The sequence below is a fragment of the Eurosta solidaginis genome, chromosome 1, assembly GCF_040869045.1.
Source record: "Eurosta solidaginis isolate ZX-2024a chromosome 1, ASM4086904v1, whole genome shotgun sequence".
Classification (NCBI taxonomy): Eukaryota; Metazoa; Arthropoda; class Insecta; order Diptera; family Tephritidae; genus Eurosta; species Eurosta solidaginis.
The window spans coordinates 92,110,992-92,255,170 of NC_090319.1; the positions used below are offsets into that span (position 1 = coordinate 92,110,992).

The following is a 144,179-nucleotide window of genomic DNA, read 5'->3' on the forward strand; positions in this document are numbered from 1 at the left end:
CTTTGAATGAATGTTTCGGAGGGCGCTGCAATGCTCCTCCTTTTCAAACGACTAAGTTCTTAAATGCCAGATTTCTTCATAATGCCTACGCAAATAAGGTTCCTGGGAGGCGGGGCCTCTTCAATCAGATGTCTGTTCAGCATTTAATTTATTTCTTCTATGTGGAGTATTCTTGCCTCCTTGTGTAGTGATGTTCTAGGGACACAAGAAGACACCCCGTGGCAGTTCCGAGTGCGGTGTTTTGACAGGCAGGAAGTTTCCTCCAGTGTGTTTATTTTAGGCTCGGCGACCATATTCGGGACGCGTTACGTACAAGCGACCGGCCAATTGATCTATAGTTGATCAAGAGCGTTCTTTTATCTATGCCCCAAATGCTTCCGACAAGAGAGTTGATGATTTTGTTGCAGCCATGGACTTAAGGTACAATTGCCGCTGCATGCTTTCAAAAATGTAGATCCTGATCGCACGTCACACCCAGTATTTTTGGATGTACTACAATAGGCAGCGTAATGCCATTGACGTGGATGTCCAATATAGTCGACATTTGCCGTGTCCATGTCCGCACCCTACGCCAGCCGGTTTTATGTACGCGAGCGACTCAGGATTTTTCCTGACTAAGAGCTGTGATTTCAGTGTAACCCCATTTAACTTTTTTTGTCCCTCCCATAAATTGTCTTTTCCAATATTAGGTTAAAAAACTCGCCCGTTAGGGAGTCGCCTTGTCTAAAGCCTAGTTTGGTTTCGAATAGCTTCGTGAACTCCAGCTTATTTATTTAGACCCCCCAGCGTTTTAGTGGGCTTAGAATATACACGCGGTAGGTATGCCTGTCGTAAGAGGCGACTAAAATACCAATTTGATTCAAGGGGTTGTGTAGCGCAACACTCTCAAGGGGTTGCCAGCACAATATATAGATTCTCCAACCCAATTGTCAACCTCACCTATCCGTGGCGAATCCTGTTCCATTAACAGCCGAGGCTCTGGCAACCCCAAGTTTCTCATGGAACTAGGGGGTGGGGAGGGCGAGATGGGCTAGACGGTTTAATGTGGTCATATAAATCGTTCCCGAGATGGTCGGGCTAGTACCTTAATGATTTATATCCGGCAAAGGACCATCAACATCGATAACACTCCCCAAAGCTTTATCGTTAATACAACAACAACAACAGTGTTATCGATGTTGATGGTCCTTTGGCGGATGCATATCCGGAACAAACACCATTAAGGTACTAGCCCGACCATCACGGGAACGATTTGGTATGACCACATGTGTTAAAGAAACTAGTATTTCTTTTAAAAGGTGCTTGTTAATTATCTTAATAAAAAAAATAAATGTAAGGCGCGATAACCTCCGAAGAGATCTAAGGCCGAGCTTCTCTTCCAATTTGCGTCGTGCTCCTCTTTATTTTCCCTACAAATTGGCCGGACGGGACCTACATGTTTTATGCCGACTCCGAACGGCATCTGCAAAGCAGATGAGTTTTCACTGAGAGCTTTTCATGGCAGAAATACACCCGGAGTGCTTGCCAAACACTGCCGAGGGGCGACCCCGCTTAGAAAAATTTTCTTCTAATTGAAAAATCTTATTTCTAAAATTTTGATGTTGCTTTGCCCGGGAGTTGAACCCAGGGCATACGGTGTGATAGGCGGAGCACGCTACCCATCACACTACGGTGGCCGTTAATTAGTATGTTTAATATTTAAATATTTATTTGCAATCCATTTCATTATATAAAATTATTTCATCAGAGTTAAACGTAAAGAATATTAACAAAATTATATTTTCAATAACTACCAATTATTTTTCCATTCAAACCGCCTACTGAAAATTTCATTATCTTTCATAATTGCTGAAGTTGCTATGTCGTAACAACTCGGCCTTTCCTGCATTTCAGATTGACCTCAATCAGATTTCATTGTTGCTTATATCATAAGGTACTGCGTCAACCCTCACGTGGCCTCCCTGCGTAGCATAGATAACCACGAGACCGTTGAAGGGCGACTATACAATCGGCTCCGGATAGCGGCCTTGAGGGGGGACTTTTTAGAATGGACAAGTCTAACACGAATCCGCCAAGTGTGGGGTGCGGTTTGATGGTTTGATGGAAATCTGTCAAATCAATCTTCAGCACTCTAAGGCGGCTTCCGCGAATTTGTTGCTCTGCCTTGAATAAGGCGGAGTGGATATAGTCCTTGTCCAGGAGCCGTGGCTGAGTAGTAACGGCAGAAAGATTTCTGGATTAAGGACTGAAAAATTCAATACCTTGGTGTATGGGGAGGCAGGTAGGCCTAGATCCTGTGTGCCTGTTAAAAAAGAGATTAAAGCTTTTATTCTCTCTAATTTCAGCAATGCTGACGTAACCACGGTCTTCCTCGAGCGAGGCAGTAATGAAATGTGGGTGGTCTCAGCGTACCTAGCGGGACCACCACCTGCGATACTGGGCGAAATCACCGCTGAAGCAAGGCGGAGAGGTGTTGGCGTGATCATCGGTGCCGATGCTAATGCCTCTCGGACTGGGAGCTCTATAAGGTGAGTCTGGGGATTTATAAATATGAAATAAGGATAGCCAAGCGAGGTTCATGGCGAAGCTTCTGCGAAAACGTAGAAGGCTGCAATGAATCGGCGAGGTTTAGAAAAATACTATCTAGGAATCCCGCTCCTCTGGGGTATCTGCGAGATGATGGTGGGGACTGGTCGATGAGTAGCGAGGAGTCCCTAAGGCTTCTACTGGATAATCATTTTCCCGATGTCTTCGCCTGCATGGTCGGCGGGCGTTGGTCTTGCAGAAGTGCCTGCCATTCCAATACGGGAAAGTCAAATAACATGGGCTATAGGGTCGTTCAAGCCCTATAAGTCTCCGGGCCCGGATGGAATCATTCCTGCGCAACTTCAAAAGTCTTTGGGGACTTCCTGCCGCTGGTCGGCCATCATCTATACTAACTGCCTCAGGCTTAACTATATCCCGAAGTCTTGGCACACGGTTAGGGTTATTTTCATTCGGAAGGCCGGCAGAAGCTCTCATGTATCACCTAAGGATTTCAGGCCAATTAGCCTCTCGTCGTTTCTTCTTAAGATGTTTGAGCAGTTGATTGACCTGTACCTACGGGAAAGGATACCTCGGGGGTTACTGCCGGCTTCACAGCATGCGTACTGCAAGAGCAGATCGACGGAAACGGCTCTCCATTCGATTGTAAAGCAAATAGAGGAGTCCCTAGAACACAAAGAGTATGCTCTGGGTGCCTTTCTAGACATCGAGGGGGCTTTTAACAATGTCTTACTGGGGCAATCGAAAGAGCTCTGGTGGGTTTAGGGGTCGAGGCGGCTCTGGTTGAATTTATTAACAAACTTCTATGCGGCAGAATTGTCGTGGAGTGGGGAGGGGCCATAATTAAGAGGAAGGTGTGCAGGGGCACGCCACAGGGGGGTGTCCTATCTCCTCTGCTCTGGGTTGTGGTAGTCAACGGGCTTCTTGTGGAGCTGGAGACCAATGGTTGTGGGGTGGTTGCCTATGCAGATGGCCTCGCTATCCTAGTCAGAGGCAAATTTCTGGGCACCCTGCGCGATGTTCATCAGGGCTTGGATACTGTGGCTAGGTGGGCTGAATCATGTGGATTGGCGGTCAACCCAGGAAAAACGGAATTGGTTTACAAGGAGATATAAGATGCCCGATTTCAGAACTCTCTCGATTGGGAGGGGGGCGGAGGGGGGTTACCGTTGGTACTTTCTGATAGGGTTAATTATTTGGGGATTGTTTTGGACAAGAAACTGTCCTGGAGACCTGTCAAGAGCTAAATGTAAGCCGCAAGTTTAAGTTGGCTGATCACTGCAGTGTATTCCAAGCGGAAGTTGCTGCGATTAAGGATGCGGTGGATGGAATGCTATCCAGTGCAACTACGGTTAGGGAATTTAACATCTACTCTGATAGCCAAGCGGCTATCAAGGCCTTGAGCTCAACTACAGTGCGATAGAGGGTGGTCTGGGAGTGCCTGACCTCGCTTGCGATTGCATCGAATTATTTTACAATTAAGATTACCTGGGTCCCGGGCCATAGTGATATCCCGAGTAACTGTCAAGCGGATCTCTTAGCCCGCATCGGTACAACTGAACCGCATGAAGATGGCTGTAGGAATTTCGGGATTCCGCTGACCACCTGTGGATTGCTCCTCCATATCTGGGCCTCGAGTCAGCTCAGCAAACGTTGGGTGGACACCACGTCTTGCAGGGTAGCAAGATCTTTCTGGCCGAAAGTGGATGGCAGGAGGTCTGCTGAAATAATTGGGTTCACTAAGGCTCACCTATCAATTGTCATTGGGGTTTTGACAGGGCACTGTCCGATGGGTATCCATGCGGTACGTCTCAATATACTGGAAACTCCATCCTGCTGCAGCTGTATGGAGGACGATGAGGTGGAACCACCAAATCACTTTATGCTTGATTTCCCAGCTTTTGCCAGAACTAGGCGAAAGTACTTCGGTCGCGACTCACTTGGATCTCCCGAGGATATATCCAAAGTTGAGATCGGTATCATTCGGAGCTTTATCGTTTCTACTCAACGATTCTCTAAGTAGCTAGATCTAAGTCACCGTTATTTTTGGTGTATGTGGTATCACAACGGACCTTCATGTTGTCCAAGTGAGCTATCCTTATCAGGGCAGCTACCACCTAACCTAACCTAACCTAGCCCAATCTCCCCTAGGTAGGGCTCGATTTAATTACATATACTGGATACGGTATTTGTCGATCAGGAGTGGCTGATCCCTCGAATCTTTGGGCGTGCGGGTTGGATTCGCCTCTCACGACATACATGCCAACCGCTAGAACAATCTAAGTTGCTTACCCCCGTAGGGTCTCCTATATTCCATCTATATTTCCGTCTCTCTTTTGAAAATATCTTGGATCGGAGATTCGCTTTTAAGCACATTCTCTTCAGCAGGGAATTCGTATCAAGTCCGTGTCAGTTTCCAGTTTTTAGCATGTCGAAGCCGAATAATTCATCGCTCACTTTGTCCGAATATCAGTTGGAACGAGGAGCGCAGCGAAGAAACGCGCCGTAAATTTTTTAAAGCCGACCCATTATCTGAACAGTCGAAGGAGAGGAGTATGGCTGAGAGGTCAGATACAGGTGTAAGAATCCTATATCTTGTGAGTTGTAAGAATACTCTACTACTCCTGTGAGCGCATTTGTATTCAGTGCGCATATATTTCTTCTGAAAGTCCTTATTCCCTACCACAAGCTGCCGAGTTAGAGTGCCAGAGATAATGGTGTGCACTGAAGCCAACGAAAATTATCAATTAATGAATTTTGTGTGGGAGCCACTCTGGAAATAGTTGACAAACCGTCGTATTCTGACCCGACAACAATAACTTGACAATCCAAGCCGACATAGATGTAAAATAGATTAAAATGCAAAATAATGAATGTAGAATCGCATTTTGAGGACGGTAAAACCAAAGCTACACTCCTTGTCAACACAGATATGAAGCCACCAAGTACGACTTTGCTATAATAGGGGGAAGTACTCATATATTTTAAGTGCTCATAAAAGGCGTGTTTCTTTATATTGCCTTTCTATTCAGCTGGATCATTCATATTCATGTTTTATTTATATACGTACATAGTATGAGTGTATGTCAGAGTTTTATTTAAAAAATAACTTAATTGATTTATTTACATATTTTATCATAACACTAGCTTCTAGAGTATTCTTTTAACTTACAGCAGCTTACTTTCATTATATGCAATTAAGCATTAATGTAGGATGTTAAGAAATTTAAAGTATCTGTTAATCCAACATTTTTTTAAAATAATTTTAATATAAAATAAATAAGCTGGATTATAATCAATACTACTTAGATGGCTACAAGACTCAAAAGTTGTTTCAAGAATACAGACTACGTTGGTGGCAGGATACCCATTTGCTGTAGACAATAACGTGCCGCAATTACTTTTGCTTCTTTTTTTGTATTCGAACCCTGTGTTGGTGTATAGGTTTGACCATTTATTGAAACAGAAAATAAAAACATTCTACTGTGTGAGGGGCCAGCCTCATTCATAAGTGTATATAACGGTGGCGTCCATTTGCGTTTTGATGTTAACTCATTTAGCAGACAAACTGGATGTTTTTCTGTTATGGCTTGTTGTTGTTGCGCTATGTTTTGTGGGCGTGGCTTCTTGTTTTTATTTTGCTTATAGCCATTATAGAGATTATCGTCACGTGCAACCAAACCATGTTTATCTAGTTTAACATCAAGCAACAGTGGCTGTATTGAGCCAGTTTTGTCACGACCCAATCCTTCACCCGGTTTCCAGCCCATTTTTTGCAACAATTGCATACCCATACCGCCACTAACTGGACGTGAGGTTATTAGTTGATCTCGACGAGCCCAAGCTTGTGGTCCAGAATGTAATTCACGAGTTGTTAGTATATTTGCCCCAGTACTGCCGGTAAATTGACCAGGTAAATATTTGGATGATGCCCAAGAAGACATGTCTTTTTGGGAGTTGTACATCATTTTAATAGCTTCGGGATCCATAGGATTTTCCTGCGAGAATATTTGCGCAATCAATATAATTCAAAGAGTTTAAATAAACAAATTTACCTGTAAACGGCGCATAGCCAGTAAGCGCTTGGATATAATACTCGATACATCCATACCAGTACCAGATTGCTCCGGAAAGAGCATGCTCGGTGTTTCTCTACTGGATGGAACAGGCACATCAGGCACGAATGAATGTTGAGCAGTTGCCGGTGGCACAGAAAGAGCTGCTGGTGTGGAAGCAGTGGCTATTACAATTGGTGGTGTCATAGCAAAATATGGTTTACTAGCAATGGCTGGATCAATCAAAGGTTTAGCTGCGGGCGCTGGTGCTTCTGTAGGTACTGTAGATTCCGTTGTAGCTAAAGCTGCATCTGGCACTAGAACATCATTACTTGCACTTTCAGTTGGTATAGTGTTGTTGGTATGTATGCTACTCTCTTCTGTTGAAGGTGGTTGCGCAGGTTTGAATGCTGGTTCTTGTTGTTCATCGGGTATTGGTTTCTCAAAGACATTCTTGACTAAATCTGCCTTAAAGATGCTAGTCGACTGCGTTGCAGCTGGTAATGCAGGCAATGGTGGTAGACTCTCCTTCGGCACCACCGGCACCCACGCCTCAGTCATCCGGTGCCGTTCTCCAGATGAAACGGGGAATTGCATTGTTATAGCTTTCACTTGTTCGCTTGTTGATGGCCGTAATGGTAATTTGTTGGAATTGCGTATATGCATTACAATGGGTTCGCGTTCTTTCAACTGGAAGGGATGATGAAATGCTTTTGTATTACCACTTTTATCGACGTCAGAGTCTTCGTCGGAGCTGAGATCTGACAGATTTTCGCCGTTGGATATCTTCTTACAAAAATCTGTAAGATCCTGTACGGTTTTGCCGCCGTAACGCATTTTGAGCAAAACTTTATCTTTCAGTTCCTCTGACATGCCATCACAACCGGGCAAGCTGCCACGTTTAAACATGCTGATGGCATTTTTACGTGCAATTTCGAGCAGTCGCTTCTTATCGATACCTAAATCACGTGAACGGGAGCGCGAGCGACCACGGCTGCGTTGCCTGTTTCTACTATATCCGTCTCCGTGGTAATTTTTGTCGCGCTCTCGTTCACGATCGCGGTTACGATCTCCATCTTGATCTCGGCTCCGACTATGGTTTGATCCTGCGTAGAAACTATTGTATGGGTGGCCATTGCCATTATCATGACCAAATCGATGTCGTTTCAAATCTGATTTGCCATGACGATCTCTCAGATAATCTTCCTCATCATCAGAGAGTGAAACTTCGGATATATGTCCACCCCGGCTTTTTTGTTTATTAATTTTGTCTTTGGGTTCTTGTTTTATTTTTAAAGTTTTCGATGAAGAAGTTTCATATTCAGAATAACCATTATAAAAACTATTGTGTTTACGTTCCTTAGATTTATTACGATCCTTACTCCTATGTGTCTCTTTTTCTTTGTCCCTCTCATATTGTTTATCACGTTCCCGACTTTTATCATGCGATCCGCTATAGTAGGCATTATAATCGATTTCGCTGCGGCTTTTTTTTGGCAAATTTAGCTCGTCCTTATATTGATCAGCATGTCGCTTTTGAGCTTTGCTCTCGCGACGATGATCTTGTGTTGAATCGGATAATAGTTTTCTTGAGTTCTCCTTACTTTTTTCAGACGATTTCTCTTTACTTTTTGGTCTCTCTTTAGATTTGTCTATATCCTTCTTACTTTTGTCCTTACTCTTAGACCGCTCTTTATGCTTTTCGTCTTTCACTTTATGCGTTTTCTTCTTCTTGTGCTTATGTTTATGTTTATGCTTTCCCTCATCATCACTATCGGATACACTTCCCTCACCATCAGACAATTCCTTTTCTTTTTTGATTTTGACCTTTTCCTTTTTCTGCTTTTTATGTTTACGGCCTTTCTTTTTCAAAAGATTTTCATCATTTAATAGTTCTTCAGGTGGTGCGGCGTTGAAAACTTTGAACAATTCCGCAAGTATCTCATTCGATGATTTTACTGGTTCAATCGATTTCTTATCTTCGTCTAGAGGAATTCCGGTGCCTTTAGAATTTCCATAGCTTTCTTCATCATCGGCACTACTATCGTCATCTCCACCATCGTCACTATCCTGTCGTCCAACAATATAATCACCAGAAGTTTTACTTGACTGTGAACTTCTCTTTTCCTTATCGGATTCACGCTTAATGACAACATTAGTAATGGAGATTGCATTTATTTTCGCCTCTACCTCCGGATCAATTTTTTCTTGTTTTACTTTGACTTTCGCTAGCGGAATATCCGTCTGTTCGTCAGAACTTTTTTTCTCTTCTGGCATTTTCGTCAAGCTCTTTTGTTTGAAAACAAGAACTTTCTATAAAACACCCTGCATTAAAAATCCTTACACTTATTTGTTGTAGATGAATTAAATTAATTGTAGTAATATCTATTATATTAATCCTGCAACAAATTTAATTTTGCGAAGTCCACAAATCGAAATTTTTTTATTTTTTCACCAAACCAACTGTCAAACGTAAAAGTGTGGATAAGTAATGTATCAGAGTTGCATTTTGCCGTCAATAAGTTGAATCTCGCCACTTACCACTATCGGTCTTGCGACTATTTCGGGAAACATGGTGAATCGCAAGACGTACCGAAATTAACTCTATGCGCGGTATGTGGTTTTTCGGGAAACATGTGGAATCGCGGGTGGAGCTGACCTATTGGGTAAATAATTCTCGCTCACCTTAATACTATCGAATATTTTTGCCAAGTTTTGATACCTCTCTCGATATTTTTGGTAACGTATTAGCAGTCGACCCCTCAACTAGACTTTTACCTTCTTTATAAGCGCGGCCAAAGGCCGCCAACGCAAAAAGGTGTTCTGCGCAAAAATACTATGGATACCACTCCGACACCAAGGACACCAAAGGGTCATACTGAGTAATATTGTCCATGGGAACATAGGTCTGAAATGAATTTCGAGCCTTCCTAATTTTGTTAGAACATTTTATATCCCAATCCGAATCCGAATTTGACATATATTTTCATGTATTTTATTTGTCAGAGTCGCTATTCGGATTGCGATATAAAATTTTCTAACAAAATTAGGGATTCTCGAAATTCATTTCAGACCTATGGTCCCATGGACAATATTACTCAGCATGATCCATAGATTCAGAAACAGGTTGTGCCTTTTCAACAATAAATTTGAACCACCCTAATATATATATATATATATAGATATATTTATTCTCTTTGACATTAGTTCATCGATTTACAACAACAAAGTACATGCAGCTTTGAATTATGTTTGTATGTATGTAACAGTGCTATCACCTTGCATGTTTCCGCCATGAGCGGCAAGGATAACCAACTAGTAGATTCTAGAACAGAAGCGCATGGAAGATGCAACGAGGAAATCAAAGAGTATAAAAGACAGCAACAGTAGTGATTCGAACTTAGCAGAAGGTTGCAAATAAGAGGATTTGCAGTAAATTCGTTACAATTGGTGTCAGATGATGAATTGTTGAATAAATTCCGAAGATTGCGGATACAACTTGGACATGGCAAAGTTGAGTGAATTGATAATCCAGCAACTGAAGAAGGAGTTGGAGAGCCGTGGATTGAATACAACCGGCAATAAGATCCAACTTCAAGTACGGCTACGAGAGGTAATGGAGTTGGAAGGAATTGATGTGCCTTTTATCCTGATGTGGAAGAGCCAGCGACTAAATTGGAGGAGAAGATAGAGACTCCGAATCCATTGGCGAGTGTAGACACTAACGCGATACTAGATGTGCTGAAGCAAATGTCTTCACAAATATCAACCGATATGTCAACACAGCTCGAAGTACAAACGACAGATATAACATCTCAACTGAAATCGCAGGAGACACGTATAACATCCAAGATGGAAGCACAGGAGACACGTATATCCGAAATGTCGTCGCAAATGTCATCTCAGCTGGAATCGCAGGAGAACCGTATAACAGCGAATATTGAAACACAATTGGAAGAACAGAAAACACACATGGCGTAAAAAAGTGCAAAACAATTAAAAGAGCAAGAGGTACGCATAACATTACAACTCGAAGCCCAGGAGGAGTGTACCTCAACGAAGCTGGTGGCACAGGAAACAAAAGTCTCATAGCCGCTGGAGGCTTTTAGTGAACGACAAGATAAAATGGAGGCCGAGATGGATGCTTTGAAAGATCGTATACAGGAGTTGCAACTAACTCACCCAGCAGTTTCATGCACTGACTCAGGAAACTGCCTCACTTTTAAGTAAGCCAGCGTACAAAGCCCATCGTGTGAAAGTAGAAAGGCCAGACTGGGCAGACACAATTTTGGAAGCATTAAAAAAAAACGCAGCAGAAAAACGATGGTGCCGTCAAATGCTTTAACTGTGGAAAGCCAGGGCACATTGCACGTTATTGCAGTACCAATCCTAACAGTTCCAGCAATGTGGGTGGCCGTAAACGCAGAGTTAAAGGAGATCAGCAAATCTCCAAATCCACTTAATCGTTAAACTAAAGCGAGTCAACCGCAAGGGGCGACAGCTGGTTCCCTCAATTGAATGCCCCATAATCTCTATTTCGCAAATTGGAAGAAGGCCAAGCAAACTTACTGGCGGAGGGCATGTGGATGGAAAGGAACGTTTACTGACTGTAGATACGGGTGCATCCCATTCCATCATTCGATCAGATTTAGTCAACAAGAAGATAAGACCATTGCTTGGAGCAAGATTACGTACAGCCACGGGAGAGAACACCCAGGTAATTGGAGAAGTAACATGTGAAGTATCAATTGGGAACGTCATGGTAGTGGCAGAGATTGTTGATGAAATCATAATTGGAGTGGACTTCTTAATCGACCAAGGCATCAAGATCGATATACAAAGCAAGACGATGCCACTTAATTTCGGCTACAGCAGTAAACGAGTGCTGGTGGAAGGGTGTCAGCAAATACCATCAAAATCCGAAGCAGTTATCTGGGTAAAGGTTGATGGAGGTTGTGGGACAAACAAATTGTGGGTTGTAGAAGCAGCAAACACATCAGTACTGAATATACCTGTAGGAAAACCCCCGGCTATGACAAAACAAGATGGACGTATTCCGGTAAGAGTACTCAATGAGTTCAAGTCACCACTCAAACTGACCAAAGGAGCTGTTTTGGGAAGATGCCAAGAGGCTGAAGTAATTATTAACTGTGAACAGCTCCAGGAACACGTTTCATCTAGTAATACTGATCTTTCAAATGACATCACGGCATGGACGCAGGGGCTAGAAGAAGCCTATCAGAGTAAGGCAAAACAACTGCTCCTAAAGTACGCGAACATATTTTACCAGGATGGTTCCAAACCAGGCCGCACAAACGTTGTGAAACATCAAATTGACACCGGAGATGCGAGGCCGATCCGTCAAGCTCCACGTCCACTTGAAAAGCGGCTACTGGCAAGTGGAAGTGAAGGAGGAAGACAAAGAGAAAACAGCCTTCAGTGTCGGTGATGGTCTTTGGCAATTTACAGTGATGCCTTTTGGACTATGTAATGAACCAGCTACTTTTGAAAGACTCATGGATCAGGTACTGAAAGGACTACATTGGAAAACATGCTTAGTGTACCTAGACGACATCATCGGTTTGGGAAAGAACTTCGAAGAACATCTGAAGAACTTGGAGGAGGTTTTCCAAAGAATATCTGGTGCTGGTCTGAAACTTAGTCCCAAAAAGTGTTCTCTGTTGAAGAAGCAAATTAGTTACTTGGGTCATAAAGTACCGACGGAGGGCATCTGCACCGCGAATGAAAAGATATAAGCAGTGAAGGATTGGCCAAGACCACAGAATCTGCATGAATTGAGAAGTTTCCTAGGGCTGTGCACATATTACCGCCGATTTGTACCAAATTTTGCCAGCGTAGCCCATAGTCTCCACGAGCTAGCAAAAAAAAATAAAGCTTTGGAATGGAAGAAGGAGCAGGAAGTAGCTTTCCAAACATTGAAAGAGCGTTTGTGCACTGCCCCAATGTTGGCATATCCGCTTCCAGGAGCAACGTTTATTCTAGATACAGATGCGAGCGGATATGCTATAGGAGGCGTTTTATCACAAATACCTCTACGACCAGCGATTCCGCGTCAGGACAGATCACGCAGCGTTGAAATGGCTTCTGCAGTTCCGTAATCCGGAAGGACAATTGGCACGACGGATCGAGCGACTACAAAGCTATGACTTTTCCATTGAGCATCGAAAAGGTAGTACCCATGGAAATGCTGATGCAATGTCACGAAGACCATGTAGTTTGGAATGCAAGCACTGTTCAAAGGCCGAGGCTAAAAAATACATTATAGATGTCCGGCTTATGACTATAACATGTACAGATGAATGGGACAAGGAACAGCTAAGGAAGTGTCAGCTAGAATATACAGATCTGGCACATGTTATGCAAGGGCTCGAACGAAACGAAAGACCAAATAGAGAGGAGATGTCAGCAGAGAGTCCCATTGCGAAGTCATATTGGGCACAGTGGAACAGTTTGCATCTAGTATGGGAGAGTGAGGATGGTCAATGCAAGAAGAAACTGATAGTTGTTCCCAGAAAGAGGATTCCTGACGTGCTCAGCGAGCTGCATAATGGTCCAAGCGGAGGTCAAATTGGAATCACGAAGACACTCGAGAAGATTAAACAGAGATTCTATTGGGTTGGTTGCCGTCAGTCGGTCACTGAGTGGATTGCGAACTGCGAGGCATTGTAAATTTTACCAAGTAGCGCAACTAACAGCTGATCGGTGAAAATTCGCACATTCACACGCACAGTTCTCGACTCAGTTTCAAAAAAAAAACCTCAGATTATTTAATTCAAATTTTAAAGTGAGATAATCCTTATAAATTTATGTTTACAGAATATACATGGCGTTTTTGTTGTTATTAAAACAATAGTTTTATTTATATTAAAGCTTTTATCATTTTTTTTTTTTAACTTTGAAAAAACTCCGAACACCATTCCTTCATTATATGACATTCGACTGCCTAGTCCACTGCCTTCGACCCTATTCGCAACATAACCTCTACTTAAGCTGCCAAACCATATAGTAAACAATGCTGCGAGGTTTGCAGCAGATCGAAAGGGCCCAATACCCGAAGTCATGGCCAGATGAAGCAATATAACTCAGGTACGCCATTTGAAAGGATCGCCATGGATGTTGCAGGTCCATTTCCTACTAGCTACTGCGGAAACAAATATGTACTGGTGGTTATGGATTACTTCAGCAAGTTGCCAGAGGTATACCCAATCCCAAATCAAGAAGCAGAAACAGTAGCAACAATTGGGTTGCAAGGTATGGTGTACCAATGGAGTTACAGGAATGGAGTTGCAGGAATTTCAAATCAGCTTTGTTCCGGGAAATGTGTAAATCATTGGGAATTCGAAAAACACGGACAACTGCATTGCATCCTCAGCCCGATGGTATGGTGGAACGATTCAATAGAACATTGGAGGAGCATTTAAGGAAAGTAGTAGACAAGTACCATAAGGAGTGGGATACACATATATCATTATTCTTGATGGTTTACCGATCGGCAGTGCATGAGACAACGGGCCAAACTCCCGCAAAGGTAATTTTTTGCAATGACCTACGACTGCCAGCTGATTTGAAGTTTAGCATAGATGCCGATGCGGAGAGAAATGTCAATAAATCCACTGGTGTCTTGGAAGAAGAGCTGAGAGAGATACACGATCTTGTAAGGCAACGATCAAAGATTATGTGTGACAAGATGAAAGCGAGGTACGATAAAGCAATTAATTCGGAAGGGTTTCAGGAAGGAGATTTGGTGCTGTTATACAACCCACAACGAAAAAAAGGCTTGTCCCCGAAATTGCAGTGTAATTGGGAAGGCCCATACAAAAATTTAAAACGGATCAACGATGTAGTGTACCGCATACAAACCATTGGCAAACCACGAACCAAAATGAAAATGGTTCATTTGGAAAGGCTGGCAGCGTTTAGATCGAGAGATTTGTCTGATCGGGACGACTAGACTTAGGTGGAGGGCAGTGTTATGAATATTAGCAACACTAAGGGGTACTGTCATCTCTAAGCCGATGCTAAGAGTGATTTGTATGCACATCCATAAATCAATCATTATGTATCTACATAAACGAATCAATCATTAGGTCTACACATATGTACGTACACGCAGCGGAGAAGCAACGCACAAACACATGCAGATATCTTATCTGAGATATGCAATTATAATTGTTGAAGTGTCACCCACAAACACACGCGCATATGAGAGCTATACACGTACATATGTAGTTATAATTATAACAGATAACCAATTAGTAGATTATAAAACAGAAGCGCCTAGAAGATGCAACGAGGAAATCAAAGAGTATAAAAGGCAGCAACAGTATAGGCGCTACAATCATTTTCGATTTAAGCACGCTATATGTCGAACAATAGAAGTGTTATTTTGAAAGTACTTGAATAAAGGCCATTTTGCATTATTGAAATATTGGAGTTATTTATTCAACAGTGTAATGATTCGAACTTAGCAGAAGGATGAAAATAAGAGGATTTGCAGTCAATTCGTTACATCATTGTATTTTAGCAGTACGCGTTTTCTGCGCAACAATTTCTTAATAAAGTTATGCACACTTGGCAGTCCATATAAAGTTTAAGTGCGTTAACATGTAAAAAAAACATATATGTTTAAGCTTTAGTCATTGGTGCCGTTTGTCGTATCGCTGTAGTCGTATCCCTGACGTAATCAGCTGTTTATCGTTACGACGGTAAACCAAATGGTTGGCTACGATACGGTTAAGACCTTAGCGGCACCAATAATCGATTGCATTGATTCTCATAAGGTTGGTCGAATCAGCTGTTATAAGGTTACCGATACGGTTACTGATAAAGCACCAATGTCTGCAGCTTTAAACTTTATATGGACTGCTAAGCGTTAAAAGAGTAGATCTTCTGAAATTGCTGCCCAAAAAATTAGTATGTGCTCTTAAATTTCAATAGGCATTATACTTAGATGCAACTGAAATATGTGTCTATGTTTCACCTCAGAAGATGTATTACCTCTACAAATGGTATTTGTCCACTATTCACCGCAACCGATTCAGCTATAGGTTATACAGTATGGCCAATGGAGGTTTGTGTCTCCTCTTTTCGGTACAACATGTTCTGTAGCTAGTTGCCTCTAGATCTAGGTGAAGATAAGCGGTTTCTTTTACCAGCAAACGTACGTATATACGTGTAAAAAAAACTGGCTATTGTGTGCCGCCAAATACTTTGACAACTGAAATTTTCTGCTTCTGTTTTGCGACAGCACGCTTGCCGGTTTCATTACGGGCTGACAAAATATTATTTCTTCAGTTGGTAGCACGATTGAATAAAAACCATTCGCTAGATAATTATTCGTTAGTTGTAAATACTCGCTAATTCGGCCTTTGCATCGAGTAATGAAAAGAATTTTTAAACATACTTGAGGACGGTCGTAACATTTTGTATATTTTAACTCTTTTAGAAAAACATAAAAATTGGAGAAATCGCATAAAAGTAATAAACGGATCAATAAGCATAGTTTTTCGTATACAAATCACTTAAAAAGTAAGACATTAAAGCATAAATGTTTCCACGATTTTGGTGCTAATTTATTTTACTTCATTTCTCGGTGATTGTTCTTTGTCATTGCTCTTCGTCGTTGCCATCTTTGGTTCGTCATCATATTCGTCGCATCGGCAACAATTCGTATGCACGAATCGCAACGTGCCTGTTTTGTCTTGTGTGTAACTTTTCGTTAAAATCTGCAAATTCGTTACTCGCTGACGTTACGTCTAACGATTTCTGTCTACTTTTTCTTTTGCTCAATGTGGGTACTGAAAATTATTTAAGAAAATTTACTTCACAATTAAATTTTGCACAGAGAGAAACAAGACAAATTAAAGAAAAACCGAGGGACAACAACGAATCACAGCGATAAATATCGTTGTAAATTACTCAAAAGAACAAAAGAAAGTGAATTGTTATTTCAAGGAGTACAATAATACAAAATGACTTCGCTGGATCCGAACGTAACTCGCTTGCAGAATTTTAAAAATAAAGGCAAGGATCAAGATGTAAGTATCTAGCAGTATGACATTTGCATTAACTAAACTAAAAAAGAGCTTCCAATTAATAACAAGTCTGACAATTTTGTATGAGTAATATATAAAATAATGCAGCTCTATTGAAAGTTATGAGACAATTTTAGTGTGAGCACATGGGTGATGGGCGATTGTGTTACGCTGCTGGCACATGTACTTCTATTTACAGCAACGGAGCTTAAAGTGCGCTACATTCGCACAATCCTGCACCCACTGATACCGAAGCCATCATCCACTGTTGCCGTGTGTACCTTATACAGTGTTGTTGGCCATGCGCCCGTCACTCGCCAATTTCGTTTGCTTTTGTTTTTATCATATCCAGCCTGCCCTGCCTGTCGCTATGCAATTATCGATTTTCGCAATCTCCACAATTCTCTTAATTTGAAATGTACGATGATATCTTGTATTGGTGAAGCAGGTGTTGGTATAAGTGGATATGGCTGTATTATTTTCCATGCTATATGAATAAAAATGTTTGTTCGGTAGTTATAAATAATGTAATTTGAATAACTTTGCTTTTATTAAAATTCAGTTAAAAAAGAACAGAATTGGCACATTCATATGCATGGAAAATTAATTGCTTCCATTTAAAAACGAAGTCATAACAATTGCGATCGCCCAACATTTTATGAATGTGTATAAAGGGAGTGCAACAATTTTTTTGTGCTCTTTGATTTCTCGCGAAACACGATTTACAATTGGCTCTGATTTACAGTCTATAGCTGCGCTGTATACAAATAAATAAATTCCTACATATATATCACGTGTACCTGATGGTTGGTCTCTCCCGTTATTTAATACGCTGCGCTCTTTCCTAATTGAGTTTATTATTTAAATTATGACGCATTTGTTTAATGTTTTATAGTTCCGGCACTGGTTTTCACTTTTTTCGGTTTTATTGCTGATTGTGATGATTTCGCAAGTGTTAATATGAGAGACCCCTCATTGATTCCCCAAAAACAGCGGAGCTTTTCGAACAATTTAAATTCAACTTGAACAATCATATCAATTATAATAATAAGTTTGAAATGAAGCAAATTTTGAGGTCTAAGGGTACTTTAAGCTCTTGTTCGGCCCCCGATTGTTTAAGGAAATCCATTTTTGCTGAGTGCTTTTTCCCAGCAGGAAAACGTCCATCTAGTTTTATTATTATTTTTGTTTGTTTAAAGTCGATGCAAACAAAGCGTTCGACTAATTACTGTAATAGAACAGATATACATATAATCACAAAGCCATCTTTAAAATTAAACAATTAAAATATGTACATAGAGATTATTTGTGAACGAACATAAAGCCGAGATTTTCTTCAGATGGCAAATTACTGTACCCCATTTAATTTTTGTACCCCATTTAATCATTGAGTATTTAAGGTAATCATTAGATATTTTTTTTTATTACGAGGAGTGAGTCACACGTATTAATGTTTTTGCATTGCTTACTGAAATCAGTACGCAGAGAACGAAGAGGTTCGTGCATTTCAAAATTCGATCTGCATGTGCGGTCGAAAATGTCTCGATGGTCTAAAGCATGGTATAAATTACAAGGTAAACCCGGTGAGAGCGGAAATGACGTTTAAAAAAATTGTTTAATTCTCACTGCTCTCACATTTCTATTTGTTTATTTTGGTTTTGTTTTTATAACAGAAATATAACCAACTGTAATATATTTGGTAATTCTATACGACAGCATGAAACTCTTAATACACGTCCAAAAATATCAAGTAGGTTATCAAAAGACACGTTTTGGATACAGGATTGCGAATCCGAAAGCGAAGGTAAACAAGTTTGGATTTGTCAAGAGATATTTGCAAAAGAAGTTTGAAATTTTTCATGTGGTTCTTGTAATTTTAGTGATTTGTTTGTACCCACAAAAAAAATTGTGAACATAAGTGTTTTGCGCGGATATAGTTTTGGTCTCCAAACCGTTGTTGGACCCACCCAAGGTAATTTTTTATAAGCGCGGCCACAGGCCGCCAATGCTGAAAGGTGTTCTGAGTAAAAATACTAAGGATCCACCCTCGGTTTCGGAGCACTCCGGGGTAATTTTTCGGTTTTTCGTTAATATCTTTTGAACAATGTAAAATTTTTATTTTGCGCCTTCGGTTTATTGTGGTCGAGGTCAATACGAGTCTTTTGACATCTCCCTCGGTATTTTGCGTTCTAACATTAATACTATGATTTTTTACCCAAACCGAATTTTTTATTGGTAGAAATAACTTTTTTTGGTGGGAAAGAAATCTCAACGGTCAACCGCATTCCAAATTTTCAATTCAGAATTGTATTGTGGTCTCTCATCATGCTCACAGGTTGTTAAACATTTCTTTCGATAACCTTATTAAACTTAAAACGCTCAATACGCTACATAAATTAATATATATGCAGGAACCTGACTATCTGTATCGGAGGCTAAATTTTCCCCAGTCGTCTAGATCTGTTCTCCTTACCCACTTCAGACATCGTATGCTAATATCTGATCGCCAGTTCTTCATTACTTCCATACGTCTTTGGAACTCACTCCCTTCTAGACTTAGGCTTATAAGCAATGCTCTGCTCTTCAATAAAGAATTAACAAGTTTCTATAATAACCTAGACAATTAAAATACTGATTTCTGTCTAAGCAAATGTACTCTATCATTCGTTTATTTATTTATTATTTATTAAATAGATTATTTATTGTGACCTTTTCTTGGTCATAGTCATTAGCTTTAAGTTTCAAGTTTAAATTGTTCCTATTTATGCCTTTTACCGACTAGCACTATAAAATAATTTTTGCCAAATTGTTGTGCTGGGATGAATTGCCAGCATCTCCTAAACGGATAAGCGCCAATTAACAAATTTACATTCCAAGATAATTTTTTTCTGCAGTAGCGAGGACACTTGAGACTACTGATCTCTTATAAAGTGAAGGTTCAGCATATTTAAGGGTTAAAGATGTATCAACCAACTGAAGAAGGATGAATGAAAAATCAATAGGGGTGGTCTCCAACATTCGCTTCTTAATTAGAATAGGTTAAGAAGGAAGGTCTTTTCATTTGTCCCTTTGCTAAACTGGGACGTGTTGAGGCATCCACTATATTATTGTAACGAATTTACTTGCAAATCCTCTTATTTGCAATCCTCTGCTAAGTTCGAATCACTAAACTGTTGAATAAATAACTCCAATTTGTAATAATGCAAAATGGCCTTTATTAAAGTACTTCACAATAACACTCAAAATGTGCAACCAATAGCTTAATAACCAAACTGATAGCTTAAATGAAACTGACTTTTAAAATAATACTGCTATTGCTCGCTAGATATCGTCTTAGTCGTAACTGCTTGACAACTCAAATCAAACTGAATTGCAGCGCCTCTACATCTGTCGCCTTTTATACTCTTTGATTTTAACATTCGCATCTTCTAGGCGCTTCCAGAATCTACTAGTCCAGTAGCTCTCAAACTTCTCAGCTGTAACTACAATTGTACAATTTTATAGTTTTTCTCATTGCATACTTGTAGGGGTATCTCAGATATATGCATGTATTTGTGCATTGACTCTCCGCTGCTCGTATACGTACATGGTACATATATGTAGACGCGGTTATTGTTTCGTTTATGTAGATACATAATGATTGAATTATTGATGTGCATTCACGTCACTGCTTAGCATCGGCTTAGAGACGATAGCATCGCTCAGTGCTGCTAACATTCGTTACACTGCCCTCCACCTAAACCTCTCGATCTAAACGTCGCTTGCATCTCCAAATGTACCACTCTTCTACTCCGTGGTTTCTCAATGCTTTGTATGCGGTAGATGGTATCACTGATCTTCTTCACAACCTTGTACGGGCCTTCCCAACTGCACCGAAATTTGGATGGAACACCTTTCCGCCGGTGAGGGTTGTATAACAGTACCAAATCTCCCGCCAAGAAACCTTTCGAATTATTGTTCTCATGGTACCTGTGTTTCATCGTACTACTCAATACCCTGGTTCGTTCCTTCACACTCTGTTGTTTGGCCGATTAACTACTTCGTAGAGCTTGCGCTGGACGGATTTGCTTTGCATAATCAGTATCGTTCCCACGTTTCCCCACATTAGTACGCTCTGGCTTGAAACTACCCTCGCATTCTTTCTCGGAAATTCGTTGCTTCGTTTTCCTGCGTCTTTTAGGGTTTGTCAATGCCAGTGTTTCTCTCGCAGGTACTTTTGATTTTGATTTATTTGGCCCATTCGATCTATCAACCTTTGCATTTGACTTTCGTGGTCTTTGTCGAGTCTTTCCCACCAGTACCCGATTCCTGCTGAACTCTTTTTCCAAACTAAAGTTAAGTGGTATGTCCTGATTCTTATAGCGCATAATTTTTCTCCGCATATCGATCCTGACGTCATGGTCAACCAAGAAGTCCACTCCCAATATGACTTCATCAACGATCTCCGCCACAACGAATTTGTGTAGAACCATGACTTTTCCAATTAATACCTCACATACCACTTCGCCTTGGACTTGATTGATCGCCTGTGACCGTACGCAACCTTGCTCCAGGTAATGACTTTACTCTCCTCTAGACCAAATCAGATCGAATCAAGGAATGAGATGCCCCCGTATCTACAGTCAGTACACGCTCTTTACCATCCACATTCCCTCTGATGGTAAGACTGCTTGATTTCCTTCCAATCTGCGACACAGATATCACAGGACATTCAATAGCCGGGGCAAGTTTTCGTTCTTTACATCCGACACGCTCTTGCTCATTTCCGCCAGCTTTGCGTTTACGGCCACTCACATTGTTGGAATTATTAGGACCAAGATCGCAATGACGTGCAATGTGACCTGGGTTGCCGCACTTGAAACATTTAATTACTCCGGCATTCTTCTGTTGAGATCCCTTCAGTGCTTCCAAAATTGTGTCTACCCACTCTGGCCTTTCCACTTCCACACGATGAGCTTTGTATGCTGGTTTACTCAATAGTGAGGCCGTTTCCTGAGTCAATGCATGTGATACCGTTTCAGCAAATGTCAGCTTTGGGTTTGCGTATGTGGCTCGCTTCGTTTCGACGTCCCGTATGCCATTTATAAAGCTCCGAATTTTTACCCTTTCGGTGTATTCCACGAGTGCGTCGCCATCCGCCAAATGTGCAAGCCTTTCGACATATGACACAAACTCCTGCAAAGTCTCATTAGCCTTTTGGTAGCGGTTTTGCAACTCTATTTGGTGTATCTGCTTCCTGTGTTCGCTTTCGTATCGCCTCTCTAGAGCGCTCATCAATGTTTCGAGTTGTTCCGCTCTCCCTCGGGAATAGTCTGTAGGATTTCAGCGGCAGATCCTTTCAATGCCACGAATAGTGCAGCAACTTTATCTTCAGCAGTCCAGTTGTTCACTGCTGCGGTCTTCTCAAACTAAATCTTAAACACCTGGAAAGGAACAGAACCGTCAAAGGATGGTGTTTTTACCTTTGGATTGCTTGCTGAAACACGTGAGCGATTTAGTTGTAACTGCTCCATACGACCTTTTAATGAGAAAACTATAAAATTAGGCGCTTCCCAAGGCAGTCGGTTCTATGTACCGGAGCGACTCGGGATTTTTCCCGACCAAGGACTGTCATTTCAGTGTGACCCCATCTAATTTGTTTCGTCCCTCCCACAAATTGTCATCCTTCCAGCAGGACTGCTCCATATTCTCTTACTCCGGGAAGGCATCGAATCCAATCCGGGTCCGTCTCCTGACCCCGGTCCTGAGAAATGGTTTTGCTGCATCTGCCGGAAAAGAATCTTTTTAGGACGGTCATACTCTGTTCAGTGTGTCTCGTGCAAGGGATGGTTGCATCGGACAGGTTGTTCTGGGCTTGATCCCAAAATCCGACGTCCACGTAACTTTTATAAATCTTTTGTGGCTCCTTGCTGTTCACGCCCAAGGGCGTCCCGTAGTCTACGTCTAAGCGGCCCCCACTACCTTCCAGCAGCCCCGCTGCTCAGCAAGCCACAACAAGTACCAGCTGCTGCTCGCTCCCCATGGCGCCAACAACTCAAACAGCTGCTACCACTCATAACTACAATCTTCGTTGTAGAGTCGGAAGCAATGCTGAGCAGCAGCCCCTGCCCCCGTCTTCCCCCCCCCCCCCCCCCGTCTTTTCCGGCTGCAATCGTGTAGGTCAGGGAAACAGACTCTTAGTCCCTACCTCCGTTTGCACCGTTTGCCAGCACAGAATATATATGTTTGCGACATCCGCCCAATGCAGCTCCTGCCTTGGGTGGTGCCACTTCCGCGACGGCAACCCCCCGACGGGTTTCATCGCGCCATGTTGCCAGGCCGCAAACCCAAATCATCCGGGTACCCCAATGCTTGCCCAAGGACGCCCAGTCCTAGGGCCACAACAGCAATTGCGCCCTGGCCTTCCCAACCAAGGCGTAGTCACCCGTCACTTACCCCCAGAGTGGCGACGGCTCCCCTTATGCACTTCAGAATTCTGCAGTTAAACTGTAATGGACTAACTGGGAAGATTACGGAGATAGTCGATTTCATGAAGCGGCACAACATCCGCATTGCTGCGATTCAAGAGACTAAACTCACTGCAAGATCTGCATTGCAGACCTGCTCTGGGTATAACGTCCACAGGAAAGACCGCGAAAGCGGAAATGGAGGCGGTCTCGCGTTTATCATACACCACTCTGTGCAGTATTGCATATTTGATCGTGGCATCGACCGCAGGGACAACGTCTTAGAACGTCAAGGCCTATCTGTCCGGTCAGGCGATGCAAACCTAGAAATCATCAACATCTACATCCCTCCTGCCACCTGTTGCCCCCGTGGATACCGCCCTAATATCAGGGCCTTACTCACTGGCAACAATCGCATTATCTTAGGCGATTTCAATGCCCATCATGATCTATGGCATTCAAACTTGCGGGCGCACAGTAGGGGTGAGATGTTGGCGGATCAAATAGAAGAAACGACGTTCTGCACAATAAACGGAGACGCCCCCACACGTATGGTAGGAAGCTGTCACAGCTCGCCAGACATCTCAATCGTGAGCGCAGAACTCCTAAACTGCGTCAACTGGCAGCCGATGGTAACATTGGCATCCGACCACCTGCCCATACTTATTCCGCTTGAGCGTAACGCCGACTTCATCGTCACTGAAAAACGCACTTTCATAAACTTCAAAAAAGGAAAGTGGGAAGAATATAAATCCTTTACAGCCAGCCGCCTAGCTGCCCTCCCTATCCCGACTGATGCCGCCAAGGGGAGCGTGCCTTCCGTAAGGTCATTAAATCCGCCTCGGCACATTTCATTCCCGCCGGGAGAATTCCCGAAATCCGGCCCCACTTCCCGGCGGAGGCCGCAAACTTAGCGAGAGAACGTGACCTTATAAGACAGCTTGACCCAGGCGACCCTCAAATAAGGGATATAAACCAACGCATCAGATTGCTTGTAGATGAACACAAGCGGGCGAAATGGGAGGAGCACCTAAGAGGTTGTAACCTCTACCGGTGTGGGTAAACTTTGGTCCATCGTAAAGTTCCTATCGAATCCGACTAAGCACAAAGACAAAGGTTCCATCGCCTTTGGCGACAAAGTGCTGTCGGACGCGAAAAAATGCGCGAACGCTTTCTGCCGACAATATATAATGCATCCTACGGTCGACAAAGATAGACGGAGAGCCAATAGACGCGCACATAAACACAAATTCAGCGCGTCACCAATCACCATCACCGCTAAAGAGGCCCATCCAAAGCAGTGGGCCCAGACGGCATAGCCATGCCGATGCTTAAAAACCTAGGGAGGGGTTCAAATATTTAGCATCGCTCAGTGCTGTTAACATTCTTTACATTATCAACTAATTTTTTTACCATATACATAAAAACGGATTTCAAAACTTTTCGAAATATTTTTTCACTTATTTCATAAGTATTTTATTTTTTTGGCTGAAAAATAACATACCAACAATTTTTTGTGTTTCGTTTGGTTTGGCATTTCCACAAAATTTAAGAGAGTGATTTTAATTTTTTTTTAAATCAAAAAACCATTATGGCCGCCAAGAAGGGTAAATGGTTTTACCTGGTAATATTGATACCATGGTCTAAAGAGAACATTAAATAAAATTTCATCATCAATCACTAAGGGATACTATCATCTCTAAGCCAATACTAAGCAGTGACTTGTATGCGCATCAACAAATCATTCATTATGTCTATACATATGTCCATACAAGCAGCGGAGATTAACACACATCTTATATGAGATTCTCACAAAAGTAGGCAATCATTTGTGCAAGTATCACTCACATATACACGCGCATATGAGAAGCTATATAGTTATAGCTGGTAATTTTATAACTGGTAACTAAGTTAAATTCTAGAAACGCCTAGAAGTATGCGAACGAGGAAATCACAGAGTATAAAAGGAGGTAAAGCTGATAATGAGTAATCAGTTTGATTTAAGCATGCTCTCTGTTGAGAAGTAGAAGTGTTATTGTGAAAGTAGTCCAATAAAGACCATTTTGCATTACTGAATATTGGAGTTATTTATTCAACAGTTTAGTGACTCGAACGTTAGCAGAAGGTTGCAAATAAGCGGAATTGCCCTAAATTCGTTACAATATACTCTTGGGATTGGTAGGATTGCCTTGTGAAGCACATGAACTTGCACTTCGGCAGGTTTAGTGACATTACATTTAGGCTACACCATTCGAATAGATTGTAGATTTGATCTATCCACTGGTGAGCGGATAGGCATAGCAAGTTTGACATCATCAACGTACATTAGCGGCTTGGAGTACTTCAAAACATTTGGAAGGTCGTTAATGAACAGCAGAAACATCATTGGACAAAGGTGGATGCCTTGAGAAACACCAGAAGTAACATCGATAGATTCTGACCTACAATTAGTAAATATATAAGTTTAGATACCCAAGATAGAAACAAAGACGGGACGCCAAATCGATGGAGTGTGAACAGAAGAAGTGAATTGGAAACTTTATCGAAAGATTTACTAAAATCATTATGTTACATCAATTTCTCTGTTAATCTTAAATCCGTTCAGCACATGAGTTGTGAACTCAAGCAAGTTAGTCACAGTAGATTTATCCATGTAAAAACCATGTTGAGACAATTCAATGGTTGAGGATACCCTATGAGGTAGTTGCTTTGTGACGATCGATTCACAGAGTTTGGGAATAGCACTAAGTTTTGCCATTCCTCGGTAATTTAACCCGCCAATGGTGACGCAAATTTGACTTTGATTAATGGTGACGCCGGTCTCATGCACCGGGGTTTTAAACTGAAGATTTTTCGAAACGTGTTACTAATATGAGATGCTATGCTTGGCGAAAGTGAAGTTGGAAAGTCTTTCAATGTATTTAAAAATGAAATTCATAAGATTTGCGAAAAAATCGTGCCGATATATAAAAATAAAATTTACAAATCTCCCTGGCACAATAGTGCGCTCAAACATCTAAAAAATTTGAGAAACAAGTTCTTTAAAAAATATAAGTTTACTAATCAGCGTCGATTTTATGATTTGTTTATTGTTTATAAGAAAAAATTTAACAATCTTAATAAGTCTTTATATGCTAAGTACGTCAGAAATTTTGAGGTAAACATCAAGAGCAATCCGAAGAACTTTTGGAATTACATTAACTCCATGAAGAGCGTATCTAGCATACCGAAATCAGTAAGCTACAATAATATTACTGCCAACTCTGTTAATGATGCTGCTAATCTCTTTGCTGACTTCTTCTCGGCGAATTTTATCACAGATAATGATTTAACTGTGGAAGATACAGATAACATACACAAGTTAATTAAGTCTCCCTCTGCTAATAATTTTGGGTCACTTACTCTCACTGAGGCAGACATAATTGAGGGGATTGTAAAACTTAAAAATTCCTCCAGAACTGATGTTGATAATCTTTCAGTTATTCTATTGAAAAATTGTCCTTCTCTAGTACGACCCTTAATGATTATATTCAATAAATCATTGGAATCGGGTATTTTTATTGATGTCTGGAAACAAGCATCCGTCACTCCCATTTTTAAGTCTGGCAACAAAAGTAACTGTTCTAATTACAGGCCTATTTCCAAATTGTCTACAACTTCGAAGCTATTTGAATGTGTTGTCAATGACAAGCTTTACTTTAGCGTTAAACACCTGATTTGCGCCAATCAACATGGTTTTGTACCGGCCAGATCCACATTAACGAACCTCGCTGTCTTTTCTGAGGATTGCTACGCGGCATTTAGGCGGGGTTTTCAGGTTGATACAATATACCTTGACTTCTCCAAAGCATTCGATAAAATTTCTCATAAAATTTTAATTGCGAAATTAGCTTGTTATGGGTTCCACTCTACGTTCCTACAGTGGATTAAATCTTACCTGCACAACAGAAGTAATGTTGTAAATATTGACGGTGTTTATTCGAAACCATTTTGGGCCACCTCTGGAGTGCCCCAGGGCAGTATTCTGGGCCCTTTACTATTTATCTTGTTCATTAATGACATTAGCTCTTGCTTCTCATCTACCAAATTTCTGCTTTATGCTGATGATCTCAAGATCTATTCTGAGATCAGTTGTTATAATGATGTCGTTGTTCTTCAGTCTGAGATTAATAAGCTTTATATCTGGTGTGTTAAGAACCGTCTTTTCCTTAATATAAGTAAGTGCCACACGGTGACGTATGGTAAAATGCTGAGGCCACTTCATACCTCCTATCATATTGCAGAAACCTTTCTTCGAACGAATCTTGAAGTTAAAGACTTGGGGGTATACTTCGACTCAAAGTTTAATTTTAACACTCACGTCAGCTTCACAATTTCTAAGGCGCTTTCAATGCTTGCTTTTGTCAGACGCCATTCCGCAAACTTCTCTGACCCATACACACTCAAAGTTTTATATACGTCCTTTGTGCGGTCCAAACTTGAGTATGCGGCTTTCATTTGGCGGCCCTACCACAAAGTTCACATCAACCGCCTGGAACGGGTTCAAAAAATCTTTATGCGCTTCGCGCTTATTTCATTACGTTTCTCTGAACCGATCCCGTCTTATGAGTCTCGATGCCAACTAATATCCTTATTATCCCTTAATAATCGCAGAATTCTTTTGGCCTCGTTGTTCATTTTCGATCTTTTCACGGGCAAAATTGACTGCGCGCTGCTTCTTGAAAGACTATGCTTAAATACTCCCTGTAGAAACCTCCGCCACTTTGAAATCTTTTTCATAGGGCTGAGTAGAACTGTTTATAACTCAAAAGCGCCTATTAACAGAGCCCTATCAGAAATTAATTGCTTCTCTAGTGTTTTGGATATTGATTTCTCCGACTCAAAATACGCTTTTCAACTTAAACTAAAAAATTACTTAATCTGTAATAATATAAATTCTTCTTGTTAGTGTTCTCCATTGCTTAATATAAGCTGGTCTCTGTAATTTAGTCATAAGTGTCTGTACTAAACATTTGTTACTAGACTAAATAAATAAATAAATAAATAAATAAATAAATAAATAAATAGTTCATGTTTTTTTTTTATTTGAGCACTTTGACAATGAAACAAAGATATTTAATCAATTTAAGCTCTCTTATTTCAATATTAAAATTCACAAACGTTTTTAACTAGAGCATTAAAAATAACAATGTTTTTGCAATCCACTTTTTAATATTAAGAAAAAATTAAAAAAATCACATATTCTTTAAGGAAAATAACGTTAATTAGTCTTTCGATAATTGGAACTTTTATAAAATGAATAAAAATTGGTATATAATAATAAAAATTTTAAATAATATAAAATGAATCCTTAATTATTTTACTTACATATACGGTGACTCACGGTCTCACACACCAGGTTAGTAAAAAAATACAGAAATTGTGCTCACTAAGCAGTTTCGTCGTGAACTGATGGTGGGGGACGTTATAGTGTTAACTACTTTTTACTCTTTACTTTAATTTTTAGAATAACTTCAAAAAAGAAAATTCTAATTAGTATGAAAATATCTGAACTCAAAAATAAACAATATATAAATTTTTAAAAATAAAATAAATATTTGGTTAACCACCAAATATATTGGCGATTCTACCAACGGACCTAAATTTTTATATAAGTCTATATGTGATACAATTACTGAATGTGACGCTTTACGTATCGCAAAACTGACCAATACAATACCGCAAATAAAAGTGCAACTAAGTAACGTGCTACCAAAGAAAATTTGTTTAAAGTTACCTGGACCAATTACAAACTATCTACCGGTTTCAGCAAATGTGCACACGGTCCTGTTCCGAATCATCACATCCTTGAATACTGTTTAATATAAATTTTAAAAGTATATTCAGTGCATTTTCATACAACAAGAACAACCATTAAAATTTAAATAAAAATCAAAAACCGAAATTAACAGGATAAAATACACATCTATCTACCCTCAACATTTGTGCGGTACATCTGTTAACGCTAGTGAAAAGAAATCAACAATTAAAACAAATATCGAACAAAGTGCCGTTATGTGATATAGAAGAATAAAAAAGAATAAAAATCTTTACAGCAGCAACCGCTGGAACTAAACAAAAATAACTTAATTAATTGTTATTATTGGCGGCCACCGTGGTGTGATGGTAGCGTGCTCCGCCTATCACTCCGTATGCCCTGGGTTCAACTCCCGGGCAAAGCAACATCAAAAATTTTAGAAATAAGATTTTTCAATTAGAAGAAAATTTTTCTAAGCGGGGTCGCCCCTCGGCAGTGTCTGGCAAGCGCTCCGGGTGTATTTCTGCCATGAAAAGCTCTCAGTGTAAACTCATCTGCCTTGCAGATGCCGTTCGGAGTCGGCATAAAACATGTAGGTCCCGTCCGGCCAATTTGTAGGGAAAAAATCAAGAGGAGCACGACGCAAATTGGAAGAGAAGCTCGGCCTTAGATCTCTTCGGAGGTTATCGCGCCTTACATTTATTTTATTTAATTGTTAAAACTTTGAGAGGAATTATAAAACAGTTAAAAACGCAACAAAAAATTTTCAAATAATTAAAAAAATTGTATTTTTAAGTGATTTTTCGCAACACATTGCAACATATTTTTAAGTTCGCAATATAAAACTCTTAAAACGAGAAGTGTAAATACGCTAAAACTCATTTTTTAAAAATAAATGCCACATCAAAACAATACTGCCACTGTTTCAAATACAACCACAGCTGTGGAAAATTGATCCAGCACTACTCAGGAAGTTTCATCGTCATATAGTGTACCGTTTATTGGAATCATTCATCTTTAACGTCCTCTACACAAAGAAGAACATCATTATATTTTAAAGCCATTGCATATTTAAGTTTATCAATCAACTCTTCCATAGTAATAAAATCGTAAATATAAATTTTAAATAATTTTAACTTTTTCCAAATAAAATTTTTATTTTAATATTAAATTAAAATTTCAAATTTATTTTAAGATTATTTTTATATCTTAAAAATTTTAATATAAATTATTTAAATTTACTTATTTTTTATATAAAATTAAATATTGTATTTAAATTGTTAACTCCCTTTCCAAAAAAATTCTTAAATATTTTCTAATTTTCAAATTTTTCATTTAAATTTTTTTTTCATATGGTTCTGCGTTCACCAATACGAACTCATAATTTTACAAATTGTGAAAATCAAAATAACAACCATACAAATAACATCATGACTCACAATACAACTCAAAATTCTAACATTAATACAACACAAAACAACATTTCTAATATAACACAAGATACTTCAACACAAGATAACTTTACAAATTTTCCTTCAACTAAATCTATTAAATTACCACAATTTTGGCAAGATTGTCCTGATGCCTGGTTTTTACTTGTTGAAGGACAATTTGAAATAAATAATATCACTGATGATAATTTAAAATTTCAAAATGTTCTAGTTACCCTTCAACGAGATACTATTTCTAAAATTTTTGACATTATTAACCCTCCTCCTCTTTTCAATAAATATAATACAATTAAAAAGATTTTATGCGAAAGATTTTCACTTAGTGAAGAAAAAAGATTAGAAGAATTATTTTCAAAAACTGAACTTGGTGATCGTTCGCCATCTGAATTATTAAGATTTATGAAATCACTTATAGGTACTGACTCCATTGTAAGTCAAGAATTACTTTTCAAATTATGGATTCGTAAATTACCACAAGAAATACAAATCCATTTAACTTCTAGTAACAATCAAAATAAAGATGAAATAATTATTTTAGCTGACAAACTTTTTGATTTAATCAATAAACCTCACTCTTCCAAATCTCCTGTAGTCTCAAGTATAAATAATAATATTTTAGAACAATGCGTTAAAAATTTAACTGAATTAACTACGGCTATTTATCAAAATTTAAATAAAATTTCTAATGATATTAATCAATTATATATTCGTTCAAGATCTAAAGATAGAAATGGATCTAAATCTCGAAATTTTTCAAGATCCAGAAATTTTTCAAACAATCATAATTTTAATTTGCAAACAAATATTTGTTGGTATCACAAAAAATTTAAGAATAACGTTCTTAAATGTATACCCACATGCAATTTCAATCAAAAACATAATTCAAATTCCGAACAAAATTTAAACTGAAACGATCCATAATGACGGTGACGGATAATGGAATTATTATTAAACCTACTCGTCACCTATTCATATTTGATAAATTCAATAAACTTAATTTTCTTATCGATACCGGCGCAGTTTATCAGTTATTCCTTTTTCTAAATTTAAAATTTATAAAAGAAATTCAGATCTTACTTTGACTGCAGCAAACGGTTCTTCAATTGAAACTTTCGGTACAAAACTACTTAAAATTGATTTAGGTTTAAGAAGAGATTTTGAATTTCCATTCATTATTGCGAACATTGATACAACAATTTTAGGAGAAAACTTTTTAGAAAAATTCGGAGTTATTGTCAAAAATAAAGAAATAATGGATTCTACTACAAAAATTAGGCAGTGGAGTAATTAGATTTAAAGAAGGTGGCAAATATATTAGCAATTTCGTTGTCATCATTGATTATTCTTTTCGAGTTGACGAGCGAATAAAACGACTGGATGGGGGAAATGTTATGCTTAATCTTTTTTAAGTAATCCGCATAACATCTTCTCTGTAGCCGGTTGTACTCGTGGCGTATAATAGAATATGCCGCATAGTTGAAATGAGTTGTTGAGATGTTGAATTGAGTTGCACCCACTTTCACAACGCTTTATGTGCAATATTTCACAAATGCGTACCTATGTCTAACACCTCTTCAGCAATCCAACTTCTGCTTGGAGCTCTATAGAATATTTAAGTTCTTAAACATTTAGAAACGCGTTCTTTTAAGAGATTCAAACAAAACTATTGGATCGCATCGACTCACTGAATAGTTCGACGAAAAAATTCAGTCTAAGCATTTACCAAATTCATTATGAATCCTATTCAGTTGATAAAGGCCAATATCTGTAAAGGCATTTAGTAAATCATAGAATATATCGCGAGATTTTGTGGGAACTAGCAAACCATCAGTAAGATTCCAAGACACAAAAGGCAAATTAAAATCACCAGTCACGATGAAAGCATCGACAGTCCTAGCCAAAGAAAATACCAACCTCACCACGGAAGCATGTTTTATTTATATAGAAATACCTGACTGTGCGAAATATATAATGCTACAAAATATTTTTAAATATAGGAGAGTGTTACTCTCACACAAAGGAACTGAAAATCATTACAGTCCGCGAAATACATTTCCTCCGCAGAGAATCTGGTATGAACGGCAATCAACACGCCACCACCAATTCTGTTTAGACGATCTTTCGTAAAGATTTCATATGAATCTGATAAAATTTCAGAATTAAACACCGATGGTTTCAGCCATGTCTCAGTAGTAATCCGAACTTCGTAACTGAAGTCATAACTTTGTTCGAAAAGATCCACTAATTTAGTATTAAGACCCCTAACATTCTGATAATAAATACAGAGAGGGGTATTGGCTGTTTATGCCTAAAACTTAAACTACTAAATACAATTCATTATTATAATCACTTATTTCTATTGAATATGCTGTTGGAATGCCATGTGATTCCGATCAGCATATTTGCTAGCGTGACAAACGGACGAGTCTGGGAACTACTCATTTAAGGGAGGTTGGAAAGGACGCGTTTTCAATCCTCCAGTGCTCACAGCTTAAGGCAACAAAATTTGGAACTTATATTTTTCAATTATATTTGTATTTTAAGCTGTCGGAATGTATTAGTCTCCGATCAACACTGCTAAACATGTCTTTGGATGTTGGAAATTAGAAATAACGTGTATCCAATCACCCCTCAACTTTGTTTAGTAAATACGCTGTCGGAATGCATGAAGATTCTGATCAGCACATCTCAACATATAATGGAAGGTTGAAAAGGACGTGTTTCCAATTCCCCCTGCTCCAAATTTTGTTTGGCCTTATTTTCGTTACACATCTTATAATTTTATTGTTATATTAATGCTGTCGGAATGCGAGTGATTCCGATCAGCAACAGTAAATATCGACTGAAAATACCGAATTCCAGCGAAATTAGTTGTTGGAACTGTGTGGAGTTACAGGTGGCGACCTGCAATCGCTCGTTAAGACAATTGTTTAATAGTCTTCGACACCATGGGGTTTTCTTTAGGCGTCGGAAGGGTTTAATAATAATTAAGTTGGTAGGGCCACAGCGCAGCGTTTGTTATAGTCAGATGCAAACACACAAATTTTAAATGAAACTCTCACCTGAGAATTGCGGTTTAAATCAATACCCCCACCATAGAACAGTACTCGTAGCGCTAGACCTATCAAAAGCTTTTGATACGGTCAACCATGGCTCGTTACTGCAGGACCTGGAAGGGTCTACCCTTCCCCCATGTCTTAAAAGGTGGACCGCAAATTATCTGGGTGGTCGGCAGGCATCGGTGCAATTTAGAAACGAAACATCAAAACCAAGGAGAATTAAACAGGGGGTGCCACAGGGTGGTGTCCTATCCCCACTTTTGTTTAATTTCTACATATCTAAGCTACCTTCACCACCGGAAGGAGTCACAATCGTTTCCTACGCCGATGACTGCACAATAATGGCCACAGGCCCAGGCCCAAAGATCGATGCGCTATGCAATAAAATAAACGGCTACCTCCCTGATCTCTCCAGTTTTTTCGCCTCGCGAAACCTGGCATTATCACCGACTAAATCTTCCGCGACCTTATTTACAACATGGACGCCCCAAATGTCGACCATTTTGAACATCCACGTCGATGGCACTACGCTACCGACTGTCCGACACCCCAAAATCTTGGGTATGACGTTTGATCAGGATCTACATTTTGGTGAGCACGCAGCCGCAATTGTTCCGAGAATTCAGAGCCGGAACAAAATCCTCAAATCCCTCGCTGGCAGTACTTGGGGAAAAGATAAAGAAACGCTCATGACTACATACAAAGCAATTAGCCAGCCGATTACGTGCTACGCGTCACCCATATGGTCGCCAAGCCTAAAAATCACCCACTGGAAGAAACTACAGGCCTGCCAAAATACTGCTCTCAGAATCGCCACGGGCTGTCTTCTTATGTCCCCAGAACACCATCTGCATAATGAGGCGAGAATACTCCCCATCAGGGAGAGAAATGAGATGCTGACCAAACAGTTCCTGTTGAATACCCAGAAACCTGGGCATCCCAACAGACATCTGATTGATGAACCAGCACCGCCTAGGGGCTTAAGGAGTCATCTCCGTAAGCATTTTGAGGAAATACGGCACCTGAGAACCCAGCCGTATGAAGTGAAAAAACACAAGCAGGTCCTTGGTGAACTCCATAAACAGGCGTCGGACCTTTATGCCGGGAATTGCCCGGTGAATCCAGTACTTAACGAAAATTATCCAAAACTTGCGGAAGAGGAACACATACTCCCCAGGGAAACGCGTGTCACTCTTGCTCAACTTCGTTATGGATACTGTAACAGGTTAAACTCTTACCTATCCAGAATCAACCCTGACAAACAAAATGTATGCCCCGCTTGCAATGTGTCCCCACATGACACCAACCATCTCTTCAATTGTAATGTGGAACCAACGCCTCTAACATCCCTTTCCTTATGGTCCACCCCTGTTGAAACGGCAAGTTTCCTTGGACTCCCGTTAGAGGATATTGATGACAATTTGTGATCGGTCGCGGCTATTAGGTGGGGCGAGCATTGCTACAACAACAACAACAACAACCTGAGAATTTACATCGACATCTCTCTTAGTCAATTTAAAGCAAGCTAATTTGGAGGCGGCCACCGTGGTGTGATGGTAGCGTGCTCCGCCTACCACACCGTATGCCCTGGGTTCACACCCCGGGCAAAGCAACATCAAAATTTTAAAAATAAGGTTTTTCAATTAGAAGAAAATTTTTCTAAGCGGGGTCGCCTCTCGGCAGTGTTTGGCAAGCGCTCCGGGTGTATTTCTGCCATGAAAAGCTCTCAGTGAAAACTCATCTGCCTTGCAGATGCCGTTCGGAGTCGGCATAAAACATGTAGGTCCCGTCCGGCCAATTTGTAGGGAAAATCAAGAGGAGCACGACGCAAATTGGAAGAGAAGCTCGGCCTTAGATCTCTTCGGAGGTTAACGCGCCTTACATTTTTTTTTTTTAATTTGGAGTAATCAATGCCAAAGTGAAAAGAAATGTATTTAACAATACTCTCTTCAGTAACTCACGGCCTAAAATATGAGACATGAATCCACTTTTACTTCACAAACACATCCAAATCATTATTGCCAATAACAAATGCACGCGAATTTCGATTTGTTTCTTTTCCTGCATTCGTAAGTTGTCTGTGTACTGAAGTATTATCAGAGAGGATAAAAATAATAAGAGACGTCAGTTTGTACTTTTTGCGAAATTTATTTGTAATGTCGTATTTGTAGGGTTATTTTAAATTGCATCTACACATTTTCATGAAGTATTTTTGTTTGTTTTAAGGGATTTGCGTTAATTAAACAATTCATCATCCTTCCAACATTCACAATGCATATGTATTAATATAAACTTTTTAAAAATGTGTATAAGGTAAGTTTCTAATACCCGCCAAGTTGGTACATTACAAATAATTATCGAACTGACGCCTCTTATTATTTCTATCCTCTCTGGTATGAGTTGTCCACAACCAACTTTGACTGTAGAGTGCGCAGGAGCAACTGACACTGATTTATTTGTTGATTTTGCAATTATATTGTTTTTGCTGGTGGTGTAGATGTAGAATTAGACGTTGTGTTAGATTTATGTGACTATATAGCAGGTGTCGTTCTATGTGTAGTTAATGATTTAGCTGTGGAGACTTTTTTTGTAGTAGCACTGTTAGATAGAGTTTTTGACGATTTCATTTGTTTATTTGCTGAAGGTGTTAATGTTGTTGTAGGAATAGATGCAGGAAGCGCATTAACAGTGGAAGTAGAAGTGGAAGACGAATAAGATAAAGTTGAAGCAATGCCAATGTTGGCGGAGAGTGACGATGAATTTGTTTGTATTCCGACGGCATGCTGGTTAACCGGCATACTTTCAAAAGGAGATTGTGAGAATTCCATGCCTTGAGGGGTAGCGGGAAATTTAATAAGGTTGTTTCACAAACGGTGATTAGCATTGTTGTTGGATGGCATAGAAATAGGAGAAATAAATAATGCGCTATTTCTGGCACTCGCACAATAAGAAGATTTATAAAGTGGCAGCAGTATCAACTTTGTTGATGGGTGACTGCAAAGAGGTCATTATTTGGTTTTTAGATCGTCTAACTGCATGATGGTCAAACCGATTCTGCTCTATGGGGTGCTGGTCTGGTGAAAAGCACTGGACACGGCGAGCACCTCCAACAACAACAACAGCAGCACCTCCAAAATGTTAGTGTCAGTGCAACGGACGGCGCTGATCGGTATCAGTGGCGCTCTCAGAACAACACCTACCTTGGCACTGAACGTCATGCTGAACATATATCCAGTAGATATTGCGGGAAAGGCGGCCGCGGCCCGGTCGTTAGTCAGGCTTCGTAATATGGGCTATGTGCTTTCTGACTTCGGACACTCTAGCCTTCTTACCAGTTTCGACTTTATCCCGGACAGGACGGACTATTGTATGCTCCCTATACAACCTTCACCCCAGTCATTCAACCGAGAGAGGAGTGGGAAGAGAAATTATCTGGGGCATGGGACCGGGTAACTTGTTCACGGATGGGTCGAAGTTGTACGGAAAGGTTGGTGGCGAGGGTGTCTTTTGTCAAGAGCTAAATGTAAGCAGCAAGTTTAAGTTGGCTGACCACTGCAGGTTATTCCAAGCGGAAGTTGCTGCGATTAAGGATGCTGTGATTGAAATGCTATCCAGGGCTACTACGGTTAGGGAATTTAACATCTACTCTGATAGCCAAGCGGCTATAAAGGCCTTGAGCTCAACTACAGTGCGATCGAGGGTGGTCTGGAAGTGTCTGACCTCGCTTGCGATTGCATCGAATTATTTTAAAATTAAGATTATCTTGGTCCCGGGCCATAGTGATATCCCGGTTAACTGTCAAGCGGATCTCTTGTTGTTGTTGTTGTTGTAGCAATGCTCGCCCCACCTAATAGCCGCGACCGATCACAAATTGTCATCAATATCCTCTAACGGGAGTCCAAGGAAACTTGCCATTTCAACAGGGGTGGACCATAAGGAAAGGGGTGTTAGAGGCGTTGGTTCCACATTACAATTGAAGAGATGGTTGGTGTCATGTGGGGACACATTGCAAGCGGGGCATACATTTTGTATGTCGGGTTTGATTCTGGATAGGTAAGAGTTTAACCTGTTACAGTATCCAGAACGAAGTTGAGCAAGAGTGACACGCGTTTCCCTGGGGAGTATGCGTTCCTCTTCCGCAAGTTTTGGATAATTTTCGTTAAGTACTGGATTCACCGGGCAATTCCCGGCATAAAGGTCCGACGCCTGTTTATGGAGTTCACCAAGGACCTGCTTGTGTTTTTTCACTTCATACGGCTGGGTTCTCAGGTGCCGTATTTCCTCAAAATGCTTACGGAGATGACTCCTTAAGCCCCTAGGCGGTGCTGGTTCATCAATCAGATGTCTGTTGGGATGCCCAGGTTTCTGGGTATTCAACAGGAACTGTTTGGTCAGCATCTCATTTCTCTCCCTGATGGCCTGTAGTTTCTTCCAGTGGGTGATTTTTAGGCTTGGCGACCATATGGGTGACGCGTAACACGTAATCGGCTGGCTAATTGCTTTGTATGTAGTCATGAGCGTTTCTTTATCTTTTCCCCAAGTACTGCCAGCGAGGGATTTGAGGATTTTGTTACGGCTCTGAATTCTCGGAACAATTGCGGAGGCGTGCTCACCAAAATGTAGATCCTGATCAAACGTCACACCCAAGATTTTGGGGTGTGACCCCATCTAATTTGTTTCGTCCCTCCCACAAGCGGATCTCTTCGACCGCACCGGTACAACTGAACCGAATGATTTAGGGATTCCGCTGCCACCTGTGGAGATTGCTCCTCCATAGCTAAGCCTCGAGTCAGCTCAGCAAACGTTGGGCGGACACCACGTCTTGCAGGGTAGCAAGATCTTTCTGGCCGAAAGTGGATGGCAGGAGGTCTGTTGAAATAATTGGGTTCACTAAGGCTCACCTATCAATGGTCATTGGGGTTCTGACAGGGCATTGTCCCATGGGTATCCATGCGGTACGTCTCAATATACTGCAAACACCATCCTGCGGCAGCTGTATGGAGGATGATGAGGTGGAATCACCAAATCACTTTATGCTTGATTGCCCAGCTTTTGCCAGAACTAGGCGAAAGTACTTCGGTCACGACTCACTTGGATCTCTCGAGGATTTATCCAAAGTTGAGATCGGTATCATTCAGAGCGATTCCCTAAGTAGCTATATCTACATTACCGTTATTTTATTGCATGTAGTATCACAACGGATCTTCATGTTGTCCAAGTGAGCTCCCCTTATTAGGGCAGCTACCACCTAACCCAACTGTTTAGACAGATTAAACCTTTACCGAGCTTATCCGGCATGTCCACACAACACTTCAAAAAATATAGGTTAAATGACGATTGTTTTAAATTAGTCTAATATCATAATCAGTGATGCCTTTACTACAGGCTCTATGGAATGTTTTTTTTTTTTTTTACAAAATCCATTGCACGGTATTATATCACCATCGAGAGTTCTCGAAAACAGTGTGTTACATTTTCCACAAAAATCGGCCATTGCATTAAGACCAAAAGTACGAGAGCGATTAAAAAACACTTTCACGCGCAACAAAAGTTATTATTTTCGTGGTAGTAACACACTCAGAGTGTTTGCTAAAAAAACCTCCTAAAGTATTTTGTCTAGTGAACACCTTACTTCATTTTGTGGCCTCATACAGCCCCCACTGCGAAGAAGCCTTCATGCAATATAGCATGCCGCCGATCCATCTTGTAAGGGCTGGATCTACTTCAATATACCTAAGACCCTACATGATCATCTGTTTAGAGGCATTTTTGAAATCCCAGGCAATGTCTAAGAAGACTCCTAAGGCGTACTCTTTATATTCCAAGTCTTTCTCCATGTTTATAACCACGCTGTACTGTGCCCTGTCTACCGACTTACCTTTGGTGTACGCATTTTGTGTTTTGGAGGCATTTATGAAAACACATATATCAGCTTTCCAAAAGTTTTGAAAAGAAATGATGTTAAGCCAATGGGCATGAAGTCATTGGGATACATATGACCGATATTCCCCGCCTTTGGTAGGCATCTAAGATAGAAGCAATAGTAGTACGTCGGTGAAATTTTTATGTCTTTCACCTTCTTAAAAAGAGTAAATATAAAATTTCGAAGAAATTGGGAGACGCTTAGATGTTTTTTCCATAGCTTATATAGGTTATTTATACCTTTCATGAAAATGAAATGGTATATTTACTTTGGCACGAATCTCAAAATTGTAAGTCTTTAAAGGAAAATAGATAGACCCACCGTTAAGTATACCGAAGTAATCAGGATGAAGAGCTGAGTTGATTTAGTCATGTCCGTCCGTCCGTCTGTCTGTTTGTATGCAGTCCTTAATTTCCCTTAATTTTTGAGATATCTTGATAAAATTTGGAGAGCGGGTGTATTTAGGTGTCCGATTAGAAATTTGTCGGAACCGGCCGGAACGAACCGCTATAGCATATATCCTCCATACAACCGAATTTCCAGAAAAAGAGGATTTTTGTCATATCTTCCTCAATTTATCAGATTGAGGCTTCAAACTTCACCATATGCTTTCGTATATTGCACATATTGTTGTCTGAAAAAATGGATGAGATCGGTTATATATATAGTATATATCCCCCCCAACCGATTGTTCAGATAAGAAACTTTTCGCAATTTCTGCCCCATTTTAACAGCTAGAAGCTTCAAATTTCAACGAATGCTTACGAATATATATTGTTGAAATACGTGATTCGTAGTCATAGTTTTTACATGCAGACCACAAAAGAACGTGAAACTTTGCATCCTCACACAAAGTACCTACTAGAGATAAACGCCGCCTCCGCCGCCGATTTGGGTCGTTTTTCGCACGCCGCCGCCGAATGTCAAAAATATCGGCGCGGCGGCGGCGTTCGGCGCGTTACTATATTTTCTACTTTTCTAAGGCTGTCTGGGCCATTTATTGTTCATCTCGAAAATTGGTCCGATATGGTCGAAAGGGCTATCAAGGGATGCGCATCACTGCTAGTTATAAAAATTCAATTGCGAAATTTAACACTTTCTAACCGTTCAAAAGTGATTTGAGAAAACAGGCGCTTTCAATGCCAGCTTAACACGGATTTCGCATCACCGAATTCACCAAGTTATTAAATAAAAACACTTAAAGAAAAGTTATATAATAAATTTAAATGATCACTTCGCATAATTTTTTCAAAAAATTAATAAAGAACATTGAATTTAAATAAAATGTGCCAAGTCAAACATGTTTTCAAATTGTCTTAAAGTTGTTAAAAGAGCAAGTTACCCGAAAAAGGTGGCGAATTTTATATCCCGATTGGCTGAAAGAATAAGCGAAATCAGTGATGCAAAATTCTTTAGTAGGCTCCAGTGTTTTTAATTCTCCTTTGAAATGATTCTCAGCTCATACTTAACCCTCTGATTAGCGGTGAATAAATTCAACACATCTTAGTGTTGTCGTCTGGCCAGACGAAATTTTACACAATGAACTTTATCCACAAATATTTGAATTTTTATTTAAATTTTGAAGAAAACTCGTCACACACTGTGATAAGTTTAAATTTTTATTGATAAATTTTGAAATAAATTTGATCTATGAGGATTTATAGGCTTAAAAATATGTTCGTCTGGCCAGACGACAACGCTAAAAAGTGACATAATCAAATTTGGTACAAAAAAAAAGATAAAACAAAATTCACAAATATTAGAATTTTTACTAAAATTTTGAAAAAACTCGTCGCACCCTGTGACTACCCCGAAATAAGTTTGAACTTTTATTGATAAATTTTGAAATGAATACGAACTATGAGGTCTTATAGACTATGTTCCTCTAAAATGTGACATAATCAACTTTGGTACAAAAAATCAGATAAAATAAAAAGAAACAAGTAAGGACGGGACCTTTCATGAATGGGGCTGAACAATAATCTTATCCTGTTCGTAATCTACAAATAATCGGATGTATAAGATAAGAAATATATATTGAACAGATGTACATACCTAAACGATTTTTAAGATAAATATAAAATACAAAATGGCAAAAAAACCCCTTATCTGAACGATCGGTTGTATGGGATATATATTATATATAGCTTCGATCAAAATAATTTTTACAGGAAATCTATGATATATTAGAATATATATCACCAAGTTTCACGTTTTTATAATGGAAACTAAGGGAGAAATGGCCAAAAATGTGTCTATCTGAACGATCAGTTGTATGGGATAGGTATATACTATATACATATAGTTCCGATCAAAGTGATTTTTTCAGGAAATATTTTATGATTTATTAGAATAAATATCACCAAGTTTAACGTTATTATATTGGAAATTAAGGGAGAAATGGCTAAAAATCGTTCTATCGTTTTTAACCAGGTTAGGTTTTGTCCTTCGCAGGAACACTGAAAGTGGTGAAGCAAAAGCTTTCTCAAGACTGTCGAACAAATAACCGGGTGTTCTACTACCCTAACGCAGGGGATAGTCGAACTAGTCTGAAAACTGAAGTTGGTCATCCATAATGAGCTCTTATAAGGCCGGAAACGAAGACTACTGAAGTCAATTTATCGAACACAAACGTCTGCAAATTTTGGTCTACAACTTTTATCCACGGTCCTTATAAAGTTTAAATTATGTAGATGCGCCAAGGATTATACGATTTTCAGCCATGAGAACGCACTTAGATTGCTTATGATTTCGAGGGCGGCATCCTTGGCCGAATAGTTACTCCCTAAGTTTCAAGGTGTTTTTTTGGTGTAGCTCGGAAGCATAGCACGACAAAAGCATCCGTCAGAAAGTCTTCGAATCTACACCTAGAGCTTCTAGGAAAGTGACGTCGACGAAGGTATGAGTTCGAAGTCGCAGTCCTATAGCTTCTGTGCTGGCATATGCTATAAGGGCCAAGATGCGTGGTAGCGTCTGGTGGTCGGGATTGTTACTGTTCGCACGTCGGGAATTGTAGTTCTTATAAACAGCCGAAAAAACTGAAGGCGGCATTTGACGCGATCAACAATAAGCCAGCATTGATGCTAATCGTTAAAACTGTGCCACGATAGTCATGACCCACACAGAGCTACAAATGATTTAAAGAAATCGTTCCGACGACGGGTATTAGAGTTAGCCCAGAATATCTCCATCGGTGAAGCTACGCTACAAAAGTGTGACCATTTTAAGTATTTCCCCACTCTCTCTGCAAGGGTCTACTCCAGAAATTTATTAAACGATCCGCGATATTTTGAGGCAAAAACCGCGGATATTTCCGAAATGGCCGAAACGTCCTTAAATATATACAAACAAAACCTTTCTAAATATAATTTTTTTTTTAATTTTCGCATTACAAGCCTCTCAGATACTCATCCGTAAGTTAATGATATTGTTCCAGATCGTCAAACATACCATTGACGGCAGCAGTATGTTTCCATATTCATTAGACAATGTGATACTCTGAAGTCCAGCCATTCAATTCAGAGGTTTACGCCGATCGCTTTGTCGGCGCGCCGGCCACGCCGCCGCCGCCGATTAGGTGACCGGCGTAAACCTCTAGTACCTACTTTTTTTTTATTTTATATTTATCTTAAAAATCGTTTAGGTTCACTGTATATTTCTTAACTTATAAGGCCGATAATTTGGAGATTACGAATGGGATAAAATTATTGTTCGGCACAGCCGAAAACAGGCCCGTCCTTGTTGCTTTTTTTTTAACTAAGTACAAAGCTAGTACAGAGCTTTAAAAATTGCGATGTCATAAGGTCAGTTGAATCAGAAAAGAATTTGGTGTGGGTGTTATTGCAATTTTACTTTATTGAAATGTACAATGAAAACAATAACAATTTAAAGGTATATACACTATGGAGCAAAAGTGAACACTTAAGAATGAATTTTGCAGGTAATATCATACACCAAACGTAGTGTTATAATATGACAGAAATCAACCAGGTTATTAGCATTGCCATTATTTTTGGAGCAAAAATTAATTAATAAATAAAAACAACAACAAATGCATTTAACACAATTCGTCTTTAAGTAAGGATAGGTATAGAGTTCACTTTTGCACTCATTAAAATTTTTTGCACTTGGATAAAGTAGGAGCGGCGTTAAATACCGTTATTAGGTATTTTACTAAGATAAGGGGTTGACTTGGTATTTGCTATTCCAGCTATAATCAGTTTGTCCTAGTTCGCTGTGAAAAGTGGAAATATTAACCTTTATTTACAAAATGAAGCCGCGTAACAACAAAATGATTGCGGAGGTAGAAAAGCTGCTTCAACTAGGCAAGTCTACACGGGTAGTTGCAAAGCAACCTAAACTCTACCAACCACAAGTAATGAAAGTGAAGAAATTTAAAAATTTGGCCACTCAGTATTGCAAAAATGGCCGATCAAAGAAGATAAAGAGTAGCGAAGCGAAGCTTCTGGCACGTTCCTTAATGACCGGGAAAGCAAAAACAACAAAAGTGGCAGCGCAAAGTATTAATTGTGAAGCCAGTGTGTGGACTGCCCGGCATACGCTTAAAGGAGTTGGTTGTATTCCTGCAAAAAATGCCCAAGAAGCCTAAGCTTTCAGCAAAAAACCTATAAGCTCGCATAGCGTTTGCAGCACGTCACAAAAATTGGACTATTAATAACTGGAGACGCGTTCTATGGTCAGATGAATGCGTCTCCACTCATTAATAGTCCAATTATTATGACGTGCTGCAAACGCTATGCGAGCTTATAGGTTTTTTGCTGAAAGCTTAGGCTTCTTGGGCATTTTTTGCAGGAAAACAACCAACTCCTTTAAGCGTATGCCGGGCAGTCCACACACTGGCTTCACAATTAATACTTTGCGCTGCCTCTTTTGTTGTTTTTGCTTTGCCGGTCATTAAGGAACGTGCCAGAAGCTTCGCTTCGCTACTCTTTATCTTCTTTGATCGGCCATTTTTGCAATACTGAGTGGCCAAATTTTTAAATTTCTTCACTTTGATCACTTGTGGTTGGGAGAGTTTAGGTTGCTTTGCAACTACCCGTGTAGACTTGCCTAGTTGAAGCAGCTTTTCTACCTCCGCAATCATTTTGTTGTTACGCGGCTTCATTTTGTAAATAAAGGTTAATCAGCCCTATTCTGCATTTCGACTTGGATTGGAATTTTTTCGATTTGGCAATTTTGGTATTCTGTGTTCCAATCTCTTTCGATCCAACTTCGAATCGTTCGATTTTTTGTATTCTGCATTTCGATCGTAGTTCCGTTTTTCTAAGTTGCAAATTAGTTGGCGGAAAAATATTTTATTTTTATTTTTTTATTAATTTATAACAGAATTTTAACAAAAAATGTAAGTAAAACTTGTTAAGAAACGTAGAAGGCTTGATGATGATTGTTTTTTATGTTTCCAGGTCAAAAACAACATGTCGATGTCGAAGTCCTTGGACGTATTTGCCCCGCAAAAGTATCTAACACATACTTGAAAGCATCCTTGTTAAGTCGAGAGTTTTTTTTGAACCTAAATAAGAGAATAAGTCTTTAAACTTTACCACTTTTAAGTTCAATTTCTGACAATTCGTCACTCATCTCAAATGGATTACACAAATGTCGCAATATTTGCCTTTCCATTCTCGTCTGGCCATTTTCGTATGCGTTGCTTTCCAACTCCACAAATATGCCGCGGCTATTGATTCCATTATAATAGACAGCTATAATTTGTGTCTGTTCGTTGGGTCCAGTTATATGCCAAAGCAAGCTGCCGGCGTAGAGGAAGGTGAAGCGAAAACGTAAACAATCCTTGCGGAAGGAATAAATAAACCTTTATAAAGTATTTTAGGCCAGTGCAATGAAATTAGCATCCTTAAAATTCAGAAAATGTTAACTATATTCGTGCAGGAATCCGTTTTAACAAAACTTGGTGGCCACGGCAGGGAATTGGCCAAAAGAACGACAAAAACACACTTACAATTATGAAAGCACTTCACTCAAAAAAATATAACACTGCGGCAATATATTCTATTGCTTTTTTTTGTACGAAATGGCGTGGATAATAAAATATAAACGTTTTTCAGTGTTTTTTACAAATTTTCTTTAATTTATTTTGTTCAAATGTTCACACATTCCGTACCAACAGATGATTTCGAAAAATCATTTGCTCTTCCTCTTCTCTTTACGATTCCGTCGTAATGCAGAATACCAAACTTCGATTAAAGCGGAGCGTAGAACGGGAACGTAATCGAAATGCAGAATAGGGGTTAATATTTCCACTTTTCACAGCGAACTAGGACAAACTGATTATAGCTGGAATAGCAAATACCAAGTCAACCCCTTATTTTAGTAAAATACCTAATAACGGTATTTAACGCCGCTCCTACTTTATCCAAGTGCAAAAAATTTGAATGAGTGCAAAAGTGAACACTATACCTATCCTTACTTAAAGACGAATTGTGTTAAATGCATTTGTTGTTGTTTTTATTTATTAATTAATTTTTGCTCCAAAAACAATGGCAGTGCTAATAACCTGGTTGATTTCTCTCATATTATAACACTACGTTTTGTGTATGACATAACCTGCAAAATTGATTCTTAAGTGTTCACTTTTGCTCCATAGTGTATGTATGGCAGTTTCTTTCCTTGGCGGTTGATGTGTTTCTAAATTGTTGTTGTTGTTGTTGTAGCAATGCTCGCCCCACCTAATAGCCGCGACCGATCACAAATTGTCATCAATATTCTCTAACGGGAGTCCAAGGAAACTTGCCGTTTCAACAGGGGTGGACCATAAGGAAAGGGGTGTTAGAGGCGTTGGTTCCACATTACAATTAAAGAGATGTTTGGTGTCATGTGGGGACACATTGCAAGCGGGCATACATTTTGTATGTCGGGGTTGATTCTGGATAGGTAAGAGTTTAACCTGTTACAGTATCCAGAACGAAGTTGAGCAAGAGTGACACGCGTTTCCCTGGGGAGTATGCGTTCCTCTTCCGCGAGTTCTGGATATTTTTCTTCAAGTACTGGATTCACCGGGCAATTCCCGACATAAAGGTCCGACGCTTGTCTATGGAGTTCAACAAGGACCTGCTTGTGTTTTTTCGCTTCATACGGCTGGGTTCTCAGGTGCCGTATTTCCTCAAAATGCTTACGGAGATGACTCCTTAGGCCCCTAGGCGGTGCTGGTTCGTCAATCAGATGTCTGTTGGGATGCCCAGGTTTCCGGGTATTCAACAGAAACTGTTTGGTCAGCATCTCATTTCTCTCCCTGATGGGGAGTATTCTCGCCTCATTATGCAGATGGTGTTCTGGGGACATAAGAAGACAGCCCGTGGCGATTCTGAGAGCAGTATTTTGGCAGGCCTGTAGTTTCTTCCAGTGGGTAGTTTTTAGGCTTGGCGACCATATGGGTGACGCGTAGCACGTAATCGGCTGGCTAATTGCTTTGTATGTGGTCATGAGCGTTTCCTTATCTTTTCCCCAGGTACTGCCAGCAAAGGATTTGAGGATTTTATTACGGCTCTGAATTCTCGGAACAATTGCGGTTGCGTGCGCACCAAAATGTAGATCCTGATCAAACGTCACACCCAAGATTTTGGGGTGTAGGACAGTCGGTAGCGTATTGCCATCGACGTGGATGTTCAATATGGTCGACATTTGGGGCGTCCATGTTGTAAATAAGGTCGCGGAAGATTTAGTCGGTGACAATGCCAGGTTTCGCGAGGCGAAAAAACTGGAGAGATCAGGGAGGTAGCCGTTTATTTTATTGCATAGCTCATCGATCTCTGGGCCTGGGCATGTGGCCATTATTGTGCAGTCATCGGCGTAGGAAACGATTGTGACTCCTTCCGGTGGTGAAGGTAGCTTAGATATGTAGAAATTAAACAAAAGTGGGGATAGGACACCACCCTGTGCACCCCTTGTTTAATTCTCCTTGGTTTTGATGTTTCGTTTCTGAATTGCACTGATGCCTGCCGACCACCCAGATAATTTGCGGTCCACCTTTTAAGACATGGGGGAAGGGTAGACCCTTCCAGGTCTTGCAGTAATGAGCCATGGTTGACCGTATCAAAGGCTTTTGATAGGTCTAGCGCTACGAGTACTCTTCTATGGTGGGGGTATTGATTCAAACCGCAATTTATCTGGGTGCTAATGACATTTAGCGCGGAGGTAGTGCTATAGAGTTTTCTGAAGCCATGCTGATGAGGGGCTAGCTGCAAATGTGCTTGGAAATAAGGGAGCAAAATGGCTTCAAGCGTCTTTGCCACTGGCGATAGGAGAGATATCGGACGATATGACTCACCTACGTTAGCTGGTTTCCCAGGCTTTAGTAGCGGGACCACCTTGGCCATTTTCCATTTCTCGGGTATGGCAAAGGTGGAGAGAGACAGGTTGAAGACATGCGCTAAATATTTGAAACCCCCTTTCCCTAGGTTTTTAAGCATCGGCATGGCTATGCCGTCTGGGCCCACTGCTTTGGATGGTTTAGCGCGACCAATGGCGTCCTCAACCTCTCTAGCGGTGATGGTGATTGGTGACGCGCTGAATTTGTGTTTATGTGGGTGTCTATTGGCTCTCCGTCTATCTTTGTCGACCGTAGGATGCATTATATATTGTCGGCAGAAAGCGCTCGCGCATTTTTCCGCATCCGACAGCACCTTATCGCCAAAGGCGATGGAAACTTTGTCTTTGTGCTTAGTCGGATTCGATAGGGACTTTACGGTGGACCAAAGTTTACCTACACCGGTAGAGAGGTTACAACCTCTTAGGTGCTCTTCCCATTTCGCCCGCTTGTGTTCGTCCACAAGCAATCTGATGCGTTGGTTTATATCCCTTATTTGGGGGTCGCCTGGATCAAGCTGTCTTATAAGGTCGCATTCCCTCGCTAAGCTCGCGGCCTCCGCCGGGAAGTGGGGCCGGTTTTCGGGAATTCTCCCGGCGGGAATGAAATGTGCCGAGGCGGATTCAATGACCTTACGGAAGGCACGCTCCCCTTGGCGGGCATCAGTCGGGATAGGGAGGGCAGCAAAGCTGCTGTCTGTTGCAGATTTATATTCTTCCCACTTTCCTTTTTTGAAGTTTATGAAAGTTCGTTTTTCGGTGACGATGAAGTCGGCGGTACGCTCGAACGAACCTTACGGAAGGCACGCTCCCCTTGGCGGGCATCAGTCGGGATAGGGAGGGCAGCAAAGCTGCTGTCTGTTGCAGATTTATATTCTTCCCAATTTCCTTTTTTGCAGTTTATGAAAGTACGTTTTTCGGTGACGATGAAGTCGGCGGTACGCTCGAACGAAATTAGTATGGGCAGGTGGTCGGATGCCAATGTTACCATCGGCTGCCAGTTGACGCAGTTTACGAGTTCTGCGCTCACGATTGAGATATCTGGCGAGCTATGACAGCTTCCTACCATACGTGTGGGGGCGTCTCCGTTTATTGTGCAGAACGTCGTTTCTTCTATTTGATCCGCCAACATCTCACCCCTACTGTCCGCCCGCAAGTTTGAATGCCATAGGTCGTGATGGGCATTGAAATCGCTTAAGATAATGCGATTGTTGCCAGTGAGTAAGGCCTCGATTTTAGGGCGGTATCCACTGGGGCAACAGGTGACAGGAGGGATGTAGATGTTGATGATTTCTAGATTTGCATCGCCTGACCGGACAGATAGGCCTTGACGTTCTAAGACATTGTCCCTGCGGTCGATGCCAGGATCAAATATATGATATTGCACAGAGTGGTGTATAATAAACGCGAGGCCGCCTCCATTTCCGCTCTCGCGGTCCTTCCTGTGGACATTATACCCAGAGCAGGTCTGCAATGCAGATCTTGCTGTGAGTTTAGTCTCTTGAATCGCAGCAATGCGGGTGTTGTGCCGCTTCATGAAATCGACTATCTCCGTAATCTTCCCAGTTAGTCCATTACAGTTTAACTGCAGAATTCTGAAGTGCATGTGTTGTCTCTGTGTTGGCTGTTGGCTTAGACTTTGCGCTCTTCTTTTGTTGTGGTGGTATTTATATTCGCGCTGAAACCCAGTTAGAACGCTACTTCTTATATAATGCATTAAACAATCCGTAGTGCTACAAAAACTATGCGTGAGAAATTCCAAAAGTTTACATCAGTTTGTTAAGGCAGAGTGACAAGCATGTGAGCAGCCTTCTCTTTTATGTTCACTAAATTCTGCATTAAGCTTTCATATATTTTTCTCTCTTCAATATGATATTCATATGCCATATATAACATGATTTATACAGCAACGAATGTCATAAAACTATGCGTTAGCGTTATGGCATAAATAACATATTATCTAGCTGTTGTACTTATCTGTTATTCCTATTGCATTTATAACGAAAAAAATAACACTTACATTTTTTATAAAATTTTTATTAAAATGAATTATAAAATTAACATCACTTACATTATCTACCAATTCTAAAGTCCAAATTTGAATTGTAGTATCACTACTACCCGTCACACAACCTTTCAAATCGGGTAGTATTGCAGTATTGTTGTTGTTGTAGCAGTGCAATTGACCATAATTTGCTTTCATGGCTGGTATTTCTTCGATAATGTGCGCAGCGCCGACATCAACTATTACCAGTTGACCGCTTTTTATGCCCAATAGCGCATAGCGATCGCCTGGTACAAATGTGGTACCTAATATATAATCCGCTTGTATGGTACGCAGACATTGAATGGAATCACGATTCCAAAACCTGAACGAATCGCCAGCACCAGAATCAATAGCTAGTGAATTGTTACTAAGCATACCGAACGTACTTCTGATTGGTGGCTAAGACGTGTAACAGCTAACAATAATGTCTTGTTCTGCAGCAAAATGTTGTAAGAAATGTGTGTCCGTTATGGGCGCATTATGACCAATGAGACGGTGACGCTCCCTAATCGTATGCCCATATCATCGAAATGTAGTACGGACGCCGCACTCTAATGCACTCTAATGTGCATACAGATTGTTAGGGAGCACGCAAGTCAAAAAGCTCAACAACTCCGTCAATATCGCCTACGGCAATGTGTATGCGATCGGGCGAGGCACCTAGTGTGGTAACTTCCTGCTTATCACGACGCAGCGTTAATACACGTTCACGCAATCTAAAGTAAACGCAAAATCAGTTTCAGTTTAATTAAATAATTTGCAGTTCACCTCTTACCACAAACAATATTTTCAGCAGCTGCGGCCAGTGCATATCGGCCTTCAATTTTATTATATACAACCGATAAGCCAGGTATTGTTTTCTAATGTCCATGTAATATATTTAAACGAGCACTACTAAACTATTATTTAAACTGAATACTTTTATTATTTGTAATAATATTTGCAATAATTTTTCTAAATTATAATTTATCGCTCTTGATGTACAATGACACCTGCAATCTGTCAAGAAAGCAAAACAAATGAGTGGGAATGCGTACAATAGACAATAATGCAAAAATGATATCTCCCCTTCCCTCTCTGACATCAGCCAGAACCATGGCGGAACCATACAAGCTGGTAGCATGGTGACATAGCTACAAACATAAATAAAAGTTCCACGTACTTTGTTTTTGTAAATCGATGGACTAATGTCAAAATCGCAATACGCCGGAAGTTGATGTAGCAAATCATATTAAAAAAATACAAATCAGCGGTCACCGTGCTACCGCCTGGTATAGTTTCGCCATAGCCAGAACAAACTTTTTTTTTGTTGTAGAGGAGATGACAGCTGAAGATTTTGCATTTGTATACGTGAATGCGTTAAACAGTTTTTGCTCGGAAGGTAACAATGTTGCGCATATGATTGACTACAAATTAAAATGTGAATGCACAGGGTGCCATCACAGTGGGTATACAACTGGACCTATTCTTTCTTTTCTGCCGTCATAATGAAGAATGTGGGTATCTGCATTTTTTAGGAAAATTAGTCATTAACAAAGGCGTCAAATTCCGTACGAGTTAAAACTTGAAAATTTTCTTGCATAAATAAAAAGATCACATCCAAATTAGTCCAATATACTAATTTTTAACGCCGAAGTCGCAAGTGTTGCGAATGCCTCCTGGGTGTTATTTGGAGGGCGCCGCCTCCAAATCGTAGCGTTCCTAGTGCTTGTAAATAGCGATTGACGTGGTGGTTTTCTACGCCCCACGACCATTTAAAATAAAAACACGAACTTGTTAACTTTTTATATAAATATTTTTTAATTGAAAAATTAAACGATTGAAAAAACACGTATCAAGCCGAAAGTGCAAACATTGTACAGGTTTACAAGTATGTTATGTATGAGAGGGAAACAATTTCTTTCCCTTTCTAACACACGGCAGTTTGACATTTCGGTCAGTGTCAAACTAGCGTGGAACCCAGTGGAACCTGCGTGGAACATGAGTTTTGACACTGAACGAAGTGTCAAAATTACCGGGGTTGCTTCGTCGAAAGCGACACAGGGAAGCAAAAAAGGGATCGGAATATCAGATATGGGTTGCTGTGATGGTAAATTTTTTGAACGAATGTAGTAGGAAATTTTAAGTGCACCCATATGGGTCCTTCAGAAAATTATAAAAAAAGTCTTCAATTGGGGTATTTGAGGACGCGTAGTTATTTCAGTATTAAGAATACAAACACGGGAGTTAAGTTTTTCTACCCGTTCAAAAGTTCTCCGCGAAAAACAGTTTGAAACCGGAGTCGACTACAATAACCCGTCCAAAAAAGAGGAAAGAAAAATGAAAAGACGCGTTTTGTCCTGTTATCAATAGTCCAAAGGCGGAAAAGTATTCGAATTATTGGATCCGAGGCAAAAACACGTCTATTAATACTTCCCTCAACGGTTTTGGCCATGCTTTAGCAATCGTCCCCAGTAATAAAGTATCACAATTTGTTAATTAAAATTGTCCAAAACATATGCATATTAAAAAGAGATGTAATTAAGTGCTCATTTGAAAGTAAATAAGGATATTTCTTTGTAATTTTGCAATAAAAATTTTACACAGTTTTCGTTAGCAGCTACTAAATTTTCTTGGACCTAAGAAGTACAACACTGCCAAATAGCATCCACACAAAAAACGAACAAGAACAAGCAATTTATCAGGTGAGCGTGGCTGTGTATGTGCGTGCTGCTACATATCCTACTTGTAGACCTGTACAATGAGTGCAAAAATGAATTGTGTGTCTCATTTTTCTGTCAGTGACGTGAGCCGCAGCTGCATTTGACATTCGCGTTGCCAACTGCCCACGCCTGTCAAACGCAACTAAAGCTGCATGCACATAGAGTATATAATTTTAAACGGATGTGAAGGTTAGTTTATCCTTACATCATCCTTCCTTAAAAAAAGAGTGAATTTGGCAAATGGATCGATCACATTTCATTTGTCACATTCATCTTTTTATGTTATCAATTGTTTCGAACGAACGAATATTAGGGTGCACCTTTTTTTTGTGTAATTCGTTAGTTCGGACCAATTTTATGGCTAAGTAAACTTTATTTTAGTATCTAACATTACATTGTGGTCTGTTTTTTTTTTTTTTTTGTTTTATGTCTGTTTTCTTTTATAATACAGTTTGTTTATGAATATTCATTTTCTTAAATTTATATTGAAAAACTAAAGTACATGTTAAAAAATGGTTTTAAATATAGATTTTTGTTCTGCCTTATTGGCTGTATGCATGTTTCTTTTTTTTCTTTTGTACATAAATCAATTTACTGGAATGCATAGACATTATTCTATACATTTATTGTCGTTAACATTACATTGCATTATTGTTTGTGTTTTGTTTTTTTGCTTTAATAGTTTTTATGCCTTCTTGGCTATTTAACAATTCTTGCTATTTATGTTACCAATAAAAATATTAGAAAATTTTGGATTTTTCTACGTTGGTATAAAATGTTACTCTACTTTTATAGGTCGAATTTTGTGTACTTATTTTTCTTTTTTTGTAACTTCATCGAAAATAGTTACGTTAGGTTCGTTAATTTTCGTTATAATAAACGGACCTAGATAAATATTTTCGTGTTTATGATGTGGTTCTTTCTGTAAAAGTACTTTATCTCCAGTTTTTACAATGAAAGGTCGTGCCGTTTTATCGTACAGATTTTTTCTTTGTAATTTATTTTTATTAATTGGGTTTTGTGCCATTTTGTGTGCTTTCTGCATCCTAAATTTAACTTCTTTTGCATAGTTTTCGACATTATAAATTGGGTAAATTTTTTCTTTTGTCAATTCATTAGGCAAAGTTGCCTTTTTCCCAAAGACTAACTCGAAAGGCGAAAATTGATTGTCGAAAACTGTGCTACTCGTAGTATTAGCCGTGTTTTTTAACACGCGCGTATACGTTTCGTTTGCGCGTGTTAAAAAACGCCTATCTTCGCTTAGATAATGCTTAGGAGACCCATCTAGCGGCTGTGGTAAAACAACTAGCTACAGCAACAGGGTGTACCGAAAAGCGGAGACGCAACGCTCTGATGGCCATAGGGTATAACATATAGCTGAATCAGTTGCGATGAATTGTGGACACACATATAATACATAGAATTAGTGTACAGGGTGAAACAAAGACACATATTTCAGTTACATCTGAGTATAATGCGTATTGAAATTTAGTAGGACAAAATTTATGCGCAGCAATTTCAGAGGTGTATTTATAGTTTGTCTCTTAGCAGTCAATATAAAGTTTAAGCGTAAACGGATATACGCGTGTTAAAAACACGGCTATTGTGTAGGAAAGTAAAGTATTTTAAATAAACATCCCAATCAGAAAAAAGTATCTTTTAAGTATGCACGTAAGTATTCATTAAAAACTCTATGATTACGTTCAATCGTGCCAACAGTTTCGTAATGGTATGCAGTTGAAAAATTATGTTGAATATTTAAAAGCTTTGTTAATTCTTCGAATAATTCATTTTTAAATTCAGTACCTAAATCTGATTTTATGGCATTCATTGTGCCGTATGTTAAAATGAATCCTTCAAAAATTGCTGAAGCGATTGTTTTTGCCGATTTGTCTGCACAGCGACTGTTACCAGGTATTTAGTCATGTCGCAAATCATGGTAAGTGCGAACTTGTTACCATATTTAGACTCAGGTAGGGGTCCTATTGTGTCAATTACTAGTATATCGAATGGTTTACAAGGAGTTGGTGTTAAAACACGTTTTTCTTTTGTTTTAGGTTTCACCTTGTTTAAGAGACAATCTTTACAATTTTTGATATATTTCGATATATCACGAGTCATGTTCTTCCAATCAAATTTTGTTCGCAATTTTGCGTAGTCTTTTCATTCCGCAATGTCCACTAGAAATTGGATCATTATGGTAAATTTTCATTAGTTTTAATTTTGTATCTTCATCTGTTACTGTCTCCAATGGATCTGTTAAAATAATTTCTAATGATTTTAAAATTTTATTTCCAATATTTTTGAAATTTGCAATAGTATAATGTTCGAACAAAATATCGTTTTTAAGCCATTCAATTTTCTTAATTTTGCGTTTGTCGGCTTCTGATTCAAGCCTCGAAAGTAATTTCTCTGAAGTCATTATTTCGTTAACAAGCTCAAAACTAAGTAACTCGAGTTTCTTATGTTTAATATGCACAAAAATTCTTAAATTTGTTGTTTAATTATTCTTATCGTACGTAATTGCAGATCTTATTCGTGGAACTTTTTTCGAAACATTAAATGAAAATTTGTCGTAGACATGTAAAGTAATTTGTTTTTCGTCGTTTTTGTCTGTTTTCCTAGGAAGGTTATTGTCGTTTTGCCGTTTTGTCATTGATCTTGTCTGTACTGCTAAAATTTGTTTGTTAGCTCCTTTAATCTCATCCATTGTGATACGCGATAGTGCATCAGCACAAACGTTTGATTTACCCTTTATATAAACTATAGTAAAGTTATATTCAGATAGTTCCAGTCTTATTTTTGAATGTTTTGAAGATGGGTTTTTCATGTTGAATAAGTATACTAGAGGTCTATGGTCTGATTTTACAATGAAATGGGTACCATAAGCGTATGGTCGAAATTGCTTGATTGCAAAGTAAATAGCTAAAAGCTCTAATTCTATAATGGGTGTTTTCTGTTCGGCTTTATTAAATGCTTTAGAAGCGAAACAAATTGGTAAATCACTACCTTGCTGTTCTTGACTTAAAATAGCGCCACATCCAGTTGTCGAAGCATCGAATGTAATAATGAATTGTTTAGTAAAATCTGGATATTGAAGTAATTTTGGTGAAAGAGTAACGCTGCTTTCAAAGATAAAAATGCTCTTTCGCACTCTACATCCCATACAAATTCAACTCTTTTTCTGTTTAATCGATTTAGAGGCGCTGCCAGAGACGCAAAATTAGGTATAAACCGTCTGTAATAGCTTGCAAACGCGACGAATCGTCGTACCGCGTCTTTGCCAGTCGGTTTCGTATACTTTTTAATTGCGTTTATTTTAGTCGTCTGGAAACAAACCTTTGTCTGAACATTTGTGACCTAAAAATGTAACTTCTGGTCGTAAAAAGTTGCATTTATTTGGGTTAAGCTTGAGATTGAAAGATCTACAAGTATCGAAAACTTTTGAAAGATTTTTAATGTGGTGTGCTTCACTACAGCCTATGACGATAATATCGTCGACGTACAAAAATGCGACGTTGGGTGGTATACCCGAAAAAGCTATTTTCATCATTCGTGAGAATGAATTAGGTGTTATATTTAAGCCGAATGGAAGCACTTTCCATCTAAATGCGCCACGGTCGGTGCTGAAAGACGTAATGTCACGGGAGTCAGGATGCAAGGTGATTTGATGAAATCCTGAAAAAAGATCTAATGTGGAAAAATACTTTGCTCTACCGAAATTGTCTAAAATATCGTCAACTCTATCTAGTGGAAATTTATCAGCAATGGGGTTTTTTTTTTGTTTACTGCGCGAAAATCTACGCACATACGATAAGCTTTTTGACCATTAGTATCTTTCTTTGGGACTACAATCAAAGGACTATTGTAATTCGAATAGCTGGGTTCAATCAAATCGTTATCTAACAATTTATTTACTTGGCGATTTATTTCTTCGCGTTGAGAGTATGGCAATCGATAGTTTTTAACATATACCGGCTCGTTGTCTGTTAATCCTAATTTTTGCTCGTAGAAGTTGTTTAAAGTCATTTTGTCCGTGTCAAGAGCGAAAATGTCGGCATAATCAATGCAAAGGTGAATTAATTTACTATGAGCATGTTGAGCTATTTGATTTTTTAAAATTGAAGTCAGTTTTTTTGTACGTTTGTCTTCTGTTTCTGTCTTGTTAATTGTATAAACATTGTAGTTTGAAAGTTTTTGTGTCCTAATACTTTTTCTCTTCACATACTTTACATCTTCCGTGGTGTTTATGACTTTAATTATTGGGTTACTGGAATTAACAATGCACCTAGCTGTGAAAACACCCTTTTCAATTTCCTGCGAGTCCACGAAAAGTGGCTCGGGTGAATCTCCTAAATCAAAAATTCTGAATATTTCGCATCTTGGAGGAATGATACAACTGTCGCTTTCTGTTCCGTGCAGGATTGGTTTCGCGACTTTTTACCTACCCAAAAGGAAATACTATTTCTTTCATAATTAATAATGCATTTGTTAATTTTCAGAAAATCTTTACCCAGTATGCCATCGGATGGAATATTAAAGTCTTCATTGACTGTAAAGTATGTTTAATAGAAAAGTTAGAAAATTTTAAATTTTCTGATTCAAGGTTCGATTCGAGCTCAAGGCCAGAACAATAATTTTTTTTTTTCTAATGATAAGTATTGTTATTTTTTTAATTTTTCAAAATTTGAAAAATTGTATTTTGTTTTCGGAATAATAAGTAGAAAATTTTTCAGACAACCTGCCATAGCTGCGCAGATAGATCCATTTCGAAGGGTGCTAAGCCTTCAATCAGTACGCTTTAGGCATGCTGCGCTAACCATTTAGCTATACAGCGGTGGTTTGTTTGACTGGCAAATTTGCTACTTCTATTCCTTTTTACCAACTATATTTATTCAGTGTTGCGCCATCTGGTGCAAATCACTGATAATGCTGGATTTTTGTTTATTGTCAATTACTTTGTTTGACATTCCCAAGTGCTCATGGTTTCGTAACAATTGTTTTTTTTTTGTTTTTATCGGCCTATTGATAAATGATTCAAGGTTCGATTCGAGCTCAAGGCCAGAACAATAATTTTTTTTTTCTAATGATAATTATTGTTATTTTTTTAATTTTTCAAAATTTGAAAAATTGTATTTTGTTTTTGGAATAGTAAGTAGAAAATTTTTCAGACAACCTGCCATAGCTGCCCAGATAGATCCATTTCGAAGGGTGCTAAGCCTTCATCATCAGTACGCTTTAGGCATGCTGCGCTAACCATTTAGCTATACAACGGTGGTTTGTTTGACTGGCAAATTTGCTACTTCTATTCCTTTTTACCAACTATATTTATTCAGTGTTGCGCCATCTGGTGCAAATCACTGATAATGCTGGATTTTTGTTTATTGTCAATTACTTTGTTTGACATTCCCAAGTGCTCATGGTTTCTTAACAATTGTTTTTTTTTTGTTTTTATCGGCCTATTGATAAATGATTCAAGGTTCGATTCGAGCTCAAGGCCAGAACAATAATTTTTTTTTTTCTAATGATAATTATTGTTATTTTTTTAATTTTTCAAAATTTGAAAAATTGTATTTTGTTTTTGGAATAGTAAGTAGAAAATTTTTCAGACAACCTGCCATAGCTGCGCAGATAGATCCATTTCGAAGGGTGCTAAGCCTTCATCATCAGTACGCTTTAGGCATGCTGCGCTAACCATTTAGCTATACAGCGGTGGTTTCTTTGACTGGCAAATTTGCTACTACTATTCCTTTTTACCAACTATATTTATTCAGTGTTGCGCCATCTGGTGCAAATCACTGATAATGCTAGATTTTTGTTTATTGTCAATTACTTTGTTTGACATTCCCAAGTGCTCATGGTTTCTTAACAATTGTTTTTTTTTTTTTTGTTTTTATCGGCCTATTGATAAATGATTCAAGGTTCGATTCGAGCTCAAGGCCAGAACAATAATTTTTTTTTCTAATGATAATTATTGTTATTTTTTAATTTTTCAAAATTTGAAAAATTGTATTTTGTTTTTTGAATAGTAAGTAGAAAATTTTTCAGACAACCTGCCATAGCTGCACAGATAGATCCATTTCGAAGGGTGCTAAGCCTTCATCATCAGTACGCTTTAGGCATGCTGCGCTAACCATTTAGCTATACAGCGGTGGTTTGTTTGACTGGCAAATTTGCTACTTCTATTCCTTTTTACCAACTATATTTATTCAGTGTTGCGCCATCTGGTGCAAATCACTGATAATGCTGGATTTTTGTTTATTGTCAATTACTTTGTTTGACATTCCCAAGTGCTCATGGTTTCTTAACAATTGTTTTTTTTTTGTTTATATCGGCCTATTGATAAATGATTCAAGGTTTGATTCGAGCTCAAGGCCAGAACAATAATTTTTTTATTTCTAATGATAATTATTGTTATTTTTTTAATTTTTCAAAATTTGAAAAATTGTATTTTGTTTTTGGAATAGTACATAGAAAATTTTTCAGACAACCTGCCATAGCTGCGCAAATAGATCCATTTCGAAGGGTGCTAAGCCTTCATCATCAGTACGCTTTAGGCATGCTGCGCTAACCATTTAGCTATACAGCGGTGGTTTGTTTGACTGGCAAATTTGCTACTTCTATTCCTTTTTACTAACTATATTTATTCAGTGTTGCGCCATCTGGTGCAAATCACTGATAATGCTGGATTTTTGTTTATTGTCAATTACTTTGTTTGACATTCCCAAGTGCTCATGGTTTCTTAACAATGTTTTTTTTTTTTTTTTATCGGCCTATAGATAAATGATTCAAGTTTCGATTCGAGCTCAAGGCCAGAACAATATTTTTTTTTTTTTCTAATGATAATTATTGTTATTTTTTTCATTTTTCAAAATTTGAAAAATTGTATTTTGTTTTTAGAATAGTAAGTAGAAAATTTTTCAGACAACCTGCCATATCTGCGCAAATAGATCCATTTCGAAGGGTGCTAAGTCTTCATCATCAGTACGCTTTAGGCATGCTGTGCTAACCAAATAGCTATACAGCGGTGGTTTGTTTGACTGGCAAATTTGCTACTTCTATTCCTCTTTACCAACTATATTTGTTCAGTGTTGCGCCATCTGGTGCAAATCACTGATAATGCTGGATTTTTGTTTATTGTCAATTACTTTGTTTGACATTCCCAAGTGCTCATGGTTTCTTAACAATTGTTTTTTTTTTTTTTTGTTTTTATCGGCCTATTGATAAATGATACAAGGTTCAATTCGAGCTCAAGGCCAGAACAATAATTTATTTTTTTCTAATGATAATAAGCCGATAAAAACAAAAAAAAAAAAAAAACAATTTAAATTTTCTGTAATTTTGCCTAAAGTAGAAACTGAATTAGAAGTGACACCGGTAATGTTAATAATGTCGTTTGTATTTAAGGGAATATTTCTGTCAACATTATATCTTTATTAAAGAAATGTCCGCTTGAGTGTCTACTAGGAAAGAACAAAATTTTTGTGACTCGTTAAGTTGTAATTCAATGAAATCAGAGTAGTTTAAATTTAAACAATAGATGCCTATTGGTGAGGGAAGTTCGCTTACTGGCTTAGTTCGTCCTCCCTCAGTGTTCGCCCTGAGGGGCGCTGGCGTTTAAAGCGCGAACGTTTGCGTTTCGACCTCTACCGTTTGAAGATCTTGAATTGTTGCTTCTATTGTTACTATTGTTTGAATTAGGATTTGTATTTGAACGCGTATTATTATTGTTATTATTCTGGTATCTATTTCCGTTATAATTCCTATATCTTTGATTATTGTTGCCGTTATAATTACTATTGTATGAAAATGAACTATTATTATTTCTATAACCAGTATAGCCGCGATTTGGGTAAAAGCCTTGATAACTACCACGTGAATTTCTAAATGTACTGTTACCATGTGATCGAAAAGCTAAAACCTGACGTTCAGTTACTTCGTTGTTTTGTTCTACAATTAATTTTGCTACCACGTCTTTCGGATCTGTAAATGCCGTTGAGGCTAAAATGGTTTTTACTAAATTTTTATTTTGCATTTAGGCGACACACGTTAACAGTTTGTTCGACTGCCATTTCATAAGCTTTTGCTTGAGTGAGCCGTTCAATAATAAGAGACCGCTCAAGTGTGTCAGCTAAATCTTCAACTTTTTTGGCAAAATCTGTATAATTTTTACAGTTAACATGCAACGCTGCAATTCTCCCTGCTACAACTTTCGAGTTGTCTGGTTTGATACTATTACGTAGAGCTGTTTTAATTTCATTGACTGAAGTTACTTGTGTTGGTATTGCTTCACGGGCTTTACCCTCTAATTTTTATTTTAAGAACGCTATAAAAGTATCAGTTAAATCTGCAGTAGCGAATTGTTCAAGTAATGCAATTTTGTCTATAAAAGAATCAAGTGCTAGAGGATCACCACTGTAGTTTTCTCTAATAGAATTAGCACATGTGTTGATGAAAATTCTCTTTTCCTCAGGTGTTGCCATGATTTGATCGTTAAGATCTGGAGCTGAATTAGCAGAAGATGAGGCCACGTTTGTACTAATTGGATCGTTAAGATCTGATTTTAAAGTAGAAGAAGTTAAAGTTAATATTTCACTATTTGAATCGTTAAGATTTGAAACTAAATTAGAAGTTAAATTTTTACTGGAAGAATCTTCGAAGCCTGGAAAATCTGCTGACAATGATAATTTATTTTCCTGTTTGGTGACTTTATCGGTCGAAGATGAAGTTAAACTTTCGTAGCTTGAGGCTGATTTATCGGAATCGGATTCTGAATCTGAAGTTTTTTGCACTTGCTTACCACTTCTAAGGTTGTACATATGAAATTAATGAAGCACTTGTTTGAATGTTGAGTTTATATTTGAAGCTGAAGTGTTTTTGGAAAAAGAAACAAAGTTTGTAAAAAGGGAACTGATTTACAGGTGAATAGTCGCTAAAGAAATATTTAACAATTTATTAGAAGAATTAATTGAAACTACAGTAAACTTGTATGAAAAATCTATAAAATTAATTGATTTTAAAATGGCTCAAAAGTAAGTATTAATTGGTAAAAGTCTCAAAATGTAATCACGGACGCACCGCTTTATTCAAAAAATCTCAATTTGGTTTTTCACGGAACCACCGCTTATATCAAAACAATTTTAGTTGGTTTTTCACGGAACCACCGCATGTATTAAAAAGTTAATTGGTTTTTAACGGAACCACCGCATATATCAAAAAAAAATTACTTGGTTTTTAACGGAACCACCGCATGTATCAAAAAAAATTAATTGGTTTTTAACGGAACCACCGCATGAGTCAAAAAAGTTAATTGGTTTTTAACGGAACCACCGCATATATCAAAAAAAAATTACTTGGTTTTTAACGAAACCACCGCATGTATCAAAAAAAATTAATTGGTTTTTAACGGAACCACCGCATGAGTCAAAAAAGTTAATTGGTTTTTAACGGAACCACCGCATGTATCAAAAAAATTAATTGGTTTTTCCGAAAACCACCGTAATATCAAAATCCAAAATTTACACGTTACCAACTGTTTATCAAGTTCAACAGTCTTATAAGGTGACAATTAATATTATACTTGAAACCGAAATAGTTAAATGTAGAACGCACCACTTTAAAAAATCCAAAATGTATATATATTATAACGCACCGCATAAAAAGAATTTACTGTTTTCTATACATACATACATATATGTTATATAAAAAAACCCGTAGGCAAAAATTGTTAAATACATATATATGTATATTATACTTATGACTGCTGCTGCTCCAACCGTAAATACCTTCGCTGCCGACGGTGTTTGCTGGTGCTGGGATTTGCTGTTGATGTTCGCCGCTGTTGGCGTTTGCTGCCGCTGGCGGTGGTACAGTTTATGATGCCGTTATTTGAGTGGCGTGGGTTTTCGCATGCCGTTATTATATATGTTAGTTAAATAATTGAAAATTTGGTAGAAAGTAGAATTTATGTAGTTATTTTTTGTTTATTGTCAATTACTTTGTTTGACATTCCCAAGTGCTCATGGTTTCTTAACAATTGTTTTTTTTGTTTTTATCGGCCTATTGATAAATGATTCAAGGTTCGATTCGAGCTCAAGGCCAGAACAATAATTTTTTTTCCTAATGATAATTATTGTTATTTTTTTAATTTTTCAAAATTTGAAAAATTGTATTTTGTTTTTGGAATAGTAAGTAGAAAATTTTTCAGACAACCTGCCATAGCTGCGCAGATAGATCCATTTCGAAGGGTGCTAAGCCTTCATCATCAGTACGCTTTAGGCATGCTGCGCTAACCATTTAGCTATACAGCGGTGGTTTGTTTGACTGGCAAATTTGCTACTTCTATTCCTTTTTGCCAACTATATTTATTCAGTGTTGCGCCATCTGGTGCAAATTACTTATAATGCTGGATTTTTGTTTATTGTCAATTACTTTGTTTGACATTCCCAAGTGCTCATGGTTTCTTAACAATTGTTTTTTTTTTTTTTGTTTTTATCGGCCTATTGATAAATGATACAAGGTTAAATTCGAGCTCAAGGCCAGAACAATAATTTATTTTTTTCTAATGATAATAGGCCGATAAAAACAAAAAAAACAATTTAAATTAAAAGTAGAAAAGTTTTCAGACAACCTGCCATAGCTGCGCAAATAGATCCATTTCGAAGGGGGCTAAGCCTTCATCATCAGTATGCTTTAGGCATGCTGCGCTAACCATTTAGCTATACAGCGGTGGTTTGTTTGACTGGCAAATTTGCTACTTCTATTCCTTTTTACCAACTATATTTATTCAGTGTTGCGCCATCTGGTGCAAATCACTGATAATGCTGGATTTTTGTTTTTTGTTTTTATCGGCCTATTGATAAATGATGATTCAAGGTTCGATTCGAGCTCAAGGCCAGAACAATATTTTTTTTTTTCTAATGATAATTATTGTTATTTTTTTAATTTTTCAAAATTTGAAAAGGTGTATTTTGTTTTTGAAATAGTAAGTAGAAAATTTTTCAGACAACCTGCCATAGCTGCGCAAATAGATCCATTTCGAAGGGTGCTAAGCCTTCATCATCAGTACGCTTTAGGCATGCTGCGCTAACCATTTAGCTATACAGCGGTGGTTTGTTTGACTGGCAAATTTGCTACTTCTATTCCTTTTTACCAACTATATTTGTTCAGTGTTGCGCCATCTGGTGCAAATAACTGATAATGCTGGATTTTTGTTTATTGTCAATTACTTTGTTTGACATTCCCAAGTGCTCATGGTTTCTTAACAATTGTTTTTTTTTTTTGTTTTTATCGGCCTATTGATAAATGATACAAGGTTAAATTCGAGCTCAAGGCCAGAACAATAATTTATTTTTTTCTAATGATAATAGGCCGATAAAAACAAAAAAAAAAAACAATTTAAATTTTCTGTAATTTTGACTAAAGTAGAAACTGAATTAGAAGTGACACCGGTAATGTTAATAATGTCGTTTGTATTTAAGGGAATATTTCTGTCTAAACATTATATCTTTATTAAAGAAATGTCCGCTTGAGTGTCTACTAGGAAAGAACAAAATTTTTGTGACTCGTTAAGTTGTAATTCAATGAAATCAGAGTAATTTAAATTTAAACAATAGATGCCTATTGGTGAGGGAAGTTCGCTTACTGGCTAAGTTCGTCCTCCCTCAGTGTTCGCCCTGAGGGGCGCTGGCGTTTAAAGCGCGAACGTTTGCGTTTCGACCTCTACCGTTTGAAGATCTTGAATTGTTGCTTCTATTGTTACTATTGTTTGAATTAGGATTTGTATTTGAACGCGTAATATTATTGTTATTATTCTGGTATCTATTTCCGTTATAATTCCTATATCTTTGATTATTGTTACCGTTATAATTACTATTGTATGAAAATGAACTATTATTATTTCTATAACCAGTATAGCCGCAATTTGGGTAAAAGCCTTGATAACTACCACGTGAATTTCTAAATGTACTGTTACCATGTGATCGAAAAGCTAAAACCTGACGTTCAGTTACTTCGTTGTTTTGTTCTACAATTAATTTTGCTACCACGTCTTTCGGATCTGTAAATGCAGTTGAGGCTAAAATGGTTTTTACTAAATTTTTATTTTGCATTTAGGCGACACACGTTAACAGTTTGTTCGACTGCCATTTCATAAGCTTTTGCTTAAGTGATCCCTTCAATAATAAGAGACCGCTCAAGTGTGTCAGCTAAATCTTCAACTTTTTTGGCAAAATCTGTATAATTTTTACAGTTAACATGCAACGCTGCAATTCTCCCTGCTACAACTTTCGAGTTGTCTGGTTTGATCCTATTACGTAGAGCTGTTTTAATTTCATTGACTGAAGTTACTTGTGTTGGTATTGCTTCACGGGCTTTACCCTCTAATTTTGATTTTAAGAACGCTATAAAAGTATCAGTTAAATCTGCAATAGCGAATTGTTCAAGGAATGCAATTTTGTCTATAAAAGAATCAAGTGCTAGAGGATCACCACTGTAGTTTTCTCTAATAGAATTAACACATGTGTTGATGAAAATTCTCTTTTCCTCAGGTGTTGCCATGATTTGATCGTTAAGATCTGGAGCTGAATTAGCAGAAGATGAGGCCACGTTTGTACTAATTGGATCGTTAAGATTTGATTTTAAAGTAGAAGTTAAAGTTAATATTTCACTATTTGAATCGTTAAGATTTGAAACTAAATTAGAAGTTAAATTTTTACTGGAAGAATCTTCGAAACCTGGAAAATCTGCTGACAACGATAATTTATTTTCCTCTTTGGTGACTTTATCGGTCGAAGATGAAGTTAAACTTTCGTAGCTTGAGGCTGATTTATCGGATTCTGAATCTGAAGTTTTTTGCACTTGCTTACCACTTCTAAGGTTGTACATATGAAATTAATGAAGCACTTGTTTGAATGTTGAATTTATATTTGAAGCTGAAGTGTTTTTGGAAAAGGAAACAAAATTTGTAAAAAGGGAACTGATTTACAGGTGAATAGTCGCTAAAGAAATATTTAACAATTTATTAGAAGAATTAATTGAAACTACAGTAAACTTGTATGAAAAATATATAAAATTAATTGATTTTAAAATGGCTCAAAAGTATGTAAGTATTAATTGGTAAAAGTCTCAAAATGTAATCACGGACGCACCGCTTTATTCAAAAAAAATCTCAATTTGGTTTTTCACGGAACCACCGCTTATATCAAAACAATTTTAGTTGTTTTTTCACGGAACCACCGCATGTATTAAAAAGTTAATTGGTTTTTAACGGAACCACCGCATATATCAAAAAAAAAAATTACTTGGTTTTTAACGGAACCACCGCATGTATCAAAAAAAATTAATTGGTTTTTAACGGAACAACCGCATGTGTCAAAAAAGTTAATTGGTTTTTAACGGAACCACCGCATGTATCAAACAAATTAATTGGTTTTTCCGAAAACCACCGTAATATCAAAATCCAAAATTTACACGTTACAAACTGTTTATCAAGTTCAACAGTCTTATAAGGTGAAAATTAATATTATACTTGAAACCGAAGTAGTTAAATGTAGAACGCACCACTTTAAAAAATCCAAAATGTATATATATTATAACGCACCGCATAAAAGGAATTTACTGTTTTCTATACATACATACATATATGTTATATAAAAAACCCGTAGGCAAAAATTGTTAAATACATATATATATTATACTTATGACTGCTGCTGCTCCAACCGTAAATACCTTCGCTGCCGACGGTGTTTGCTGGTGCTGGGATTTGCTGTTGATGTTCGCCGCTGCTGGCGTTCGCTGCCGCTGGCGGTGGTACAGTTTATGATGCCGTTATTTGAGTGGCGTGGGTTTTTGCATGCCGTTATTATATATGTTAGTTAAATAATTGAAAATTTTGTAGAAAGTAGAATTTATGTAGTTATTTTTATTAACTCCGTAGTTTTAGATAATTTGTTGTATTAGAAAATTGTATTTTGTAGACTTTTTGTTATTTCCGAATTTTAAAATTGTAAAATTGTATATTTTTATTATTTCCGCATTTTTAGTTTTTAGAAAATTGTTGTATTAAGTTTGGATTATTTTATTTTGAAAATTGTCTTTAATAATTTTTCACACCACACGCACTCAACTCACCTGTACCACCAAAGACGATCACGGTCGCCATGTGAACTTGGAAGCAGGCATGCTTAACCAACGAAACGATATCATTTCGTTACGATAATCATGACTTTGTTTCGTTTATTAACGTTAATTATCGTAACGAAATGATATCGGTTCGTTGGTTAAGCATGCCTGCTTGGAAGTTAGGTTCCCTGCCACTGTTTTAAACGGTGCCGAAGTCGCAATTGTTGCGAATGCCTCCTGGGTGTTATTTGGAGGGCGCCGCCTCCAAATCGTAGCGTTCGTAGTGCTTGCAAATAGCGACTGACGTGGTGGTTGTCTACGCCCCACGACCATTTAAAATAAAAACACAAACTTGTTAACTTTTTATATAAATATTTTTTAATTGAAAAATTAAACGATTGAAAAAACACTTCTCAAGCCGAAAGTGCAAAAATTAATTGTGTCTCATTTTTCTGTCAGTGACGTGAGCCGCAGCTGCATTTGACATTCGCGTTGCCAACTGCCCGCGCCTGTCAAACGCAACTAAAGCTGCATGCACATAGAGTATATAATTTTAAACGGATGCACAGTGTTTCGTGTAGAACAAGCTAGCTGGACAAAATTATTTTATGACATTTTGCGTTTCATATGCAGTCATTTATTACATAATTTTTTTTAGTCATTGTTCTTTTTTTATTTTTTTCCAAATTTTACTTCATATGCATACATTTGCTTATTTCATATACAGTAACTCATGTGAATAAGTGACATATATCCAAAAAAATTTACTTTATTGTACTTAAATTGAATGGATTCTAAAAAATTCTAAAAATTCGGAAAAAAAATTAAAATTTTTTATGAAAATTCGTCGAATTTTTCAAATATTTTTTAAATATAATTTAGTTTTTGTTATAGATCTGTTTTATTATGGGAAATTAGTTAAAATATGAAAATTCGTCGAATTTTTCAAACATTTTTTAAATATAATTTAGTTTTTGTTATAGATCTTGAAAAATTTTCTTATGGGAAATTAGTTAAAATAAATTTGCGAAAGCGAAAATTTTAAGAATTGTCCAAAAAGGTGTGTCTACTTATTTATGTGAGTGACTGTACATATGTACATATATATTTTGCATTTATTGGAGTATTTATCCTGGTACTACAATTTTTACAAAATTATTTTACAGTACCAGTCAGGAATGTAAAAGTGAATTACAATAATAATAATAACAATGTAAATAATTAAATTATGTGAAAATTACTTATTACAAAAACTTAAAAGTAAAGTATCATACAAAGTAGAAGACAATAGATTTAATTTAAATAACACCTGATCCAACAAAAAGTTATAGGGTAGGTTATCTTTTATAATTATGTTATTATTCGCTATCATCACTTTCATTCGATGAGTCATTTGTGGAATAGTCATGAGCATCAGCAACACTACTGTTAAAGCTTGAAACAACTGGGGTATTTATTGACTCCTCAACATTATCGGTGGACAGTAAATTTAAGACTTCTGAAGTCAGACTTAAATTTTTTCTTAGGTATCTCCCTAAAACTGTTAACTAAAATCACTATTCGTGGCTTCACGCGACTGCTTTTGTGTGTTATCATCCCTGAATCGTCTCAAATCTTATTACGGGCTACCTGTACTTCTTCAGAAAGTTGACCAATAGGTAAAATTGCTGATTTTATAATATCAGTACTTTGCACTAAGATTTTATGAACTGTAACAGGCATATTAAACCATGGATAGAGATCTATGTATAGTTTTTTAGTCTCGACCGCAAATTTTTCAAATCTTTGGATATTTATATTGTACCCAGATGCTAATGCGCGAAGGAGAGTGTCGAATCTTTTGATGAGATTTACATCCAATCCCGTAATCTCAGCACTAGCCTCAGAATTTTCGAAAAACCTACGAGCAGTGTTGCCGTCATTGGTATTGCCGAAACCTGGTTTTGGTTTATCTACTATCAATCCAAGTACACTTTTAAATGTATTCTGCATTTCGTTGGAACGTAGCTTTACCCTCTCTTTATCTGCATCATTCCTAAGCTGCCATTTTTTTACTTCGAGGCGATAACTTATGTGAAGCAAGCATTCAAAACATCTTATCCATGCATGGAGAGTAGATAAACCAAAACCAAGATTATCTCGGTTAGGCGTAAAATCCCGTAATTCGTTATTCATATCTTTTGGAGTGGCACCACAAATATAACACTTTTGTGCGGAAGAAGTTTCAGTCAAAGTATTGCAAACTTTTCCGTCAACCATTGTTAGAAGCATATTGTGATTTACGGAAACTTCGTATTCTTCGAGCATGTATTTTGTTGGCAACAACGCATTTATCTCCTCTAAAACTTTGTTTGTTTCAAAAACAATAAAATCTTTTGTTTCTTTAGAAAAAATAAATTTAATTGGACGACAATACATGGTAGAAGAAGGTCGAGGATTCTGCCAAACAATGTTACCTTTTTCATCCTGTAATTGAAGAGGAACGAAAGAAAATATAAACAAAAACTCATCAGTGTCAGAACTGCATGTAAACTTTTGCTTATATGTGATATGGCCAGAGCTTCCATCGCAACCCCACTTGCTGATTAAAGTATACGTCAAGTTTGTAGGTAATAAACTAACAAAAACTTCTTGATTTGCTAAAACTAAACGCTCAACAGTTTTATTTAATACGGACTGGACTTTAATTTCCGCACGTGTTTCGCCCACATCAATTTCATTTGGATAGCATTCTGCCTTAGCTTTTTTTAGACTATAAAATGATGGATAAACCTTATGGCCTGCCTTGATGCTCCACTGCCGAGTCGTTTTGTACCCATGAGTCGTCGAATTGCTATCTACGTAGTATGCTAAAGCTTCTACATTGCTCAAGCATCTTGCATCTGGCTCACATGTCATCTTTTTGCCGGATACCTGAGTGGTTTCTTGTGATTTATTTATAATGTTAGCAACATTTTTGTTGCCGGACATACGCGTTGATACTTCTGCCGCATAAAGTAACTCACCAGGACTTCTAGATTGCAAGAGGTCATCCACTCGACGCAGTTTGGTCTTTTCACTGCAGCTAACAAAGTCATTCTTTCGTCTTCCCGGGCCGGGGTTACCTGAAGAATTGGTTGGTTGATCTGATGGCAACTTTGAATCCACCGTTATTGTAAATGTGAAGTCTGGACCCGAAAGCCACTCCGAGTTTTTATTCAAAAATTGTCCCTTATGGCTTCCAGAAGTGATCCACTTTTGATCCAGCTTCGACGAATATGCCGATATTTGTAAGCTTAAACTTTTTATCAAATACTCGGCAAAACTCTTTATATCTGCTTTCCTTCGAATGTTGAACCTAAATGTCAAAAAACTCCGTTCTTGGTACGGTTATAACTAAACTGCTTTGTGTTGTTGATTTTCCGACAGGGTGAATAGTTGATGATTGTTGTGCTGCCATCTTAAGTGTAGTTGATCGTTCTGATTTGTTATCAGTTGAGCAGTATTTATATGGCATTAAGGTATTGGCGTAGATGCCACCAAATGGGGTTGTTTTGTGTAGCGTTCCTGTGTGGTTATACCTGCATTAGGATTGCTTTGTATGTACCTGTTTTTATGCCTTGGTGACTGGTGCGGTAGGTTGAAGTCAGTGACCTTCGCCTTTTTGCTTTTGGTGTGCTCTTGTTGACCTTGCGCGTTTATTTTTGTGTGTTTTATGGCTACGTGTTTGTTCCCTGTACCTGGGAATTGGGTTTGCGGTTTGTAGATCAGCTTTAAAGGTTCAAATATCTCGTCGGAGCTAGTACGTACATACATCCTATTTTATATGTAGAGATAACTAAATCTACAAAAAAAAAATTAAAAATAGATGTGCAAAGAATTCGCAATGGTTTTTTCTTTCGACTATTAGAGAATACTTGCGACTATAACATATGTAAAATTTAGCCCGGATGTCAGCGGATGTATGTAACTTTTTTGTCCCTAAAGTTAAAAATATAGAGAAAAAATACCTTTTCTTAATAGCGGAATGTTAAATATATTGAAAATACTCTAATTGCGAAAGAATTACTATTAAAAAATTTTACTTACCTTCGAGCTTAGAATCCATCAAAAAAATTATATAAAAGTGTTCACTTAAAAGAAATATGAAGCTTAAAATTCAACAAGAATTTTGCAAATTAATCAATGAATTTTACGGCCACTCCTGCCTTCTTACTTCAATTACTCAATATATATGAGCAAAAATATCAAAAAAAAAGCAAAAATCCAGTTATTTTGTTTGTTTTCTTTCATTTCTCATTACACTTTTCTTGGAATAAGAACTTTGTTTTTGTCCAGTTAGCTTGGTCTACACGAAACACTGTGGGATGTGAAGGTTAGTTTGTCCTTACAAAACAAGCTAACATATTGAAATTCAGTTTCAGTAAGAATGTAGTTACCCACATTCTTTTTTTAGGATGGCAGTGTTGAGGGAACATCGACCCTTTTTGCACGTAGCTCCTCAATTTAACAATCGGATGTCAAATAGCCAAGTTACAGCAAAAGATAATTTCAGGGGCTTTGCAAGCAGCCAAAAAAATTTAAACCACATTTTCCGAAACCCTCTCAACATAACCTTCAAATTTAGGGGCGCCCTTTTGCAACTTTTTTATTTACTCTGGAGATCAGTCCAGTCTTAAATACTATCCTTTTTAATAGTATACCATAATGTATAAATACAAAATTGTTGTTTTAAATTTTTTGTTTTTAAATATGTTTTAATATGATTTATGTTTTCTAATGCAATTAATTCGTAGGAAATGCGACGACGCCGAAATGAAGTTACAGTAGAATTGCGTAAAAACAAACGCGAAGAAACAATTTTAAAACGTCGCAATGTTCCCAATATGGATTCAAATACAGACGAGGATGATCAGCTGCCGAACACAATTAACCTAAAGAAATTGGCCGAAGCGGCTGCTGATGCAACGAAACCGGAGCAGCAATTGGCGGCAGTGCAGGCTGCCCGTAAATTACTATCCTCGGATAAGAATCCGCCAATCAACGACCTTATCAAAAGCGACATTCTGCCCATTTTGGTTGATTGTCTTAAGCAACATGATCACACAATGCTACAGTTCGAAGCTGCTTGGGCATTGACTAATATTGCATCTGGTACTTCAGACCAAACCAACCAGGTACGTACATAACCTGTTGTTTTTTATTGTTATAAAAAAAAGTTGTAAAATATGCATGGAATTGTTTAAAATTTTATTTCCTTTGTTTCCAGGTGGTAGCTGCTGGAGCAGTGCCGCTCTTCCTTCAATTGCTCTCTTCGCCCGCACCCAATGTTTGCGAACAAGCTGTCTGGGCTTTGGGTAACATTATCGGTGATGGACCCGAATTGCGTGATTTTGTTATTAAACATGGCGTAGTTCAGCCATTACTTTCGTTCATTAAACCAGACATACCAATCTCGTTTTTGCGCAATGTCACATGGGTAATTGTAAATTTGTGCCGCAATAAGGATCCACCCCCACCCGCTGCAACCATACACGACATCCTGCCCGCACTCAATGTGCTTATTCATCATACGGACACCAATATATTGGTTGATACAGTTTGGGCCATTAGTTATTTAACCGATGGTGGTAATGATCAAATTCAAATGGTGATTGAAAGTGGTGTCGTACCCAAGCTGATACCCTTGCTTGGACATGCAGAAGTTAAGGTGCAAACTGCTGCTTTGCGTGCTGTTGGTAATATTGTGACCGGCTCGGATGAGCAGACACAAGTGGTGCTTAATTACGACGCGTTGTCGTACTTCCCAGCATTGTTGTCCCATCAAAAAGAAAAAATCCGTAAGGAAGCCGTATGGTTTTTGTCCAATATTACAGCCGGTAATCAGTCGCAAGTCCAGGCGGTCATTAATGTTGGTTTGCTGCCGAAAATTATTGAAAATTTGAGTAAAGGTGAATTCCAGACACAAAAAGAAGCTGCCTGGGCCATAAGCAATCTGACTATAAGCGGTAATCGCGATCAGGTGTTCACATTAATCAAAGAGGGTGTCATACCGCCATTCTGTGATTTACTCTCCTGCCAGGACACGCAAGTTATAAATGCAAGTATATTTAAAATTAAATGTATGTATATTCTTAATGAGATTTTTTTTTGTATCAATAGGTTGTACTTGATGGATTAAATAATATGCTCAAAATGGCCGAAAATCACGTACAGGAGGTTGCTAATTTGATTGAGGAATGTGATGGTCTAGAAAAGATTGAAAAGTTACAAAATCATGAGAATGTGGAGATTTATAAACTGGCATATGAAATAATTGAGCAATACTTTTCAGATGAGGTAAGAACCACGTCTTCTAAACATATTTGCAATTCATATAATTAACCTCGCTTTTTTGCAGCCTGAACAAGCAAGCTTAGCACCCACCAGCGATGGCACACAATTCCAATTTGATCCGAATGGTGATAGTAAATTACCAATGAATTCTTTCAACTTTTTGAATTAGCACGGCTGCTGTGGAAAAAATACAACTTTACTCGTATAGCTACTACCACCAACAATACGACCGCGACTAGCATCAAAACAACAAAAACAAGCACCAATTACAAAAACAACTACAAATACAACACAATTTAATGTTGAGCCATCATGCGCCAACCGATGGACGTATCAATTCTTGAAAACGACAATACGGGCAGCGACGGCCAAGTGTTGAACTGACTGACTGACAGCAAATTTAATTTTGCGAAACAAAAACAAGAAAAAATACTAATGGAATAAATATAAAATTATATATACAGTATACAGACAACAAAACAGGAATAGTAGAAAAGTAAATCAACAGTAAACCGAGCGAAAAATAAATGAAGAAAATAAAAATGCCAGAGGCGACAGCGAGTAAAACATCAAGAGAACTGTATTGTATATGTTGTTGGCTAACATCACACAAACAATAACAACAACACGCATCTCCATTTTAATTGCAATTTCCAGAGGAATGCACCAAACAGCAAGCAGACAACATTTAATGATAGTAAGCAATGAACAGTGAATACCAAAAAATAACGAATACACATATGAAATGAAATAGCATCTACAACAAAAACAACAACAATAGCAGCAATCGAATCGTTAACAAGTTCGCCAGTCCAAGTTGATTATAATTATAATTAATATTATATGAAACAAAATTATATACATACATATATATATATATGTATATATATGCATATATATAAATGAAGTTTTTTTCAATTTTGAGGATTGTAGAGGAAACAGAAGTATGGAACGTAATAACAAAAATTTTACTTTCACGTCAACAACAAAAACAATAACATCATCAGAGAAAACTTTTGCGCGAAACACATAAATCATCAACTTCAATCAATATAATCGCAAATTATAAAGAAAATCTTAAATACAAAATGATCCATAAAATATTTTTATGTAGCTTGTCTGAAATACTATGGAGTTGATGTGCACTGTTAATAAGAAAATAGCTCACTCGAAAGGCAACTGATTTGATAATATTCATTGAAAAGGTTCTAATCTGTTTTTTGTAGAACTTAAAAGTGTCTTGCGGCAATTTTAAATTAAACTTGTTGGTCTTATTATTAACAGTAAAAAAAAACAAAGTTTTTTTTATTGCGGAAATTCTTACGTTAAAAGAACTAAAAACTTTAAAAACTAATACTCACAATAATGTAGCTGCATCCGTTTTTTAAACAGCGCTAGTTTTATGAATACTAAATTTGAATTTTAAACATCAAATAAAAATTGTGACTATTTAAATTAACAAGGTAGTTTCCAAAAAAAATATTACTATTTATGCGGGTCGTATTTGTATACCTTTACATATTCGAATATAACTAAAATACTGTGAAATATCAGCAGTTTTGATAGCGTTTATACCCTTATGTTTGTGGTCACAAGCTAATACTTTACATGCGGCCTTGGTCCTCTGCTAACCACTATGTGATGAGAATTAAAGAAGGTGTTCAATACGGTACACATCCACGGTAGCAGTGGAACTTGAACGGCACACTCTATTGTGCACTGGTAATTCTCCTTAAATAATAGATTGCATTTCATTCAATGTGTTCGGGCTGGCAATCTTTAACTAAGTTACACCGATTTCATTGCAGGGAATTTTTATAAGGCACTCTGTCAGATTCAAGTTGAGTTAGTAAGCTACATGAACTTTTATGCAATTTATGGGTGGATAAGCGTACGTTTCCAAATTGCCAATACATAAGTAAAACTGTCCCACAATCGAAGCCAGCTATCGCAATATCACGATACGTCAAGAAGTCACATCATTGACGAAAAGGAGTTTTACCAAATGGCATTGAGCGCATTCCATCAGCTTCGTCAGCAATAGCAATGGCCTCTCCTCTATACATATCGTAACATACGTGATCGTATAACTCGTCACGCAAAAACATGGTTCTCGGCATGATGATATACGTGAACAAGTAATTGAACGTAATTGCTGAATTGATTATATTTTGGTATTTTTACAGCCAATTCGACTTCTATGACTTTAAAATATGTTCCAGCGTAGTCATTTAAATAGCAATTGATTGAAAATAAATCGAGATTTTTTTTGCCATCGTTTGTTATAATCCCATTTAACCTATAGGACCGATCTTTCACAGCGCATTCGACCCGTGATCGTATGTTACGATTCAGCCCTAGGTGATTCCCTATCGTGCCTTTGCTTATACCAAATCTAATCCGCAAGTTGATCTTGAGGACATTGCGAAGTTCTTGCAGTCATCAAAGGAAGAACCGGAGCTTTTACCACATCTGATTATGGATATATAAACTGGAAACTGAAGGACGTCTAGCTGGAAACCATGGTTAACATCTAAGCAATGTTCGCAGAAACCCACCGAAGAACCACCTGCAGACAAGTGCTACTTTGAACTGGGTAGGCAATTTCGGTTCTTTATCATACCTGTCCTGTTGTATGACCTCGGAGTCATAGCCTGTTAATTTGTTAACCACGTATCTAACTGAGAAAGTGTAGGGAAATTGAACTCAAAGTTACGTGCTGAATACAGAAAATGTAGATGCCTTTTAAATGAAGGAGTTTAAAACCATAACGGTAATATTTTTTTCACAAACTGATTATCTCGTCTCGGCTCTTCCGATGTGTTTTAAGCGTTTTCACATAAAAAAACAAGTTTCTCAAAAAGTGTAGTGACGTTGTTAACGAATAAACGGGACTATATGCGTTCGCCCTTTGAGTATTCGGGAGGGAAGTTCTCCGCAAGAGTTATCGTCTTTCCTGCGCTGATAAACAATTTTACATCTGTGTTTTATCTTCGAAACGGCTACCAGCGGGATATTCTTAAACTCTAATTATCGTAATAGTTTCCGGCATTGATGCCCTTTCTATTCGTTCGAATGATGTCACTTCGTTTAGTAAAACAATTGTATAATAAAAAAAATGTTTAACTGAACAGTTGCACATCAACTCAACATGCATTGTCATAAAAGTGTTTTCACATTTTTTTGGTCAGGCATCATGTCCTTAAAGATTGTAAAAAAACTGAAATTATAGGCTTTTAATAAAATCACTTTTTGGACTTAACACATATTTCCTATCGTTGTACGCCAATTTGCCATGATCAAAGTTTATAGAGTTATGTGGAATTGCGAAAGTGTCTTGGAATAAAGCTCCTATTACGAATTTCGATACGATGGACGATGACGGCAAGCAAGAGTGTCATATGCAACCGTATTAAAAATACATGCAATCATAGCCATTTTAGGCACTAAATATTATATTACTAATGTTTTTGTCATTATAGTAACACCGAGGTTCGGGCGACTGGGATTTATACAAAGTCGCTCTAACATCTTACAACAAAGAACTTAGGAAATCTAAAATGGCTACCTGGAGAGAACACTGAAAATATTAATGATCTTCCAGCAGCGGTTCGACTACAAAAATCCCTTTCTAGAGATCACAGAAATGTAATTGGCACGTTGAAAAAAACAATGGGAGCTACACGACGGGGCCGGAAGAGTCGTGCAAACTATTACTCGAAACACACTTTCCTGACTGCACAGCAGATAAAAATATGATCTTCCAGCAGCGGTTCGACTACAAAAAGCCCTTTCTAAGAGGTCACAGAAATGTAATTGGCACGTTGAAAAAAACAGATGGGAGCTACACCATGCGGCCGGAAGAGACGAGCAAACTATTACTCGAAACACACTTTCCGGACTGCACAGCAGGCTATCAATCACCACCCATAATGGCAGATTTGCCAACCATCAGCGGTAATGAAAAAAGCCTAGCAACAAAGCTCACCATTGTGAAACGAGTTAGTGGGCTCTGTCTAATTTCAGCCCATTCAAGTCACCAGGACCGGATGGGGTCTACCCTTGTCTGTTACAGCAAGGGATAAAGCATATAGCCCCAGTCCTTTTCACTTTATATAAGGCATCACTACTGCTCGGCCATAACCCGAGCAGGTGGGTAGAGGTAAAGGTAGTATTCTTACCAAAGCCAGGGAAACTCGAGCAACTGCCCTCGTCGTATCGACCAATAAGCCTGAGCTCGTTTCTCCTAAAAGATATGGAGAAAATCTTAGATCAGCATATCAGGGAGGTCAATCTAAATAAACTCCCTCTGTTTAGGAATCAGTTCGCCTACCAGTCAGGGAAATCCACGGAGACGGTTAATCATAGTCTCACGGTAAAAATCGAAAAGGCTCTAGAATCTAAAAATATAGCCCCTGCACTTTTATTGATATATCTGGGGCTTTCGATAACAACACATCAAGCCATGATTGACAAGGACATAAGCCCTATAATCGCCCTTATTGCGAAGTTCACACGGAAAAGTGTTCGGCTTAAGTTTTTGTTCGGGTGAACTTTTTCCGCCTATCGGCAAATTCGGGCGAGCAAAAGTTCACTTCGAAACAGCTGATGCTCTATTGTGAATTAGCAGTGAACAAATAATTTACTTGCAATTGTGTAAATTTTGTAAACATCCTTAAAAGACAGCAAAAATAGAGATAAAAAATGTATAGTATTGCACTAAGTTGGTATTGATTGAGCGTGCGGAGAATATAAATGTGAAAGCGATTCGGAGGAAATTAAGGGACTGTTCTAACCCTTTGGAGCTAAGTGATCCACTGTAAGTTAAAAACTTCTATTTTCAGCACTTTTGAATAAAAATTTAACTTTTTTTCGATTAGTTTTCGGCAATAATAGAGGCTAAATAAGCCGGCATTCAAATATTTGTTAGAATTCCTAACAGCTCCTTGCCATCATTGAAGCAAAAATTTAGAGTTCCAACAATTGTAAAGTTGAGCGCATGTCTTCGTTTTTTCGCAGAGGGAGGACATCAAAAAGGCGTTGGCAAGGACCATGAGGTGGGTCTTATCCAATCATGATTCAATGAGGTGCTAAACATTTTGGAACCGTTGCTTTGTCCACAATGGATAACTTATAAATAAAAGATAAATGTAAGGCGCGATAACCTCCGAAGAGATCTAAGGCCGAGCTTCTCTTCCAATTTGCGTCGTGCTCCTCTCGATTTTCCCTACAAATTGGCCGGACGGGACCTACATGTTTTATACCGACTCCGAACGGCATCTGCAAGGCAGATGAGTTTTCACTGAGAGCTTTTCATGGCAGAAATACACCCGGAGCGCTTGCCAAACACTGCCGAGGGGCGACCCCGCTTAGAAAAATTTTCTTCTAATTGAAAAACCTTATTTCTAAAATTTTGATGTTGCTTTGCCCGGGGTGAGAACCCATGGCATACGGCGTGATAGGCGGAGCACGCTACCATCACACCACGGTGGCCGCAATGGATAACTCGGTCGACTTTAAAAGAGTAGCGTGAAACTGCACCCGATTTTTGTACAAAGTTTGGAATACTAGGAGTTGTAGGATGCTGGGCCCGCCTCCTGTCCCATTCGCATAAATTGAATTTTTAGACGCCTTTCGTACATATCTTTTTTGGTTATTCCATACCAAGACACGTCATAAAAAACAGCAATAAAGGAATTTTACTTTTTTCCACTAAGTTTCACTCTTAACAGGTGGACCAAGGCTATTTAAACATAACGTAAGCTGCTTCCAGAAGTCCGGCACTTTTTCCCGATCATCTTGTCAAGCAGCATTTCCGATTGTGCATTATTTATTGATGTACTCCTAATAATAAAAGTACATATAATTATAAGAATATCAAAGTTGAAAACAAAAAATTATTACTTAAGAATTCATGAGCTTAACACCGGCTTATAATAATTGAATTTCAATTATTCGCCCTTATCGCGAAGTTCACGCGGAAAAGTGTTCGCCTTCACTTCTTTTGTTCGGGTGAAATTTTTCCGCCTATCGGCAATTTCGGGCGAACAAAAGTTCACTTCGAAAGAGCTGATGCTCTATTGTGAATTAGCAGTGAACAAATAATTTGCTTCCAATTGTGTAAATTTTGTAAACAAGCACATATTTCCTTAAAAGACAGCAAAAATAGAGATAAAAAACGTATACAAAAATGTTTAGTATTGCACGTAGGTTTGTATTGACTGAGCGCGATTAGAATGTAAATATGAAAGCGATTCGGAGGCAATTAAGGGACAGTTCTAACCCTTTGGAGCTAAGTGATTCACTGTAAGCTAAAAATTACTATTGTCAGCACTTTTGAATAACAAGTTAATTTTTTTTCAATTAGCTTTCGCCAATATTACAGGCTAAACAAGCCGGCATTCTAATATTTGCTAGATATTCTTACCAACTCCTTGTCACCATTGAAGCAAGAATTTGGAGTTCCACCAATTGTAATGTTGAGTACATGTCTCCGTTTTTTCGCATAGGGAAAAGGCGTTGGAAAGGACCATGAAGTGGGTCTTAGCCAATCTTGTTTCAGTGAGATGCTCAACATTTTGGAACGTTGTTTTTTCCACTATGGATAACTTGGCCGACTGATACGTTGTCATAAAAAATAGAATTTACATACTTAGCAATACAGGAATTTCACTTTTTTCCACTCAGCTTCCGATTGTGCATTATTGATTTATTTCTAATAATAAAAGTACATATAATTATAAGAGTATCAAATTTTAATAGAAAAAATTACTAACATTTTCTTTTCCTCTCGTTCGCCTGTAAAATATTATTGTTAACAAATTTGGGTTTCCCCGCTGTTCATTTCGCCCGAACAAAGAGTTGCCGATAAGGTGAAATCTTTTTGGAACACGAAACATTTTTTCGCCACCCTCTGCGATAGGGTGAACAAAAACTGTGAATATTTTCGGGTGAAAATAAAACTCGCGATAAGGGTGAATAATACGATGGGTGCTGTCCATGTTAAAGAGTAGAAAAATCCATTTGGAACTGGGAGGGAAATCTGAATCAATTGCGGCCACAAGAGGATGCCCACAAGAAGGTGTGCTCTCCCCTCTCCTATGGACCCTGGTCATAGATGACCTTCAGTTAATGAAAACCAAGGGATTTGACACACAAGGATATGCAGATGACCTAGTTATTTGCATCACAGAGATGCACGAAGATACCATATCAGATGGCATGCAAGAAGCCCATAGAGACGTGGTGCGATACCAAAGGATTGTCTATAAATCCTAAAAAAACTGTTATAGTGCCTTTCACCTGGAGAAGGAAAGTATCCATCCCAGAACCATCCCTGGTTGGTACAAATATACAATTCTCAATGGAGGCTAATTATCTAGGAGTCACACTAGATAGAACCCTCACGTGAAATGCTCATTTGGATGCTATCCTAAACAAGGCAACAAGAGCTTTCTTCGCCTGTACTCATCTCTACGGCAAAACATGGTGGATATGTCCAAAAATGGTATATTGGACATTTAATACACGCAAAGAACGGCAACGGTTAAACTAAGCAAACTGCATCGACTAATTTGCGTTGGCATAACGGGTGCGATGAGAACCATCCCTGCTGACGCACTTAGTGCTTTAGTGGGAATACCTCCCTTCCCTATTCTGATAGAGAAAGAGGCAACACTAGGTGCACTAAGACTTCCAAATATTTCTGAGTTGAACAAGGAAATATGATAGGGCATATGAAAGTAATAAGGAAATTGATAGTAAATCCTTCTGCGTGACGTAATGTCCCCTAAGCTCATAATCTCACGGAACTGTGAAGTGTCCATTGTGGACAGGGCCCACTGGGAAATAGGGAATCCTTATAACGACCCTGACTCAGAGGTATGGTTCACAGATGGATCGAAATTCGATGACGGTAGAACGGGATCTATGGGCCGAACTTTAAAAAATCGATACCAAAGGAATGCTACCCCACCATACAGACATTCATGCAATAGGAGTCTGCTAGAGAATGTCTGCGGAGAGGCTCAACATCGAAGAGCATCTACATTATGTCGGACGGCCAGGCGGCAGGTGCCTTGCAATCCTACACAGTTACATCTAAGCTAGTGGATGAATTTACTGAAATCCTTAATGCCCTGGGAGCCAAAAACGAGATTTTGTAAGGATGGGTTCCCGGATATTAGGGACATGAAGGTAATGAACATGCAGATTACCTAGCAAAGCAGGGTGCTACATCAGCATTCTATGGTCCAGAGCCTTTTTGTGGACTTACAAAAGCACACACCAGGGAAGCCATAAGTAACTGGGAAACTAAACAATTCAGGCGTCACCGGATTGATTGCCCAGGGCAAAGGCAGGTCAAACTGTTTATACTTCCGGCCACGAAAGTATCAGCCGAACTATTAATCTACACAGGAATGACCTAAGAACTCTTACTGGGTACTATACGGGACACTGCGGTCTACGATATCATCTAAGTAAATTAAATCTATCGGATACCCCAATTTGTCGTTTCTGTGAGCTGGATTATGAAACGCCGGTTCACATTCTCTGCGAATGCGTCGCTCTAGCTAGGCAGACTGTCCCATCTAGGTGGTGGGACTCTTAATCCCTGTCATATGGAGTAAAAAGCCCGAAGAGGTACTTAGATACATGAAAAGCCTTCAGATTCAAAATTAGACCACAAGGTCTTGCACAATAGATCTGCACAAAGGTCGCAGTCCAGACCTTATAATAATAACACCGTAGCTTTCATATAAAAAATTGAGAAGTGGAATCCGTTAAAGCGTATAAACTCCTAAGACTACGCCTAACAGCAAGGCGAATTCAGTACCAGGTGTTGTTATCCCAACAGCTGACTACTTCTTCTAGGCTATTTTCCATAAAATGCCTTGAACAACAATATGTCAGTTAATCGAAATCAATGACATTTTTTTTTGACTTGACCAAGGCGAATTCAGTAGAGGTGGTATTATCCCGACAGCTGATTGCTTCTTCTTGATAATTTTCTATACAAAGCCTTGTAAAACAATATGTCAGTTACTCGAAATCAATGAAAATTTTCTTTTGGCTTGACATTCTTCTGCACTGCGAATTGGTTGAATTCGCATTTCCACCACCTGGTATGGATTTGCCTTGGACTTGACATTCTTCTACAAGGCGAATTGGTTGAATTCGCTTTGTCATCACCTTGTATCAAGGCGAATCCATACCAGGTGGAAGCAAAGCGAATTCAACCAATTCGCCGTGCAGAAGAATGTCAAGTCAAAAGAAAATCTTCATTAATTTCGATTAACTGACATATTGTTGTACAAGGCTTTGTATGGAAAATTATCAAGAAGAAATCAGCTGTTGGGATAACACCACCTCTACTGAATTCGTCTTGCCTTGTATGGATTCGCCCTGGCCTAGCAGTATGTATTATTGCTGTATTGATCTCAGTTATAGATTTTCCATTAACAGATATCCACCTGTCACTCAGTTAAAAGATAACATCATTGGCGTTCATCACTGAAAATTAGGTATAACCTCGTTATAAATGTTTATTGGCTAGTTTCTAAGGTTTGATTGAAATTCCAAGTACGACATCCGATGACGGTTAGGTAAGTGAATTCGCAACAGTCAAGATGCTTAAGAATCTTGGCGATAACGTCTGATCTAAAGGATCTTTATGCTTTCAAATAACTTTTGCAATCTAGTTCAAACCGCCTTTTAGGAAAGTAAATTTTACAATAAGCATAAATCAAAATGGTTAGACACCTTTGGCAAGGTCGGAAGTTATAAAACTAAATTGGGACTGATGAAACCTCGAAGCGCCAGCGTTCTATGGATGAATCCAACCCTACGGCACCGAAAAGGGTCAAGACGCAGGGAGGCTGGACGCGGTCTTTCGCCGAAATTGCCAAGGATCGGCAAATCATTGGCATTATAGACGAGAGCAGCGAAGATGGCAAGATCCCGAAACAACCGAGAAAGCGAGAAGGAGCTGGACGTGCATGTAAATAATTTCAGTCAAAAATTTAGGAATGCTTTAGATAGGGCTTGCCCGACTAAAAAGGTTATGGAAACTCACAAACCACAATAGTGGTCGCCCGATCTTGATAAGCTTGGGAAATCACGTGGGGTGGCCTTTAATAAAGCAAAGCATGACGGTCATGAATCACCATAGGCTGCTTATAAAACGAAAATTAATATACATAAAAAAGCAATCCGAAATGAAAAGCGTACCTCCTGAAGGGATTTCTGCGGCAGGATTGAATCCACATCCGCAGCCTCGCGGTTAAGGAAGGTGCTATCGAAATCTCCAACTCAGCTAAGTTACGTCCAAAAGCCGGATGGGCACTGGACGAACTCCAGCGCTGAAACCATAAACTTGCTTATGGATACACACTTTCCAGCAAGCGCGGGCGTGTCTTCAAATATTGTTAGCGGAGGGTCACCTAATGATGAGCTAATAAGCGAAATCACAGATGATAAAAAGATAGATTGGGCTTTAGAGACCTTCAATCCCTCTAAATCGCCGGGGCCGAATGGAATTTTTCCGGCTCAGCTACAGTGTACTGCCGAACTTATAAGGCCCTGGATAAAAGGGATGTTTATAGGTTGTCTTAGGCTCAAGTACGTACCAGCATCGTGGAGGGAGCTCAACGTGGAATTTATCCCCAAGGCAGGGAAAACCTCCCACTCTAAACCAGGCCCATAAGCTTATCTTCTTTTCTGCTTAAAGCACTCGAAAGACTCCTAGAGGACTACATCAGGAGGAGGATTGAGCCATGGCTTCTTTCGCAAGCTCAACATGCCTATACTAAGGGCAGGTCAACTGACACGGCCTTGCACTGACTGGTATCCGTTATCGAAAGGTCACTTGACCTCAAGGAATACACACTGGTGGCATTTCTAGATATAGCGGGTGCCTTCAACAACGTTCTCCCGGAGGCCATCACCTCTGCACTGACCGATCTGGGGGTTGACACGTGCCTGGTGGAGTTTATATACAATCTGCTTACGCGTAGGCAGATTAAAACTGAGCTAGGTAGATGCGTGATCCGCAGACCGGTCGGCAGAGGCACTCCGCAGGGCGGTGTTCTCTCTCCGCTACTTCGGGTGGTTACCGTCAACCAACTACTACGCTTCATGGAATCAGAAGGTCACCAAGTCAACGCGTATGCAGATGACATCTGCGTCGCCATGCGGGGAAAATTTCCGCAAACTCTTTGCAACCTAATGGAAGGGGCATTACCCGGATAAAACCGAGCTTGTCCTCTTCTCTTGGATAAACCCGCCAAGAATTGGGGGTACGTTTTAAGCTATCAAGTCAAGTATTTAGGAGTCATTCTGGATAGGGAGCTATTATGGAGTGACCATATAGTGGAGCGATCCAAGAAGGCAGCAGCAGCGCTGTTCCCCTGCAGGAGGGCAATTGGCATCTCCTGGGGGTTCCCCCTAAGGTGGCCTACTGGATTTACACAGCCATTGTGCCCCCGATTCTTCTTTATTGTGCCTTGGTCTGGTGTCCTGCACTAGCTAAAAGTACCTATCTTAAAATGCTTCAAAAGGTGCAATGGAGTTTGGAGCTCTGCATTACCGGGGCTCTCGGCTCCACTCCGTTTGAAGCACTCAACACAATGCTATACCTTCCACCTCTTGACATGGTGGCGAAGGAAATATCAGCCATCGCCGCTCTACGCATAAGGGAAATAGGTATCTGGTCAAATTGATCTAGTGGACACGCAACAATCCTGGGCACGAACGCCCAGTCCCAATACAGGTACGCACTGACTACTGCACGCCACAGAACGTCTTCGTTAAAAAACTATAGTATATATATACCTTTGCGACAAGACTGGAATAACAGACAACATACGGTACCGGGGAACATCAACATATTCACGGATGGTTCTAAGCTTGACGAGAAGGTGGGAGCAGGCCTCTTTACACTGGATCTGGGTCTAGAGGTTTCTTCGCCTACCAAATCACTGTGGTGTTTACTAAGCGGAAATGCTGGCAGTACACAGGACTGAATCATCTCGGGTCTATGCCTAAGGATGGTAATCGGGTGTTTATTTCCTCAGACATCCAGGCCGCATTAAAGGCCCTGGACTCATTCGTCGACAACGCAAAGTCGGTCACTGAATGCCGCAGATCTCTTAACGAGATGCTCAGCACTTCAGTATCAGCCTTATATGGGTACCTGGGCACAGCGATATTGAAGGCAACTGCAGAGCAAACGAGCTGGCCAGAAGAGGCACCACCGACCATATCCTTCCGGGAAATGATTCGGTAGGTATACCCATGGCCACTTTCAGGCTTCGTGTGAACACAAGCACTATACGAATTGCAAATGGACTACGGTCAGCCATATCATCGTGTGAGATATCCAGGCTAACGTGGCCCTCTTATGACAAGGGGCGCACAAGAGCGCTTCTGATTTTAAACAAATCAGTTCTATCGTCCCTGATAAGGGTTCTAACAGGGCACTGTTTAATAGGCACGCATGGTGCTAGAATGGGGGTAACGGCCTTCGACTATTGTCGCAGCTGCAGATGTACAGAAGAGGAGGAGAGTGTCCAGCACCTTCTCTGTCATTGTCCAGCGCTTAGTAGGCGTAGGTTGGCCATCCTTGGTAAACCTTTTCTACATGAACTTGCTGAGGTCTCTAGCTATGAAGTTAAGGCTCTAGCAAACTATATAAATTCCACGAAGTGGTTTAACCCGCTTTCGGCAGGGTAGGGGTCATTTTAGTTATAGCTTATTGACATTACTTTCAATGGTCCATCCATAAAACACTTACTTAATTTTGTCAAAGAATACCACCAGTTTGGCGGTTAAGTCAAGATTGGGATCTAGTACAGGGCGTATAGTTGATATTGAAATCATTGACCGAAAAACGTTTGCCTTCTTGGCGAGAAAATTGTGATCTTACGGTGAATGAGGAAAAGACTCGTTCACATAAAGAAAAAGTCTTCGCATTCATGCTTTGGCCGTCATGTTCTTATTGACAGATTTATATTACAAACTGGGAATCACTTGGTCTATCTGGGAACCAGTGTTAATAGCGAAACCAATTTCAGCCTTGTAAACCAATGGAGAGTCATTCCATTCACCACCTAGGCAATTTGGCCGTTTCGTAACAAGTCACGCCAGCTATCCTTTTTTCGCGATAACTGAAGCCGATCCGGATCTCTAAGGATCATAAGGTTGTTCTCCTCCAAAGGATATAAAGTCTTCCCACCTTCCTCCTTCAAAACACGGGTGTGGATAGAAATATTCTCTTGGTCGGAGTGTATTCGTCCATTTGCACAACATGACCTAGTTAGCGAAGGCTTCGGAGGCTTCGGCCGTCAGCTCATCATTATACCTCCTTCGCTACTGCCCATCGGGATCACGGAGAGGACCACAAATCATGTGGAGAACTTTTCTCACGAACACTCTAAGGGCCAACTCATCATCTCTCGACACCTTCCACGATTCCGGGCCATACATCAGGACAAGAATGATGAGTGACTTGTAGAGCGTGGTTTTTGTTCGTCGAGTGAGGAATTTTCAATTGTCTCCCCATTTCAAAGTGGCACTTGCTGGCAAGAGTTATTCGCCGTTTGATTTCTAAGCTGATGTTATTTTAGCTGTTGATGCTGGTTCCCAGGTAGACAAAGTATTTCTGGTCCTGGATGATAGCAAGTACCTCGTCTTGCTCTCATTTACCGCAAGTTCCAATTTTTTGCCTTCTAATCCAATCCAGAGAAGGCATTATATACGGCTCGTCTGTTAAGGCCAATAATATCAATATCAACAGCATCTCGAGCAATTCTACGGTCTGCAGAGATTTGAGGGGTTGTTCAGAGCAACACTTTCAAGGGATCACCAGTGTAATCTACAGCTTCTTAAATCTAATGGTTAATCCCACATACCCGTCCCGAATCCTGTTTATTTAGCACGCTATGTTCTGGTGACCCCAAGTTTCTCACGGCATGAAGGAGTTGGATGAACTAGAAGGTTCAACGTGGTCATATAAAACCGTTCCCGTGATGCTTGGGCTAATAACATAGTGGTGCTATTTTATGGAACGTATGGGATCGCCATGAGGCAAGGTACCATCAACATCCAATAAACTCTTCGGGGGTCTCTTAGCGCCACAAGAAAATTGTATAAGAGCGGCTAGATTTGCTCTTGAACTATCTTCTCCAGCAATAGGTTATAGAAATCGCCTTGTCTGAAGCCGGTTTGGCTTTGAATGGCTCGGGGAACTCTTTCCCACATGACACCAACCATCTTTCCAATTGTAATGTGGACACTACGCCTCTAGCATCAACTTCCCTATGGTCCACCGCTGTTGAAACTGCTAATTTCCTTGGACTTCCGTTGGGAGACTTTGAAAACAATTTGTGTGTGGTTGCAGAATGAGGCGAAGCACTGTTAACAGAACAACAACAACAACAACAGCTCTTTCCCAATCCTTACGGAGCTGGTGCTGTTGCTCAACGTTATTTGGCCCGGGCAGGCATTGAAAAGTTAAGTGTTCTATCTATGAGCAAAAATGACACGCCCATCATCATATCCTTCCTGATATACGCCTCGGAATCATGGACGGTATCGAAAGAAGAAGGGATTAGCCTTAAAGTATCTGAGAGAAAAGTAATCTGGACGACTCATGGTCATCTCATACTATAGACACCCGAATTTGCCACCATATGAAAGGGCAGATATTTACTGAGTTCAGCACCCAATCGGCGTCTGTTGAAGCTAAGATAAAATTGCCGAAGTCAAGCGCCAAATAATGAAGCTAATGATTGAAGTTGAAGTTTTTAGGGCGCCATTTAGTAGACACATCACTTGCTTCTTTTTCCATCTCTGATATTTCGTTCAATCATATTATGTCGGTTATTATGCTTTCAAAATTACATATTGCAATTATATTCAATTTAAAGCAAATAAACAAAAGAAAAAAAGATTAACAACAGGCCAATTCAAAATTGTATCTAATGAGCGGAAAAATTGGACCACTGTCACGCCTCTACATTGGGCTGATTAACGCAGTGGATAAACATGTACCAGCGAAGATGCGCCCATTCTGGGAACATCCAGCAGGTGATTGCAGAAATATACATGTGTATAAAAACGGAATACTGATACATAATTATTCGTTTATTTAGGTCCAAAAACAATCTTCTTCTGGGCGCCGCTCGGCAAATGGGTATGTATGAAGCTCTTTATCTTATTGAGCTGATCCACTATGGAGGATATCCACGCAATGTCCATTTTCAACTAATTTCAGACACTCGTTTTAGCTGGACTCGGTGATATGAAGCGTCCTGCACATTTATTGTCAATCAATCAGTCTGCTACTTTAGCTGTAACTGGACTTATTTGGTCACGCTGGTCGCTGATTATTATTCCAAAAAATTGGTCGTTATTTTCGGTAAACATTTTTATAGCTCTTACGCAAGTTATCCAAATTGGACGTGCATTGCATTATCAACAAAGCATAAAAAATAATCCGGGGAACTAAATTTTTAAATGACATAAAATTTTCTAAATAAAACCTTGAACTAAGTTTGGGAACAACTCCATTGATCTTTGTTAACTTCTTTGATTGTGTAGAGGTTAGGGATCGTCGCAATTAACTAGGTAGTTTCCAAAGAAATAAATTACTGCAAAAGAAAGACCTTGCAGAAAATAGTGAGTTCTGCGGCAATCACTATCAAGCAGTTTACGACGAAAAGAAAGCGACGAACGTTGATGTCATGGTAGGTGTTGGCTGATAGGAATAACGCCCAAAAGTTCTACCCGAAAATACGGTATATTACTGAAGAGTTCAAGACAGTAAAATTCCTGTAGGTATGATAAGAGCGACAGGCAGGAATGTAACCGACGTACAAAGTTTAAGAGAGCACTTCACATTGCTAGATAGCAAGGGAGATGAGGAACCCGAACTAAATCGTTCCCAAGATGGTCGGGCTAGCACCTTAATGGTTCTGTGTTACCGGAGCGTACCGAATCTGTATCCGGCAAAGGACCATCGCATCGATAACACTCCCCAAAGCCTCCGGAGAGTAACCATATCGATACAACAACAACAGGAACCCAAACTATGACGAAGTTAGAATAGCAATATTCCGGCTAAAAACAACAAACGGATTACAGGCGAAGCTGTTAAAACATGAGCCCCTATTATGAGCATCTTTCGATCTTCGATCTTCGTTGGCTATCGAACATCGAAAATCGAATTAGAAGTTGGTATTATGACACCTCATCTCTGTCGAAATTTTCGTTGTGTACCGAATTTTGTAGCGAATAGAAATTTGTTGTCGACGCTGTATCGAACAAAAAAAGAATTGTTTAAAATGTAAGTTTTTTGTATTTATGTTCTAATTTTTTACTACCTAGTAGTAATCTTAAAATATTTGAATTCATTTTATATAGGTCCAAGGTCGTGAGTACAAAACAACAGCTTGAAAGACTGGTTTCAATTATGGAAAAAAATTCCCATATAGCAAAATGAACTTGCACAAAGGTTCAGGTGACAAAAAAGTGGGATGATATAACAGTGGAGCTGAACTGTTTAGGACCACCAGTAAGAACGACGGAAAAGTGGATTAAGGTGAACTAAAGAACCATAGAAGTCAATTCTGTATAATACAACTTTATTTTTGTCGTCTCAGATGTGGGCTGACATGAAGTCAAAAACAAAAACAAAAATGTCGGAGAACATAGTGGAATACCGTGCAACTGGTGGTGAACCAAACAGGTTAAATATCTTTACGCATTCAGAAGAGTCTATAATGGGTTTGTTAAGTCTTCAGACCAGTGTAGATCCACCTGGACAAGAGCATGGCCTTAGTACTAATGCGAATGAAGAATGTGAAGATATGATTGTGGAGCGATTATATAGTGATAACTTAGAATCGGATGAGAATTTGGAAGTAAGTGGACAAAGTGGTGCACCTGATGAGGAGAGGCCACGAAAAGCAAATCGAAAAAGTGCAGCAAAAACGATAGGCTCAAACTATTGCAAGAGCAGACAGCAAATCAAAAAAATGTTTAAGAAGAGATGCTGAAAACATTGGAAGAGATCAAAAAAAGTGCTCTTGATACAGAAAAGTATGCGAAGAGAACGTATAGCTTGGAGTACTATTATAAACGTGATTTTTTGAAATTGAAACAGGAAAAGCTGGAGTTGTATAAAAGCCAAATGAAAAAATAAGGCCATCACAAATTTATGCTTTAAGTGCTGAACAATACCTGATTTTTTTTTTTTAAACAAACATATGAAACTGAAGTGATATTTTTTATACCAAATTTATAATAAAATTTAAGACTGTATTATGAAAACTGAAATTCTTTAGCTTTTAAGAACCATAATGAATTTAACAAATATTTTTTTATATACATATATACATGTATATGAATTTTTTATTTCAATAAAATGAAGTATCTACAAAACTCGCAATATTTAGTTTCTGATTTCTTCTGCTTCGGAGTTGGTTGTGGAATCAATTTCGGCGAATGGGATATCATGGTCGTCCTCTTCATTAGATAACTCTTCTACAGAAATTTGTATTGTGCAAAGCCGCACACACGTTTATAATTTGTATTGCTTTTTCTGGTGTGTAGTGAAGGGCTCTTGCTGTTCCAAATGTGATTTCAAGGCCGACATATTGAACACACAAGAATCATGTGTTGCTCCCGGATATTTTGCATTTATGTATCGTATAGTCATAGAATGGTCACAAACCTAAAAAATATTTGTATAAAGATGTAAGCTTATGTATTTACAACCTGAAACTAATATCAAAATGGTATACTTACAATCATAGCATTAATGCTGTATAATCCTTTTCTTTTGTAATATAAATTCTGTAATTCTTTTTTGGGAGCAACAATTTTAATGTGTGTGCCATCAACACAGCCAATAATCCCTGGAATTCTGCTAACATTATAGAAATGCAACTTTGATTGATGTAGCTCAGCCTCCTCATAATTGAATTTTATCCATCTTTCACAAATAAAATTTTCCAAGACATTCAACACCTCTGTTAGAACCACAGACACATTCGGCTGGGCAAGTACGAATGCATTTTCGTTTCCAATGCTCAGTTGGTAGGATCCCCGAGCACAAAATCGGAGAACTGTTGCATTGCTGAAGCAGTTCATCTGTACTGGACAACAAGTCCATGAACGCTTCTTTGGACAGTCTGAAGTTTTGAATAAATCTATAAACAAAACTTATAATTTCAACAATTTAACAACTTATTTAGAAAGCTATACTTACGTGGTGGAATTCATTTTCAAAGTATTTGAAGCATCCCCCACGCGTCTTCTACTTCTGGCTAGCTCCAGTAAGCTTTTCTCTTCATCTGACGAATCATAAAACCACAATTCCGTCGTAGTCATACTTTTATTTTCAATATTTGCATTTAATAACTAGTTCTGCTTTTGTCTATTTATTTTATTTTATTTGACAGCTGAAGGAAATGTGCTATTGTGAACTTTTGAATTTATCGAAATTCACAATAATGCTTGCCTTCATCGAACGTGCGTCATAATATCGAATGAAAATTCGTTCGATCAGCTTTTCGACCACAGTCGAAGATCGAAAGATGCTCATAATAGTGGCCATGGAATCGAAGATTTTGTAAAAAGCAATTAACCAACATCTATGCAAACTATGGTCGGATGAGCGCTTGCCTCCAGATAAGAATTTAAGTGTGCTTTAGCCAAACGACTTGCTCATTGTGCGAAAGAGTAGAGAATTCTAAATGTCTCAAAGTTCCGTGGGATGCTGGGCGTAACAGCTATTGCATCACGTTATTGCAATATAGACCCATGTAATTTTTCACTAATATCGGCCCAGGGGAGGACTAACACAATTCGTGTTCGCGTCGAATACCAAAAACATTTACTGAGCGGTGCACAGTGAGTGGCATTTTTGCTTGGTTTAGACGCGAAAAGTAAAAATTTTCAAGTCATTTGTTTGTTGAAATTTGAATGCAGTTTGTTTTTAAAATGTCCAAAGTATATAACAGTAATTATAATTTCTTATAATCATTGTTCTACATTGAATAATCTGCTGTCAAACTGTGAGTTGTTCATGACGCGCTAAGTAGTACAATTTACAGAAGTGAAATTAAATAAAACTTTGTGGTGAAACAAAAGCTACCCGAAAACTTATCCCACAGGAGTAGAAAAGTGCAAAAACAAAAAATGCAACAATTTACAAAAGCAAACCTCAATTTTTTTACTATCTTTGTATTAAGTCCCTTTCATGTTTGTCCCCTCATTTCCATACGAATTGTTGACCCACGGAAAAGCATTTTTCGGTAACTTCCCGTTGAGCTAGACACTTGATACTTAGAACATAGTTCAGATATGGGAGATATTACAATGCAAGTGAAAAAAATCCGTTAGGTGGCGCACGGATCGAGATATACAGAAAATTAGGCCCCTATTATGAGCATTCTTCGATCTTCGCTGGCTATCGAACATCGAAAATCGAACTTGAAATTGGTATTATGACAACTCATCTCTGTCGAAATTTTCGTTGTGTATCTAATTTTCAAGCGAATAGAAATTTGTAGTCGATGCTGTATCGAATAGAAAAAGAATTGTTTAAAATGTAAGTTTTTTGTATTTATGTTCTACTTTTTTACTACCTACTAGTAATTTTAAACTATTTGAATTAATTTTATATAGGTCCAAGGTCGTGAGTACAAAGCAACAGCTTGAAAGACTGGTTTCAACTATGGAACAAAATCCCCATATAGCAAAAGAACTTGCACATTATAGAAATGTAACTTTGCTTGATGCAGCTTAGCCTCCTCGTAATTCAATTTTATTCATCTTTCACAAATAAAATTTTCCAAGACATTCAACACCTTTGATAGCACCACAGACACAGTCGGCTGGGCAAGTCCGAGTGCATTGTCGTTTCCAACGCTCGGTTGGTTTGATGCTGGAGAAAATTATACTAGCTGCAGAACTTAAACGCACTGAAACAATATACTATAAAAGCGTGCAATTACTGGCATATGCTGATGACATTGATATCATCGGCCTAAACACCCGCGCTGTTCGTTCTGCTTACTCCAAACTGGAAAAAGAAGCGGTAAAGATGGGTTTGATGGTGAATGAGGACAAAACGAAGTACCTGCTGTCATCGAGCAAAGAGTCAGCGCATATGCGCCTTGGCAACCACGCTACTGTTGGCAGCCATAATTTCGAAATAGTAAAATACTTCGTTTATTTAGGAACCAGCATCAACACTAGCAACAACATCAGCACGGAAATCCAGCGAAGAATCAATCTTACCAGAAGCATGGACCATGGCAACAGCAGATGAAGCGGCTTTGGGAGTGTTCGAGAGAAAAGTTCTTCGAAAGATTTATGGACCTCTACGCGTTGGCGATGGCGAGTACCGAAGAAGATTTAATGATGAGCTGTACGAGCTATACGCAGACATCAACATAGTCCAGCAAATTAAAACGCAGCGGCTGCGCTGGCTAGGCCATGTTATGCGAATGAAAGATGATGCTCCGGCCAAGAAAGTGTTTCTATCGGAACCCGCCTATGGAAGCAGAGGTAGAGGGCGCCCCCACTCCGTTGGAAGGACCAGGTGGAAAACGATTTAAACTCCCTTGGTGTGACCAATTGGCGCCGGTTGGCGGATCGAAGGAGCGACTGGCGCGCCTTGTTGGACGGCCATAACCGTTTAGGCGGTTAAGCGCCAATTAAGTAAGTAAGTAAGTAAAATGGATATTGTAAATGAGCACATTGTAAATTGGCCAAATAGAGTAAATTGTGGATATTTTTTGCCTAATAACAAAAACAGATACATGAGTTTAAGTCGTTTAAATTTAAATACATCAAAGTACATAGGTATATCGGTTTTTTCGTTGGAGCTTCCTAATTCCGAGAATTTCGATAAATATATGTCTAATTCCATGGCATCGTCCTACAGCGATTCAGGCTTTTTTTTTATTCACCTGAGTCACCTTCTCAGTTTTCCTTCATATGTGCCACGAAAAAAAAAAATGTTTCATTGGGAGACACTCTTCAGAGGTTATTAATTTCCCTCCCCACAAAGAGATTGACTTGTTCCATCGGCTTACAGTTTTTACAGCTGATGTTTTGACAGTGTTTGACGGAATATAAATATAGGACCCGAGTGATTGAGAAGGACCATTAGTCTCTGCCTATTTGCATGGCATTTGTAGGTTGAATTCTATCTTACTTGAGCACATTTGTATTCAAAGTTAATTTTCCTTGCTATCAACAAAGCTACAGCTACCTATAGAGCCTACTTTAAATGACTGTAATTACAAACTATTGTGTTTAGAAGAATATTTTTCTTAGAAAATAGAGAAAAATAGTATATTGCTGTTGCAATTTTGAAACTCACAAACCATTATCTATACAGTATTTGACCATAAACCGCTAGGAAGAATATATGAAGGAACTTAAGAGCTTTTATAATATTGTTACGAATATTAGCAAAACTAAGAAGTGCTGCCAGCTCTAAGCGATGCTAAGCAGCATTGTAAATTTTACCAAGTAGCGCAACTAACAGCTGATCGCTCAAAATTTGCACACACACACAAACATCACTAATGGCCATATTACGGAAATCTTAGGGAAATTGAAGTTAAATTTTTAAACAGACATAAAATGTTATAATTTTGGAATATATAGCATCTAGGACACCTTATTTGCAGTAATTGAAAGAAAATGTTTGGTTATACTCAAGTATTTAATTATTTTTCTAAATTTATCTTTGATATTGATACAATGATTGATCCAATGCAACTCTGGTCTTCCTACTGTTCTTCATTCCACTCAATTCGAGTGCCTATTTTCACGGCCTGCGAGTGCCTTCCACTCTATTCGCAACATAACCTCGAATCATTGTAAACTTTACCAAGTAGCGCAACTAACAGCATTGTGAATGATGACAAAGTGTGATCTCTTCTGCATAAACGTCAAAATTCCAAAGTGATTGGATCACCTGATTCGTATTTGACTATCGCTGTCTCATTCTGTATCTCTTTCTATCACCCGCTGAAGATAGGCGCCGCCATATTGAACAGCCTGTCAAAACGCTGAAAAGTAGCCATATTGAACAGTCTGTCAGGCAGTTGACAGATAAGAGATCACACTTTGTCATCATTCACAATGACGTAACAGCTGATCGCTCAAAATTTGCACACACACACAAACATCATAATGGCCATATTACGGAAATCTTAGGGAAATTGAAGTTAAATTTTTAAACAGACATAAAATGTTATAATTTTGGAATATATAGCATCTAGGACACCTTAGTTGCAGTAATTGAAAGAAAATGTTTGGTTATACTCAAGTATTTAATTATTTTTTCTAAATTTATCTTTAATATTGATACAATGATTGATCCAATGCAACTCTGGTCTTCCTACTGTTCTTCATTCCACTCCATTCGAGTGCCTATTTTCACGGCCTGCGAGTGCCTTCCACTCTATTCGCAACATAACCTCGAATTAAGCTGCCAAACTATATAGTAAACAATGCTAAGCAGTGACGTGAATGCACATCAATAATTCAATCATCATGTATCTACATAAACGAAACAATAACTGCGTCTACATATATGTAGCATGTACGTATACGAGCAGCGGAGAGTCAATGAACAAATACATGCATATATCTGAGATACTCCTATAAGTATGCAATGAGAAAAACTATAAAATTGTGCAATTGTAGTTACAGCTGAGAAGTTTGAAAGCTGCTGGACTAGTAGATTCTGGAAGCGACTAGAAAATGCGAACGAGGAAACCAAAGAGTATAAAAGGCGACAGATGTACATGCGCTGTAATTCAGTTTGATTTGAGTTGTCAAGCAGTTACGACTAAGACGATATCTAGCGAGCAATAGCAGTATTATTTTGAATAGTGGAGTTTCATTTGAGCTATCAGTTTGGTTATTATGCTATTCGTTGCACAGTTTGAGTGTTATTGTGAAGTATTTTAATAAAGGCCATTTTTCCATTATTCAATATTTGAGTTATTTATTCAACAGTTTAGCGATACGAACCTAGCAAAAGGGCAAATAAGAGGATTTGGAGCAAATTCGTTACAATTGGTGTCAGAAGAGGAATTGTTGAATAAATTCCAGAGGACAACAAGGACATGGCAAAGTTCAGTGAATTGAAGATCCAGCAACTAAAGAAGGAGTTGGAGAGCCGTGGATTGAATACAAGCGGCGTTAAACTCGAACTTCAGGCACGGCTACGAGAGGCAATGGAAGCAGAAGGAATTGATGTGGACGAGTATGTCTTTTATCCTGATGAGGACGAGACAACAGCAAAAATTGAAGAGAAAAATGAAACACCGCAGACAATGGCGAACACAGACCTGAACATGATGTTGGCTGCAATATCGGCACAAATGTCCGAAATGTCATCACAAATAATAACAATAAAAGATGGAATCCCAAGAGACACGTATAACATCAAAGATTGAAGCACAAGAAACACGTATATCCGAAATGTCGTCGCAAATGTCATCTCAGCTGGAATCGCAGTCGACACAGATAACATCCAAGATGGAAACACAGCTCGAAGAACAGAAGACATATATGGCATCCCAACTGGAATCACAGGAGGCAAGTATTTCAGAAATGACGTCGCAAATGTCATCTCAACTGGAAGACCAAAAGACATATATGGCATCTCAATTGGAAGCGCAAGAGGCACGTATATCTGAAATGTCGGCAGAAATTTTGGAACAGGTATCATCAAAACTGGGAGCGCAGGATGCAAAAATGGCTCAATTTCAGGCAGAAGTAGATGATTTAAAAGGTCCTATGGAGCAGTTACAACTAAATCGCCCAGCTGTTTCAGCGAGTAATCCAAAGGCTCTGTTCCTTTTCAGGTCTTTAATCTACAGTTACAGAAGACCGCAGCAGTGAACCAATGGAATGCTGAAGATAAAGTTGCAGCTCTGTTCGTGGCACTGAAAGGGCCTGCCGCGGAAATCTTACAGACCATCCCAGAATACGAGCGGAACCACTACGAAACATTGATGAGCGCTTTAGAGAGACGTTACGGAAGCGAGCATAGGAAACAGATATTCCAAATTGAGTTGCAAAACCGCTACCAAAAAGCAAATGAGACATTGCAGGAGTTTGCTTCAGATATTGAAAGATTGGCTCATCTTGCAAATGCGGACGCACCCGTGGAATACACTGAAAGGGTAAAAATCCAGAGCTTCATACATGGCATACGAGATGTGGAAACGAAGCGGGCTACATATGCGAATCCAAAACTAACGTTTGCTGAAACGGTATCGCATGCTATGATTCAGGAAACAGCGTCGCTTCTGTGTAAGCCAGTTTTCAAAGCACGTCGTGTGAAAGTAGAAAGGCCAGAGTGGGTAGACACAATTTTGGAAGCACTGAAGGGATCTCAACAGAAGAATGCCGGAGTTATTAAATGTTTCAAGTGCGGCAACCCAGGTCACATTGCACGTCATTGCGATCTTGGTCCTAATAGTTCCAACAATGTGGGTGGCCGTAAACGCAAAGCTGGCGGAAATGAGCAAGAGCGTGTCGGATGTAAAGAACGAAAACTTGCCCCGGCTATTGAATGTCCTGTGATAGCTGTGTCGCAGATTGGAAGGAAATGAAGCAGTCTTACCATCAGAGGGAATGTGGATGGCAAAGAACGAGTACTGACTGTAGATACGGGCGCATCTCATTCCTTGATCCGATCTGACTTGACCAACAGGAGAGTAAACCCGTTACCTGGAGCAAAGTTGCGTACGGTCACTGGCGAATATAACCAAGTTCAGGGAGAAGTGATATGCGAAGTATTGATTGGGAAGGTCATGGTTCTACACAAATTTGTTGTGGCGGAGATTGTTGATGAAGTTATATTGGGAGTGGATTTCTTGGTTGACCATGACATCAAGATCGATATGCAGAGAAGGGTGATGCGTTATGAGAACCAAGATGTGCCACTTAACTTTAGTTTGGAAAAAGGGTTCAGCAGTAATCGGGTACTGGTGGAGAAGACTCGACGAAGGCCACGAAATTCAAAGGTAAAGGTTGATGGAACAAATGGGCCAAACAAATCAAAACCGAAGGTACCTGTGAGAGAAACACTGGCATTGAAAAGGCCTAACGGACGTACTAAAACGAAGAAAGAATGCAAGGGTGGTTTCAAGCCAAGGCACACTACTGTTGTGAAGCGTCGGAACGATACTGATTATGCAAAGCAAATCCGTCCAGCGCAAGCTCTGCGAATTAGTTCCTCATTGGCCGAGCAACAGAGTGCGAGGGAACGATACAGGATAATGAAACACAGGTACGGCAAGGAAAATAATTCGGAAGGTTTCCGGGAGGGAGATTTGGTACTGTTATACAACCCTCACCGTCGGAAAGGTGTTCCATCCAAATTTCGGTGCAGTTGGGAAGACCCGTACAAGGTTGTGAAGAAGATCAGTGATACCATCTACCGCATACAAAGCATTGAGAAACCACGGAGTAGAAGGGTGGTACATTTGGCGATGCTAGCAGCGTTTAGATCGAGAGATCTGATCGTCCCGATCAGACTTAGGTGGAGGGCAGTGTTACGAATATTAGCAAAACTAAGGAGTGCTGCCAGCTCTAAGCGATGCTAAGCAGTGACGTGAATGCACATCAATAATTCAATCATCATGTATCTACATAAACGAAACAATAACTGCGTCTACATATATGTACCATGTACGTATACGAGTAGCGGAGAGTCAATGCACAAATACATGCATATATCTGAGATACTCCTATAAGTATGCAATGAGAAAAACTATAAAATTGTGCAATTGTAGTTACAGCTGAGAAGTTTGAGAGCTGCTGGACTAGTAGATTCTGGAAGCGACTAGAAAATGCGAACGAGGAAACCAAAGAGTATAAAAGGCGACAGATGTAGATGCGCTGTAATTCAGTTTGATTTGAGTTGTCAAGCAGTTACGACTAAGACGATATCTAGCGAGCAATAGCAGTATTATTTTGAATAGTGGAGTTTCATTTGAGCTATCAGTTTGGTTATTATGCTATTCGTTGCACAGTTTGAGTGTTATTGTGAAGTATTTTAATAAAGGCCATTTTTCCATTATTCAATATTGGAGTTATTTATTCAACAGTTTAGCGATACGAACCTAGCAAAATGGCAAATAAGAGGATTTGCAGCAAATTCGTTACAATTGGTGTCAGAAGAGGAATTGTTGAATAAATTCCAGAGGTCAACAAGGACATGGCAAAGTTCAGTGAATTGAAGATCCAGCAACTAAAGAAGGAGTTGGAGAGCCGTGGATTGAATACAAGCGGCGTTAAACTCGAACTTCAGGCACGGCTACGAGAGGCAATGGAAGCAGAAGGAATTGATGTGGACGAGTATGTCTTTTATCCTGATGAGGACGAGACAACAGCAAAAATTGAAGAGAAAAATGAAACACCGCAGACAATGGCGAACACAGACCTGAACATGATGTTGGCTACAATATCGGCACAAATGTCCGAAATGTCATCACAAATATCTACCAACATGTCGTCACAATTGGCATCCCAACTGGAATCGCAAAAGACAGAAATAACATCTCAACTGTCATCACAGATGGAATCCCAAGAGACACGTATAACATCAAAGATTGAAGCACAAGAAACACGTATATCCGAAATGTCATCTCAGCTGGAATCGCAGTCGACACAGATAACATCCAAGATGGAAACACAGCTCGAAGAACAGAAGACATATATGGCATCCCAACTGGAATCACAGGAGGCACGTATTTCAGAAATGACGTCGCAAGTGTCATCTCAACTGGAAGACCAAAAGACATATATGGCATCTCAATTGGAAGCGCAAGAGGCACGTATATCTGAAATGTCGGCAGAAATTTTGGAACAGGTATCAAAACTGGAAGCGCAGGATGCAAAAATGGCTCAATTTCAGGCAGAAATAGATGATTTAAAAGGTCGTATGGAGCAGTTACAACTAAATCGCCCAGCTGTTTCAGCGAGTAATCCAAAGGTAAAGACACCATCCTTTGACGGTTCTGTTCCTTTTCAGGTCTTTAAGCTACAGTTTGAGAAGACCGCAGCAGTGAACCAATGGAATGCTGAAGATAAAGTTGCAGCTCTGTTCGTGGCACTGAAAGGGCCTGCCGCGTAAATCTTACAGACCATCCCAGAGTACGTGCGGAACCACTACAAAACATTGATGAGCGCTTTAGAGAGACGTTACGGAAGCGAGCATAGGAAACAGATATTCCAAATTGAGTTGCAAAACCGCTACCAAAAAGCAAATGAGACATTGCAGGAGTTTGCTTCAGATATTGAAAGATTGGCTCATATTGCAAATGCGGACGCACCCGTGGAATACACTGAAAGGGTAAAAATCCAGAGCTTCATAAATGGCATACGAGATGTGGAAACGAAGCGGGCTACATATGCGAATCCAAAACTAACGTTTGCTGAAACGGTATCGCATGCTCTGATTCACGAAACTGCGTCGCTTCTGTGTAAGCCAGTTTTCAAAGCACGTCGTGTGGAAGTAGAAAGGCCAGAGTGGGTAGACACAATTTTGGAAGAACTGAAGGGATCTCAACAGAAGAATGCCGGAGTTATTAAATGTTTCAAGTGCGGCAACACAGGTCACATTGCACGTCATTGCGATCTTGGTCCTAATAGTTCCAACAATGTGGGTGGCCGTAAACGCAAAGCTGGCGGAAATGAGCAAGAGCGTGTCGGATGTAAAGAACGAAAACTTGCCCCGGCTATTGGATGTCCTGTGATAGCTATGTCGCAGATTGGAAGGAAATCAAGCAGTCTTACCATCAGAGGGAATGTGGATGGCAAAGAACGAGTACTGACTGTAAATACGGGCACATCTCATTCCTTGATCCGATCTGACTTGGTCAACAGGAGAGTAAAACCGTTACCTGGAGCAAAGTTGCGTACGGTCACAGGTGAGTATAACCAAGTTCAGGGAGAAGTGATATGTGAAGTATTGATTGGGAAGGTCATGGTTCTACACAAATTTGTTATGGCGGATATTGTTGATGTAGTTATATTGGGAGTGGATTTCTTGGTTGACCATGACATCAAGATCGATATGCAGAGAAGGGTGATGCGTTATGAGAACCAAGATGTGCCACTTAACTTTAGTTTGGAAAAAGGGTTCAGCAGTAATCGGGTACTGGTGGAGAAGACTCGACGAAGGCCACGAAATTCAAAGGTAAAGGTTGATGGAACAAATGGGCCAAACAAATCAAAACCGAAGGTACCTGTGAGAGAAACACTGGCATTGAAAACCCCTAACGGACGTACTAAAACGAAGAAAGAATGCAAGGGTGGTTTCAAGCCAAGGCACACTAGTGTTGCGAAGCGTCGGAACGATACTGATTATGCAAAGCAAATCCGTCCAGCGCAAGCTCTGTGAAGTAGTTCTTCATTGGCCGAGCAACAGAGTGCGACGGAACGATCCAGGATAATGAGTTGTAAGATGAAACACATGTACGGCAAGGAAAATAATTCGGAAGGTTTCCGGGAGGGAGATTTGGTACTGTTATACAACCCTCACCGGCGGAAAGGTGTTCCATCCAAATTTCGGTGCAGTTGGGAAGTCCCGTACAAGGTTGTGAAGAAAATCAGTGATACCATCTACCGCATACAAAGCATTGAGAAACCACGGAGTAGAAGGGTGGTAAATTTGGCGATGCTAGCAGCGTTTAGATCGAGAGATTTTTCTGATCGGGACGATCAGACTTAGGTGGAGGGCAGTGTTACGAATATTAGCAAAACTAAGGAGTGCTGCCAGCTCTAAGCGATGCTAAGCAGTGACGTGAATTCACATCAATAATTCAATCATCATGTATCTATATAAACGAAACAATAACTGCGTCTACCCCTGCAAAAATCGTTGGATCATGTGGTCCACTGGAGTACTTACCATTGTACTCCACTGTAATGCAGCAATGGACCAACTCATATTTCTACACGAACATATTGTAAGCCGATCAGTGCTCGCTTTTAACGATTGTAATCACTACACGATGTTTATTGGACTGTGGGTACTCCATGGATTACTCTGATGTAATGCGGAGCTGGAGTATATGGTCCCGTCCTAGGACATCGCAATGTTAATTGGACCATATTTTTTGTATGAACTGTGGTTAATTTTGGAGCACTCGGTTGGTCCATAGCGAGTACTCCATACATGCATGCATGGAGTACTCGCGATTTTTGCAGGGACATATATGTACAATGTACGTATACGAGCAGCGGAGAGTCAATGCACAAATACATGCATATATCTGAGATACTCCTATAAGTATGCAATGAGAAAAACTATAAAATTGTGCAATTGTAGTTACAGCTGAGAAGTTTGAGAGCTGCTGGACTAGTAGATTCTGGAAGCGACCTGAAAATGCTAACGAGGAAACCAAAGAATATAATACTGTTTTCACACAGAAACTTAATGTTCTCATCTCACCTGCTAATGAAATCGTAAATTTTTTGCTTTTACACAGAAGTAACTGCTCGATTAGTATGAAGGATGAGACAGACAATCATGGCGGAACGATACAAGGCATGGTGACATACCTGCAAACAAAAAAAATTCCATGTACTTGTAAATTCGAGGGACAAATGTCAAAATCGTACTGCGCCGGTGGTAGATGTATCAAATCAAATAAAAAAGGTTATAACCAGCTGTCCGATGCGGCCAACTTGTATCGTTCCGCCATGCAGACAATGACATTTGCTTTGACAAATGACATTTTTAAGCACTGAACACACCAAAAACTAAGAAGCGGAAACGGAAGCGGAACGCTGCCAACAGAGTTGCATTGTGCTTTTGACTTCATTAGGCATTCGATTAGCTACTAATGAAATAATAATAGATTCGAATTTTGTAGGGAAGATTGAGCTCAATAAGCCGTCTGTGTGAAAACAGTATAAAAGGCGACAGATGTATAGGCGCTGTAATTCAGTTTGATTTGAGTTGTCAAGCAGTTACGACTAAGACGTATCTAGCGAGCAATAGCAGTATTATTTTGAATAGTGGAGTTTCATTTGAGCTATCAGTTTGGTTATTAAGCTATTCGTTGCACAGTTTGAGTGTTATTGTGAAGTATTTTAATAAAGGCCATTTTTCCATTATTCAATATTGGAGTTATTTATTCAACAGTTTAGCGATACGAACCTAGCAAAAGGGCAAATAAGAGGATTTGCAGCAAATTCGTTACAATATATAACTTTCAATTGTTTAATCAACAATTGAGGACGTTCAAATGTAGATTAGTACCTTTTGCTGCAAGCCTTTTATATGCCACATTGGCAACACTTATTTAGAACGATGACAATTTTCGGAACAGGGATGTTGAAATCTTTGTCATTTGCTTTTTTTATTATTAAGGCCCTTATTATGTATGTCACCGTGAATGTTTGCGTCGCATTCACTCACATTCACATTCACCCAGAATTCGTATTATATAAAGTCTTACGTATTCGCGTTCGTTCTCTTACGTAGTCACTACGTATTCACTGCGTATTCACTGAGACTGTCAAGCCCAATACGTAGCCAGTATAGCCACTTATTACTTTTGTTATTTCGGAAAAGTTTACAGTGCAATTTTTTGGGAATAACATCGTTTTAACGAGCGGGCAATATTACAGGGAAACACCTGACAAATGTTACAAACAATTGTAAACAATGGAGAAAACTTCATCTATGGAGAAAACAGTGTAAAGCAATAAATCAATAGATTATTAATATTGTTTGGTAATGTTTCTATGTGAAGTGTTTATTATTGTTATTATTGACTTTTTGTGAACATGTAAAAATAAATTTATAAAAGAAAACAAACATATGCCTGAGTGTATCACTTTAGCCTCTTTCAACCAAATTTTGTTTCAAGATTTCTTGTTCGAACTTCATTATAAAATTGCTTCAATGTTCCTTCAAATTGTATGTCGGGGTTGATTCTGGATAAGTAAGAATTTAACATGTAAAAGGTATCCAGATTGAAGTTGAGCTAGAGTGACTCGCGTCTCCCTTCTGCTTTCCTTCTCTGCGAGTTTGGGTTATTTAACTTTAAGAACGGGGTTCGCAGGGCAATTTCTGGCATAGAGGTCCAGGAGCCGACATTGAATGTCATCAAAGGCATGTGCATCATGGACAATGATGGCAATCGCATTTTCGCCAAGTACTATGACAAAAACGTCCTTCCAACTGTATGTAGAAAAACGTTTGGTATTGGAAAATTTGGAAAATATTATGTTGGCATTTGATGAGATCTGTGATGGCGGGTAAGTGGGAGATGTGTTTTGTAAGTTCTGAAATAGTTCAAGAGCTGACGTGGTTACATCATTTTTAATCAGACTAGATATTACGCTAACTGAAAGTGTAACAGCTCTTTATAAAGGTTCTTTGTTATATTAAACTAATACTGTAACGTTTTTTATACTCAGTTGAGCAGAGCTCACAGAGTATATTAAGTTTGATTGGATAACGGTTGGTTGTACATATATAAAGGAATCGAGATAGATATAGACTTCCATATATCAAAATAATCAGGATCGAAAAAAAATTTGATTGAGCCATGTCCGTCCGTCCGTCCGTCCGTCCGTTAACACGATAACTTGAGTAAATTTTGAGGTATCTTGATGAAATTTGGTATGTAGGTTCCTGAGCACTCATCTCAGATCGCTATTTAAAATGAACGATATCGGACTATAACCACGCCCACTTTTTCGATATCGAAAATTTCGAAAAACCGAAAAAATGCGATAATTCATTGCCAAAGGCGGTTAAAGCGATGAAACTTGGTAGATGGGTTGACGTTATGACGCAGAATAGAAAACTAGTAAAATTTTGGACAATGGGCGTGGCAACGCCCACTTTTACAAGAAGGTAATTTAAAAGTTTTGCAAGCTGTAATTTGGCAGTCGTTGAAGATATTATGATGAAATTTGGCAGGAACGTTACTACTATTACTATATATGTGCTAAATAAAAATTAGCAAAATTGGATGAAGAACACGCCCACTTTTTAAAAAAATTTTTTTTTAAATTCAAATTTTAACAAAAAAGTTAATATCTTTACTGTATATAAGTAAATTAAGTCAAAATTCAACTCCAGTAATGATATGATGCAACAAAATCCAAAAATAAAAGAAAATTTCAAAATGGGCGTGGCTCCGCCCATTTTCATTTAGTTTGTCTAGAATACTTTTAATGCCATAAGTCGAACAAAAATTTACCAATCCTTCTCAAATTTAGTAGGAGCATAGATTCTGTGACGGTAACTGTTTTCTGTGAAAATGGGCGAAATCGGTGGAAGCCACGCCCAGTTTTTATACACAGTCCACCGTCTGTCCTTCCGCTCGGCCGTTAACACAATAACTTGAGCAAAAACCGATATATCTTTACTAAACTTAGGCCACGTACTTATCTGAACTCACTTTATCTTGGTATAAAAAATGGCCGAAATCCGACCATAACCACGCCCACTTTATCGATATCGAAAATTACGAAAAATGAAAAAAATGCCATAATTCTATACCAACTACGAAAAAAGGGATGAAACATGGTAACTGGATTGGTTTATTGACGCAAAATATAACTTTGGAAACAACTTTGTAAAATGGGTGTGACACCTACCATATTAAGTAGAAGGAAATGAAAAAAATCTACAAGGCGAAATCAACAGCCCTTGGAATCTTGGCAGGAATACTGTTAGTGGTATTGCATATATAAATAAATTAGCAGTACCCGACAGATGATTTTCTGGATCACCTGGTCCACATTTTGGTCGATATCGCGAGAACGCCTTCACATATACATCTAAGGGCCACTTGCTTTTAAAACCCTCATTAATACTTTTAATTTGATATCCATATCGTACAAACACATTCTAGAATCACCCTGGCCCACCCTAATGGCGATATCTCGAAAAGGCGGCCACCTATAGACCTAATGCCCACTCCCTCTTAAAATGCTCAGTAACACCTTTCGTTTGATACCCATATCGTACAAACATTCTAGAGTCACCCCTGGCCCACCCTAATGGCGATATCTCGAAAAGGCGACCACCTATACACCTAATGTCCACTCCCTCTTAAAATGCTCAGTAACACCTTTCGTTTGATACCCATATCGTACAAACATTCTAGAGTCACCCCTGGCCCACCCTAATGGCGATATCTCGAAAAGGCGTCCACCTATAGACCTAATGCCCACTCCCTCTTAAAATGCTCAGTAACACCTTTCGTTTGATACCCATATCGTACAAACATTCTAGAGTCACCCCTGGCCCACCCTAATGGCGATATCTCGAAAAGGCGTCCACATATAGACCTAATGCCCACTCCCTCTTAAAATGCTCAGTAACACCTTTCGTTTGATACCCATATCGTACAAACATTGTAGAGTCACCCTTGGTCCACCTTTATGGCGATATCTCGAAAAGGCGTCCACCTATAGAACTAAGGATTACTCCCTTTTAAAATACTCATTACCACCTTTCATTTGATACCCATATCGTACAAACACATTCTAGAGTCACCCTGGCCCACCCTAATGGCGATATCTCGAAAAGGCGTCCACCTATAGACCTAATGCCCACTCCCTCTTAAAATGCTCAGTAACACCTTTCGTTTGATACCCATATCGTACAAACATTCTAGAGTCACCCCTGGCCCACCCTAATGGCGATATCTCGAAAAGGCGTCCACCTATAGACCTAATGCCCACTCCCTCTTAAAATGCTCAGTAACACCTTTCGTTTGATATCCATATCGTACAAACATTCTAGAGTCACCCTTGGTCCACGTTTATGGCGATATCTCGAAAAGGCGTCCACCTATAGAACTAAGGATTACTCCCTTTTAAAATACTCATTACCACCTTTCATTTGATACCCATATCGTACAAAAACATTCTAGAGTCACCCCTTTCCCACCCTAATGGCGATATCTCGAAAAGGCGTCCACCTATAGACCTAATGCCCACTCCCTCTTAAAATGCTCAGTAACACCTTTCGTTTGATACCCATATCGTACAAACATTCTAGAGTCACCCCTGGCTCACCCTAATGGCGATATCTCGAAAAGGCGTCCACCTATAGACCTAATGCCCACTCCATCTTAAAATGATCAGTAACACCTTTCGTTTGATACCCATATCGTACAAACACATTCTAAGTCACCCCTGGCCCACCCTAATGATGATACCTCGAAAAGGCGTCCACCTATAGACCTCATGCCCACTTCCTCTTAAAATGCTCAGTAGCACCTTTCGTTTGATACCCATATCGTACAAACATTCTAGAGTCACCATTGGTCCACCTTTATGGCGATATCTCGAAAAGGCGTCCACCTATAGAACTAAGGATTACTCCCTTTTAAAATACTCATTACCATCTTTCATTTGATACCCATATCATACAAACACATTCTAGAGTCACCCCTGGCCCACTCCCTCTTAAAATGCTCAGTAACACCTTTCATTTGATTCCCATATCGTACAACTAGAGACACCCCTGGTCCACCTTTATGGCGATATCTCGAAACGGCGTCCACCTATGGAACTAAGGATCACTGCTTTTCAAAATATTCATTAACAGCTTTCATTTGATACCCATATCGTACAAACATATTCTAGAGTCACCCCTGGTCCACCTTTGTGGCGATTTCTCGAAAAGGCGTTCACCTATAGAACTAAAGCCCATTCCCTTTTAAAATACTCATTATCACCTTTCATTTGATACCCATATCGTACAAACACATTCTAGAGTCAGCCCTGGTCCACCTTTATGGCGATATCCCTAAATGGCGTCCATCCATAGAAATATGGCCTACTCTCTCTTAAAATACTCTTTAATACCTTCCCTTTGATACACATGTCATACAACCACATTCCAGGGTTACCCTAGGTTCATTTTCCTACATGGTGATTTTCCTTATTTTGTCTCCATAGCTCTCAACTGAGTATGTAATGTTCGGTTACGCCCGAACTTAGCCTTCCTTACTTGTTTTTTTTTAGACTTTTAAGGTGATGTATGGTAACGCAAAAGACTCATGAAAGCACAGGGGTAAGGTTGCAGTATATCTGATCTTTAAATTAAAAACTGCAAAGAAATGCTTAGCATGTAGTTCCTGTTGGGTTTTAACCATGTGGACACTTCAGGCAAATAGGGCGTCGCCACCGTGTAACTTGTAATTCTTCGATAATACAGTCTTGACAAATAGCTGCTAAAACCACAACATTGTTTTGCAATCAAAGATGTTCTTCTTTGCACTATCGAAAAAACGAATACTTTGCATATGCAAACGGGGCTGTGAACTGATGTTGTTGTTGTCGTAGCAGTGCTTCGCCCCAACCAATAGGTGCACCGATCACAAATTTTCATCAATATCCTCTAAAGGGAGTCCAAGGAAACTTGCTGTTTCAACAGGGGTGGACCATAAGGAAAGGGGTGTTAGAGGCGTTGGTTCCACATTACAATTAAAGAGATGGTTGGTGTCATGTGGGACACATTGCAAGCGGGGCATACATTTTGTACGTCGGGGTTGATTCTGGATAGGTAAGAGTTACAGTATCCAGATTGAAGTTGAGCTAGAGTGACTCGCGTTTCCCTGGGTAGTGTGCGTTCCTCTTCTAAAAGTTTTGGGTATTGTTCTTTGAGTACTGGATTCACCGGGCAATTCCTGGCATAAAAGTCCGACGCCTGTTTGTGGAGTTCACTGAGGACCTCCTTGTGTTTTTTGGCTTCATACGGCTGTGTTCTCAGGTGCTGTTTTTCCTCATAATGCTTACGGAGATGACTCCTTAAGCCCCTGGGCCGTGTTGGTTCATCAATCAGATGTCTGTTGGGATGCCCAGGTTTCTGGGTATTCAACAGGAACTGTTTGGTTAGCATCTCATTTCTCTCCCTGATGGGGAGTATTCCCGCCTCATTATGTAAATGGTGTTCTGGGGACATAAGCCCGTGGCGGTTCTGAGGGCAGTATTTTGGCAGGCTTGTAGCTTCTTCCAGTCAGTAGTCTTTAGGCTTGGCGATCATATCGGAGACGCGTAGCATCCAATCGGCTGGCCAATTGCTTTGTAAGTGGTAATGAGCGTTTCTTTATCATTACCCGAAGTGATGCCGGCAAGAGATTTGAGGATTTTATTACGGCTATGGATTTTAGGAATAATTGCGGTTGCATGCTCTCCAAATTTAAGTGCTGATAGAACGTCACACCCAGGATTTTTGGGCGTAAGACAGACGGTAACGTGACGCCATCGACGTGGATATTCAATATGGTCGACATTTGGCACATCCATGTTATAAATAAAGTCGCCGATGATTTGGTCGGTGACAATGTCAGGGTTCGCGAAGCCAAAAAACTGGAGAGATCAGGAGATAGTTGTCTATTTTATTACCTATCTCATCGTTGGGTGACCCGGGACCTGCAGCCATTATCGTGCAGTCAGGGGCTTCGATATATAGAAGTTAAAAAGAAGCGAGGATAGGATAACACTCTGTGATACCCCTTGCCTAATTATTCTGTGCTTAGATGTTGCGTACCTGAATTGTATCGTTGCTTGCCGATGAGACAGATTATTTGCGATATACCTTTGAGGCTCGAAATAATTCACTACGATGTTCGATAATCAGCAGAATTATCGATTTATAAGAAAATTAAAAAAAAAAAGTAGCACGGAGGTTAATTATTATAGTTATTAAAAAATCCACGATAAAATTATTATTTTTATTTTCCTATTACTCAGAATTACTTTTTGACATAAAACTAAGAAAATAAGGATCGTGACGAAGGATAGTGACAAAACTATAGTATAACTATTAGTTATAATCAGTGACTCATTTTAATAGGTTTTTTTCTTGACTCGAAAAAGTCCGGTTAAAAACTATTCCTTGGTGAAGGTGTATGGGATTCCGGTGATACCGATAGCATTTTCATGACGAATCATGCATCCTTTTTCAAAAAAATCCACACAAAAAAAAAAAATCCGGTTATTTATTTTATAAGTCCGAAAATAAAAGTTAAATTCAGACTTATATTTTTTATTAATATAATAACTAAGATACGGTTCATCCAAATGAAACGAATTTTTTACCAATCCATTCTCGTAAATATCTGGATTTGAAACCTGTAGGGACACTTTAAAATATTTGCTTCGGTGACGTTTTACAAGACGATGCACCACCTAATTTTTATCGAAAATTACCAAAGACGCGTCTCGACCTCCGATTTTAGAATCCGAAAGCGAAAATTTAAATTTATATTTCTGTCAAAAGATATAAGCAAAAAATCGGTTGAAATTTTCATGTGATTGTTGTTTTTTGGCAGATTTGTTGTACACACACACATACTAATGTAGAAAGGTGTTCTGCGCGCCTTTAGTTTTGATCCCCAAACCGGTGTCGAACCCACCAAGGCTAATTTTTTTTAAGCGCGGCCGAAGGCCGACAACGCACATGCCAATGCAAAAAAACTATGGATTGGATCCCATATTTCGGACCCTCTGGGGGTCATTTTACGGTTCTTTGTAAATAACTTTCGACGGAAATAAAATTTTTTTCCGCTTTCGGATTCTTAAAACGGAGGTCGAGACGTGTCTTTTCATACCACCTTTGATAATTTTAGATAAAAATTAGGTGGTCTTGTAAAACGTTACCTTTGCTTCTAGCACTAGAAACTTGTTATCGAAAAACCATAACCAACCCTTGTTGTTGTGGTAGCGATAAAGAAACTCCCCGAAGGTTTCAGGGAGTGTTATCGATGTTGATGGTCCTTTACCGGATAAATATCCGGTATGTTCCGGTAACAAGCACCGTTAAAGTACAAGCACGACCATGTCGGGAACGATTTAATATGACCACATTGAACCTTCTAGGCCATACCAACATTTTTTCTGAAGGACTTTTATTACAAAAGGAATAACTGTTCTGGTCCCTGGCTTTAATTTTTATAGGTTTCGGTTATGTTTTTTTTATTCCTGTAAAATGTTTTGACGAAATATACATTGAACGAAGCTCTAGATATAACCTTTATGTCCATGGAAAGTTTCAATCTTTTTTTTTTCCCCGAAATGCTAAGATTTTTACTCAAAAATTATAAAAAAAACCAACAAAAAACGAAGTGAATGAAGCAAACGCGACCCAGAAGCAAGTGAATATTTTGACAGCAAAAATGAGTGTTCGTGACACTTTGCGTCACTATATAATACGAAAAAACGTAATACTAGATTCAAACACACACCAAATTGGCAATTTATACTCTTTGGGCAATTTATTACGCAATTTGTCATGTAATAAATTGCCAATTTAAAAAAAATTGCGTAATAAATTGTTTCAACCTGCAAATGCAACATTGTAAAGTGTGTTTATTGAGTATATTTAAACGTCACTTACGCATGGCTGAACTATATGGTTGGCTCATTTCATCAGCTGATTTTATGTCTTTCATTTCACTGGAGTAGGGACTGTCAAAAGAAGATGGCAAAATCAAAATGAAAACAAAACACTGAACACATTTTCTTACAACACACAAAAATTTCAAAGTTTTATGTTTTCATTCCATTCTATTCACCTAATACCAACACGCACATTTTGACAGTCTCAACAAAGATATGTTGTTACTATAGAGATGAGCCAACCAGCTATCAAATTACTATTGTGTAAGCTAAATAGAGTTGTATGAACACCACTCAATTTAATTCGAAATAGCCTCAATTTATTTTTCTGTTTGAACATAGTATAAGACGTTCACTGAGAGTCACCGAAGTGAATGAATGCTCTTATATGATACGAATTTGGTTTCACTTGGGTGAAAGTGACTCTTCGCCATATTACAGGTCTACAAGTAGGATATGTAGCAGCGCGCACATACACAGCCACGCTCACCTGATAAAATGCTTGTTCTTGTTAGTTTTTTGTGTGGATGCTATTTGGCACTGTTGTACTTCTTAGGTCCAAGAAAAGTGTAGTAGCTGCTAACGAAAACTGTGTAAAATTTTTATTGCAAAATTACAAAGAAATATCCTTATTTATTTTCAAAGGAGCACTTAATTACATCTCTCTTTAAAATCCATATGTTTTGGACAATTATAATTAACAAATTGTGATACTTTATTACCGGGGACGATTGCCAAAACACGACCAAAACCGTCGGGGGAGGTATTAATAGACGCATGTTTGCCTCGCTTCCAATAATTCGAATACTTTTCCGCCTTTGGACTATTGATAACAGGACAAACGGGTTATTGCAGTCGACCTCGGTTTCAAACTGTTTTTCGCGGAGAACTTTTGAACGGGTAGAAAAACTTAACTCCCGTGTTTCTATTCTTAATACTGGACTAACTACGCGTCCTCAGATACCCCAATTGAAGACTTTTTTATAATTTTCTGAAGGACCCATATGGGTGCACTTAAAATTTCCTACTAAATTCGTTCAAAAAAATTTACCATCACAGCAACCCATATCTGATATTCCGATCCCTTTTTTGCTTCCCTGTGTCGCTTTCGACGAAGCAACACCGGTAATTTTGACACTTCGTTCAGTGTCAAAACTCATGTTCCACGCTAGTTTGACACTGACCGAAATGTCAAACTGCCGTGTGTTAGAAACCTGTACAATGTGTAAACCTGTACAATGATCTAGGACACCTTAGTTGCAGTAATTGAAAGAAAATGTTTGGTTATACTCAAGTATTTAATTATTTTTTCTAAATTTATCTTTAATATTGATACAATGATTGATCCAATGCAACTCTGGTCTTCCTACTGTTCTTCATTCCACTCCATTCGAGTGCCTATTTTCACGGCCTGCGAGTGCCTTCCACTCTATTCGCAACATAACCTCGAATTAAGCTGCCAAACTATATAGTAAACAATGCTAAGCAGTGACGTGAATGCACATCAATAATTCAATCATCATGTATCTACATAAACGAAACAATAACTGCGTCTACATATATGTAGCATGTACGTATACGAGCAGCGGAGAGTCAATGAACAAATACATGCATATATCTGAGATACTCCTATAAGTATGCAATGAGAAAAACTATAAAATTGTGCAATTGTAGTTACAGCTGAGAAGTTTGAAAGCTGCTGGACTAGTAGATTCTGGAAGCGACTAGAAAATGCGAACGAGGAAACCAAAGAGTATAAAAGGCGACAGATGTACATGCGCTGTAATTCAGTTTGATTTGAGTTGTCAAGCAGTTACGACTAAGACGATATCTAGCGAGCAATAGCAGTATTATTTTGAATAATGGAGTTTCATTTGAGCTATCAGTTTGGTTATTATGCTATTCGTTGCACAGTTTGAGTGTTATTGTGAAGTATTTTAATAAAGGCCATTTTTCCATTATTCAATATTTGAGTTATTTATTCAACAGTTTAGCGATACGAACCTAGCAAAAGGGCAAATAAGAGGATTTGGAGCAAATTCGTTACAATTGGTGTCAGAAGAGGAATTGTTGAATAAATTCCAGAGGACAACAAGGACATGGCAAAGTTCAGTGAATTGAAGATCCAGCAACTAAAGAAGGAGTTGGAGAGCCGTGGATTGAATACAAGCGGCGTTAAACTCGAACTTCAGGCACGGCTACGAGAGGCAATGGAAGCAGAAGGAATTGATGTGGACGAGTATGTCTTTTATCCTGATGAGGACGAGACAACAGCAAAAATTGAAGAGAAAAATGAAACACCGCAGACAATGGCGAACACAGACCTGAACATGATGTTGGCTGCAATATCGGCACAAATGTCCGAAATGTCATCACAAATAATAACAATAAAAGATGGAATCCCAAGAGACACGTATAACATCAAAGATTGAAGCACAAGAAACACGTATATCCGAAATGTCGTCGCAAATGTCATCTCAGCTGGAATCGCAGTCGACACAGATAACATCCAAGATGGAAACACAGCTCGAAGAACAGAAGACATATATGGCATCCCAACTGGAATCACAGGAGGCAAGTATTTCAGAAATGACGTCGCAAGTGTCATCTCAACTGGAAGACCAAAAGACATATATGGCATCTCAATTGGAAGCGCAAGAGGCACGTATATCTGAAATGTCGGCAGAAATTTTGGAACAGGTATCATCAAAACTGGAAGCGCAGGATGCAAAAATGGCTCAATTTCAGGCAGAAGTAGATGATTTAAAAGGTCGTATGGAGCAGTTACAACTAAATCGCCCAGCTGTTTCAGCGAGTAATCCAAAGGCTCTGTTCCTTTTCAGGTCTTTAATCTACAGTTACAGAAGACCGCAGCAGTGAACCAATGGAATGCTGAAGATAAAGTTGCAGCTCTGTTCGTGGCACTGAAAGGGCCTGCCGCGGAAATCTTACAGACCATCCCAGAGTACGAGCGGAACCACTACGAAACATTGATGAGCGCTTTAGAGAGACGTTACGGAAGCGAGCATAGGAAACAGATATTCCAAATTGAGTTGCAAAACCGCTACCAAAAAGCAAATGAGACATTGCAGGAGTTTGCTTCAGATATTGAAAGATTGGCTCATCTTGCAAATGCGGACGCACCCGTGGAATACACTGAAAGGGTAAAAATCCAGAGCTTCATACATGGCATACGAGATGTGGAAACGAAGCGGGCTACATATGCGAATCCAAAACTAACGTTTGCTGAAACGGTATCGCATGCTATGATTCAGGAAACAGCGTCGCTTCTGTGTAAGCCAGTTTTCAAAGCACGTCGTGTGAAAGTAGAAAGGCCAGAGTGGGTAGACACAATTTTGGAAGCACTGAAGGGATCTCAACAGAAGAATGCCGGAGTTATTAAATGTTTCAAGTGCGGCAACCCAGGTCACATTGCACGTCATTGCGATCTTGGTCCTAATAGTTCCAACAATGTGGGTGGCCGTAAACGCAAAGTGGGCGGAAATGAGCAAGAGCGTGTCGGATGTAAAGAACGAAAACTTGCCCCGGCTATTGAATGTCCTGTGATAGCTGTGTCGCAGATTGGAAGGAAATGAAGCAGTCTTACCATCAGAGGGAATGTGGATGGCAAAGAACGAGTACTGACTGTAGATACGGGCGCATCTCATTCCTTGATCCGATCTGACTTGACCAACAGGAGAGTAAACCCGTTACCTGGAGCAAAGTTGCGTACGGTCACTGGCGAATATAACCAAGTTCAGGGAGAAGTGATATGCGAAGTATTGATTGGGAAGGTCATGGTTCTACACAAATTTGTTGTGGCGGAGATTGTTGATGAAGTTATATTGGGAGTGGATTTCTTGGTTGACCATGACATCAAGATCGATATGCAGAGAAGGGTGATGCGTTATGAGAACCAAGATGTGCCACTTAACTTTAGTTTGGAAAAAGGGTTCAGCAGTAATCGGGTACTGGTGGAGAAGACTCGACGAAGGCCACGAAATTCAAAGGTAAAGGTTGATGGAACAAATGGGCCAAACAAATCAAAACCGAAGGTACCTGTGAGAGAAACACTGGCATTGAAAAGCCCTAACGGACGTACTAAAACGAAGAAAGAATGCAAGGGTGGTTTCAAGCCAAGGCACACTACTGTTGTGAAGCGTCGGAACGATACTGATTATGCAAAGCAAATCCGTCCAGCGCAAGCTCTGCGAATTAGTTCCTCATTGGCCGAGCAACAGAGTGCGAGGGAACGATACAGGATAATGAGTTGTAAGATGAAACACAGGTACGGCAAGGAAAATAATTCGGAAGGTTTCCGGGAGGGAGATTTGGTACTGTTATACAACCCTCACCGTCGGAAAGGTGTTCCATCCAAATTTCGGTGCAGTTGGGAAGACCCGTACAAGGTTGTGAAGAAGATCAGTGATACCATCTACCGCATACAAAGCATTGAGAAACCACGGAGTAGAAGGGTGGTACATTTGGCGATGCTAGCAGCGTTTAGATCGAGAGATCTGATCGTCCCGATCAGACTTAGGTGGAGGGCAGTGTTACGAATATTAGCAAAACTAAGGAGTGCTGCCAGCTCTAAGCGATGCTAAGCAGTGACGTGAATGCACATCAATAATTCAATCATCATGTATCTACATAAACGAAACAATAACTGCGTCTACATATATGTACCATGTACGTATACGAGTAGCGGAGAGTCAATGCACAAATACATGCATATATCTGAGATACTCCTATAAGTATGCAATGAGAAAAACTATAAAATTGTGCAATTGTAGTTACAGCTGAGAAGTTTGAGAGCTGCTGGACTAGTAGATTCTGGAAGCGACTAGAAAATGCGAACGAGGAAACCAAAGAGTATAAAAGGCGACAGATGTAGATGCGCTGTAATTCAGTTTGATTTGAGTTGTCAAGCAGTTACGACTAAGACGATATCTAGCGAGCAATAGCAGTATTATTTTGAATAGTGGAGTTTCATTTGAGCTATCAGTTTGGTTATTATGCTATTCGTTGCACAGTTTGAGTGTTATTGTGAAGTATTTTAATAAAGGCCATTTTTCCATTATTCAATATTGGAGTTATTTATTCAACAGTTTAGCGATACGAACCTAGCAAAAGGACAAATAAGAGGATTTGCAGCAAATTCGTTACAATTGGTGTCAGAAGAGGAATTGTTGAATAAATTCCAGAGGACAACAAGGACATGGCAAAGTTCAGTGAATTGAAGATCCAGCAACTAAAGAAGGAGTTGGAGAGCCGTGGATTGAATACAAGCGGCGCTAAACTCGAACTTCAGGCACGGCTACGAGAGGCAATGGAAGCAGAAGGAATTGATGTGGACGAGTATGTCTTTTATCCTGATGAGGACGAGACAACAGCAAAAATTGAAGAGAAAAATGAAACACCGCAGACAATGGCGAACACAGACCTGAACATGATGTTGGCTACAATATCGGCACAAATGTCCGAAATGTCATCACAAATATCTACCAACATGTCGTCACAATTGGCATCCCAACTGGAATCGCAAAAGACAGAAATAACATCTCAACTGTCATCACAGATGGACTCCCAAGAGACACGTATAACATCAAAGATTGAAGCACAAGAAACACGTATATCCGAAATGTCATCTCAGCTGGAATCGCAGTCGACACAGATAACATCCAAGATGGAAACACAGCTCGAAGAACAGAAGACATATATGGCATCCCAACTGGAATCACAGGAGGCACGTATTTCAGAAATGACGTCGCAAGTGTCATCTCAACTGGAAGACCAAAAGACATATATGGCATCTCAATTGGAAGCGCAAGAGGCACGTATATCTGAAATGTCGGCAGAAATTTTGGAACAGGTATCAAAACTGGAAGCGCAGGATGCAAAAATGGCTCAATTTCAGGCAGAAATAGATGATTTAAAAGGTCGTATGGAGCAGTTACAACTAAATCGCCCAGCTGTTTCAGCGAGTAATCCAAAGGTAAAGACACCATCCTTTGACGGTTCTGTTCCTTTTCAGGTCTTTAAGCTACAGTTTGAGAAGACCGCAGCAGTGAACCAATGGAATGCTGAAGATAAAGTTGCAGCTCTGTTCGTGGCACTGAAAGGGCCTGCCGCGTAAATCTTACAGACCATCCCAGAGTACGTGCGGAACCACTACAAAACATTGATGAGCGCTTTAGAGAGACGTTACGGAAGCGAGCATAGGAAACAGATATTCCAAATTGAGTTGCAAAACCGCTACCAAAAAGCAAATGAGACATTGCAGGAGTTTGCTTCAGATATTGAAAGATTGGCTCATATTGCAAATGCGGACGCACCCGTGGAATACACTGAAAGGGTAAAAATCCAGAGCTCCATAAATGGCATACGAGATGTGGAAACGAAGCGGGCTACATATGCGAATCCAAAACTAACGTTTGCTGAAACGGTATCGCATGCTCTGATTCACGAAACTGCGTCGCTTCTGTGTAAGCCAGTTTTCAAAGCACGTCGTGTGGAAGTAGAAAGGCCAGAGTGGGTAGACACAATTTTGGAAGAACTGAAGGGATCTCAACAGAAGAATGCCGGAGTTATTAAATGTTTCAAGTGCGGCAACACAGGTCACATTGCACGTCATTGCGATCTTGGTCCTAATAGTTCCAACAATGTGGGTGGCCGTAAACGCAAAGCTGGCGGAAATGAGCAAGAGCGTGTCGGATGTAAAGAACGAAAACTTGCCCCGGCTATTGGATGTCCTGTGATAGCTATGTCGCAGATTGGAAGGAAATCAAGCAGTCTTACCATCAGAGGGAATGTGGATGGCAAAGAACGAGTACTGACTGTAAATACGGGCGCATCTCATTCCTTGATCCGATCTGACTTGGTCAACAGGAGAGTAAAACCGTTACCTGGAGCAAAGTTGCGTACGGTCACAGGCGAGTATAACCAAGTTCAGGGAGAAGTGATATGTGAAGTATTGATTGGGAAGGTCATGGTTCTACACAAATTTGTTATGGCGGATATTGTTGATGTAGTTATATTGGGAGTGGATTTCTTGGTTGACCATGACATCAAGATCGATATGCAGAGAAGGGTGATGCGTTATGAGAACCAAGATGTGCCACTTAACTTTAGTTTGGAAAAAGGGTTCAGCAGTAATCGGGTACTGGTGGAGAAGACTCGACGAAGGCCACGAAATTCAAAGGTAAAGGTTGATGGAACAAATGGGCCAAACAAATCAAAACCGAAGGTACCTGTGAGAGAAACACTGGCATTGAAAACCCCTAACGGACGTACTAAAACGAAGAAAGAATGCAAGGGTGGTTTCAAGCCAAGGCACACTAGTGTTGCGAAGCGTCGGAACGATACTGATTATGCAAAGCAAATCCGTCCAGCGCAAGCTCTGTGAAGTAGTTCTTCATTGGCCGAGCAACAGAGTGCGACGGAACGATCCAGGATAATGAGTTGTAAGATGAAACACATGTACGGCAAGGAAAATAATTCGGAAGGTTTCCGGGAGGGAGATTTGGTACTGTTATACAACCCTCACCGGCGGAAAGGTGTTCCATCCAAATTTCGGTGCAGTTGGGAAGTCCCGTACAAGGTTGTGAAGAAAATCAGTGATACCATCTACCGCATACAAAGCATTGAGAAACCACGGAGTAGAAGGGTGGTAAATTTGGCGATGCTAGCAGCGTTTAGATCGAGAGATTTTTCTGATCGGGACGATCAGACTTAGGTGGAGGGCAGTGTTGCGAATATTAGCAAAACTAAGGAGTGCTGCCAGCTCTAAGCGATGCTAAGCAGTGACGTGAATTCACATCAATAATTCAATCATCATGTATCTATGTAAACGAAACAATAACTGCGTCTACCCCTGCAAAAATCGTTGGATCATGTGGTCCACTGGAGTACTTACCATTGTACTCCACTGTAATGCAGCAATGGACCAACTCATATTTCTACACGAACATATTGTAAGCCGATCAGTGCTCGCTTTTAACGATTGTAATCACTACACGATGTTTATTGGACTGTGGGTACTCCATGGATTACTCTGATGTAATGCGGAGCTGGAGTATATGGTCCCGTCCTAGGACATCGCAATGTTAATTGGACCATATTTTTTGTATGAACTGTGGTTAATTTTGGAGCACTCGGTTGGTCCATAGCGAGTACTCCATACATGCATGCATGGAGTACTCGCGATTTTTGCAGGGACATATATGTACAATGTACGTATACGAGCAGCGGAGAGTCAATGCACAAATACATGCATATATCTGAGATACTCCTATAAGTATGCAATGAGAAAAACTATAAAATTGTGCAATTGTAGTTACAGCTGAGAAGTTTGAGAGCTGCTGGACTAGTAGATTCTGGAAGCGACCTGAAAATGCTAACGAGGAAACCAAAGAATATAATACTGTTTTCACACAGAAACTTAATGTTCTCATCTCACCTGCTAATGAAATCGTAAATTTTTTGCTTTCACACAGAAGTAACTGCTCGATTAGTATGAAGGATGAGACAGACAATCATGGCGGAACGATACAAGGCATGGTGACATACCTGCAAACAAAAAAAATTCCATGTACTTGTAAATTCGAGGGACAAATGTCAAAATCGTACTGCGCCGGTGGTAGATGTATCAAATCAAATAAAAAAGGTTATAACCAGCTGTCCGATGCGGCCAACTTGTATCGTTCCGCCATGCAGACAATGACATTTGCTTTGACAAATGACATTTTTAAGCACTGAACACACCAAAAACTAAGAAGCGGAAACGGAAGCGGAACGCTGCCAACAGAGTTGCATTGTGCTTCATTAGGCATTCGATTAGCTACTAATGAAATAATAATAGATTCGAATTTTGTAGGGAAGATTGAGCTCAATAAGCCGTCTGTGTGAAAACAGTATAAAAGGCGACAGATGTATAGGCGCTGTAATTCAGTTTGATTTGAGTTGTCAAGCAGTTACGACTAAGACGTATCTAGCGAGCAATAGCAGTATTATTTTGAATAGTGGAGTTTCATTTGAGCTATCAGTTTGGTTATTAAGCTATTCGTTGCACAGTTTGAGTGTTATTGTGAAGTATTTTAATAAAGGCCATTTTTCCATTATTCAATATTGGAGTTATTTATTCAACAGTTTAGCGATACGAACCTAGCAAAAGGGCAAATAAGAGGATTTGCAGCAAATTCGTTACAATATATAACTTTCAATTGTTTAATCAACAATTGAGGACGTTCAAATGTAGATTAGTACCTTTTGCTGCAAGCCTTTTATATGCCACATTGGCAACACTTATTTAGAACGATGACAATTTTCGGAACAGGGATGTTGAAATCTTTGTCATTTGCTTTTTTTATTATTAAGGCCCTTATTATGTATGTCACCGTGAATGTTTGCGTCGCATTCACTCACATTCACATTCACCCAGAATTCGTATTATATAAAGTCTTACGTATTCGCGTTCGTTCTCTTACGTAGTCACTACGTATACACTGCGTATTCACTGAGACTGTCAAGCCCAATACGTAGCCAGTATAGCCACTTATTACTTTTGTTATTTCGGAAAAGTTTACAGTGCAATTTTTTGGGAATAACATCGTTTTAACGAGCGGGCAATATTACAGGGAAACACCTGACAAATGTTACAAACAATTGTAAACAATGGAGAAAACTTCATCTATGGAGAAAACAGTGTAAAGCAATAAATCAATAGATTATTAATATTGTTTGGTAATATTTCTATGTGAAGTGTTTATTATTGTTATTATTGACTTTTTGTGAACATGTAAAAATAAATTTATAAAAGAAAACAAACATATGCCTGAGTGTATCACTTTAGCCTCTTTCAACCAAATTTTGTTTCAAGATTTCTTGTTCGAACTTCATTATAAAATTGCTTCAATGTTCCTTCAAATTGTATGTCGGGGTTGATTCTGGATAAGTAAGAATTTAACATGTAAAAGGTATCCAGATTGAAGTTGAGCTAGAGTGACTCGCGTCTCCCTTCTGCTTTCCTTCTCTGCGAGTTTGGGTTATTTAACTTTAAGAACGGGGTTCGCAGGGCAATTTCTGGCATAGAGGTCCAGGAGCCGACATTGAATGTCATCAAAGGCATGTGCATCATGGACAATGATGGCAATCGCATTTTCGCCAAGTACTATGACAAAAACGTCCTTCCAACTGTATGTAGAAAAACGTTTGGTATTGGAAAATTTGGAAAATATTATGTTGGCATTTGATGAGATCTGTGATGGCGGGTAAGTGGGAGATGTGTTTTGTAAGTTCTGAAATAGTTCAAGAGCTGACGTGGTTACATCATTTTTAATCAGACTAGATATTACGCTAACTGAAAGTGTAACAGCTCTTTATAAAGGTTCTTTGTTATATTAAACTAATACTGTAACGTTTTTTATACTCAGTTGAGCAGAGCTCACAGAGTATATTAAGTTTGATTGGATAACGGTTGGTTGTACATATATAAAGGAATCGAGATAGATATATCAAAATAATCAGGATCGAAAAAAAATTTGATTGAGCCATGTCCGTCCGTCCGTCCGTCCGTTAACACGATAACTTGAGTAAATTTTGAGGTATCTTGATGAAATTTGGTATGTAGGTTCCTGAGCACTCATCTCAGATCGCTATTTAAAATGAACGATATCGGACTATAACCACGCCCACTTTTTCGATATCGAAAATTTCGAAAAACCGAAAAAATGCGATAATTCATTGCCAAAGGCGGTTAAAGCGATGAAACTTGGTAGATGGGTTGACGTTATGACGCAGAATAGAAAACTAGTAAGATTTTGGACAATGGGCGTGGCAACGCCCACTTTTACAAGAAGGTAATTTAAAAGTTTTGCAAGCTGTAATTTGGCAGTCGTTGAAGATATCATGATGAAATTTGGCAGGAACGTTACTACTATTACTATATATGTGCTAAATAAAAATTAGCAAAATTGGATGAAGAACACGCCCACTTTTTAAAAAATTTTTTTTTTAAATTCAAATTTTAACAAAAAAGTTAATATCTTTACTGTATATAAGTAAATTAAGTCAAAATTCAACTCCAGTAATGATATGATGCAACAAAATCCAAAAATAAAAGAAAATTTCAAAATGGGCGTGGCTCCGCCCATTTTCATTTAGTTTGTCTAGAATACTTTTAATGCCATAAGTCGAACAAAAATTTACCAATCCTTCTCAAATTTAGTAGGAGCATAGATTCTGTGACGGTAACTGTTTAAAATGGGCGAAATCGGTGGAAGCCACGCCCAGTTTTTATACACAGTCCACCGTCTGTCCTTCCGCTCGGCCGTTAACACAATAACTTGAGCAAAAACCGATATATCTTTACTAAACTTAGCCCACGTACTTATCTGAACTCACTTTATCTTGGTATAAAAAATGGCCGAAATCCGACCATAACCACGCCCACTTTATCGATATCGAAAATTACGAAAAATGAAAAAAATGCCATAATTCTATACCAACTACGAAAAAAGGGATGAAACATGGTAACTGGATTGGTTTATTGACGCAAAATATAACTTTGGAAACAACTTTGTAAAATGGGTGTGACACCTACCATATTAAGTAGAAGGAAATGAAAAAGTTCTACAAGGCGAAATCAACAGCCCTTGGAATCTTGGCAGGAATACTGTTAGTGGTATTGCATATATAAATAAATTAGCAGTACCCGACAGATGATTTTCTGGATCACCTGGTCCACATTTTGGTCGATATCGCGAGAACGCCTTCACATATACATCTAAGGGCCACTTGCTTTTAAAACCCTCATTAATACTTTTAATTTGATATCCATATCGTACAAACACATTCTAGAATCACCCTGGTCCACCCTAATGGCGATATCTCGAAAAGGCGGCCACCTATAGACCTAATGCCCACTCCCTCTTAAAATGCTCAGTAACACCTTTCGTTTGATACCCATATCGTACAAACATTCTAGAGTCACCCCTGGCCCACCCTAATGGCGATATCTCGAAAAGGCGACCACCTATACACCTAATGTCCACTCCCTCTTAAAATGCTCAGTAACACCTTTCGTTTGATACCCATATCGTACAAACATTCTAGAGTCACCCCTGGCCCACCCTAATGGCGATATCTCGAAAAGGCGTCCACCTATAGACCTAATGCCCACTCCCTCTTAAAATGCTCAGTAACACCTTTCGTTTGATACCCATATCGTACAAACATTCTAGAGTCACCCCTGGCCCACCCTAATGGCGATATCTCGAAAAGGCGTCCACATATAGACCTAATGCCCACTCCCTCTTAAAATGCTCAGTAACACCTTTCGTTTGATACCCATATCGTACAAACATTGTAGAGTCACCCTTGGTCCACCTTTATGGCGATATCTCGAAAAGGCGTCCACCTATAGAACTAAGGATTACTCCCTTTTAAAATACTCATTACCACCTTTCATTTGATACACATATCGTACAAACACATTCTAGAGTCACCCTGGCCCACCCTAATGGCGATATCTCGAAAAGGCGTCCACCTATAGACCTAATGCCCACTCCCTCTTAAAATGCTCAGTAACACCTTTCGTTTGATACCCATATCGTACAAACATTCTAGAGTCACCCCTGGCCCACCCTAATGGCGATATCTCGAAAAGGCGTCCACCTATAGACCTAATGCACACTCCCTCTTAAAATGCTCAGTAACACCTTTCGTTTGATATCCATATCGTACAAACATTCTAGAGTCACCCTTGGTCCACGTTTATGGCGATATCTCGAAAAGGCGTCCACCTATAGAACTAAGGATTACTCCCTTTTAAAATACTCATTACCACCTTTCATTTGATACCCATATCGTACAAAAACATTCTAGAGTCACCCCTTTCCCACCCTAATGGCGATATCTCGAAAAGGCGTCCACCTATAGACCTCATGCCCACTTCCTCTTAAAATGCTCAGTAGCACCTTTCGTTTGATACCCATATCGTACAAACATTCTAGAGTCACCATTGGTCCACCTTTATGGCGATATCTCGAAAAGGCGTCCACCTATAGAACTAAGGATTACTCCCTTTTAAAATACTCATTACCACCTTTCATTTGATACCCATATCGTACAAAAACATTCTAGAGTCACCCCTTTCCCACCCTAATGGCGATATCTCGAAAAGGCGTCCACCTATAGACCTAATGCCCACTCCCTCTTAAAATTCTCAGTAACACCTTTCGTTTGATACCCATATCGTACAAACATTCTAGAGTCACCCCTGGCTCACCCTAATGGCGATATCTCGAAAAGGCGTCCACCTATAGACCTAATGCCCACTCCATCTTAAAATGATCAGTAACACCTTTCGTTTGATACCCATATCGTACAAACACATTCTAAGTCACCCCTGGCCCACCCTAATGATGATACCTCGAAAAGGCGTCCACCTATAGACCTCATGCCCACTTCCTCTTAAAATGCTCAGTAGCACCTTTCGTTTGATACCCATATCGTACAAACATTCTAGAGTCACCATTGGTCCACCTTTATGGCGATATCTCGAAAAGGCGTCCACCTATAGAACTAAGGATTACTCCCTTTTAAAATACTCATTACCATCTTTCATTTGATACCCATATCATACAAACACATTCTAGAGTCACCCCTGGCCCACTCCCTCTTAAAATGCTCAGTAACACCTTTCATTTGATTCCCATATCGTACAACTAGAGACACCCCTGGTCCACCTTTATGGCGATATCTCGAAACGGCGTCCACCTATGGAACTAAGGATCACTGCTTTTCAAAATATTCATTAACAGCTTTCATTTGATACCCATATCGTACAAACATATTCTAGAGTCACCCCTGGTCCACCTTTGTGGCGATTTCTCGAAAAGGCGTTCACCTATAGAACTAAAGCCCATTCCCTTTTAAAATACTCATTATCACCTTTCATTTGATACCCATATCGTACAAACACATTCTAGAGTCAGCCCTGGTCCACCTTTATGGCGATATCCCTAAATGGCGTCCATCCATAGAAATATGGCCTACTCTCTCTTAAAATACTCTTTAATACCTTCCCTTTGATACACATGTCATACAACCACATTCCAGGGTTACCCTAGGTTCATTTTCCTACATGGTGATTTTCCTTATTTTGTCTCCATAGCTCTCAACTGAGTATGTAATGTTCGGTTACGCCCGAACTTAGCCTTCCTTACTTGTTTTTTTTTAGACTTTTAAGGTGATGTATGGTAACGCAAAAGACTCATGAAAGCACAGGGGTAAGGTTGCAGTATATCTGATCTTTAAATTAAAAACTGCAAAGAAATGCTTAGCATGTAGTTCCTGTTGGGTTTTAACCATGTGGACACTTCAGGCAAATAGGGCGTCGCCACCGCGTAACTTGTAATTCTTCGATAATACAGTCTTGACAAATAGCTGCTAAAACCACAACATTGTTTTGCAATCAAAGATGTTCTTCTTTGCACTATCGAAAAAACGAATACTTTGCATATGCAAACGGGGCTGTGAACTGATGTTGTTGTTGTCGTAGCAGTGCTTCGCCCCAACCAATAGGTGCACCGATCACAAATTTTCATCAATATCCTCTAAAGGGAGTCCAAGGAAACTTGCTGTTTCAACAGGGGTGGACCATAAGGAAAGGGGTGTTAGAGGCGTTGGTTCCACATTACAATTAAAGAGATGGTTGGTGTCATGTGGGACACATTGCAAGCGGGGCATACATTTTGTACGTCGGGGTTGATTCTGGATAGGTAAGAGTTACAGTATCCAGATTGAAGTTGAGCTAGAGTGACTCGCGTTTCCCTGGGTAGTGTGCGTTCCTCTTCTAAAAGTTTTGGGTATTGTTCTTTGAGTACTGGATTCACCGGGCAATTCCTGGCATAAAAGTCCGACGCCTGTTTGTGGAGTTCACTGAGGACCTCCTTGTGTTTTTTGGCTTCATACGGCTGTGTTCTCAGGTGCTGTTTTTCCTCATAATGCTTACGGAGATGACTCCTTAAGCCCCTGGGCCGTGTTGGTTCATCAATCAGATGTCTGTTGGGATGCCCAGGTTTCTGGGTATTCAACAGGAACTGTTTGGTTAGCATCTCATTTCTCTCCCTGATGGGGAGTATTCCCGCCTCATTATGTAAATGGTGTTCTGGGGACATAAGCCCGTGGCGGTTCTGAGGGCAGTATTTTGGCAGGCTTGTAGCTTCTTCCAGTCAGTAGTCTTTAGGCTTGGCGATCATATCGGAGACGCGTAGCATCCAATCGGCTGGCCAATTGCTTTGTAAGTGGTAATGAGCGTTTCTTTATCATTACCCGAAGTGATGCCGGCAAGAGATTTGAGGATTTTATTACGGCTATGGATTTTAGGAATAATTGCGGTTGCATGCTCTCCAAATTTAAGTGCTGATAGAACGTCACACCCAGGATTTTTGGGCGTAAGACAGACGGTAACGTGACGCCATCGACGTGGATATTCAATATGGTCGACATTTGGCACATCCATGTTATAAATAAAGTCGCCGATGATTTGGTCGGTGACAATGTCAGGGTTCGCGAAGCCAAAAAACTGGAGAGATCAGGAGATAGTTGTCTATTTTATTACCTATCTCATCGATGGGTGACCCGGGACCTGCAGCCATTATCGTGCAGTCAGGGGCTTCGATATATAGAAGTTAAAAAGAAGCGAGGATAGGATAACACTCTGTGATACCCCTTGCCTAATTATTCTGTGCTTAGATGTTGCGTACCTGAATTGTATCGTTGCTTGCCGATGAGACAGATTATTTGCGATATACCTTTGAGGCTCGAAATAATTCACTACGATGTTCGATAATCAGCAGAATTATCGATTTATAAGAAAATTAAAAAAAAAAAAGTAGCACGGAGATTAATTATTATAGTTATTAAAAAATCCACGATAAAATTATTATTTTTATTTTCCTATTACTCAGAATTACTTTTTGACATAAAACTAAGAAAATAAGGATCGTGACGAAGGATAGTGACAAAACTATAGTATAACTATTAGTTATAATCAGTGACTCATTTTAATAGGTTTTTTTCTTGACTCGAAAAAGTCCGGTTAAAAACTATTCCTTGGTGAAGGTGTATGGGATTCCGGTGATACCGATAGCATTTTCATGACGAATCATGCATCCTTTTTCAAAAAAATCCACACAAAAAAAAAAAAATCCGGTTATTTATTTTATAAGTCCGAAAATAAAAGTTAAATTCAGACTTATATTTTTTATTAATATAATAACTAAGATACGGTTCATCCAAATGAAACGAATTTTTTACCAATCCATTCTCGTAAATATCTGGATTTGAAACCTGTAGGGACACTTTAAAATATTTGCTTCGGTGACGTTTTACAAGACGATGCACCACCTAATTTTTATCGAAAATTACCAAAGACGCGTCTCGACCTCCGATTTTAGAATCCGAAAGCGAAAATTTAAATTTATATTTCTGTCAAAAGATATAAGCAAAAAATCGGTTGAAATTTTCATGTGATTGTTGTTTTTTGGCAGATTTGTTGTACACACACACATACTAATGTAGAAAGGTGTTCTGCGCGCCTTTAGTTTTGATCCCCAAATCGGTGTCGAACCCACCAAGGCTAATTTTTTTTAAGCGCGGCCGAAGGCCGACAACGCAAATGCCAATGCAAAAAAACTATGGATTGGATCCCATATTTCGGACCCTCTGGGGGTCATTTTACGGTTCTTTGTAAATAACTTTCGACGGAAATAAAATTTTTTTCCGCTTTCGGATTCTTAAAACGGAGGTCGAGACGTGTCTTTTCATACCACCTTTGATAATTTTAGATAAAAATTAGGTGGTCTTGTAAAACGTTACCTTTGCTTCTAGCACTAGAAACTTGTTATCGAAAAACCATAACCAACCCTTGTTGTTGTGGTAGCGATAAAGAAACTCCCCGAAGGTTTCAGGGAGTGTTATCGATGTTGATGGTCCTTTACCGGATAAATATCCGGTATGTTCCGGTAACAAGCACCGTTAAAGTACAAGCACGACCATGTCGGGAACGATTTAATATGACCACATTGAACCTTCTAGGCCATACCAACATTTTTTCTGAAGGACTTTTATTACAAAAGGAATAACTGTTCTGGTCCCTGGCTTTAATTTTTATAGGTTTCGGTTATGTTTTTTTTATTCCTGTAAAATGTTTTGACGAAATATACATTGAACGAAGCTCTAGATATAACCTTTATGTCCATGGAAAGTTTCAATCTTTTTTTTTCCCCGAAATGCTAAGATTTTTACTCAAAAATTATAAAAAAAAACCAACAAAAAACGAAGTGAATGAAGCAAACGCGACCCAGAAGCAAGTGAATATTTTGACAGCAAAAATGAGTGTTCGTGACACTTTGCGTCACTATATAATACGAAAAAACGTAATACTAGATTCAAACACACACCAAATTGGCAATTTATACTCTTTGGGCAATTTATTACGCAATTTGTCATATAATAAATTGCCAATTTAAAAAAAATTGCGTAATAAATTGTTTCAACCTGCAAATGCAACATTGTAAAGTGTGTTTATTGAGTATATTTAAACGTCACTTATACTAGGTTCAAACACACACCAAATTGGCAATTTATACTATTTGGGCAATTTATTACGCAATTTGTCATATAATAAATTGTAATAATAAATTGCCAATTTAAAAAAAATTGCGTAACAAATTGTTTCAAACTGCAAATGCAACATTGTAAAGTGTGTTTATTGAGTATATTTAAACGTCAGTTACGCATGGCTAAACTATATGGTTGGCTCATCTCATCAGCTGATTTTATGTCTTTCATTTCACTGGAGTAGGGATTATCAAAAGAAGATGGCAAACTCAAAATGAAACCAAAACATTGAACACATTTTCTTACAACACACAAAAATTGCAAAGTTTTATGTTTTCATTCGCCTAATAATGTGCGTGTTTATTTTGACAGTCTGAACAAAGGTATGCTCTTGCTGTAGAGATGAGCCAACCAGCTATCAAATTACTATTGTGCAAGCTAAATCGAGATGTATGCACAGCACTCAATTCAAATCGAAATTTCCTAAATTTATTTTTCTGTTTGAACATAGTATTACGCATGGCTGAACTATATGGTTGGCTCATTTCATCAGCTGATTTTATGTCTTTCATTTCACTGGAGTAGGGACTGTCAAAAGAAGATGGCAAAATCAAAATGAAAACAAAACACTGAACACATTTTCTTACAACACACAAAAATTTCAAAGTTTTATGTTTTCATTCCATTCTATTCACCTAATACCAACACGCACATTTTGACAGTCTCAACAAAGATATGTTGTTACTATAGAGATGAGCCAACCAGCTATCAAATTACTATTGTGTAAGCTAAATAGAGTTGTATGAACACCACTCAATTTAATTCGAAATAGCCTCAATTTATTTTTCTGTTTGAACATAGTATAAGACGTTCACTGAGAGTCACCGAAGTGAATGAATGCTCTTATATGATACGAATTTGGTTTCACTTGGGTGAAAGTGACTCTTCGCCATATTACAGGTCTACAAGTAGGATATGTAGCAGCGCGCACATACACAGCCACGCTCACCTGATAAAATGCTTGTTCTTGTTAGTTTTTTGTGTGGATGCTATTTGGCACTGTTGTACTTCTTAGGTCCAAGAAAAGTGTAGTAGCTGCTAACGAAAACTGTGTAAAATTTTTATTGCAAAATTACAAAGAAATATCCTTATTTATTTTCAAAGGAGCACTTAATTACATCTCTCTTTAAAATCCATATGTTTTGGACAATTATAATTAACAAATTGTGATACTTTATTACCGGGGACGATTGCCAAAACACGACCAAAACCGTCGGGGGAGGTATTAATAGACGCATGTTTGCCTCGCTTCCAATAATTCGAATACTTTTCCGCCTTTGGACTATTGATAACAGGACAAACGGGTTATTGCAGTCGACCTCGGTTTCAAACTGTTTTTCGCGGAGAACTTTTGAACGGGTAGAAAAACTTAACTCCCGTGTTTCTATTCTTAATACTGGAATAACTACGCGTCCTCAGATACCCCAATTGAAGACTTTTTTATAATTTTCTGAAGGACCCATATGGGTGCACTTAAAATTTCCTACTAAATTCGTTCAAAAAAATTTACCATCACAGCAACCCATATCTGATATTCCGATCCCTTTTTTGCTTCCCTGTGTCGCTTTCGACGAAGCAACACCGGTAATTTTGACACTTCGTTCAGTGTCAAAACTCATGTTCCACGCTAGTTTGACACTGACCGAAATGTCAAACTGCCGTGTGTTAGAAAGGGAAAGAAATTGTTTCCCTCTCATACATATCATACTTGTAAACCTGTACAATGCTCTTCGCGTCGCTTTGCGTCATACATAATAACGCCATACATTTTTAAGAAAATTTCAATAAGAATACTTTTCCAGTTAACTTCTTTGTGCTTTATTACCATTTAAATATCGAAAAAAACTGGTCATTATGGACAATAATTAAATTTGTGTGTAGATATTTTGAAGTGGCTTTAATTCAATGCAACCATGTGATATTTGAGTGGGTTTTGTGCATGTACGATATTTTTCCATGGTTCAACCATATACAGGTTGGCTCATCTGTAAAGCAACAAGATATGTCTGTTCAAATTGTCAAAATCTGTGTATTGGTGCGAATGGTATGGAATGGAAACATAAAACTTAGCAGTTTTTGTATGTGTAAGTAAAATGTTGCCAATGCGTTTGTTTCATTTTGAGTTTGCCATCTCCTTTTGACAATCCCTTCGACCATGCAATGACATAAATAAAATCAGCTGATGAGATGAGCCAACCTGTACATAATTGAACCATGACATTTTTCATAACTGATTGGTACTAGAAAAGTGTGTGCACACTCAGCAAAGGCTGCATTCATTTGAATGCTATTCTGTGTTGAAAAATGTTTGTGTTTCATTCAATTATTTCATTCTTTCTCCGAAGGAGTTCAAGAGTGCGTTCTTTTTTTCCCACTACTGAATGAAGAATGGGTTGACTTTTAAGCCACATTCCTTAACAAGGAATGAATGAATGAAGAGAAAGCATTCTTAAATCAATGATTTAAAATTTCAAATGATTGCACAGTTTTACAGCTCTGGAGACTTGAAACTTGGGCCGTGTGTCAGAACCCGGTGACAGTGCAACATTTGACCAAAAAAATTCCGCTAGGTAGCGCATGGATCTACATAGTAAGGAAACAAATTTTAATTTGGTAATCTTTCAATCCATTTTTAACTAACTTCCCGGTTACCTAGAGACTTGAAACTTGGCACTTAGTCAAGATAACTGCAAATCCCTTAAAAACGGGGGGAATCTTGCGATCGATTTTCGAGTAACTTCCCAATGAGCTAGAGACATGAAACTTGGGCAGGAAGTCAGAACCCAGTGACAATGCAATATTTTATCAAAAAAAAAATCCGCCAGGTGGCGCATGGATCGAGATATTGAGAAAACTAATTTTAAATTGGGAATCTTGCAATCGATTTTTAACTAACTTCCTGGATATCTAGAAACTTGAAACCTGATATTTCAGTTTACAAATCGGTGACAGTGCAATGTTTGATCAAAAAATTTAAGCTACGTATCGCACAAGTCGAACTATGTAGAATTCCACCTCGTTGAAGGCCCAACTCAATGCACGTCCTTGCATACTTTTAGGCGTGCGCGACTTTCACCACGATTCTTTTAGACTTGCAGGCGTATGCAACTTCCACCACGATTTTCAGCTGTGCAAATTAAGTAGCTGACAAACGAGGTGGAATTCTCTTGTTATGATGCGAGCATGGCGCAACGATACAAGGTGGCAGCATGGAACAGCTGATTATACCCTTTTTTTATTTGATTTGATACACCAACTTCCGGTGCCGTACGATTTTGACATTTGTCCATCGAATTTACAAAAACAAAGTACATGGAATGTTTATTTATGTTTGTAGGTATGTCACCATGCTGCCACCTTGTATCATTCCGCTATGGATGCGAGGTGGAATTCTGTTGTTTTCGCCAGTGTTGTCAGCGAAAATTCCAGTAAGGCCCGGTTTATCAGTGGTTGGTTTAGCTAAGCTTAAACTAAGCTTGCTTAAACTCTAGTCAAATTTAAACTACTAAGCAGTTTTTCAGTCACAGTTTAAGGCCGCCTTTGGGGTATGCTGTTTTGTGCGGCAACATTGGTTTTTTTTATTATCTAGATAATTTGTAGATACGGCAACAGCTGGATTTTGTTTACCCAACAAACATGGAAAAAATTCTCCAGCGAAATATACATATATCTAGTTCCGGAAGTGATATCCAACATCATTATTAAATTATTCTAAACCAGATAGTTCTCGAGTTGATATTCAACTTCATTCTGCAGTCCCTATCCAACCTTTGAGAAATTTTGTAAAATTAAAAGTTTGCCAGTTCATCTCCCACGTCATTAATATTTTCCAATTATTATCCTGATTTCGAGAGATTTTGAAAAATTTTGTTATGGAATCGCATATATGGTGGAAGCAGTAAGGAAGGCGGTCGGCATGATGTGGTGGTGCACAGTGGCTGGTCATTGTCGGCTGGGGCGGGTCCTTGCCAACCTTACTGTTCCTGCGCCATAAACAGAAAAAAATTCCTATCATGCCTATCAAAACTGAAAGCTGTCAAAATCAAAAAACCCTGACAGAAGCGCAGAGACCGACTCAAAACGCTTATAAATTCAAACTAAAACAACATCCGGTCGAACCGGATGTCACGGACAGACCGTTAAACATTAAAAAATTTAAATTCAAATTCAAAAAAAAACTAAACGCAAAAAAAATTACCGAACCGGACATGGCCGGTTACTAACGCTGAGAGTCAAAAAAAAAAATAAGCTGAAAATAGAAATAAAAGAAAGAGAAGGGCCGAATATAACTTGGGGGCGCCACGGGTGTTGTTGCGACGCCCGGTGCTTATACCCACCCTCAAAAACCATGGCCACCGACGCACCTAATTTTCGGTGGCCCCTTACCTGTAAACCCTACGTGCCTTCTAAGAGAAAAAGAACGCCAGCATTCCCATTACTACAAGGTTTTTATTGGCAATTCATTATATGACCAAAAGAAAACTGAATTAATATTAGGCAAAATTCGAGAGATTACGGCTAACTAATGTTAAATCTTCCAAAATCACGATCAAAAGATACGTAGGCTTGCTTATCATCGAAAGTGAATTTGGTTTTGATTGTTAATGAGGATAATAGAAGAAAACTGAGTCTGTTTAAATGTTGATTTTGTAAGATAATATTCCTTGCAAACGTTCTGACATAAAACCTAGATACATAAATTCAAAGAATTAGGTACTCAGACTTTGCATACATCAATTTCACATTTCAGGTTGATAGAGCGAGAGCTGAGGTCATCTTGATACAACTGTGATCATGTTAGTTTGAAACCATGTTTTTAAAATAATAGTATGAAAACAGTTGACTTGAAGTCGAAACACCGGATCCTGTCGCTTCGATCGCAGCCCGATTGGTCTACATTGGTCAACTTCAAAATCAACTCAATTCTTCCTTTGGTTCCCTTTTCCTTTGAACTTGGTGTAAAAGCGTTTAAAGGTTACTGCCAATGTGATTTGGGAAGTTTGTTGCTAACTGGTTGGAGCAAAAAAAACTTTCTAGAACATTGATCAAAGTTGCATCAATTGGCCGACTACTCATAATTTCCTCATCTACTATACAAATTTACTTATCACTATTACATTGTATGTCTGTGTTGCTATTGTTCTGCACCACACTGTAGGTGCTTGCGACCTTTGCACTTATCTAGGCCCTGACCGAAATACCTACTCCGTAAAAAAAAATTATTGGTTGCTAGGTTAGAGGAAGGCCCTAGATGTAACCAGTAAGAAAGGGAGGCGTACCTAAAAAAATTGTGGTATTTTATTTTAGTTTGTTTTGCGGTAGTTTATTTTATTTTATTCTGTTTTATTTGAGTTTTATTTCTTTTCTTTATTTTATTTATGTTAGGTTATTTCCTTTAGTCTATTTTACTTCAATTACTCTGTTTTAGGTTAGGTAACTTTATCCTGATTTAATATTAATTTTTGTTTGATTTTACCATTACTTTCATTTGAACATATTTTCCCCCTCCTTTTTCCCTTTTCCCAGCTATAAACATTTCCCTCTCAATAATTTATATTTTCATCTAAAAAAAGCTTTTATGTTAACTTAGCAAAATTTACTTTACGTTACGTTTACATTTTTAACTTTGCAACAAGTGGATGCTGCTTGCTCCCTTTAATTTAGGTATATGTATGTATGTATTTCGTGTTAAGATTCTATACTAGTGTTGTAGCCTTAATTGAATATGTTTGTATATCAATAACTATATGTTGTTGCAGAGTCAAAAATGAAAGAAAAAGGTTGAGAGTACAAATACGTATATTTTGTCAGTATCGGAACGAACTCACCGCTTTAACCGCAGATATTCGTTGTCGTAATCGGGATGGCAGCAGGCCTATGTTCGCGGCCTTGCGGTTGTTGTTGTAGCTGGTATTGTTGTAGCTGGTATGGTCGTAGCTGATATTGTTGCGGCTGGTATTGTTGTCGGTGGTGCCGCCTGTTGTTGCTGTTGACAGTAGTGGCGGCAGGCCTATGTTTTTTTTTTGCATTAAAAGACAATCATTTAGTTCCAGATTTTTATCCGTGGTTTCTTTTCGGGCGGAATTACCCACATTCCACTTCTGCTTGTGGGCTATGTCGTTTGCGTCTTCATTACAGTACATCGGTACCTAAACCCTACAGCTACTAACTCCTTACATGTTTCCCGGACATCTAACGGATCTCTTCCATTTGGAATACTCACGCTGAACTCGGCCTATCAGATCCAAATTTATTATTTATTTTTGAATTTTTTTATGATTGTACAGCGGTTATCGCTGAACTCAAATAACAAAAAATCGCGAAATACCCGCTTAGTTCTTAACAAGTCATTTCTCAGTATTCTATTGAAGCAAATAGATATGTATGTAGATTAGTCGGCAAAAGTTGCGGAACCCGGTTGATTGCATAATTTCAATATTCGATATTTTTGAGTTAGCACCCTTTAGACCCAAATGCGCCATATGTATGTAGGTATATTAGGGACGCTACCAATGTTAAATTTTGTAAATTCAAATTGAATCCGAAGATCCGAACTAGGATCTTAATCATGCGTCGATTTAAAAGATGAGTGTATGAACGTCTTAAATCGAAATTTATTTAAAAAACGCCTTATTTCAGATGGCAATACACTACATTTATGTTGAGTGAGGTTGTTATTTAACTCAATTCTGCCATAGCTCTCTTAAGTGAACAGTTATTACTCTCTCCCTAAGGCTCCATTACTGATACTTAGCATAGACTTGACTTGGCTTGCGAACTGTCACAGTTCTGTTAAATGAACATTGCATGTTACTGATTACTCAAAACCATGGTTCAACTATATACAGGTTGGCTCATCTGTAAAGCAACAAAATATGTCTGTTCAAATTGTCAAAATCTGTGTATTGGTGTTGGTGCGAATGGCATGGAATGGAAACATAAAACTTAGCAGTTTTTGTATGTGTAAGTAGAATGTTGCCAATGTGTTGGTTTCATTTTGAGTTTGCCATCTCCTTTTGACAATCACTTCGGCCATGCAATGACATAAATAAAATCAGCTGATGAGATGAGCCAACCTGTACATAATTGAACCATGCTCAAAACTTAACTTGACTTAGAAGTCTGTTGAATTTTGATTTTCTATGTAAGTTCTAAGTGACGTTTACATTTTGAGATGCCATTTGTTTGTTTCCATTTCATTTTGACATTTTGTCATACAAATTGACATTTATTTAAAAATAAATTTCAACGCTGATTATGATGCCAGAGTTTATGCGCCAAGTGGAGTATAATCGTGGCTAAGTTGCCAAGTTTACGCCAAGTCAAGTCAAGGCTATGCTAAGGATCAGTAATGGGGGCTTAAGAATGGCAATGGAAACTGCTAAAGCAACAGACTTCTGTCAACATTAGAACAACAGTGAAGGCTGCTGATGTGACACAGATTACTGTGGTCATACCAACAAAATAGTTAGCGCCGTGAGCATAATAAGTTTATCTTTAATATTAGCTGAAGCGTTTGCATAATATTTGCAGTTGTACCCTAATTGAAATGACTGATCAAATCAGTTCTCTCAACATAAATTTCACTTAGATTGATTGAGAATCTGTAATATTTACACAATATTGTTAACTTAAGACCAAGAGTTTCTCTTATGTAGAAATGACTAAACAAATTTGTTCTCTTTACAAAAAATTTGATTGACAATCGCACAAACCTGATTGGTTCAATTTGCTGGCGTTATTTCTTTCAGTTCAATCGGTGATATTTTCCATATCACGTTCGGAGCCTCCTCTCGTATGGAGCCAGTCGGTCCGCTAGCCTCTTTGCTTTTATAATTTATTTAATAATTTGGAAAAAATTTAAACAACGTGACATCAGGACGGACAAGGCGACAGCTGTTTCGATTATACCTTGTAAATTTCTTCAAAGCCTTTTCTCCCGGGAGTGGGAGTCGAACCCGCACTCCTACGATAGTTGAAATGGTTACAAACGCATTCAGCTACGTCATGCCTTAGTTGTTGTAAAGTTTTTCCCAATTGCCTTCTTTTTGCATATTTTAATCTTTTACACATTGCATACTTCGTATGCAATTATGCTTTGCTTTTTATTTCGCCACCAATCTTAGGTGTCAAAAGAAGCCTTGGGAATTTCGTAATATCATATATTGGCTTGAATGTTGAAATTTAATTTGAAGATTGGGATTTATATCCTATTGTCTTTGTGAGACTCACACTGTGCCCTAAAGTCTCATCCCATGCAGTCAACTTCATCAGGGCTTTCTTTATCATACATAAAGCTAATCAAGTTCGTGCACAGATCAGATACCGATTCTCCTCGGAGGTAATCGTGCGGAGTATTTTTTTTTTGTTTTTGTTTTTTTGTTTTTTAAAGCTTTTCTCACTAGGCTACTGACAAGGAAAGTCTTTTACCATCCGATATTTAATATTGGTGGCCGCTGTGGTGTATAGCCGTCTGCTTAGACATGTACATAGTAGAGGTTTACGCCGATCACTTTATCGGCGGCGGCGTACGCCGGTGTTCTTACTTTAAAAACTTGATGTTTCTATCTAAAAAATATTATTTAGGAAAGGTTTTGTTCATATGTATTTAAGGAAATCAACGTGTTGGCCATTTCGGAAAAATCCGGGGTTTTGCATCAAAATCTCGCAGACCGTTCAAAAATTTTCAGGAGTAGCTCCTTGCGAAGGGATTGTCCCTCGTTCGCTTGCTCCAGAGAGGCTTCGAACCTAACCCCGGTCTTTGATTTTGGTACTGCTACGTCTGCTGAAAAGAAATAGATACATAAAATAGTCACACTGTTGCTTGTATATCTCGTGCAAAGCGTAGTTTCACCTAGGGTTAACTCCTAATAATCGTCGCGAACACAATTTCTTTAAATCATTTGTCGCTCCTTGGCGGTCACGCATAAAGGCGACTTAGGGTTGTTATTAATGATCTATTAATACTCATGACTCTTGTGGCACAGGGCGCCTCCAGTGTTTTCGGCTGCTTTAAGAGCTACAATTCCCGATGTGCGAACAGTAGGAATCCCTACCACCAGTCGCTACCACGCCTCCTGAGCCTCACACCATATGCCAGTACAGAAGCTATAGGACTGCGACTTCGAACTCATACCTTCGTCGACGTCACTTTCCTAGAAGCTCTAGGTGTAGCTCCGAAGACTTTCCTATGGATGCTTTTGTCGCGCTATGGTGCCGAGCTATACCAGAGAAACACCTTGAAACGTTAAGGAGTGACTATTCGGCCAAGGATGCCGCCCTCGAAATCATAAGCAGTCTAAGTGGATGTCATTGCGTCATGGGTGAAAATCGTATAATCCTCGGCGCATCTATATAATTAGAATTTTACAAGGACCCTGGATAAAATTTTTAAAATGTAGACCAAAGATTGCAGACGTTTGTGTTCACAACATTGATTTCAATAGTCTTCGTTAAATCAAATTTAGAATGAAAGTCGACGGATTTTAAGTTGAAAGTTGTTAACTACTGTATTGCGGCCTTACGATATAGGAGCTCACTATGGATGACCGCGTAGCTTCAGTTTTCAGACAAGTTCGACTGTCCACTACGTTAGGGTAGTATCACACACGTTCATTAGTTCCACTGTCTTGGGAAAGCTTTCGCTTCACCACTTTGAGTGTTCTTGCGAAGGACAAAGCCTCACCTGGTAGTTATATGTGCCTACGTATTCACATTTGTAAAACGAGCCGTAACGTGTAGGTGATATTTAAACTTGGTTGATAGGCTATACTCAATGTGATTCACTCCAAGGGACTAGTTTTGTATAGGGCCACCAACTTTAGGAAATGTCAAACCGGGAGACTTGGGTGTTGAAGGATGAAGTGTGAAAATCAAAATTAACATTTCAGACGCTATTGTATAGTGTCGCAAATAAACAACAGATGTTTGAATGTAAGCCCAAGTGATTTTCCAAACCTTTCTCATACGTAGATATATCCTCAACTTAAGTATGAGGTAAGAATAATTTCAAAGGAGTGTTTATGCCCCTAGAACCTACCAAAGGATAAGACATCTTGATCCAGGCGACCCTCAAATAAGGGATATAAACCAACGCATCAGATTGCTTGTGGACGAACACAAGCGAGCGAAATGGGAGGAGCACCTAAGAGGTTGTAACCTCTTTACCGGTGTGGGTAAACTTTGGTCCACCGTAAAGTCCCTATCGAATCCGTCTTAGCACAATGACAAACTTTCCATCGCCTTTGGCGATAAAGTGCTGTTGGATGCGAAAAAATGCGCGAGCGCTTTCTGCCGACAATATATAATGCATCCTACGGTCGACAAAGATAGGCGGAGAGCCAATAGACACGCACATAAACACAAATTCAGCGCGTCACCAATCACCATCACCGCTAGAGAGGTTGAGGACGCCATTGGTCGCGCTAAACCATCCAAAGCAGTGTGCCCAGAAGGCATAGCCATGCCGATGCTTAAAAATCTAGGGAAAGAGGGTTTCAAATATTTAGCGCATGTTTTCAACCTGTCTCTTTCCACCTTTGTCATACCCGACAAATGGAAAATGGCCAAGGTGGTCCCGTTACTAAAGCCTGGGAAACCAGCTAACATAGGTGAGTCGTATCGTCCGATATCTCTCCTATCGCCAGTGGCGAAGACGCTTGAAGCCATTTTGCTCCCTTATTTCCAAACAAATTTGCAGCTAGCCCCTCATCAGCATGGCTTCAGAAAACTCCATAGCACTACCACCGCGCTAAATGCCATTAGCACCCAGATAAATTGCGGTTTGAATCAATACTTCCACCATAGAACAGTACTCGTAGTGCTAGACCTATCAAAAGCTTTTGATACGGTCAACCATGGCTCGTTACTGCAAGACCTGGAAGGGTTTACCCTTCCCCCATGTCTTAAAAGGTGGACCGCAAATTATCTGGGTGGTCGGCAGGCATCGGTGCAATTTAGAAACGAAACATCAAAACCAAGGAGAATTAAACAAGGGGTGCCACAGGGTGGTGTCCTATCCCCACTTTTGTTTAATTTCTACATATCTAAGTTACCTTCACCACCGGAAGGAGTCACAATCGTTTCCTACGCCGATGACTGCACAATAATGGCCACAGGCCCAGGCCCAAAGATCGATGCGCTATGCAATAAAATAAACGGCTACCTCCCTGATCTCTCCAGTTTTTTCGCCTCGCGAAACCTGGCATTATCACCGACTAAATCTTCCGCGACCTTATTTACAACATGGACGTCCCAAATGTCGACCATTTTGAACATCCACGTCGATGGCACTACGCTACCGATTGTCCTACACTCCAAAATCTTGGGTGTGACGTTTGATCAGGATCTACATTTTGGTGAGCACGCAGCCGCAATTGTTCCGAGAATTCAGAGCCGTAATAAAATCCTCAAATCCCTCGCTGGCAGTACCTGGGGAAAAGATAAAGAAACGCTCATGACCACATACAAAGCAATTAGTCAGCCGATTACGTGCTACGCGTCACCCATATGGTCGCCAAGCCTAAAAATTACCCACTGGAAGAAACTATAGGCCTGCCAAAATACTGCTCTCAGAATCGCCACGGGCTGTCTTCTTATGCCCCCAGAACACCATCTGCATAATGAGGCGAGAATACTCCCCATCAGGGAGAGAAATGAGATGCTGACCAAACAGTTTCTGTTGAATACCCAGAAACCTGGGCATCCCAACAGACATCTGATTGACGAAGCAGCACCGCCTAGGGGCTTAAGGAGTCATCTCCGTAAGCATTTTGAGGAAATACGGCACCTGAGAACCCAGCCGTATGAAGCGAAAAAACACAAGCAGGTCCTTGGTGAACTCCATAAACAGGCGTCGGACCTTTATGCCGGGAATTGCCCGGTGAATCCAGTACTTGAAGAAAAATATCCACAAGTCGCGGAAGAGGAACGCATACTCCCCAGGGAAACGCGTGTCACTCTTGCTCAACTTCGTTCTGGATACTGCAACAGGTTAAACTCTTACCTATCCAGAATCAACCACGACATACAAAATGTATACCCCGCTTGCAATGTGTCCCCACATGACACCAACCATCTCTTTAATTGTAATGTGGAACCAACGCCTCTAACACCCCTTTCCTTATGGTCCACCCGTGTTGAAACGGCAAGTTTCCTTGGACTCCCGTTAGAGGATATTGATGACAATTTGTGATCGGTCGCGGCTATTAGGTGGGGCGAGCATTGCTACAACAACAACAACCAAAGGATTTTGCATCACTGATTTTGCTTATTCTTGAGAACAATTTAAAAACTTGTTCGACTTGGGTCATTTTATTTGAATTAATTGTTCATTATTAATTTTTTCAAAAATGAAAGTGAGCATATAAATTTATTATATAACTTGTCTTTTAGTGTTTTGTTTTAATAACTTGCTGAATTGGGTGATGCAAAGTCCGTGTTAAGCTGACATCGAAAGCGCCTGTTATTTTAAATAACTTTTGAATAGTTATAAAGAGTTAAATTTCGCAATTAGTTTCTTATAACTGGTAGTGATGCGCATCCATTGATACCACTTCGACCATATCCGAACAATTTTCGACATGAACAATAAATGGCCTAAACAGTCTTAAACGAGTAGAAAATATAGTAACGCGCCGGACGCCGCGCCGATATTTTTGACATTCGGCGGTGGCGTGCGAAAAACGACCAAAATCGGCGGCGGCGGCGGCGTGTATCGGCGCCGTATATCTCTAGTACATAGATCCTCCAATTTCTAGGTTAAAAGAAGCACACCACAAACGGGAAGATAAACTCGGTCTTAATCTCATAGAAGGTATACTTTGCACAAATATTATTATTTTTTTTTTATTAAATCGGTTGCACGGTTGATCATCGCACCGTATATGATTATTGTTATCATACCCGCAGGCGGAAGTAGTAGCCATGACTAACGTAGTAGAAACACTGGAGTAAAATAGCTTAAACAGCCGCGTCAAGTTTTGCATTGACAGCCAAGCGGCAATTGAAGCAATAAGCAATCCCTGCAAAGAATCGGGATAGGGAGAAATATACATCTATATTGGATCCCTGGTCATATGGAAAAAGATGGAAATAGGGCATGAGCTATGTAAACAGGGCGCATCCCTCGAAATTTGTACCGTAGACGTCACAATCAGATTGGCCGAGATTGAAAAGGTTGCGTATGATTGATCAAGCAGTAAAGGCGTGGAAACAAATGCGGGGCTTCAAAGTGTCGAAGTTCTTCTGCCGATCTCACGACCTTAGACTAACAAAGTTACCCTTGTTATTGAAAATAGGGGAGTGTAGGCACATTATGGTTATTCTTACTGGAGGAGTAGTCACATGCTCTGAAATTAGGTCCTGCTATAACAGCAGACGTAGAAACTGCGTGTTGGAAGACACGATCGAGCACGCTTTGTGCTCGTGCCCTGCGCGTGCCAGACTATGACCCAGCTATTAGGAATGGCGCAGCTATCAGATCTAGAAGTAGCAAGCAGCATAGGTCCTATAAATCTTCTGGTATTTGCCAAGAAGACGGAGTCATTTTATTACATAGGTCCTGGTTTCTAATAGGGGTTTTCAGTTTGGTCGTTGAGTAAACTTCTTGTAACACTATGAACTTATTCAGTCTATGTGAGGTTCTCACGGACCACCCTAATCTACATACATATACATTAGACTGGGTCGATTTATTAACCGATATCGCGCCATTGATTTGTCGATAGGATTTGTGCTCAGGAAAAAAAGTTCCACTACGCACACCCAAAAAAATAATTTTCCTGCCTGCAAAACAAAATGGCGAAAGGGTAAATTTTTCGACCAAAACACTCCCCAAAACCCAAAAAATATTTTTTTCAAAAAACTGTTATCGCCAACGTTTTTACAACAGTTTTTTGAAGAAAAAAAATGTTTTTTGGGTTTTGGGGAGTATTTTGGTCGAAAAATTTACCCTTTTGTCATTTTTTTGGAGGCTCGAAAATTTTTTTTTTGGGTTTGCGTAGTGGAACTTTTTTTCCTGAGCCCAAATCCTATCGAAAAATCGATGGCGCGATATCGGTTAACTTTCGTCCATAAAAATCGACCCAGGTTAATATACATTCATATATAAAGCAATCTAATTAAGGTGAGTAGTTGAATATTTTTTTTCTATAATTAAATATATATAAATTCTAGTTTGCCTACCAATGAAGATTGGGAATCTTATCGCTGAGATTATGGTTCTCTATTCTTTCTCTTCAAACAAAAAGAAAACAATTTGCTGTCTGGGCGCTTAAGGCTCCATTACTGATACTTAGCATAGACTTGACTTGACTTGGCGCAAACTTGGCAACTTAGCCACGATTATATTCCACTTAGTGCATACAATCTGGCATCATAATCAATAAATGTCAATTTATATGACAAAATGTCAAAATGAAATGGAAACAAACAAATGGCATCTCAAAATATAAACGTCACTTAGAACTTACATAGAAAATCAAAATTCAACAGAATTCTAAGTCAAGTTAAGTGTTGCTAAGTTTTGAGCAAGGCGAATTCATTACACCACCTGTGTTATCCCATCAGCTGATTGCTTCTTCTTGATAATTTTCCATACAAAGCCTTGTACTACAACATGTCAGTTAATCGCAATCAATGAAAATTTTCTTTTGACTTGACATTCTTCCGCACGGCGAATTGGTTGAATTCGCTTTGCCACCACCTAGTATAGATTCGCCTTGGTTTTGAGTCATGATGTAATTACAAGGTGACTGACGTTGGCAGCTTCTCTTTCTAATCCGCCATCTTCAACTCCCACTCTCAAACTCAATTTGCCTCTTTGCAAAACTGATTTTTTATTCAGAGGAAAAATTGTAGTAAAACCCATACAAATCAACTTTCCTGGAAATGTATGCAACAGCATCACTGTTTTTCTCCAATTCTATTTTGTGTTGACTTTTCTATAGCTCCAACTAGTGATAATTCTCAAAAAATCATTTTTTCAACAAAAACATTTAAATTTGCCATTTTTTTGGTTCTATGAGAAAACCGATCGAATATATTCAATAACCCCTGGTCATTTATTTCCCAATCGTAGCTTGTTCGCGGCATTAAATCATCGAAAATATTGTCCAGAATGTAGACGGACCATGCACACGCAACCGAGTGCACCCTACGGAGAACGGTCAGAGTTGGATAAGAAATTACATATTGTCACGGAT

General features: G+C 39.0%; 2 protein-coding genes and 3 long non-coding RNA genes across 7 annotated transcripts; 3 read left to right on the plus strand and 2 right to left on the minus strand.

The window, feature by feature from the left end:
* Positions 1-5,618: 5,618 nt before the first annotated feature.
* On the minus strand, positions 5,619-9,063 carry Son (Son RNA binding protein). Its single transcript, XM_067759116.1, has 2 exons — positions 6,600-9,063; positions 5,619-6,542 (listed from the first exon to the last, which is right to left on the minus strand). The coding sequence occupies exons 1-2, from the start codon at positions 8,874-8,876 to the stop codon at positions 5,892-5,894; spliced, it is 2,928 nt and encodes a 975-aa protein (XP_067615217.1). The 5' UTR covers positions 8,877-9,063; the 3' UTR covers positions 5,619-5,891.
* A 6,921-nt stretch (positions 9,064-15,984) lies between these two features.
* Kap-alpha3 (karyopherin alpha3) lies at positions 15,985-76,123 on the plus strand. Of its 3 annotated transcripts, none has more exons than XM_067759117.1 (6): positions 15,985-16,148; positions 16,434-16,657; positions 71,316-71,696; positions 71,789-72,619; positions 72,682-72,858; positions 72,920-76,123. In XM_067759117.1, the coding sequence occupies exons 2-6, from the start codon at positions 16,592-16,594 to the stop codon at positions 73,022-73,024; spliced, it is 1,560 nt and encodes a 519-aa protein (XP_067615218.1). In that variant the 5' UTR covers positions 15,985-16,148; positions 16,434-16,591; the 3' UTR covers positions 73,025-76,123. The 3 variants fall into 3 exon arrangements, with proteins under 3 accessions (XP_067615218.1, XP_067615220.1, XP_067615219.1); XM_067759119.1 differs by having other exon boundaries at positions 16,465-16,657; XM_067759118.1 differs by lacking the exon at positions 15,985-16,148 and having other exon boundaries at positions 16,168-16,657.
* An 11,720-nt stretch (positions 76,124-87,843) lies between these two features.
* Positions 87,844-88,273, plus strand: LOC137236491 (uncharacterized). Its single transcript, XR_010948449.1, has 3 exons — positions 87,844-87,942; positions 88,008-88,048; positions 88,143-88,273. It is a non-coding gene; the product is annotated as an uncharacterized lncRNA (long non-coding RNA).
* A 715-nt stretch (positions 88,274-88,988) lies between these two features.
* LOC137236494 (uncharacterized) lies at positions 88,989-90,093 on the plus strand. The gene is made up of 3 exons (XR_010948450.1): positions 88,989-89,200; positions 89,278-89,455; positions 89,517-90,093. It is a non-coding gene; the product is annotated as an uncharacterized lncRNA (long non-coding RNA).
* Positions 90,094-90,356: 263 nt separating this feature from the next.
* LOC137236495 (uncharacterized) lies at positions 90,357-91,313 on the minus strand. Its single transcript, XR_010948451.1, has 3 exons — positions 91,127-91,313; positions 90,664-91,067; positions 90,357-90,589 (listed from the first exon to the last, which is right to left on the minus strand). It is a non-coding gene; the product is annotated as an uncharacterized lncRNA (long non-coding RNA).
* Between the last annotated feature and the right edge of the window lie 52,866 nt (positions 91,314-144,179).

Coding starts and splice junctions, on each gene's coding strand:
- Kap-alpha3 (XM_067759117.1), top strand. CDS start 16,592: ATGACTTCGCTGGATCCGAACGTAACTCGCTTGCAGAATTTTAAAAAT. Junction 16,658..71,315: donor ATAAAGGCAAGGATCAAGAT/GTAAGTATCTAG, acceptor ATTAATTCGTAG/GAAATGCGACGACGCCGAAA. Junction 72,620..72,681: donor AGGACACGCAAGTTATAAAT/GCAAGTATATTT, acceptor TTGTATCAATAG/GTTGTACTTGATGGATTAAA.
- Son (XM_067759116.1), bottom strand. CDS start 8,876: ATGCCAGAAGAGAAAAAAAGTTCTGACGAACAGACGGATATTCCGCTA. Junction 6,543..6,599: donor TGGCTATGCGCCGTTTACAG/GTAAATTTGTTT, acceptor ATATTCTCGCAG/GAAAATCCTATGGATCCCGA.